The sequence below is a fragment of the Cucurbita pepo genome, unplaced genomic scaffold, assembly GCF_002806865.2.
Source record: "Cucurbita pepo subsp. pepo cultivar mu-cu-16 unplaced genomic scaffold, ASM280686v2 Cp4.1_scaffold000196, whole genome shotgun sequence".
NCBI classification, from domain to species: domain Eukaryota; kingdom Viridiplantae; phylum Streptophyta; class Magnoliopsida; order Cucurbitales; family Cucurbitaceae; genus Cucurbita; species Cucurbita pepo.
The window spans coordinates 1-120,682 of NW_019646462.1; the positions used below are offsets into that span (position 1 = coordinate 1).

The 120,682-nt window shown below is 36.9% G+C and overlaps 8 protein-coding genes, 6 non-coding genes and 1 pseudogene across 17 annotated transcripts; 8 read left to right on the forward strand and 7 right to left on the reverse strand.

Annotated features, from left to right (window-relative positions):
• The first annotated feature begins 3,554 nt into the window (after positions 1 to 3,554).
• Positions 3,555 to 3,694, forward strand: LOC111784429. Its single transcript, XR_002813536.1, has one exon. It is a non-coding gene; the product is annotated as a small nucleolar RNA Z247 (small nucleolar RNA).
• Positions 3,695 to 11,872: 8,178 nt separating this feature from the next.
• LOC111784424 lies at positions 11,873 to 17,386 on the forward strand. Its single transcript, XM_023665138.1, has 7 exons — positions 11,873 to 12,147; positions 12,255 to 12,387; positions 12,967 to 13,046; positions 13,146 to 13,224; positions 13,306 to 13,415; positions 13,983 to 14,047; positions 17,158 to 17,386. The coding sequence occupies exons 1-7, from the start codon at positions 11,986 to 11,988 to the stop codon at positions 17,249 to 17,251; spliced, it is 723 nt and encodes a 240-aa protein (XP_023520906.1). The 5' UTR covers positions 11,873 to 11,985; the 3' UTR covers positions 17,252 to 17,386.
• A 3,101-nt stretch (positions 17,387 to 20,487) lies between these two features.
• Positions 20,488 to 25,454, forward strand: LOC111784415 (protein phosphatase 2C 29-like). The gene is made up of 4 exons (XM_023665127.1): positions 20,488 to 22,508; positions 22,980 to 23,093; positions 24,283 to 24,547; positions 24,909 to 25,454. The coding sequence occupies exons 1-4, from the start codon at positions 20,607 to 20,609 to the stop codon at positions 25,031 to 25,033; spliced, it is 2,406 nt and encodes an 801-aa protein (XP_023520895.1). The 5' UTR covers positions 20,488 to 20,606; the 3' UTR covers positions 25,034 to 25,454.
• A 122-nt stretch (positions 25,455 to 25,576) lies between these two features.
• On the reverse strand, positions 25,577 to 27,969 carry LOC111784416 (pentatricopeptide repeat-containing protein At5g46580, chloroplastic-like). The gene has a single exon (XM_023665128.1). The coding sequence runs from the start codon at positions 27,863 to 27,865 to the stop codon at positions 25,727 to 25,729; it is 2,139 nt and encodes a 712-aa protein (XP_023520896.1). The 5' UTR covers positions 27,866 to 27,969; the 3' UTR covers positions 25,577 to 25,726.
• A 107-nt stretch (positions 27,970 to 28,076) lies between these two features.
• TRNAC-GCA lies at positions 28,077 to 28,148 on the forward strand. The gene has a single exon. It is a non-coding gene; the product is annotated as a tRNA-Cys (tRNA).
• A 217-nt stretch (positions 28,149 to 28,365) lies between these two features.
• On the reverse strand, positions 28,366 to 30,227 carry LOC111784413. The gene is made up of 4 exons (XM_023665126.1): positions 30,209 to 30,227; positions 30,032 to 30,134; positions 29,795 to 29,937; positions 28,366 to 29,018 (listed from the first exon to the last, which is right to left on the reverse strand). The coding sequence occupies exons 1-4, from the start codon at positions 30,225 to 30,227 to the stop codon at positions 28,495 to 28,497; spliced, it is 789 nt and encodes a 262-aa protein (XP_023520894.1). The 3' UTR covers positions 28,366 to 28,494.
• Positions 30,228 to 30,434: 207 nt separating this feature from the next.
• Positions 30,435 to 34,097, reverse strand: LOC111784425 (MND1-interacting protein 1-like). Its single transcript, XM_023665139.1, has 2 exons — positions 32,091 to 34,097; positions 30,435 to 31,088 (listed from the first exon to the last, which is right to left on the reverse strand). The coding sequence occupies exons 1-2, from the start codon at positions 33,837 to 33,839 to the stop codon at positions 30,567 to 30,569; spliced, it is 2,271 nt and encodes a 756-aa protein (XP_023520907.1). The 5' UTR covers positions 33,840 to 34,097; the 3' UTR covers positions 30,435 to 30,566.
• Positions 34,098 to 38,224: 4,127 nt separating this feature from the next.
• Positions 38,225 to 39,685, reverse strand: LOC111784414 (annotated as a pseudogene).
• Positions 39,686 to 48,562: 8,877 nt separating this feature from the next.
• Positions 48,563 to 48,635, forward strand: TRNAK-CUU. Its single transcript has one exon. It is a non-coding gene; the product is annotated as a tRNA-Lys (tRNA).
• A 3,816-nt stretch (positions 48,636 to 52,451) lies between these two features.
• On the forward strand, positions 52,452 to 52,524 carry TRNAK-CUU. Its single transcript has one exon. It is a non-coding gene; the product is annotated as a tRNA-Lys (tRNA).
• Positions 52,525 to 55,059: 2,535 nt separating this feature from the next.
• Positions 55,060 to 55,132, forward strand: TRNAK-CUU. The gene has a single exon. It is a non-coding gene; the product is annotated as a tRNA-Lys (tRNA).
• A 779-nt stretch (positions 55,133 to 55,911) lies between these two features.
• On the forward strand, positions 55,912 to 60,564 carry LOC111784419. Of its 3 annotated transcripts, none has more exons than XM_023665131.1 (3): positions 55,912 to 56,166; positions 56,570 to 57,715; positions 60,361 to 60,564. In XM_023665131.1, exons 2-3 carry the CDS (start codon positions 56,578 to 56,580, stop codon positions 60,408 to 60,410), a joined length of 1,188 nt encoding a protein of 395 aa, XP_023520899.1. In that variant the 5' UTR covers positions 55,912 to 56,166; positions 56,570 to 56,577; the 3' UTR covers positions 60,411 to 60,564. The 3 variants fall into 3 exon arrangements, with proteins under 3 accessions (XP_023520899.1, XP_023520901.1, XP_023520900.1); XM_023665133.1 differs by lacking the exons at positions 55,912 to 56,166; positions 56,570 to 57,715 and adding exons at positions 58,552 to 58,811; positions 58,928 to 58,975 and having other exon boundaries at positions 59,215 to 60,564; XM_023665132.1 differs by lacking the exons at positions 55,912 to 56,166; positions 56,570 to 57,715 and adding an exon at positions 58,560 to 58,811 and having other exon boundaries at positions 59,215 to 60,564.
• A 2,108-nt stretch (positions 60,565 to 62,672) lies between these two features.
• LOC111784420 (heterogeneous nuclear ribonucleoprotein 1-like) lies at positions 62,673 to 65,937 on the reverse strand. 2 transcript variants are annotated; one of them, XM_023665135.1, is made up of 5 exons: positions 65,598 to 65,937; positions 65,368 to 65,497; positions 64,911 to 65,137; positions 63,515 to 64,718; positions 62,673 to 63,367 (listed from the first exon to the last, which is right to left on the reverse strand). In XM_023665135.1, exons 3-5 carry the CDS (start codon positions 65,130 to 65,132, stop codon positions 63,354 to 63,356), a joined length of 1,440 nt encoding a protein of 479 aa, XP_023520903.1. In that variant the 5' UTR covers positions 65,133 to 65,137; positions 65,368 to 65,497; positions 65,598 to 65,937; the 3' UTR covers positions 62,673 to 63,353. The 2 variants fall into 2 exon arrangements, with proteins under 2 accessions (XP_023520903.1, XP_023520902.1); XM_023665134.1 differs by having other exon boundaries at positions 64,911 to 65,497.
• An 8,318-nt stretch (positions 65,938 to 74,255) lies between these two features.
• Positions 74,256 to 74,360, reverse strand: LOC111784428. Its single transcript, XR_002813535.1, has one exon. It is a non-coding gene; the product is annotated as a small nucleolar RNA R71 (small nucleolar RNA).
• A 29,344-nt stretch (positions 74,361 to 103,704) lies between these two features.
• LOC111784423 (probable serine/threonine-protein kinase WNK11) lies at positions 103,705 to 104,940 on the reverse strand. Its single transcript, XM_023665137.1, has 2 exons — positions 104,869 to 104,940; positions 103,705 to 104,649 (listed from the first exon to the last, which is right to left on the reverse strand). The coding sequence occupies exons 1-2, from the start codon at positions 104,869 to 104,871 to the stop codon at positions 103,765 to 103,767; spliced, it is 888 nt and encodes a 295-aa protein (XP_023520905.1). The 5' UTR covers positions 104,872 to 104,940; the 3' UTR covers positions 103,705 to 103,764.
• Between the last annotated feature and the right edge of the window lie 15,742 nt (positions 104,941 to 120,682).

Consider the following 120,682-nt stretch of genomic DNA (forward strand, 5'->3'; position numbering starts at 1 on the left):
AGAGAGAGAGAGAGAGAGAGAGAGAGAGAGAGAGAGAGAGAGAGATTTCGAATAACGTCGACGAGTTTCCAATTCCTCCGACGAGCCCCAAACCACCTTAAAATCGACGCCAAACGCTAGTTACCACCATGAGAAGGATCCCTAACGAAAGCACAATAACTCATGGTACGTTTTGTGCCTTTTCATAAGCGCCGTCATTGGTAACTGAGGTCGGAAAATTGAGTTTTCCTAAACGTTCTTAGATCTGTTGTTTTAGGAACTTTTAGGCCGCAAAACTCTAAGAAAGAAAAGAAGGACAACAAACAAAGAGGAAAAGGAAGAAAGAGGACTGAAATCGGCAACAAAAATGTCGCGAAAAGGAGAGAGAAAATGCGTCAGAAAATCGGCTGAAGTCGGGTAAGGAAGACAAGATCCACGAATCCGGGTCAACCCGAACCCAAAACCCGAGAGAGCCAGCCTGACTTCTTTCCCTCGACCTCTGCCTTCGGCCCAGCCCAACTACAGCAGCCCAAACCTCAAACCAGCTTAGAAGCTATGGTTCAGCTGAACCAACCCGAGACTAGACTCACGGTCCAATCGAATCGGCCTGCAACCCAAAACACTTGCGGCCCAGCCCAGTAAGTCGAGGCCCAACAATTAGTCTGGCCCAGTAGCCTTCTGCAACCCACGACCCGAACCAAACTGTGACCCGCGCCTCAACCCGACGCTATAGTACGACGTAGCTCGTTCTGTTGTTGCCAGGTGTCACACAGCGGCGCAGACGGTCCCTCGGCTCGGCTCGGTGCAAACGACTCGGGCTCCCTCCGATGACGCTCCGACGACTCTTCCAGCGGCTCCCAGCGGTTGTTCGGCTCGACTCACCTTTTTTCGGCCCAGTTTCCACTGTTTCGAGCCTCCCATACCTATTTTGGGCCTCAATTAAGGTATCCGAGGCCGTTTGAGAGCCGTATTTCACATTTATTGAATTATTGGTAAATCAATTTTGAAATACTAGCGGAAGGTGGTGAACGGTGTGATAGGAAACAAACCCCAGCAACGTAGGAAGCAGCTCTCACAAAACGGGAGCTTACGTTTAGCTAATTAGGGAATACTTCGGTTGAGGCCAACCAAGTAAGTGGCCTTACTATAGGATAGGCTAAATATTATTTGATTTATGATGATGTATGAGTATGACCTTGTGTTGCGCTGTATGTTAATTGTACGTTATTTATATTTCGATGCATGACGTACATGTTATATTTGATGTACTTAATGGCTTCTATGATGAGTATGATGTATGCATGACGTTGTTATTAACATGATGATGTTTTCCATGTTGAACATGCCTTACGATGTTGTTTGCCATATTTCATCATGTCGTTAGATCGACATAGGACACAACCCTAAAAGTATGAAAATGATATTAATGTAAATATGCACGAGCACGTGTTACATATTGTAACCAAGAGATGAGACTAGAAGGTTGTGTCAGAAGAGACGTATAATTGGACTTAGAGGGACCTCATACATATTGTATGTTCATAAGTATACGGCTACTTCCCCTAGAGATGATGAGTGTGGGTGCGCACCGTATGATGAGCGTGAATGCGCACATGTGCGAATGCACACAGATGAGGGTGTTCATGAGGCGCATGAAACTATGGGGTTCCGCTGACCTTCAGACGTCGCTACAAATTAGCTTGACCAGAGAGTCCAGGGGGTGTGCGAGCGCCCTGGGGATTCACACTCGCACGTGTGAGTTGTGTGTAGGGAAGTACTACACATCCAATTTGTCTGAGACTAGAGGTCACACTTAAGATGATTAGAGATAGGTCCCATGTGTTTGCATTAGCATGGCCCCTATAGTGGGGTCACTTACTGAGTATTTCTCGAAATACTCAGGCCGTGTGCCATATTGTTTTTCAGGTAAAGGCAAGGCGCCCATGTACGGTTGATGATGGCATCGTGATCAGAGACTGTGGCACGGGCATAGGGTAGTTTCATATTTAAAATTTCTAGTCTTGGTTAGGATACGGTGTTTTGCATTTCATTTATTTAAATTATTTAGTTTGTAATTTTTTTTATCTTATTTTGAACTCCAGCATGATGTTTGAAACATGTAAGTCCGGTAATGTTTTCTAGTGTTTTAACGGATTCTGAAGTTTTAAATTTTTTCGCTAATAAAGATGAGCATTTTTAGAGTTATATTCTACATTAGAGATGAACATGAGACGTTAGCAGCGACTCTGAGTATGTAGAAATTTAGGGTCATTACATCTCTACACTAGACCAAGTCATTTGGCTCAACCTTGCTTTTACTTGAAGCCAGGGTCTCTCAATGCAACGTCGCATCTCAATATCATCTATGTTCCCAATTAACATTGCCCACATGTCTTGACACTATCCCAAGTCACGGGATGTCATTGGCCATCATAACTCACTCAGTCATGCCCATCGAAAATGGGCCCATGCGTCGTTCATAAGATCAAGACATCTCGAACATCTATCCATCCATCCAGGTTTTATCGAGGCATTGGACCCTCTGATGTCCATTCCATATCATTTATGGACTCTGTACTAATATCGGGTGTATGATTCAACCTCTGACACATGGGCTAGGGCACAATGTCGGCACACCTGTGTCGTCCAACACTGTCCTTGAAAAAATCCGTTTCAAGGGAAGTCGCTCGAGACATTCGTCTCACAATGCTCGCCCTCATTATGACAATTGTATGTGCCACAAGGTAGCTCAATTAGGCCACAGGGCCCAGAGGTGGTGGAGAGCTGACATCATGCCTTTCTCAAAGGTACATTTTGAAGCATTTCAAATTTGGTGGATATTGTTGGATGATGGAAGTTCCACATCGACTAATTTAGGGAATGATCATGGGTTTATAAGTGAGGAATACTAACTCCATTGATATGAGGCCTTTTGGGGAAGCCCAAAGCAAAGCCATGGGAGCTTATGCTCAAAGTGGACAATATCATACTATTGTGGAGAGTCGTGTTCGTCTAACATGGTATCAGAGCCAAGGTTTATTTTTTAAATGTCTACCATGTCTTCTTCCTCCTCTCCATCCACCATCTCCAACACCGTCTCAACTACCATGGCAACTTTTGGCCCAATCCCTCTACACCATGTTGTCACAATTCGTCTAACCAAAAACAACTTCATCATATGGCGTGCCCAGCTCCTCCCCTACCTACGGAGTACGAAGCTTATGGGCTACCTCGATGGCACCAATGTTGCACCTGCCAAGCTGATCCCTTCCTCAACTGCTGCTGGTGCTGAGCTGGTCTCTAATCCGGCCTATAATCAGTGGTATGATCAGGATCAACAAGTCCTTAGCGGCCTTCTCTCCTCCATGTCTGAGGAGATTCTTCATGATGTGGTTGCCGCTACTACGTCCAAGGAGGCGTGGGATACCCTGCAGCGGATGTTTTCATCGTCAACTCGTGCTCGCACTACTCAGATTCGTGTTGAGCTCGCCACGTCCAAGAAACGAGATCAATCTGCTGCAAATTATTTTTGCAAGATCAAAGGGCTAGCCACCGAGCTGGCCGCCGCCGGCTCTGCCTTGCAGGATGATGATGTGATCGCGTATCTTCTCGCTGGTCTTGGCCCTGACTATGATCCCTTCGTCACCTCAATGACTACCAAGAGTGAAGCCCTCACGCTTGATGATGTGTTTGCACATCTAATGACGTATGAAGCTCGCCAACTACAACACCAGGCTGAACTTCAGTTAAATCCGGGATCTTCGGCCAATTATATTGGTCGTGCTGAACTTTAGTTAAATCTTGGATCTTCTGCCAATTATGCTAGTCGTGGTGGTCAGCAAAAGAATCGTGGGCGTAGGGATCGTGGCCGTGGTCGTTCTCAAGGTTATGTACCCTCTCGTCCTGCTGGTGATCGTCGTGGCCCTTCTGCTCGTCCTTCCTGCCAGATCTGCGGCAAAGTGGGGCATACTGCTATACGCTGCTGGCATAGGATGGATGAGTCCTATCAAGATGAACCTTCTTCTGCTCCTCCTACGGCACTGGCGGCTACTTCCTCTTACAAGATTGACTCAAATTGGTACAACGACACAGGCGCTACGGACCATATCACCAGTGACCTGGATCGTCTCGCTGTGCGTGAACGTTATCATGGAGGTGAACAAGTTCAAGTCGGCAATGGAGCAGGTTTGCGTGTTTTGCATACTGGTCATTCTCTAATTAATACTGCTACTCGTCCTCTTGCGTTGCGTAATATTTTGCATGTGCCTGAAATTTCTAAACATCTTCTTTCCGTTCGTAAATTTTCTCGTGATAATGACGTATTTTTTGAATTCCATCCTTGGCATTTTTCTATAAAGGATCGACAGTCGAGGAAAAGTCTCCTAAATGGGAGGTGTGAATCTGGCCTTTATCCTATTAAGCCATCCGATGTCGATAATCTCAAGCACGCCTTGGTGAGTAGATCTACTACTCACGCCCAATGGCATGCACGTCTTGGACATCCTTCATCTCAAGTAGTAAAATCCATTTTGCGTCTAAATAATATTTCGTGTGCTAGTGAGTCATCTTTGTCCGTTTGTAATGCGTGTCAGTTAGCAAAGAGTCATCAATTACCATATACTAGTTCTTCCCATAGGTCTTCGTCACCTTTGGAACTTATTTTTTCAGATGTTTGGGGCCCTGCACCTCCATCTGTTGGGGGTTTTAAATATTATATTAGTTTCATTGATGATTTCAGTAAATTTTCGTGGATCTATTTGATGCATGATCGTACAGAAGCTCCTCGTATATTTTTGCAATTCCAAGCTCATGTTGAGCGCCTCCTAGATACTAAAATCAAGTGGATCCAATCTGATTGGGGTGGGGAATATCAGAAAATTCATAACACATTTTTTCGTTCCCTTGGAATTGGTCATCGTGTTTCGTGCCCTCACACACATCAACAAAATGGGTCTGCTGAACGCAAGCACCGTCATATTGTTGAAACTGGCCTAGCCCTTCTAGCTCATGCTCATGTACCTATTAAATTTTGGGACGACGCGTTTCTTACAGCCACATATCTCATCAATCGTCTTCCTACTCGTGTCATCGATAAAAAATGCCCCTTAGAGCTTCTTTTTCATACCCCACCAAATTACTCCTTATTAAAAAATTTTGGGTGTGCTTGTTGGCCTCATCTTCGTCCTTATAACAAACAAAAGCTCTCTTTTCGATCAAAGGAATGTGTCTTTCTAGGCTACAGTTCTTCACATAAAGGGTATAAGTGTCTTGACACCGATTCTGGTCGTGTCTATATGTCTAGAGATGTCATATTTGATGAAAATGTTTTTCCATTCAAGAGAGCCCCACCTAATTCTTCCCCAATCATGCAGTCGACGCATAATGCCCCTGATTTGTGCACCTTGCATTTGGGTAATAGCAGTACTAATTTGGAGAATGATCACATGCATATGTCTGGGCCTACTAACTCTTTGGATGCAGAAAATTTGGTGTCTACATCAGCTTCGGAATTGCCGCAACAATCCTCCGCGTCGCTGCCATGCGAATCGGCGTTGGTTGTTCCGCCAATGATTGAGGCCTCGGCTCCTCCGCCAGCAGATGATATTGCGCAATGCCCGGTCGAATCCTCGGCCGCTGGTCAACCAACTGCTGTAGCATCGGTTGCTCCCCTCGCAACGGCTGATACGGCCGTCCCCTCAAATGTGGATCCTGCACCTACTACTCATCCGTATGGTACTCGATTGAAGCACAATATCAAGAAACCCAAGGTGCGTACAGATGGAACAGTAACATATCTTGTAGCTCGGTCTTCTGCCTCTGAACCTACTTCACATATTACTGCTATGGAGCATCCCCTCTGGCGTCAGGCAATGAATGATGAATTTCAGGCACTTCAAAAAAATAAGACATGGCACTTAGTTCCTCCTCGTGCTGGTCTTAACGTTATTGATTGCAAATGGGTTTTCAAACTCAAGAAAAAGCCAGATGGCTCTATTGATTGCTACAAAGCACGTCTGGTTGCTAAAGGTTTTAAATAGTAGTATGACGTTGATTATGATGATACCTTTAGTCTAGTTGTTAAGCCCACTACCATTCGACTCTCATTATCTCTTGCTATTTCTCGTGGTTGGGCTATTCGGCAGATTGATATTCAAAATGCTTTTCTTCATGGCTTTCTTAATGAAGATGTTTATATGAAGCAGCCCCCTGGATTTGTGGATTCTCAACACCCTGGTTATCTCTGCAAGCTGGATAAGTCGCTTTATGGCCTTAAACAAGCTCCGCGTGCCTGGTTTTCTCGCCTTAGCTCCAAACTATTACAGCTGGATTTTACACCTTCAAAGGCTGATGTCTCTCTTTTCATTTTTAACAAAACGGGCATTCAGATGTATATCCTCATCTACGTTGATGACATTATTATCATCAGCTCATCTTCTACGGCTACTGAGAAACTTCTTACACAACTTCAGGATGATTTTGCCGTCAAGGATCTTGGTATTTTGAGTTATTTTCTTGGGATTGAGGTCCGCCATACTTCCAGTGGACTTATTCTGACACAACATAAATACATTCGAGATTTATTAGCCATAACCAATATGCTCACCTCCAAAGGTGTGCCCACACCTATTCTTCCCAGTGAGAAGTTGTTATTGAATGGTGGTGAAAAGCTCTCACCTGAGGATACTACTCGCTATCGAAGTGTCGTTGGTTCTCTCCAATATTTGTCTCTGACACGCCCTGATATATCCTTCTGTGTCAACAGAGTGTGTCAGTTCATGTCCTCTCCGACTTCTATACATTGGGCGGCAGTCAAACGAATTCTCCGTTATCTACATGACACTATTGATATGGGTTTGTGTCTTACAAAGTCCAGCACTGATTTGTTGAGTGCCTTTTCAGATGCTGATTGGGCTGGGAATCCTGATGATCGTCGAAACACTGGAGGCTATGTGTTCTTCTTTGGTGGCAATCTTATCTCTTGGAGTTCGAGGAAACAATCGACAGTTTCTCGTTCTAGTACGGAAGCCGAATATAAGGCGGTTGCTGATGCCACTGCCGAATTAATTTGGATCCAAGTCCTCTTGGGTGACCTTGGGATCTCGCAAGCGCGAGCGCCTAGCCTATGGTGTGACAACATTGGTGCCACCTACCTATCCGCCAATCCAATCTTTCATCGACGGACGAAGCATGTTGAGGTTGATTATCACTTCGTTCGTGAACGAGTATCGACTCGTCAGCTTGATATTCGACTCATATCTTCCAAGGATCAGCTCGCCGATATCATGACAAAGCCACTGCCAGCTCCTTTTAGCTATTTTAGGTGCAATCTGAACTTAGCAGTACATCGTCCAGATTGAGGGGGGTGTTAAACCTAAAAGATCATAACTGTATATACTAAAATAATCTAAGATTGATTGGTTGTTACCAAATCTATGACTGGAAGGGTTTGTTACCAAATCTATGACTGGAAGGGTTTGTTACCAAATCTATGACTGGAAGGGTTTGTTACCAAATCTATGACTGGAAGGGTTTGTTACCAAATCTATGACTTGAAGGGTTTGTTATCAAATCATAGATTTGGAATGTAATCTTCATTATACACATCTATCAATACATGAGGTCGTGACCCATATAGGTCATTGTGCCATTCAATCTAACATGGTATCAGAGCCATGCCCTAAACTTAGTCGTGCCAATAGATTGCTAAATCCTCAAATCCTCAAATATCGAACAAAGAACTCCTAAAGAAAAGGAGCCAAGCCCCTCCTCGAAGGCAGTCAAAAATGACTAAGACTCCAAAGGAGTCGAGCCTCGATTAAGGGGAGGCGCACTTTGTTCGAGGGGAGGTGTTGGATGATGGAAGTCCCACATCGACTAATTTAGGGAATGATGGTTTATAAGTGAGGAATACTAACTCCATTGGTATGAGGCTAATTTAGGGAATGATCTGGGTTTATAAGTGAGGAATACTAACTCCATTGGTATGAGGCTAATTTAGGGAATGATCATGGGTTTATAAGTGAGGCATACTAACTCCATTGGTATGAGGCCTTTTGGGAAGCCCAAAGCAAAGCCATGCTCAAAGTGGACAATATCATACTATTGTGGAGAGTCGTGTTCGTCTAACAGATATATATATGATTTTGGCGAACGGACATACGACATTGTGAAGAGCTCGTCCGGTGTTTGATTGACACCACATTTGGGGAGCTTCCATATTTCATATGGACAGATTTGACTCCACAACCGCATGTCCAAATTCCCTCCCGAACCCCAACTTTCAAGGTTAAGGCCTGGTACCTACTTGGTCCTTCAAAAGTCCTATCTCTGTCACTCACGTAGACATCGTTGCGTCTATCTTGCCTATGCCACTACTCATCTTTCATGCAAACTTTGTGATGTGTTAGATGATGGACCATCCTCGTCGTTCGCATCATGACACTCGTCTTGTCTCGGTCTTCCCGTAGTCGGTTGGGCGCCACTACCATGTCGTCACCTTTTCTTGTCTGCACATGAGGGTCACAACACTAATTGCCACTTCTCTTTTCATTTTTTATAACTTTTCCCCCTTTTGGCACTCTCCTAATTAAGGCTAAGTGCCCCTTTTTGCGAATAGGAATGATTCAGTACTAACCGCTATTCGTGCTTTCTCACAATAATTTCTCAACTGTTGCATACCTTCAAAATAGAGTATATCAAAGCAACATGTTCCATTTTTGTGTAAATACCAGTGTGGAGTTCATAGCATGAGTTACTACATATTATAACATTATCTTAGGATATGTAAAAAAATATTCACAATCTAGTCACATGAACATATCTTAGTCATAACGTTTCCCAGACGTATCCTAGCCATAATGTTTCATGACTGCATCCACTCATATCGTTTCGTGAACGTATTCTAGCCATATCATTTATAAACGTATCGTAACCATATTGTTTTATTATCATATCATAACCATATCGTTTTCTATACATAACCTAACCATATTATTTCATGAACATGTCTTAGTCATATCGTTACATTACATTTATCACGCTTTTCCCGTATCCTACCACAAACATAGCATCTAACGCATCATACTATAAGAATTATCATATCATTCACATATCGTAACATATCATATCATATCATATCATAATCATAACGTTTCATAAACAATTCACATATATCAAATATATATGACACGTTCAGAATCACGAGGCACGTGTCAACACACATCATCAATTCTAATAATGGCAATAGAAATTTGCTGATGGGAAATTTTCATTTTCATTTTATTTATTTATTTTTTTTATCATGCCACTGAAGTACTAATTTTATATGTAGAACTTCATACACTTGGTTGTGTATAACCATTTCAATCCTGGATTACTTCTTTGAGTCACAAATTATCGATGTGTGTATATTTATAAGATATTTTTACGCTTTCCCTACTTTTCTGCTTGTTTCAACCACTCGAGCACACATTTCTGTAGTCAAGCCTAGGGAGAATGAAACTGATTCTCACCTACTGGGTTCACGTGCATGATGCTTCGACTAAGCTCGCACCGAATCTTACATACATATCAGACATAAAAGAATGAACTTGAATTCAAAACACCCATGATGCTTGACTCAAAAAAATAAAAGAAAATCCTCGCTTTATGGGTACACTAACAGTGTGAAGCATTATGTAGGAAAGAAAAACATGTTCATATGACATAGAACTTTGTCTTCCTCTTAGTGGAGGAGGAACAAGGGGGTAAATATATTTGCTTTCAATTATCATATTAAATGAGCTAAGACCCTTTAAACAATAAGTTAAAAGCTTTTACTTTTTGGATTTCCAACCCTTAGAATATTTCCAAAATTCACCGGGTTAGTTTCTAACCCTTCCTTGATTCATCCTCGACAAGTTTGAATTAAAAACGAAGGGAAATAATCACTATACAAGGGTAGCCAAGGTAATTTTCAAAGTTATCTTACATGGTCTACGTTGTATTCCCTCTGTATAGATGTTGAAGATAATGATGTGGTTGATTCACTTGAATAGATCTTATTTTATGACCTTTGATAATGTTATGAAGTTTTAAAATCATTAGAACACGTTAAATAGCTAAACCAAGAATTATGAGATAAAATGACCAAAATGCCCCTAGAACTCCATATGACTTACTAATTATTATAAGGACTATTCCTAAGGACATTAAAATATGCTCAAGATTTCGAGTTGATTTGAGCAAGCGGGAACCGAAACCAAGTTGGGACCTAAGAAATTCAAGACTCTTCTAAAGTCTCTAAATAATTTATTTTTACTTTACGACTTTCTAGAATATCTCACACATGTTACTATGATGGGTCCATGAGCTAAAGAATACATGTTGCAATTATGAAATATGTAAAATGTTTATGATCGAGAACCCAAAGAAAATACCACACAAGCTCTATAACTACCAATAAAAGATATTACACTCCATGCACTAAAGTTTTCATGATAAAAAAGAATGTTAGATAACGCTTTCCGAGACCCATGTTTTCCTCTTCTAGGTGGGATACTTTTCATTATGTTTTCTTAGCAGGATGTCATGTTCGGGCTCATGTTTTCCCTCACATAGATGAGATGCCCTACACCATGTTAGGAGTACCTTAGTTGCGATTACAGGATGTCATGTTCATGTTTTGCACTGTGATCTTTTTGGTCTTTCATGGAAAGTAATCTAGGACCATGTTAGGGACAACTACCTTAGCCATGAATCTAGAAGCTCCTAGACCTCCCAAGGTACAACATGTTCATGATTAATATTACATCAGTTGGACTGTAAGAAGCCTTGGATGTAGATTTTCAGACTACGCTGCTTAGAACATAAGAAACCTTGAGCATTAAGTATTCAGAATATATTGCTTGGAATGCTCGCCTTGGGCATAGGTTTTCAGACTGTATCGTGGGGCAAGCCCTAGATGTAGGTTCAGACTATGTCACTTGGAACGTATGAAGCCTTGGACACAGGTTGTCAGGTTCATGACTAGTATTGTAAATCCTAGGGGGAGTGTAACGAATCAAAATAAAATAAATAAATAAAACGTGGCGACCGTCGAAAATTGCTGGGGGTCGTGGAATCACATTTCCCGACCCCCACAACTCGCCAAAACCTCCGGCCGTGCTCCCCAAGCCTCTCAAAATCACGTATAAAGAAGAAAACGATAAACGAAGAGAGAAAATTGAGAGAGAGAGAGAGAGAACACCGAAGTTTTCTAACAAATGCAAACCATCGAAGACAAACCGAACCCTACCTCTCATTTTAAGACACCCAATGAACTACAAATAATTCCCAAATGTTCCCCACACACGACTGCTTGTCATGAGCTCACTTGCAAGAAAAAGAAAGGTGACATATAGAAAGAAAACGTCAGAATATGAACGGTTTACCCTGTCGGCATCAACGTTGATGAGACGAAAACTCCATTCCTTCAGGTGTATAAAGGTAGTGCAACATCATGGAAGAGAGGACTAACGAGCCATGGAACACCTTGATGCACACGATCGATTACCACCAAAATGGTGTTGTAGTGTTGCCGGCCAAGAGGATGAACTTGTTGCTAAAACAACCCTCTGTGCATAGGTTTAGAACTTAATAGGTACCGAGGGAGAAGGAGGGGTACCCGCCAACATGTCCACTAGATAAATAGACTGATTTATAGGTATATTTTATTGAAAGTATATGCATATTTCTCAATGAATTTCTAACTTGGATGATAAAAATTGCTAAACACTTTTAAGCTTAAAAATGTAATCTTTATTTAAATTAGGAGTTCTTTAAATTAAGCTAGTTATAAGAATTTGACATTTTNAAAAAAAAAAAAAAAAAAAAAAAAAAAAAAAAAAAAGACTTGGTGAAATATAAAGAAAAACATTTCAGCTGGATCCGGTTTGAAGGGATTGCAGACTCTGATGAGAGAAGACGGAAGCTCCCTCTCACTGCACGCAAATCGCTGGAAGGCGTAGCCGAATCTTTGTCTGTGTCATGGCGGAGATTGTTGAGGTCCCCAATTTCAATCGGAACATTAGCGGAGCACCCAATTCGAGCGTCAGCTATGGCAATCCTCCGGAAAACACAATCGAGATCACCATTCGAACCATCGGCCCTGCGCGTCCCTCTCGCCTTCTCGTCCCTTCGCCGATCAAGGTACGGAAACCCTTCTTCTTCTTCTTCTTCTTCTTCTTCTTCTTCTTCTTCTTCTTCTTCTTCTTCTTCTTCTTCTTCTTTTATATCGATTGGTTTTGTTTCATCAGGTGTGCGACTTGCGGAAGCTGGTCGCGGAGCGCAGTCAATTACCCATTGGGAATTTGAAGCTTATTTTACGAGGAAAAATTTTGGATGACTCTAAAAATGACGATGATGTCTTTGTGCGGCTCAATCATGGCGGTATAATTGCGGTATTCTGCTGATTGCGGGATATTTCATTCTGTTGTTTGTATCATGGTCGTATGAAATACTATTTGTAGTCTAGGTTTTTACTTTCTCTATTGCTTTTCTTTCGGCATGACCCGATGAAAAAACGATCTTATTTTAATGTGCTTGCTGTTTATATTTCTATATAAACCGCACTTTTCATGGTGATGCTGGCCCCTTTGATGACTATACATGCTTCAGCTTTCAAAATGTCATTGTGGTGCATGTTTCTCCATATTACACATTTCTTGCTTCGATCTTCTAGGTTCTGGACTATCATTTTTCATATGCTAGTACCTGCTTGGATTCTAGTTACAAATAAAAGCAAGAAAATGTCTCCACCGCTGAAAATTGAATCATGATTCTTGCTTATTGATCTTGTTTTTTTTTTTTTTTTGTCTAATCGACCTGTCTTCTGTTGTTCGTGGTACTTTGGCCTCTTGTTGCACAATATCTGTTTCTTCGTTGTTCTGAATGATTTGAGTTTCTATGGGCTCTCATTTGACAATTCAGTTTGAAATCAGTAATTGGATGCCTCCGTTTCTTGTGTAGATTCATTGACTGTTGCTGTGAAACCAAGGCCCCCAGCCGAACATCTTCGTGATGATTCTGATGATGAGGAGGATGATCTGGTATGAACCATTAAGTATTTCAATTGTTGTTCTTAGACAGGAAGCTTAGCTTGAAGCTGTTCTCAATTATCTGTTTCGCATCAATGGTTACATTTTCAGAAGTTTCGGCTTCCAGAGTCTTCAAGTCGGTTGAAGAAGAAAATTTACAATTTTCTGCGTGAGAAGTTGAAGTTTCCTGGTAATAATCATACTAAATTATGCCAAGAAGTTCAATGTATGAATTTTCTAATTGCATTTTCGTTCTTTGTTCTGTGAATAGATATCCTTTTGATGGTGATTTTCTCTCTTAGTCTAAAGGCTTGGGTTGCTATACTTATCTGGTTTATCATGGCACCTGTTGCCCATAGCTGGGACCTTGGACCTTTATATGTAAGTAACAATGTTCTGTTAGTTACTAGATTTTGAATTTTGGCGCCATTATTTTCGGTAGTTGACATTTTATGGCAACCTTAGGAGCTGTTGCTTAAAAAGTTCTGCAAATCAGTTTTCCAAAAATATTTTTAGTTTGTAACATAATTAACAAGTGTCTTAGAATATGGTTTAACTGTGTTTGATCATTGTTATCCAATTGTGTTGTCTGAAAAAACCAATTTCAATTGTTCTTAAAAAAATCAACACATTTTGCAGATAATAAAGCAAGAGAAAACAATTTTTAGCACACAATTACTTCAAAATGTTATCAAATTAGAGTATTGATGCGGAAAATTACTGTTTTTAAATTTGACTTTCGTAAATCCTCTCATTTTTTTGAGTAGTGTCTTCTCTCAGCAAGTGACAAAATTTCTATTCTCCCTATACTTTTTTGAAACTGAAGTACCTTATTCTAGTATATTGTGAGAAAATATATGCATGTCATGGAAACAAGTCTGGTTTTCTTTTTGAATTATCATGGCACAACATCAAACAGGATTTGCTATGTTTGAGTAATTTTTGCAGATACTTGGCACTGGTTTTTGCATCATTCTACTAAATCTTGGACATCGGCGATCTGGGGAAATGAGGTAAGTAGTATTTGAGAGAAACTCTCATCCCATTCATGTCCAGCTGATTTGTAGCAGGACTTTTGTATGCTTTAGATAAACTAAGTCAAGGCATGATTGTGTGTTTATACATTCTCCTATCTCATGGCTTGTCCAGTTGTTTGTTCTTAAATGTGTTAGGTTCCTACATATTTGTGGAAAAGGAAAAGTATGGGGTTAAAGGGTAATAATAAGAATGGGTGACAATGCAAATTGATTAGTAGGGGTGGGAATCAGAAAGAATAAGAACCTAGGAAGCTTGTGAGAACTAAGCATAATGAAATACTTATAGCTAGGGGGGGTCAAAAGAGAAGATGTTATTCTTTAGGCGGTGCTGGGAACTCTCAATTTCTCCCTCTTATTCGTGCAACTTTCCAATAGTTTTCAATTACTAAGTAGTGGTACTGGAACAATCGGGTCCTAGGACTTGATGGTTGCAAATAGGAAAAGAGAGGATTGCTTGGAAGCAATTTAGGAGAAGTTACTATAATGTTTAAATAGACTTGTCGGTAATGCATTGTCAGGAAATGCACAAGGAGATGAGCCATTTGATGGAGTACTATATGGAAAATATAATGAATGCTGAGTGTGGGGCTAATCTTGTGCCAACCTCAGAAAATAAGGATAAGGTTCCAATCATACAAGCAAAGTATGTTATATAAGTGGTAGATTAAGGAAGGGGGAAGGCTTCGATAGGATCATCATCTAGTAGACCAAGGGGGAAGGGCATCATAGAGAACTAATGAGGATCCAAATTTGAGATTTGAAATGGAATTTTCTGGTGACCCGCTGTGGCCTAATATCCTTAGCTGAGTGATACTTGAACGATCATAAATTGATTGAGGAGAAGTTTGTGGTAGCAACACTTGAATGTTAATAAATTAGTTGAGGAGAAGCTTGAGCGGGCAGCAATGTATATGAAAGGAGAGGCATTGAAATGGTTTTAGCAGGAGGAAAGATGCAAGTCTTTCAAAAATTGGATTGGGTAGCAAGGAAAAAGATAGTTGCTAAGGCTACTTTTGCAATTGCAAGAGGAATCACACTCAAGAGATTTCAAGCTGTGTAATAAGAGACTACCATGAGGGAGTATGAAAGGCATTTCAGCATCATTGATTGGCATAAATGATGGGTTCTGGATGGTGAAGTAAGAATTATTCCGTAGGCACTTGTGTCAACTGCCAGTGATGCTCATCTATGATCAAGAACCTGGCATAGAGGAAGAATAATATCTAACAGAGGAGGATATGGTGGTACATACAGAATATCTAATAGCTGAAATGGTGCCATAGATACAATAAAAAAGAGATTCGTTAAAAAATGGAGTGGAGTAGAGAGGTGAGTTGTGATGGAATTGTTGATGGGGTTGTCTTTGATTTCAATGATGGGCTTTGATATATACGTACATATATATTAGTTCAACAATGGTGGAGCGGAGATTCGAATCTATGATGGTAAAAGATATACTTAACTAGTTGAGCTAAGTTCAGATTGGATGGGTTTGATATATTTTTTAGTATGATGAAGAACTAAGGGATAGATACGAGGAGAGGTGAGATATAGTATTTTAATCTGTTGAATTATGCTCACGTTGGTTGGACTTCGATATATTTTCTAGGACGATAGAGATCGAGGGATAACTATGAGCAAAGGTGATTGATATAATATATTAACCAGTTGAGTTATACTCAGGTTGGTTGGTTGGGTTTGATATATTTTCTAGGATGTTGAAGATCAAGGGACGGATATAAGGATAGGTGATAGCGTTAATTGTCTGTGGTGAGACACAATTTTATTTCAAAGAAATTGTAGAAGCCTTAGCATTGCCAACGACCAAAACTTCAAGTTATGGAGTAGTAATGAATGGACAGAATATTTGTTCAAGGGGGTAATACAAATGTGTGAACAAGAGGAGCTGATGCTTTCAGATTCAGGACTGGGGGTTTTCTTGAGGGTCATTAACGATAAGTTAAGGACTATGACACAAGTCTTTGACAAAAGCAGATAGATGTGGAAATTGATAAATAATGTATCAAGGAGAAGTTGTGACAAGGTACCTCTTCCATTTCAGGTACTTGATGCACCATGCTTCATTATGTCACAATAATAATTGCACGAGCTCAAGCTGAGAATGTAGCCAATATTTTCTTTCGTGGAGTTGCTTGTTTACGTGGGATTCCTGGAAGTACTGTCCCCGATCATGATCGTAGTTAGACTAGTAATGTTTTTTTAGAACTATTTAAATGGCAAGGCATGTTCTCCTTGTCATCCAATTTGAGGTGATTAGTTGAGGACAAGGATCGTAATTTGCTCTAGCAAAACCCGAACAATAAGCTTGTTCGCAACTTGTGTAGATAGTCCTTCAGTTGCGTAGTTTAACATTTGTGATGGGTCTGTGTAAGCGGACCACATAAGTACTGATTCAATGGAAAGGGATGTGTGCTGATAATGTCACATGGGATCCAGCCATCACATAATATCCATCTGTAACCTCTCTTTGCCTCGAGGGCAGCGTTGCTATTTGAGGCCGGGGGTACTGGACGGCCCCTGACCCAACCAAAATGCAATGGAAGGAGATGGAAGAGGATTGGGCAATGTGTTTGTAAACTGATTAGAGGCTGGATGTAACAATCCAAGCCTACTGCTAGCAGATATTGTCTGCTTTGGCCCGTTACGTATTACCATCAGCCTCACTGCTTTAAAACGCGTCTACTAGGGAGAAGTTTCCACACCTTTATAAAAAATGTTTTGTTTTCCTCTCCACCTGATGTGAGATCTCACATAGGAATTAATAGAGGAGGTTCATTAGGAACACCAACATGTAAATACGTATAGCAAGACGGTAACAGAAAGAGTGATTAACGGGATACTGTAGCAATTGAAAGTTCTTGAATTCTCCCTAACATAAGAATAACGTCCAAATAGTTTTGATCAACATTTCCACGTCAGGTCTATTAAAAAGGTTGTGTGAATGCAATCTCTTTCAGCCTCTATATGGGCTCATTAATTACAGGTTATATGTGCATGGTAGCTTGCATGATGACACTGTTATATTGCGAATATTATTCTGCGCTCTAAATGTCGAATTTTTGCAGTGCATATTCCATCTTCAACGAAGGTTTCAGAGAGCTTCCAGGGACCCTCAATGCAGACCGCCTCGATAGAGACGTTCGGCTGGGTCAGTTCTGATAAACTTAATATGTTAATGCTGATTTTGTAGTCGAACTATAGACAAAAGGTAATGTTCCTAAGGAAAGTTAACACTCCTGTTCTGTTCACTTACGTGTATAAAAGTTCCATCTTCAGTAAAATGATTGATTGGCATTTGTTGTGTTTGATTAAAGACCAACAACACATTTAGAAGGGAAAACCATAATNAAAACGCGTCTACTAGGGAGAAGTTTCCACACCTTTATAAAAAATNATAAGAAAAGGGTTTTTTGGTGGTTTGGGGAAAGGGATTTTATTAATATTAATAAATGGATAAGGTGGTGGTTGGTTGCATTATAATGCTACCTAGCTAATCCATGACGGCACGTAAAGTATCGGTAAACCTAAAGTCAACCAATACCATTGTGTGTGTTATTATAATAATACTAAAACCATCCTTTTATTTGTCGTTATTACACCCCATTCCTGTTTTTATTTTAAAAGATTTAATTTGTTTATAGATTTAACGTTATATGCTCGATCAAGGTCTTCAAGTTACTCATCATGGTGTATTCAGGTTTCAGGGTGCACTTAGCCTCTCGTTTATTCCTGCTTTTTGTAGTCCATCTCGTCATTGTGCTTCCTGCGCATAAGTGAGGGTATCCTCGTCTGTCATGCACTCTAGAGAAGTCCAACAAGTATGGAGGAGTCACCACTTACTATAAGTAACCTCTTAGTTTTCCTATATCTCTACGTCAAAAGCTCCTCTAATGGGGTCTAACAAGCTCCTTATTCTCATGTCATTTTAGACTCTTAAATAGTGCAAAGTAGGCTCCTCATTAAGCACAATTGAAACTTCCTCAGTAGTACCCTCTCATGTGCCACCGACCTTAAGTGGGTGATGTTGCATTCGTATATGCTAGGTAGACCTTTTCAAGCCGAGGGGAGCTTACGATCAGTAGTCACACCCTGTCTGTCTCTACATAGACCTAATCGATCTATAATATCATAATGGACCCTAAATGTGGCTCAAAGGTCAAGAAAAGATAAAAGATAAACTAAGACTCGATAATAAATCATATGTATTTTCTAAGTCACATACCCTCTAGTCCATACATCAAACAAGGCATCCGTAGGTGAGGGGCAGAAATGACATTAAATTATAAACATATATGTGTATCAAGCAAGGTATGATCAATCATAACATGTCATAGTCTTAACGAAACATTTAAAATCAAGAGGAGTTAGCTTTTGCATAGCGAAAGTCCTAAAACGTGCAATCGAGCTAAACTGCCATTAATTCATCATTTGAAGCTTAAGGGTCTATTTTCATGCTCATTTCATCGTAAAATCATACTAATAGAATCCTTGAAAACTAAAATAGGAATAAAACAGACCAAATTAAGTGAAGAAAAGGAATATGGTCAAGGTGAAGGAGTTGAAGTAAACAAGTTCGAGGAGCGTTTGGGTTGAACCGCGTCTTCCTTGTCTAGACAGAACCCCTCGCACACCATACCGTCTCCCTACCGATGGTTCTCAACACTTCTTTCTTCTTCTCTTCTTCATTTTTTTAATTATACATGAACGAGAAAAATATATATAATATATACACATGGAAATAAATGGGCATAGAAACCCGACAAAGGTGACGTCAGCTGAATGGGGTAGTTTCAAAAGGAGTGGGCCCCAGTTAGAGGAGCTTTTGTCATCGGTCGTTGACTAACTGAGGTGTCATTGGGCCCCACTGCCCACCAAACCATTTCAAACCTTTAAACGTTTCTCCTTTTTTATTATTTTATTTACTTACTTAACAAAAAAAAGAAAAAAAAAAAAAAGAATAATTTAGTTTATAATATTACATTAAAAAAACAATTATTATATAGAGAAAATATTTTATTTATTTTAGTAGTAGTAGTAGGAGGAGGAATTTAAATGCTGTTTTGTCCTTTACCTTTCTCTCAACCAACCACCACTTTTGACTTACCCTAATTTCATTTTTTTTAATAATTAAAATAAATAAACTAAGCTTCTCGCCATCCCATTCATAAATTCCAACTCTACCCCTCATTACAAATAAATAAATTATTAAAGCGGATCTCTTTTCTTTTCTTTACTTCTCGACTGTGTGGGCACAAAAGACTTTTAAGTACGCCTCCCAAAATAAATAATATTAAACTCTATATTAATTAATAAGTATATCAATAATTAATGACGATCTTTATTTTCTTTTTGCGAGAAACGAAAAATATATAAATTAAATTTAAATAAATAAAAAAAATTGAAAATCGAGGAGGGAGGGGAGGGTTTGACTAATCAGATACGGTGGGTAGGGAGAGTGAATGTGAGCCGTTGATGATTGTGGTCAGAGATTGATCGTGCGGTTTTGTTGTCGGGAATGCCCGACCAGGATCCGTGAGTGGCAGTGATGGGGATATGTGATGCCTTACTTTTGGGCCTGGGCTTTTTCAAGTCAAACCCCCCCCACCCCTTTTCTCCTTTCGGCCCATTTCACTATTAGCTTTTTAAAATGTATTTAAACAAATTTTTTTATAAATATTTTTACACAATATTAAAATACTTTTTTTCTTTATTAATAATTTTAATTAATTAGAAAAATTTGAACATATTTTTAAGCTTTGAAAAGTGACATATTTATTGATGTGACGTATGGTCATTGAAATTTGATCTCACGTGCTGTGACAAAATTATCGTTTGAAAATAATCCAAATATATATTTGAAATAAATTTTAATTTCAAAACTTTTTTTTAATATAGAAAAAAAAAAAAAAAATACAATTTTAGTTTTTGTGTAAAATAGTGGTTCAGTTTTCAAATTTAATAATTTAGTATTATTCTTTTTCTGTCTCAGCCTTTTTTATTAATTATTACCGAAAAATTGATAGACATCCATTTTTTAAAAATTATGTTTTTAATATTTTTATTATTAAATTAAAAAACATTATGTGTATTCTTATATATATATGTTTTTCTTTTTTTTTTTTTCCGGAAAACCCCTTAATTTCAAAACATTTTAAAATTTAAAATCGAAATATTAAATTATTTAATTAGAAAAAAAAAAAGTGAAATTCTTGAGATAAAAAGGATTATTTGTTGGAAAATAGGTTAAATGGTAAATTTGATCGTAATATATATATATATTGAAAAAAAACTGACAAGACCTCTCTCTCTCTCTCCTCTCTTTTCTCTTCTCTCTCTTCCTCTTTCTGTGTCTCTGTTCACTTCATTTGTTTATTTCTTTTGTTTTCTCTGAGAGAGAGAGAGAGAGAGAGAGAGAGAGAGAGAGAGAGAGAGAGAGACTCGCCGGAAAAGAAATTTTGGTGCCGTTTACATCGTCGCCCCTCTTTAGAGCTCACAGAAGTTCGAATCAAATGTGATGGGAAGCGGAGTCTCCAGCCTCTTCTCGTGCCTCAAGCCGGAGACTCGCCCCGCCGCCCATCACGCCGACAATCCCGACCTTCTCTTTTCCGCCTCCGACGCTCTCGACGAAACCCTAGGCCACTCCTTCTGCTACGTCCGCTCTTCCAACCGTTTCCTCTCTCCCTCTCATTCCGATCGCTTTCTTTCCCCTTCTCACTCCCTACGTTTTTCCCCTCCTCACGAACCGTCGCTGGGGGCTAGGACTAGAACTGCTCCGCCCGAGACTGCCTTCAAGGCCATCTCTGGTGCTTCTGTAAGTGCCAACAGTTCTATTCCCAGATCTGTTCTTATGCTCGATGCTGTTTACGACGATGCCACTGACACTGCGCTTGGGGCTTGCGGTGGTGGTTGTGGAGTCAGGGGGAGTATTTTGAATGGCTTTGAGAGTACTTCTTCTTTTACTGCTCTTCCGCTTCAGACGGTGCCCAGAGGTGGGACTGAGCCGTTGGAACGGGGTGGGTTCTTTCTCTCTGGTCCAATTGAGCGTGGGGTGCTTTCTGGTCCTCTTGATGCGAATGTTGATGGCGCTGGTGCTGCTGCTGCTGGCTCTGGTGGGAGAGTTCATTTCTCCGCTCCGCTTGGTGGTATGTACATGAAGAAGAAGAGGAAGAAAAGCATTTCGGGGTTTAGGAAGGCGTTTACGAGGAATTTTTCCGATAAGCGGCCGTGGGTGGTGCCAGTGTTGAATTTCGGTGGCCGGAAGGAGAACTCGACGGCGGGAGATGAGCCGGAGGTGAGGAATGAGAGCGATGTTCAATGGGCGCTTGGGAAGGCTGGGGAGGATCGTGTACATGTGGTTGTATCGGAGGAGCAAGGGTGGTTGTTTGTTGGGATTTATGATGGGTTTAATGGCCCTGATGCGCCGGAATTCTTGATGGGGAATCTCTATAGAGCAGTCTTCAATGAGCTTCAGGGATTGTTTTGGGAAATTGATGATAGTGAGGAGGCTGCTGCAAATGTGGTTGCAGAGAGTACCGTCAGTATAAACGAAACTAATGCTGACCCGTCTACGAGAGCCTCCAGTCAAACGATTGAAACTAATGGGAGTGTTTCAGTAGTTGGAAATGAAGGGGAAAAGGAACAACAGGTCCCTGATCGAGGATCAGTGAAGCGAGTTACGTTTCAATCCGTGGATGGATCGGAGCATAGGCGTAGGCGGCAGCTGTGGGAGTATTTAGCAGAGGACGATACACAGGATGGACTTGATCTTTCAGGTTCAGATAGATTTGCATTTTCAGTTGATGATGCGCTTAGTGTAAATAGTGCAGGTTCAGTAGCTGGTAGAAGGTGGCTGTTATTGTCCAAGTTAAAACAAGGGTTGTCAAAGCATAAAGAGGGTCATCATCATGCTAAGACTTTGTTCCCGTGGAAGTATGGTTTGGGAGATAAAGAGAAGGTTGAGGAGGCTGAGAATAGGGTGGAGGAGACATCTTATCGAAGTGGTAAAAGGAGAAAGGAAGGTTTAATCGATCATGAGTTGGTGTTGGGCGCATTGTCAAGGGCTCTTGAGATAACTGAATTAGCATATTTGGATATGACAGATAAGTTGCTCGATACGAATCCAGAGCTTGCTTTGATGGGTTCTTGCTTGTTGGTTGTGTTAATGAGGGATGAGGATGTGTATGTAATGAATGTGGGTGACAGCCGTGCCATTGTTGCACAGTATGAGCAACAAGAAGTTGGCCCAAATCAAGACTTGAAAGAGGAGGGCGACAAAAGAGCAGGCATGGAGGGTATAATTGAGGAGTCTGCAGATACGAGTGAAGGCAAAATAACTCGAACAAACCAACCTTCGTCTCAGACAGCGAGATTAACTGCATTGCAGCTATCCACCGATCATAGCACGAGCATTGAAGAGGTAAGATAGATAATTCTCAGCCTGGGATAAGTGCTTCACGTCGATTAATCTGAATGAATAGAACTTATGTTATATGATTTGCCTATTGTCTGGCATAGTTTTGTGGAAAGTCATTTTAATGTTTCTTTTCAATCACTTCTGCTGATGACACTTAGCTGAAAATGAAATTTCTTTTTCCTTCAAGTGTCTGATGGTCATGAATGATTAGAGATTATCTGTTTGTTGTGTTAAAGCTTTTTTCAAATTCATTTTTCAGTTGGGGTCTTGTAGGCGCTGAAACTGTGTTATGGTTTCTTGCATTTATACGTATGATCGTGGCCGTCTGAATTGTCTCATTTTGGCCTTTGTAGTAAAAAGAATCTAACCCTCGTTCATGAATATGCCATACTCCTATACTGATGGCCAGTAGAATTTTCATGATATATTGATTAAGCATTTATTGAATAACAATTTTGATCCTGTCATGTACAGGAAGTAAAAAGAATAAAGAATGAGCACCCTGATGATAAACAATGCATTGTCAACGATAGAGTGAAGGGCCGTCTAAAGGTTACAAGGGCATTTGGTGCAGGGTTTTTGAAACAGGTTTGTAGTTGGTAAACTTGCTCATTTTTTTTTTCTAGAACTTCCTTTGCGGTTTGATTTAATTACTCCAAGTTTTATCAATCATCAATGTTATTCTTTTCTTCTGCATGCTGATAAGTCTTAATTCAACACTGCATTATAAAGAAATCCCTTATTTTTCTGTATTTTTCTATTATCAACAATTCAAAAACTGTATTGATGTTGTTTCTGGGCCGTGTTACCTCTGCCCCGGCCTTAGATGCCACTTTGTAGTGCAATCTTTTTTTAAAATAGGATCTACTTGGGTCATTGCAGATACAGATAAGAACGACCAAATTTAGAAAGTTCATTTATTAAAGGATGTGGGAGCAAATATTAATATAGTTATTGATATTTTGTGAATAGAAAGTATGAATGGCAGTCTGGATGTTTGGAAGTAATTCACATGGGCGCTCAGATCTCAAGTTATTAAAGTTTTAGATATTGTGTTATTGATAAATCTTCTCCATCTCATTATGTGAATGATGACTGTTTGGGGAGATGGAGGGATATGATGAATCAACTATCGTTAGCTACCTTTTGTTAGCGATGAAAGATCAAATTGGAATCAAATGCTTTTGTCAACTGGGAGTACCTATATTTCATATTGAACTTTTATTTTATCATCGTTTCTTTTTGGTTTATTTAGTGAAGAAAAAGATTACATCCTTGCGATCTCTTCCTGTACCGAGGTGCTTATATTTATGCTCGCCTTGTTATTCTCTGAAGTCCTAACAACAATGGGAGTTACTTTTTTGATTTCTGCACCACCAATATCATTGTCTACATTGCCCAATGGATTTCTTGGTAGATGATGGCTTGCATCTGAAAATCAACTACTTATGCTTTTTCTTTATATGGGTGTTTGAGTTGCATAATTTTTGCGCATGAGTGGTGGGTACTCTAATCTCTGCTAATTTGTCTGTTGCACTCCTATCCCGATGAACTTCCTTGTCTTACAACAATCGTTTTAGCTTGAGTTATCTCATGGTAATATATGTTTTTGGGTGGCAGTTGTGCATAATTTTACGTGTTGATAGGATTGTTTGACCAACTTGACTTTTACATGGTTTTTTTTCTCTTCTTTTCTGATTTTCTCTTGTATTATTAAACGACGACTACCCAACTGTTTTTAACTTAAAAGGCGGTGTTGCTGTCCATTTTTCTGCAGCCAAAGTTGAACGATGCGTTATTGGAAATGTTTCGGAATGAGTATATTGGTACTGCACCATATTTATCATGCATGCCTTCTCTTCGTCACCATAGACTCTGCCCCACAGATCAATTCATCGTGCTCTCATCTGATGGATTGTATCAATATCTAACCAACGAAGAAGTGGTTTCTTATGTTGAGAACTTTATGGAGAAGTTTCCAGATGGAGACCCTGCACAGCACTTGATAGAGGAGCTTCTTTGCCGTGCTGCTAGAAAAGCAGGTAGTTGCTTGATCTTATGCTATGTCAAATTTTGGCTTTTGTTTCCATTAATAACTCGAACATGTTATTAAAAACTGGATTAAATGCATCATTCCCTAACAGTTCATCTAGTTAAAGGCATGCTTGGAAGTGATTTTAGAATAACCAAAGTCACTTCTATTTTAGTTACTCGCCTGTGGCATTCTAAACAAGCTCATCCTTGTTCTGAAACTATTCTCTTTATTTAATCTTAAGGCTATATCGTGATATTGGTCTATTTTCCTTGTTGCATTCTCAATGATTACCAAAGTCTTTCACAGTGATGCCTTTCTCAAGGTTGATTCTCATTCAGGATTGGTCTCTCAATGTCTATGCTTTGCAGGAATGGATTTTCACGAATTGTTGGACATCCCACAGGGGGATCGGAGGAAGTATCATGACGACGTTACTGTTATGGTCATTTCACTTGAAGGAAGAATCTGGAAATCCTCAGGAAAATACCTTTGAAAGACTTTCATAAATCTCTGGTCAAGTGAAACGACATTCGTGCCTTCAACTCGGATGGTGCTCTGCAAGTGACATGAACATACAACCGTCCCATATTTCATGGATCGCCTTACGTTTTTTCTTTTGCATCTCAAACAGCAAGCCAGCCTGAAGAAATTGGACGAACTCATGTGATATTGACGAAAAGGCTACAAGTTGGATGCACGTTCCAAAGGCGCAACTAGATGCCACAGTTTGGTTTGGAGGATGAACAACAGTCAATTGGAAAATTTAACTTCTTTCACCTTCTATTATCTATTGTTTCCTTCCCCTTTTAGACAGACACCTCCAAGGAAGAAAGCATTTTTGCATAGGGATCAGGCACTTGCCATTCGTTTGTGCCTCTTTTTATCATTTTAGGCCAAAAAAGAAAGAAAAAAAAGAAAGGAATGTGGATGTAAATTGGTGGGGGTATAATTTTAGTTGCTGAAAAATTGAGCAGTCCCTTGTACGGTGGATTCCACCACTCCGGATTATAGAATTGAGCAGTCCAAGTTTTCTCTGTGCCTAAATGGAAGGCCTGTGTTTCTCTCTGAATTATGTTCTTTTACATGCAATATGAACCCTAAATATGCTTCTGAAAAACACAATACTTTTTGAATTAACTCATACATTCTAGTCCTCACAGGTGCCTGCTACTAAACCCATGGCTGATTAAGCTGTTGTGGCAGCCACAGATGGTTCACTTGAACGCACCCATGCAACTAAATCCTCCCTTGTGGCTACAAACCACCCAGCCCGGTCTTCTTGCATTTGAAATGGAGCAGCAAGTTTTTCTACATAAGAAGCAAAGGAATTGGCTAGTCCTTGAGAAAACCTGTGAGTTCCTACACCGGTTTGAGCTGATAACAATTCTGGCAATGCTTCTTCTCGTTGAACGATCTTCGTTAGAGTTATCATCCATTCTTCGAGTGCAGTCTGAGCTGCGCCTACTGATAGCGATCGAACATCTAAGCACCATTCAGCATCGGTTTTGTTGTGTAACCCAGGGTACAATCCATACATACTTCCTAAGTAAAGCAACTCATGAGCTCTCTTGTGAAGATTTTGGTTTCGACATATATCAATTAGGCAATTGCAGAAAGGTCGTCGCGCTTCTGTCGCAGTGTTGCCAAGAATGTTCCTGAATTCGTCTTTGACAACTTCAAAGGTAATGTCGTTTTGTTGCAGAAGGTTTATGAAGGCAACTAAGTTTGGGTTAGCTTGTTGCAGACAAGCGAATACCTTGTTTATGTCTTCACTATTGTCACACAAAGACACAACAGACAGCAAACAGCCACAAAGTCTGTCATCTGGCTTGATCCCTTTTTGTACCAAAACATCGAACACTCTTGCAAGATCATCAATTCTCCCAGCTTTCCCCAAGCACTGAATCAAACAAGTGCAGCCCATCACATTAACCTCAACTCCCAACTCCAGCATTTCTTCGAACAACTCCATGGCTCTTTCGACGTTACCTCCGCTACCATATATATTCAACATCGCCGTGTAGCTCCAGCTATCTGGTCGACATTGCTCCGACCTCTTCATCTCTTCAAAGAGCTTCTCAGCTTCCTCCGCCAAACCAAGGTCAGCACACATACTCAACAATGTATTATACAAAATGAAGTCCATCGGCCACCCGTTCGACCTCATCCGCTCCCATAAGTCTAAAGCATCTCGAGCCCACCTCGCCTTCCCATAAATCTTAACCAATGCAGTCAACGTCTTCGCATTCGGCGTTATCCCCGATTCAATCATTTCGTTGAACAGGCTCCTTGCAAAACCAGGCTTCCCAGCCTTCCCCATTGCATCCAACAGAGTGTTATACACCACAAGATTAGGCTGCACTTCTAGAGACTTCATTTCTTGAAGAACATACATAATCCCATCATAATTCCCTGCTTCCCCAAACATCTTCCCCAACAAAGAGAATGTGACAGTGTCAGGCTTCCAACCACTAGCCCTCCCTCTTTCATACAAACTAAGAACCTCCTCAACTTTGCCTAAATGAGCATAAACATCTAAAATAGCAGAGTAAGTCACCTCATCAGGCATCAAACCAGTTTTATACATTCTCTCAAACCACTCCATAGCCTTATCAAATCTACTACACTTTTTAGCAGAAGTGATTATGGTAGAATAAGTAATGTTATCAAGCTCAATCCCACTACTAATCATCTCATTTGCAAGATCTTCAATAAGCTGAAACTGCCTACCATACCTCAAAGACTTCATAGCCACATTGTAGAAGATAGTCTCCATAGGGAACAGATTCTGGGCCTTGATCCAATTGAAGAACAGATGAGTTTTCTGCCATGGCTTCAAGCTATTGAGAATCAGAAGGGCATTTTCTTTAGTGGGTGGATGTGGGATTTCCTCAAGAGCCGCCAGGAAAGCACTTTCAGAGGATTCACAGGCGTTGAGCTTGTGGGCAAAGGTTTTAAGGTCTCGGCGTTTGGGGTTATATGAGTAAGAAGAGCGTTTCTGCCTTTGGAGAGCTAGAACCGAGCGCTTGGGCTTGGTGGGGTTCACCCAAGTGGATTTAGGCTTCGAAAGGAGATGGGATTCGTCTTTGGGTGCATTGGGAAGCGTGGTCGTGGAGAGATTCTTGAGCTGCTCGGATAGAGATGGGGTTTTTCTGTCATTTGATTCTGAGGAAATTTGAGAAGGTTTTGGAGGGGATTTGGAGGAGGTACAGAGGAGTGTTAGGGGTTTGGTGAAATTGTTGGGGCGCAATGGGGAAATGAAGAACATGGAAGTTGGTTTGACATCGAGAGGGGAAGAAAGAGGAGGCGCCATGGGAGAGGGCATGAGCTTTGGAGGAAGATGGGTCAGAGCAGTACCTTATCTCATTGTGAATACAAATATGAAAGGATGGAGAGAGGAGCGCCGTTGGCAGTGGTAGGAGAGCTGGAGAAATTGTTCTAAGCTGCCCTGTTTTATTTAAGGCTATCAATTTAGTTTTTAGTAAATATTAATTATTATTAATATTACGAATAACCAGCTTGTGAAATTGCATCAAGGGTCTATAGCTCAGTGGTAGAGCATTTGACTGCAGATCAAGAGGTCACCGGTTCGAACCCGGTTGGGCCCTTTTTTTGCTCATTTTTTTTTCCTTCTATCCGTTTTGCTTTCATTTTTAAGAATTATGAGAAAGTGAATTTAATTCGTTGTTTCTAATTTTTTTCCGTTTGTTTTTTTCTTTTTTTCTTTTTTATGTCTTTAATCTAAAAATAGGTTTTGTTTGACACAATTATTTTATATCCATTTTTCTTAATTTTTTTATTATTGTCAAATAAGTAAACAAAATATAACTTTTAATTTAAGTTTATATATAATTTTACATAAAACATTTTATAAATGAAATTAAACAATAACACAACCTCGTGCATAATTGAAACATCATCAGATTCCAGTTATTATAGGTATCCATCCCTCTTTCAATACAAGCTTGCTATTTGAGGGCTGCAAAAGACCTGTACTTCAGCAACAACAGCTCTGTTTGCATCTCCAAAAATGGAGTCCTTCCCATCTTTTCTCTTGGCATACGACAGCCCCAGCCGAGACTTGGCTTGCCTTAAGTCCCCAATGCCTGAGTTCGTGTCTGGCCCTGCAAAGCCGCCCATCACAGGTGCTAGAGGGGGGCCGATCAGCAGCCCGTCCGCCCCGAACTGTGGCCCGCCCCTCGCGTAATCAAACAAAGCTGCACCGCTACCCCCTACCTTAGGCAAGATGATGGGATCATCAGCCGTCTCATTGTGTTCCCAATAGAAGAGGAATGCATCAAAAGTGTCATAGTAGTCATCTGTGCTTCTGTAGCCTTCTGGGTTGAATGCACCAAACTTGAAGGATTTGTCTGTGTACCCAATTATGACACATGGCCCTTTGAAATCACAACACGTGTGGAAATCGGTGGCGCTGAATCCATCTGACGTGGCCTTATAGCAGCATTTCAGTTCCTTACCTGCAAAATATTTTGACAATTCAACTATGGGTCTATATTGGTATACCACCTAGCAGATGTTGTCTCTTTAGACTTTCTCTCAAAATTTTTAAAACATGTTTGTTACGGAGAGGTCTCCACAGGAGTATTTCATTCTCCTCACCAACCGATGGGAGATCTCACAACACTACAACGTAATATGAACACTATGATTCAAGGCAAATGCACCTGAAAATGCATATGAAGAACAATGTAACAAATTTCTACAAGATGAACCATATGTTCTTATAGTGCATAATTCAGATGTGAGAAGATTTTTTTATAGTATAGGGGGAGAGGAAAAAAATCATCAGCTCATTGAGTTTTTCTTCCAAAAAAACGTTCAAGTTATTCTGCAACTTGAATCAGAGATTTCCCACACCCCCAGGACATAAATCTTCATGGAACAAACAAACATAGAAGCACCATTTATGAGCACATCAAGCCAGAGAGAAACAAAAAATAGAAACAAAGACTAAGTAAGGATTCAAGAACACTCAAACAAAGATTCCAACAATGGAAAGAAAAAAAATGGCATTCAATTAACCAAGTGATTATGATTATGTGTGTTTATAAACCAAAAAGACTAAGAACATCACAATTTTGATGACAATTTTCATCGAAGAGACTAAATTCATAGAAATCATACACCAGGGGGCGATTGTTACATAGTAAGGACTATATCGTTACGATTTGAAAGCAAAAAGGCATTAAAGAACAGTCAAACACAGGGATTTGAAGAGTGGAAAGAAAAATACGTTTCAAGAATGTATTATCGACGAGAGAGAGAGGAAATGGAAGATCGATATCGTGGTATTTGATTTGGGGTTTGTTGTCTTTGTTGTTGGGATTGCCGAAGTTCCAATTCCAGCCAAATGAACAGCTGGGGGTCGTCTTCAACCTGCAAAATACATTGTTGAAAATACAGGAAGCCATTGATTCGTATTCATTTGCATTCCAAAGTGGGGTTTAGAAGAAGAAAACACAAACAGTACCTTATCCCAAAATCCTTTCTGAGGCATTTTTCTCGGCGCCCATCAATTCCGCTTCGGCTTTGCTTATCGACCCCACTCCTTCTTAGTGTGTTGTCTTCAGAATCTGAAATATAAATATATATATTGAAGTTGGATGAGTATTCNTTTTTTTTTTTTTTTTTTTTTTTTGGTTCATACCATATGAATAGGGTTTCATCAAGCTCCTAGTGTGAAAAAAAAAAACCTTTAAAAATAGGTCTATCAATGAAAATAAATAAATTTCATACAACATGAACAACATACACAAATCATGAAAAAAGTCGTGACAATTCGTGGAACGCAAAAGTTGCCATAAGCAAAGCAACTTTGTTTTGTAATGTTTTATTTGTATACAATGTAACCATTCTCATATACCAAAAGCATATTGAAGTAAACATATTCAAAGGTGTATATATATCTGACCAAAGTCTGCGGAGCACTGTAAACTCAGAGTATCTTTTAACAAAGAAATGTTACAGTTGAGATATGCTATTCTTTGAAAACTCCTACTATCGTTCTACGAACTCGCACCAAAAACTCGGATTCTTTGTTCTATTGGAACCCGACAACATGGGCATGTTGCTTTACCCTTTCTGCCATAGTTATCACTGCAACTGTTACACAGAACTTGGTGAGCACAAGGCAAGAAAACAATAGCAACCTCATCTCTCATGCATATTATGCATTCACGGTTGCGCTCGACCTCGTTCTCTGAATAATCCTCAAAGTTATCCAATTCACGAAGCATTTTCGCAATGGTTTCTCCCTGGGATCTTACATCCTCTGAACTTCTTTTGGGTGTGTTATTGGAAGGGTGGTGTGGTTCATCAGTGGATTGTGCAGATGTTTGTAGACGAGAAAGGTCTTGTTCAAGCCTTTGCAGATCATCCTTGTGGCGCTGAAAATCTATCTCTATCTTAAGGCGTAACGTCTCGAGCTTTCTTTTACTACTTGCCTCCGCTGCTTCTTTACTACGTCTCTTGTCTTCCACTTGGACCATGGCAGCCTCTTTAGCATTCACCTCATGCCTCCACCTCACCTGTAGAACATCCATCATCCTTCGCACGGTAAATGATAAGGAACACTATATGAAGGTATTGTTTTACAAGAGAACTACAATGGCAGCAACATGTTATTCCAGAGGCAAGAAACAAGGTGTTTGAGTGAACAAGGAAAGCAGGACAAATAGACAGCGACACCCACTTATATAAGCATAGCAATCACCAACATAACTAATCTGAAAACCCACATGGTTGCAATGGAAGGTGGTTTTATTGGTGCTTAGAGCAAGCAGGAATTCAATCATCTAATATAATCAGGAAACCATTAGATAGAACATTTAAAAGAACAAAGAGTGATCTACGATTCACAAGCACAATTTCCTTCTAGTTTATGCATATTCAGGACAAACAAAATGCAGTTTTTGAAACTTTCAAGCGATAAGCAGCCTGCAAACTTCCGGCAAATAACCAAAGCAAAGGTATGACCATCACAGAAGCAGAATCACTATGTTTTCATGAGAGTCCGAAATTAGCTGAGCAGTGAAAAATTATACTAAAATGTTTTATACTATAGTTCCTACTTTTAACGAAACAATGGTATCAGTGATATTCAAGAAAAGTAGGAAAAAGGAACAGCCTTGAAACTATAGTGATTTTGAACCATAGCCTTTATATTATCAATTTCAGATGACTCGAGCAGAAAAGACACTAAGACGACTTGCAAACCTTGGGTTATGCAACTATTTTTTTGGCAAAATCAAACCTACAGTTCTCAATCCTGTTTGATACTCAGCAAAATGGTAAATCATTAAGCTCAAAGAGGTAAAAAAATGGTTCAGCTATTAATATCCTAAAGGGAGCTGACAGCTGAGTTACTAATCCTTGCTGTTACTTGTGTTGATTCAATGCCATTATTTGCGTAAATAGCAAATCACCTCAGCAATATGAACCAGATAAAACTATTTACAACTTGGCTTCGTTAATTGCTATTGAACACCAACTAATTGTGAAAGGAAAAGTGGAAACATAAGAGTTTTTACCTCGGCCTCTTGTTGAGCTAACTTGATCATCTCCAATTCATCTTGCAACTTTGATATCTTATCCTTCTCCTCTGCAATCTGCTCCTGTAATTTTGTTTTTTGCTTTTCCCAGGCCAGTAGTCTCTTTAGGCTTTTTTTCTCCCTCTTTGCAACCTTCAAACAAGCAGTGGCAGACTCGGAAGCACTTAACTTTAAAGCTTCAATCTCTGCCTTAATTTCTGCATTTTCTGTCTCAAGGCGTCGCACTCCCACATTTGCACGGTCCACCTGACCACTGGCCTTTCTCAAAGCATTCTCCATCTCGTATAGTCGTTTCATTGTTGAGTCCTCTAAAGTTTGCTTGCCTTTTTTCAGGCGTTGGGTTTCTTCCCTTTCCATCCTCAAAATTTTAAGCTCAGTGAGATCATGACTCAGTTTCTTTGCAGCTTGCATTGCCTTTTCGTGCGCCCACTCTTTCCGCTCCTTTACTTGTCTTTCAAGTTCTTTAATCTGATGCAAGAGATTTACAATCACTTCATCCTTTTGATCTTCTGCAACAAAATCCAAATTCTCATAAAGTTTCAAATCACGAAATTTAGTCAACATTGAATTTACAGCAGCTTGGTTCTCTGAAATCTGGGACAACTCTCTTTTCTCCACCGGAACTCCAACAGGACCTTGTCCACCAGGGGAATTTTCACTTGGTAAGGCATTTGCACAAGCTTGAGACTGCACCTCAATGTGCTTCGAGTTTGCTCGAAAACCAGCAGCAAATGCAGCCACATTCCTCTTCAACAACGACTTCATTGAAGGAGAAAGATTAAACCTCTTCGGACACTCGATATCACTACGCAAATTCATATCAGGGGCATAAGATGGAGACCCATTAACAGAAAATTCCAAACCTCCACCATTTCCAAAACCTGAACTACCCTGAAATTTACAATGGGATGGTGCCAAAAAGCTCACTGGTTGTTTACGAACATTCTCACCATTGGCTCCAGACGCTGTCCCGTTAACAGTACTTGGTATTGAAGGAAGCACCGGAATCTCCACGGCACTTGCCCGACCGACATGAAGATCACTCATAAGCAGACACCGCATAGCATCTCCTTTAGTCAAATGAGGCCTAACTTTTTGCAAAAAACACACCATACTAGCCAACGAGTACTCCTGCAATTGCCTTAAATCAGAGAACACAGGCTCAGGATCATGCACAGATAAATCAGCATGAGCATTAGCAATGGCAATGGCAATACCATTACCATTATCATCACCAGATTCGGCAGCAGCTACAACAGCTGCAACCGCCTCGGTGTTGGCATTATCAGGATTGTTGTTACCATTCAAAAACTTCAGTGAATTATGCAGTACATTTGTTAGAGCATCCATGGTACCATCGCAATGTCCATTTTTCAAAATCGCTCTCATCGTAGAATCCTCATCATAACCCAATGCTACAAGCTTAGAAATAGCTTCAGTATAAATAAATTGTAAATTCTTCATCAAGATTTTCTCCAATTGCTCCTCCGTACAGTAAACCCATTCACCACCATCCGAGTAGGAACTAGAATTAGAGTTTGACGTAACCGCGGTATTCTGGTTCGAATCGCCGAGCCCTATATGATAATCCAACGGCTTGGAACTCGATTCGAGCACAGATTTGTGAAGTGAATCTCGTTCTTGATAAGAACGCGGATCGATTACGGATTTTACCGATCGAAGCCTCCGACTCGTTCGAACATGCTTATCCCTCACCGTGCAACCCATTTGCAATTGTATTTAAATACGAACGAAAACAATCGACAAGAAACTCAAAAAAGCGATTAAAGAGTGGTGGAGAGTTGGGAAAGATTGAGAAACCGGTAGGATTTGAATCAAACTGTAGCGTAATTGATGAAACTATTGATAAATAACAAGAGAAACTCACTGGGTTTGAAGAAGATTTGCGATGGATGTAGCATGCGTTGCTCAAATTGGAAAAGGGAACTATGAGAGAGAGAGAGAGAGAGAGAGAGAGAGAGAGAGGCAGGTATGTATGAAACCTTTTGAACTCCCCTCAAAGGATTGGTCTTACTAGACCATTCCGTGTGTAACACCAAATTGGATTTTCAAAATTCTAACTCTCCATTTCTTTATTAAATTTACAACTAATTTTATTCTACATTTTCGGACATTTTAGTCTTGGTGGGTGTAGACATGATTTCTGACGGAACGGTCATACACATTCGTATTGACACAATAAAGACCCACTTAACATGAAAGCAAGTAAAAATGGGTTGTAATGGACATGCAGCTATAGGCAACACGCCTTAAACAAGCATGATCAGGAAATCCAACATGCAGCTACACAACATGTCTTGGACAAGCATGACCGTGACATCCTCCTCCACTCAATTAGTTGATGTCTCTATCAACCGACTCTTCATAAACATAGCAATGTAGGATGAGGTTGGCTTCAGGTCTCTTAATGTGTTTCCAAGTGACCTCACGTTAAGAAATCGTTGAAAACCACTTCTTGGTTTGCCTACTGTTTGCATCGATCTCTTCTACTTCCTTAAAAATTCTTATTTGGGAGTAATATGATGATAGGTTGATGCTTTCTATTGTATATATGGCAGGTTGTTGCATAAAAAAGTGTGATGGATAAGAAATGCATATGAAAAAAATATATATATATTATGCGAAAATAATCAATCATATCCAAATATGCACCGAGGAAAATTAACTTTCCTAATAATGCTGACTTCATGTTCTCGTGTTTTTCCTCTCGATGGTTGTTGGCCCATAGGTAGTGACTTTCTCGAAAAGACCAAACCATCTTGATTTTAATTTCCCAAGAAACCCGTTGTCTTTTTTATAACTCTTTTTGCCTTATTTTGTTGTCATGTCATTTTTTTTTGTTTTCTCCTCGGACATCTTGGCATTTATATTCCAATTCTAGGGGTAGATGACACGTCTTCCCAAAAATATGCTTGTAAGGGGACATCCCTAGGGAAGTTGTGAAAGCTGTCGTGTAAATCCATAATGCATTATCAAACTTAATAAATCCGTCCCTATTATTAGGTTGTACCACTTTCTAAAAAGAACATATTCATCAAGGAATGCATCATGGATCTCTTTTTGGTTGATTTTTTTTCTTCCATGTTCTCTGTTAGGGATAGATGATTTGCCATATAATTATTAACTCCTTACAGCGGTAAAATTCAGTTGATTAGCCTTGGCTTGACGTTAAGCTTCATCATTACATGCTTGATTGCTGTATGATCAATGTGCACTTTTACATTGCTTCAATTAAATAAGCCTTGAAGTTCTCAACGGCAAACACTACAACTAGTAGCTCTTTTTCGGTTGTTGTATAATTCACTTGAGCCTCATTCTGACAGATAGAATGAAGTACATTTCCTTTCTTCGGTCTCAAATGCTTGCGTGCATTTTTAATAAAAAAAATAAATTTCTCGTTTGCCTCCAACAAGTTGCACAAATTGATTACAAAGGTTTCAAAATTTTCCTCCAATTCAGTACAAATTTTTTCTCACTTCTTTGTAGTAACCTTCCCAAATTGATTAGAAAGGTTTCAAAAGAATCGAGAAGTGAACCATGAAAAATTTCATAATTGTTTCCACCATGTCGGTAATGATTGTCATCATACATAGTTGGAATGTTATGGAGCATTGCATAGCCTAATAGTCATCCTTCAAAGGCAAAATTTCCATAAGGACATGAATTTAGTATTCTCTTGGTCTCGAACCGATTGTATCTTTAATAACCATATAAGAAGCAGTAATGGGACTTCCCAACGGTCAAGCATTTGTTCTATGAATGATAAGGCAAAATGGTTTTTGCACGTTGCTTTGTTTAGTCTTCCTTAATCTATATATACTATCAATCCATGGAGATCAATTTATTATTCTCATTTACTCTTACTCGCCAATGTCCAACCTATTGCTCCCTTGTGCTTCTTTAACGTCTAGGAGCATATTTTCTTGGACTAGTGACAAAGTTGTCTAGCAGATGATTGGTAGTGTCTTCTTGTCACCTAGATATGCATATTTAAGATTAGAAGACAGAAGTTTTAAATCCGTGGTACTTTCTCAATAAATAGCTTCATTGGTGAACTTTTTCTTCCATCTAATTCTAGTGATTCAAAAGCTTCTCTGACTTCTTCTAAAATTGCTAGATGTTTATTGGAATCAATCCGGTTGTTGTTTTCTTTTTGCTCACATTCCCAATTATTTCATTTCTCTTATGTTGGGTGCTTTATCAGTTCATAAATTGGTGAGCATTTCTCTTTCTCTAATGGATATTTCAAGCGATCATTGATATTAAATTCAACCGTTTGTATATGTGACCAAATATATGTATTTTTGTTAAGTTTTAAACATTACTTCCAAACAAAAATCAAAACTATCTTGAAATAATTTTTTGAAGGGAATGAATTACAAAATGACAGACAATAGTGGACGCCAAACAATGGAGACTAGTCGTAGGATTGTCTCTCTATTATACCTACTCCAAATCTGCTTCTATCATTGACCAACATCTATTCATTACTATAAACAAGTCTCTTATAAAACTTTCATATCATTTGGAGTTTTTTTTTAGCGATTGAAAATAGCCTGAGGTCATGTAGGGGTACTTTAGTCATTTTTCATTCCATATTGGTTTAGCTTCGTAATTGAAACCTTGCATAGTTTTTTATATCCATAAAATAGTCCTTATATAAGATTTTAAGCCATTTGAGATTTATTTAGGCTGTGATACATCTTAACTACTTACTAGGGGTATTTTTGTCATTATCCACCTCCATCTTGATTTTTGTTCTAAACATGCTTGAATTACTTTGAAATCTTGTATAATTATTTTTGACCTTACAAATAGGCTTCATATAAAATCTTAGGTCCTTAAAAGAGTTTTTTTAGGTCATGAAATAACCTACTAATATGGTAGGGGCGTTTTGGTCATTTTACCCTTGTTCTTAGTTTAAACATTAAACATGTTCATATGTCCATTAAAAGTCACATAAATCATTATTATGTGGGAATAGGCCATATATTAAAACTTCATAAGCAGCGAAAGTTATTTGTGGGTTATTTAATGTCTCACGATTCCTAAGTAAAACATCGAGTTTAAATCTTTAACTCTTGGTTATTGGCCTAATTCTTCCATTTTCCTTTAATTCTTACTTTTCTTAAGTCAATAGTAAAATTTGAGAAAAGTCTAAGATGACTACTTACTTGACGACCTTCCGGACCTTGTTTTTGTATCTCACGTGTCCAAATATCTCCCAATTTACTTGTGTATATCTTGGAGGGAGTCTATTTTTAGGAACTAAAATGAACGCCGTGGAAACTAAGTTTGTCACAGTGAGATGATGTGGTTGGTTCAACTGAACTAGCCACCTAATCATCTAGACCTTATTGTTCTTGATATCTTTAAAAAAAAAAANAAAAAAAAAAAAAAAAAAAAAAAAAAAAAAAAAAAAAAATCTTCCATTCGTGGTCTTCTACTCAATTGCTACTTACTCAGACATTAATGGAGCAAAGTTAAATCACCTCGAGTTAAGATACGCCGTCAAGTAGATCTGCAGCGTCATAATTGGATGAACCACCTCTAGACCTAAAGTGGGTTTGTGATGGACATGAGAACTAATTGAAACTTCGAGATCTTTTTAGAAGCTCGGATAGTTATAGATTAGGCTTGAACTTCTTAGTGCCTAGAGAAAATCTGGGGTACCCTATTAGGAATTGGATGTGGGGAGAGTTTATAAATAGGTAGTTTACTAATTATTTTTATACTTACCCCATTCTACCAGGTGTTCACTAATTGTCAGTCGAAGTGGGAGCATTTAAGAGTTGTGTAGTGTCACAAATTTCAAAATCCAACTTAATTTTTGGGCAAAAACAAGAGAAGAAAGACAATCTTTGAAACAAGACATGAGCTCATTACGAATGTTTGATGGTAGTTTTGTAGTTTGTACAAAGAAAAGGACTCAAAGTTGGTTTCTTTGTCGTATGGAACAATCCCCACGGACATAAATGCTCACACAAAGCTTTCATTTCTCAGAAATCCATGCAAAAAGAAAACGACACTACACTGCTTGCTAGCTTTTGCTTGTCCTTCCTTAAAACCCTAATTTTCTCTCTCATCTCTCCTCTTACCATTTGTTTTTCAAGCTGGAGATGGCCTTTGTCCAAGTCTCAGCTCTAGATCAAGCTTCTCAGCTCCATCATCAATTGATATCAAGGATTCATCTCCTTTGCTAGACATGTGACTGCAGTGAGACGAGGAGCTCGACGTTCCTCCGACCTCTCCCGACAACTTTAAAGATTGTATGGACGACGCAATCGGATTGTTTGATGGATATGGTGTAGCGGAGTGTAAAGAGATGGAGTGGAGGAAATCGCTGTTTTCATTTGGTAATTGGTAGAAGAAACAAACCCCACCACCATCGTAGACAACGTTCGTGGCGGGGATCGAGAAAGACGATGTCGAGGATGAGATGGGTTGATTTTCGTGGCGAAAACGTACACGGTCGCGACGATGAACATTCATGTGGCCACCCAAGGCTTGAGCAGATTTAAATTCTCGTCCACAAAATGTGCAATTGTAAAACCTAGGTGGCCAAGGTGTGCCCATAGTGTCTTCGGCGAAAGCCCTAATCTCCCATGAAGCGTCGTCGTCGTCGTCTCGGTGAGCTTGGTTCGGGTTCCACATCGATAACGCAATGGTTGAAGAGGGAATAGAGATGAGATTTAAGATATGTGCGGTGGGAGTTTGAAAGGGATAGGAAATGGAGGGATAATATAGGTTAAAAGGAAGGGAATGGGCTATTGACATAATTGGAGGAGTGAAGACAAAATGCCAACCCAAAAACATTTGCTCTCTATTATTTCTTTACGACTTGTTTGTAAAGAAAGTTTTTAAGTACAAAATAATAATAAAATAATAACATAATAATAACATAAATCAAATTAGAGTGGAAGCGGGATGACCCTTAGAGAAGGAAGTATTTAACTTGATGATTCAGGATGCTCAAACCACATGATTGACGATTACAGAGGTGCAATGAAGCGGGATGACCTTCAGAGAAGGAAGTATTAACTTGATGATTCAAGATACTCAAACCACATGATTGACGATCAGAGTGTTGCAATGGAAGCGAGATGGCCCTCAGAGAAGGAAGTATTAACTTGGAAATTAGTACAAAGACTAGGAGATGTCAAATCCATCTTTTGCAAGTGGATTTACAAAATAAAGTGTATCCCGGATGGATCAATTATGATCGTTTGTATAAAAGAAGCGAAGACTACAAACTAGCTAGATACTGTGATGCTGACTATGCAAGATATCACGATACCCGAAGATCAAGCATTAGGTATGTGTTCAAGCTTAGTTCGAGAACAACTTCTTGGTGTAGCAAAAAACAATCAATAGTAACATTATTAACTAGAGAAGCAGAGTACAGAGCAGCGGTTGGAGTAGCTCAAGAAAGTACATGGCTGAAACTCTTGATGGAAGATTGACACCAGAAAATTGACTATCCAATAGCACTTCATTGTAACAACCAATCTTTGATTCACATAGCAAAAAATCCGGTCAATTGTACGAGTCATTGTATATTTTTGTTAGGAAAAATGATTTAGAAATTTTAAGAATAAATTTAACAAAATGATTTAGATATTTTAGAAATAAAAATATCTAAATAAGAATAAGGTGTCTAGTGTCTACTATAAATACTCCTCCACCCTACCTAGGTTATTATCCCAAGAAATACAAAGCATTAATATTCTACAAAATGTCTTGTATTCTCTTCTCGATCGATCTTAATAAAGAGTGCGAGTGTTTCCCACAAAGAGTTGTGTTCAACAATATGGTATCAAAGTCATGTCCTTAACTTAGCAATGTCAATAGAATCCTCAAATTTTGAACAAAGAAGTTGAGTCTCGAAGGTGTAATCAAGAGTGACTCAAGTGTCGAACAAATGATGTACTTTGTTCGAGGACTCCAAAGAAGGAGTCGAATCTTGATTAAGGGGAGGCTGTTCGAGGGCTCCATAGGCCTCAGGAGAGGCTCTATAGTGTACTTTGTTCGAGGGTAGGATTGTTGAGAATTTTTGGGAGGGAGTCCCACATTGGCTAATTTAGAGAATGATCATGAGTTTATTAGCAAGAAATACATCTCCATTGGTATGAGGCTTTTTGGGGAAGCCCGAAGGAAAACCATGAGAGCTTAGGCTCAAAGTGGACAATATTGTGTACCATCATGACTAGAAGTGGGGGATAGAGTCAATCAAAGAGTACACTTTTTTTTTTTGTGGCTCAGCATTTTGGCTCATATTACTTGGGTCTGGTATGCTCGAAGTCATATTTAAAGTATTTATGCCTAATTAGACTTAACTAGTACACTTTTTATGCCTAATTAGACTTAACTAGTTTAAATTATCAAGAGTAAGTTCAAATTATTTAATCCAATTCTCATAATAGAATTCTAACTTATAATGGTTGGACTCCTTATGCAGAATTGAATTTGAGGGAGCAATGTTAAGCTAGGATCAAAGAGTCGCATCGGCCTATACCAACCAAGTAATTGACCTTATTATTGACTCGGTCGGAAGACTTGTCTTATGTATGACGTATCATGCCCAGTGGCCCTTGCATGTGTCATTTATGCTTTATGTTATATAATGATGATGTTATATGATGATGTGATGATGTTATATGATGATGTGATGATGTTAGATGATGATGTGATGATATTATATGATGATGCGATGATGTTATATGATGACGTAATGACGTTAGATGATGATGTGATGATATTATATGATGATGTGTGATGATGTTATATGATGACTTGATAACGTTATATGATGACTTGATGATGTTAGATAATGATGCGATGATATTATATGTTGTCGAAATGATAGATTGATAAAACGATAGGACAAGATTATGTATAACGTTATGGTTATGATAGATTGATAAAACAATACGATAAGGTTATGCATAGAAAATGATATGGTTATGATAGATTGATAAAATGATACGATAATGTTATATATACAAAACAACATTGTTATGATAGATTGATGAAACAATATGGTTAGGTTATATAAATAAAAAAAATAAAAAAAAGTGATTATGATAGACGGGTGAAATGATATGGTTAGGATAAGTTTAGGAAATGATATGACTTAGGATATGTATATGGAATGATATGGCTACGAAATATTTACGAAATATTTACGAAATGGTTAGGATATGGGAACGATGTATATATTTATGTATATTGTAATTTAATATGAGAATGATATGATTTTTGTTATGGTAAGATAGGTTTGATGAATTGATATAACTATGATAAGACATGTTGAAGGCATGCTCGGGATATGCTATGTGATTTTTATGATTTATGATATGATATGTGCATGATGTATATTGTTATGTCTGAAAATATGGAAATGTTATGATATGATATATATGTGACATGAATGATATGATTGGCATGCAAAACGACGAACTAACATGAGATACAACCCCGACACACATGCAAGATACGATAAATGATAAACGGTATGAGAAATGATGTAATGACCCAAAATTTTCTACTTAATTTAAGGTCGCTACTGTGTACGTACCATAAACATTGAATGCGGAAGACTTCATTTAAATTCCATAAAACATGACCTTTACCTTAAAACACAGCCATGGACTTGCGAGTTTCGAAAACATTTATNAGTTAAAGACATCATATTCTAGCCTAAGTCTAAGAAAATAAATACCACTATCCTATGCATGTGCCATGGTCTCGAGTTGTGATGTCGTCGTCAGCCGTACAAGAATGTCTTGCCTTAACCTGAAGAAAAATGTCGTAGCACATGACTTGAGTATTTACAGAAATACTTCGTAAGTGACCCCACTATTGGGGTTAAATGCAACAATTACATGCAATGAGATGATGAGACCTATCTTTCATTCTGTTTTCCCTACGGTGCTGTCCTAACGGGTAATTTTGGACGTGTACCATATACTCTATACACAACCCATACGTGCGAGTATGGGCTCACCAGCTAGTTCGCACACCACTGGGCCACTTTCCTTATTTGGTGGGCATACTCTGGGAGCCCCTTAGGCCGGACACCCACTAGAACTAGTAACCGTCACGGTAGCGCTATGCAAAGCATAATGATCGTTGTCCTGCCATTGGATGTACGCGTCCGTACCCCCGTGATGGGATAAGGGTATCCCCCCAAATGCATGAGCACACATAATGGATGAGGTCCCAAAACTTTTCCATTTTCATTATCCTTTAATACAACNATAACTATGTACTTAAGCACAATAATCTAGCATACAATGTATCATATCATAAACAAGTCCTAACGTAAACACTTCATAATCATATCGTTTTCTAACTTATCATAGCCTTAACGTTCTTATACCTATCACAAACATATCATTACGTGAACGTACCTTAGTCATATCATCACAAGAACGTAACCTAACGCTATCGTTCTATCAATCTATCACAAACTTATCCCTTTCTACTCGTAACCTAACCGTATTCTTCCATCAATCTCTCTTATCCATATCACTCCGGTATGTAACCTAACCTTAACGTTTCATGAACGTATTTTACTCCTATCATTACATTTCGTTTTGTGCATCCTTCTCGTATCCTATCTCAAACATATCCTTGAACACATCGTACCGTAATTATTATCATATAATTCACATATTATAACATATACATAACATATAAGAAGTATATCGATCCACAGACAATTCACACATATCAATATATATGACACGTGCAGAACTACGGGGCACGTGTCAACATCAAATATAACCATGCCGATAGTAAGGTCACTTACCTGGCTAGCTTAAGTCGTTATCACGAATATATCTTTAATAAAAGTTTGATTTCTTCATTTGAAAACCGAGTCAACCTATATGAGCCCATGACATCAGTTTCAAGTTTGAACTCTATCAAATTATTTGTGTAATTTACATTATTAAAATTCTGATATTTCCTCTCACACAAAATTTAATGGAGTTCCATGTCCTCTAATATTTAGTGTTTTATTTTTTAATTCTGTTCAACAAATCTTCCCTCCTCCCTCTCTGTAATTATTTTCATTTGTAAATAGATTTTCAATTCCGTAAACATTTTCAATTCTGTAAATAAGATATTACTCTAACTCTATATTTATTTTCATTCTCTATATTTATTTTCATTCTGTAAACCGATATTATTGACCAATTTTAATAGATTGTTTGGCTACTATGTTACATATTTATGATCAACTACAATTTTATTGATTCTAACCTTATTTCCTATAACTTCCCATGCTAACAAAAAAATCTAATTAATTGAAAGAAGATTGGATCCTAAATTAATTTCTTATGCAAAAGAAGAATCTAAGATAGGATTTTAGGTAACAACAGACCATAATCTCTTTATTATTATTATTATTTTGACGTATATATTTTTTTATAATAATTTTTATTTGTTTATTATTAGTTTTTTTTTTGGCTATTACAAATGATACAATATATGATATGATATGAAAGAAAATGCTAGAGGGGTTGTCATACATGATAATGAAAAACAAAAAAATGTTGAGACCTCATGCATCATTGTGTGTACATGCATCGAGAAATACCTCGTTTTTACGATGGTACGGACGTATATGTTACGAGGCAACAAAACGATTATTATGGTTATCATAATGCTGCAATGGTTCGACAGAAAAATAATCATTATGTTTATCATAATGCTACAACGGTTATGCAGGAAAACAATCATTATGTTTATCATGCTGCCATGGTCGCTATTCTTGAACGGGTGTCCGGACAACAACAACCTGAGAATGCTCACCCGGTAAGAAAGGGGCCTAGGAAGTGTGCAAACTGACTGGTGGGTCCATACTCGCACGTGTGGACGGTGTGTAGAACAGTAAATACACATCCAATTAGCCCGTTTAGGATAACCGCCAAAGGAATATATACTTATATGACAAGTCTCACTCATGATTGTGTGTGTTTGCATCTAACGCTAATAGTGGGGTCACTTGCTAAGTATTTCTTAAGATACTAAAGCCACATGTACTTCTATTTCAGGTAAGACATCCCTATACCCTAAGGACGACATCGCAATTCGATATCACTGACACATGCATATGATAATTGTACTTATTTTCTTAAGTTANTTTTTTTTTTTTTTTTTTTTTTTTTTTTTTTTTAACACTTATTTATTTCATTTACTATTTCGTTGTATCGTTTTAAAGATGTTTTCGAACATGCAAGTCTATGACAGTGCTTTAAGATAAAGTTCATGTTTATAAATAAGTTTAAATGAAGTATTTCTACACTTAATATTCATGATATGTATACAGTAGTGACCTTAGATTAAGTAGAAAATTTAGGGTCGTTACAAATTAAGTAGAAAATTTAGGGTCGTTACAAATCTTGTAGGCTAGCCTATGATGTAGCCTTGACATGTTCCACAATCCCACCGTCGATGCCGCGTCACTGTCAGGTATGTCCTACATAAGATAAGAAAAAGGAATGTTATTAACTGTTTATGCTATGATTAAATGTCAACTTAACATGAAATTATATGGCCAGATTGTAATAATGAGTATGATACCTGACTTGGTTGTATGCCTATTGATATGTTATGTTACGAAATTATATGTTTATGATTATATGTAGATGGGAGAAGTGAATCATGTCGCTTAGAGAGTGGGATAGAGGACGTCAAGGAAGTGGGCGACCCCTATTAAAAGAAGTGGTATTCACACCATTGTTTGTACCCACTATTATGTTTAAGGTATAGGTGTTAAGATTAGTCAAGGTACAAGTGTGAAAGCGTAGAGAATGGTCCAACGAGGGGGGCTGGACCACGTTAGGGAGTATCGTGAATGCGAGAGAAAAGGAAGAGACCTTAGCCACGGTATCCATAGTGAGCGTACTTTCAAACGCCTTTCTAAAAGACCTATAAAAAATACCACGTCACCTAAGTCCTTAATAGCGTGGTAAAAGTAGGATTAAAGGAACTTAAGGCGCAATTACAAAACTTACTAGATAAAGGCTATATCCGCCCTGGCGTACCTTTTTAGGGTGCACCAACATTATTTGTCAAAGAAGAAAGATGACTCGATGCGTCCGGACATCGATTACAAAGAATGGAATATAAGGAAATTAATCTGGACAAGATTTTGAGACAAATTAACATAAGGTCCAGTGGCATATAGACTAATACTTTTCTTCAAAAATTAGACGGAAGTTCTTAATATGGTAGAATACCTCCGTGTAGGTCGTTACAAACTTCGAAGGACAAGTCAAGTCAATCTCAGAAATAGGATAGAACGTCAGCTAAGGCCAACCAAGTAAATGACCTTACTAACGACATGGTTATATTTGATATTGACACGTGTCCCGTGGTTCTGCACGTGTCATATATTTGATATGTGTAAATTGTTTATGAATCGATATGACTATGATATGATATGACTATGATATGTATATGTTATGATATGTGAATTGTATGATAACACTTACTGTATGATGTGTTCAATGATATGTTTGAGATAGGATGCGATAATTATTATGACTATGATAGATTGATAAAACAATATGAAAGGTTATGTATAAAAAACAATATGGTTATGATAGATCGATGAAACGATACGATAAGGTGTTGTATAGAAAACGTTATGGTTATGATAGATTGATAAAACGATATAATAAGGTTATGTATAGAAAACGATATGGTTATGATAGATTGATAAAACAATACGATAAGATTATGTATAGAAAACGTTATGGTTATGATAGATTGATAAAACGATACAATAAGGTTATGTGTAGAAAGTGATATGATTATAAAAAGTGGTTATGATAAACTAATAAAACGATAGGGTTAGGATTAGTTTAGGAAATGATATTATCAAGATATGTATATGGAATGATATGACTACAAAATGTTTACGGAGTGATTAGGATATGAGAACGATGTATGTATTTATACATATTGTAATATAATATGAGACTGATATGATTTACGATATGATATGTGCATGCGCATGATATGATATGTGACATGAATGAAATGATTGACAAGCAAAACGACGAACTAGCATGAGATACAACTCTGACATGCGCATGCAAGATACAATAAACGATATGATAAACAATATGAGAAATGATATACTAATATGATATGATATGATATGAAGGAAAATGCTGGAGGGGTTGTCATACATGATAATGAAAAAGAAAAAATGTTGGGACTTCATGCATCATTGTGTGTACATACATCGGGCCCTTTTTTACGATGGTATGGACTTGTACGTTACAAGGCATGGAAACGATCATTATGGTTATCATAATGATGCGACGATCAGGTATGAAAACGATCCTTATGTTTATCCTAATCTCGCCACGTTTTAAAACCATTCTTGCTCAAAATTTCAGAATCGCACACCATAGACCCTTTCTCAATTTGTAAAGAAATTGATGTCGAGATCTCNGTAAATGACCTTACTAACGACATGGTTATATTTGATATTGACACGTGTCCCGTGGTTCTGCACGTGTCATATATTTGATATGTGTAAATTGTTTATGAATCGATATGACTATGATATGATATGACTATGATATGTATATGTTATGATATGTGAATTGTATGATAACACTTACTGTATGATGTGTTCAATGATATGTTTGAGATAGGATGCGATAATTATTATGACTATGATAGATTGATAAAACAATATGAAAGGTTATGTATAAAAAACAATATGGTTATGATAGATCGATGAAACGATACGATAAGGTGTTGTATAGAAAACGTTATGGTTATGATAGATTGATAAAACGATATAANTTAGGAAATGATATTATCAAGATATGTATATGGAATGATATGACTACAAAATGTTTACGGAGTGATTAGGATATGAGAACGATGTATGTATTTATACATATTGTAATATAATATGAGACTGATATGATTTACGATATGATATGTGCATGCGCATGATATGATATGTGACATGAATGAAATGATTGACAAGCAAAACGACGAACTAGCATGAGATACAACTCTGACATGCGCATGCAAGATACAATAAACGATATGATAAACAATATGAGAAATGATATACTAATATGATATGATATGATATGAAGGAAAATGCTGGAGGGGTTGTCATACATGATAATGAAAAAGAAAAAATGTTGGGACTTCATGCATCATTGTGTGTACATACATCGGGCCCTTTTTTACGATGGTATGGACTTGTACGTTACAAGGCATGGAAACGATCATTATGGTTATCATAATGATGCGACGATCAGGTATGAAAACGATCCTTATGTTTATCCTAATCTCGCCACGTTTTAAAACCATTCTTGCTCAAAATTTCAGAATCGCACACCATAGACCCTTTCTCAATTTGTAAAGAAATTGATGTCGAGATCTCAAATCGATTATTGCTTGAAATCCTTGGGATTTTGAAGAATGCCATTACATTTCTGGTTCAAAATCAAGCGTGGTTGCAGTCAAGTTTTAGTTAGAGCAAAGTTGCATGCAAAAAGTCCTTGAGTAATTAGCTTGAATCAGCTGGTAAGTCTTTGAATCTGGCCTCAATAGACATCATACAACATCAACATTATCTATATCTTTGATCTTAAAGAGAGGTAATTCTAACTTTTATCTCTTTATTGATCCGAATTTTGTATAAGATGTTAATTTATTTGATTCAAGGGTTCTTGCTTCAACACACTATCGCACTTTAATGACAGCAGACTTGCGATTGTGTGGCACTAATTTTCCAACAACAAGTGAGTTAAGTCTATTAGTTCTTGCGTCGCCTACGGCCAAGCGACGTATGCTCGAGCCTCTGGACCCGGTTCAAGAAGAAAGTTTTAGAAAACGGGGTAGAGAGATTTCGAAAAAAAGTTTTGAAAACAAGATTTGAGAAATTGAAATTGGTGTTATATGGGAATGTAAGAAAAAACAACAACAACTGCTTACTGCATATAATTATTGTATGTCATATCCCCTGAGAATTTGAATCGTTGGGCTGAGAATTAAGATTGTTTTATCAGCTCCCTTCCAATTTGTTATAAGGTTTATATTTATGTACGTGGGTAGCACAATATTGTTTTGTGTTTTGTTTCTAGATTGAAATTACTCTTTTGAAGATCATCGTGTAGAAAAAGTTTAAGCTTTTGAGACCGAATTTTCTTTTCTTCTTCATGTGATATTGTTAGGCTCGTTAGATATTGTTCGGCTCGTTACGTGGTATCTAATATTTTAGTAAACCAATACCTAACCCGCGTGTGATCGAAATAAGTACTAACAACTACGTCAGCGTAGTGCTCAATAACGACGGTGGAAATTGTTATACAAAGAAATGAATTTATAATCCAAGAAATACAATAATATAATAAATTGTAGTCAAAATGTGCCATGAAGCCCGTCTAGCTCAGTTGGTAGAGCGCAAGGCTCTTAACCTTGTGGTCGTGGGTTCGAGCCCCACGGTGGGCGTTAGTTTTATAAACGTTTTAAAAAAATTGTTATTAATAAAACTTTTTAAATTTTATGAATATTATTGAAACGCAGTTCAAATGGTATATTTGAAACAAATTAACCTCTCAATTAATATAGGTTATTATAATGTTTATTTTCAACGCATTTTGAAATTAAGAAGAATAAATTTTTATTTTAGTTTTGTTGAGAGCTAAACTTTTATTTTCATTCAAATCACGAATTTAGAAACGAGTTTTTTTTTACTCTCGATTTTGATCATTAAGGTAATTCGTTCCAAACTTTCCTTGAGCTAATTTCTATCAATATTGTTAAAAAAAATTAATGAAACTATTTGAGATAAAATATAAAGTTTAAGACTATTTATGATTGAAACTTAAAACATGGAATAAATTACATGACATGGGTGAGGAATCCGCTTGACTGAGGTCTCCTATGCTCAGTGTCACGGTTTTACTTTTCCAACCGTGCGGCATTGTGATCTTGACATGCTCATGACCAACTTTGAGGAGAACCCAAGCCCCATATTCATTTGTTGCCCGACTTTGTGGCTTGGTCAGACTTTAGGCGAGATTTGTCTTCACCCATCAAATATCACTTGTGCTGAATCCAAGCTTGTTTGGCTACACACTCCACCTTCGTGTACATGTTCAATCATCTATGACACAATCGACTTGCCTCTACATTAGGCCAAGGTCTCCCGTGTGCAATGTCGCATCCAACATCATTTTTGTTTCCAATTAACATGGTTCACATGTCTTGACGCCATCCCAAGTCACTAGTGGAATTGGCCATTGCAGCTCATTCAGTCATCCAATTAATAGTTGTTGAATTAGGGTTAATTTATTCTTGTCGGTCTTCTTTTCCTATTGTTGTCAATAGTTGCGAAATTAGAGTTATTCTTCCTCTTGCTATCTGGTTTTACAGCAGTAGAAGTCTATTTTGTGTCTTTTTCGTTTTTCCCTTTGGTGGCTCTCGTTCTTTTTAGGTAACCTTCCCTTTTTATATTGTTCATTGCTTCTCATTTGGAGTCGAAAAGGAGTAAGTCGTCTATTTAGGATGTTCTTAATTGGGTAGTCAAGGACCTACATACCTTGCTGTTTTAGATTAAAATTCATATTACCTTGTCGATCAAATATCTCACATGAACTGATACAATAAAATTTTGTATAATTTAAAAATAAAAAACACCGAATTTAAAAGACAAAAATCAAAGACATAAATGAATGTGCTATTAAGAACTTTACTATTCCAAGAACAAGATTAAAAAATTAAGGATTACAACCTAACACATATGACTAATGACTTGGGACGATCATTTTCTGTAACGGCATAACTCTCTAATGCTCTCCCACATCGACAAAAAATCAATAGTTATCTAAAAATAAAAAGTATTATTTGGTGAGTATAAACATATTTGGTAAGAAACCAACTTTTAGGCTCTAATCACATCCTTAACCTACAAAGTTACCAAAAAACAATTCTCGAAGTTCAGGCCTAGGTTCTACCACTATCTAAACTTTTAAGAGACCTCAAAGTTTCAAGCGGTTCTCTTACTCATCATAAACCCAATCGTGGTTTAAACATCGTTCTCATTCTTTCATTAAATACCTTTTTCGGGGCAGTGAATCTATTAAATGACGTATCTGACTTAAGGGGTGAACCAACTTTTATATTCTTCAAAACTTAGCTAGTTTATCTTCAACCTTAGAAAGAGTGATAGATGGGTGTTTACCATATCCATCAATTTCTCTTATGGACTTCTCAATTGTTTTTTAACTAATTTCTCAATGTTAACTAATTTGTGACATTAAAGTAAGAAAGACTTTAAAAAATGGAAAGTTATTACCTATAAAACAGATAAAACAGATAAACTCAATTATAGGAACTTCAAAGTTGAGCGTATTTTTCTTTGAGGAATTTTATGTTGGGTGACTTCCTAAGAGTTTTCCTAGGAAGCATGTGAGCGAGGACAAAACATGCTTAAAAGACTCGTGTGTGTGTGTGATATGTGTGAATAGACTTCACTCTTAGAATCAAGTAGTAAGTAAAGTAAGTATGTTGCAAGGGATGTAAGGAAACGTCGGAGTCATCAAGTGCCAAATTAGAATTTTTAATCATTGACATGGATCGTTGCATTATTAACTTGAGCTAATATCTAACAAGCATGTGTATAATAAATTTTTTTTATCTATGGTAAATTGAACCATATGTATACTTTCTTATGCAATGCTTTGAGTATGTATTTTTGTGCATTATTTGTATTCTCTTAGGCAGTGTTATGGAAATTAATTTTAAAGACGAAACATTGATTTGGATGTTATCTTACCCAAATCGTGGGAGATTGTTGTGGCTGCCAACAACAATTTTTGAGGATCTAAGAAACTGAACTTTGATAAAATTTGAGACATAGTCCTTAGCGAAAATATTTGCAAATAGAAAATTGGAGATTCATTGAGCAGTGCTCTTAGTGTTGATTGAAGGGGAAGAAGTAAATTAAAGACCTCAAACATACCTAGTCGAACAAAATGGACACTTTTAGAAACATTGTACAAAATCAAAGAAGAAGTAGAATCATAAATCTCGAGATGATAATGATTCTATAAATTCAGCAGAAAACATCGGAGATGCTCTAATCCTCGGTGTGGATAGCCCGATTGAATCTTTGATTTTGGATTCAGGTGCAGTTTTTCATTCGTCTTGAAACAAGGAATTGTTATGAAATTTCAAACCTAAAAATTTTCGGAAAGTGTAGCTCGCCGACAACAAAGTCTTAGAGATTGAAGGAAAATAAGATATATGCATACAAACTTCAATAGGAAATCAATGGGCATTGAAGTATGTCACATATATCTCTTATAATGCCCCAGATCTACCGATAGCAGATATTGTCCTCTTTGAGCTTTCTCTTTCGGGCTCCCCCTCAAGGCTTTAAAACGCGTCGGCTAGGGGAAGGTTTCTACACCTTTATAAATGGCGGTTTGTTCTCCTCCCCAACCAATGTGGGACATCACATCTCTAGTCTCAAGTAAAATCTTATCTCCATTAATCAGTTGGATAACACAAATTATGTAGCAATGTTTGGAAAGAATTTGTAGAACATTGTGAAAGATGCTAGAGTAGTAGTATGTGAAAAATCTAAAAGCTTATACACCACTACAGGGGTATAAATATGGTTGTTCTAGCTGGAAGTGCTTCCCGTTCAAGTCTATGCACAATAGACTTGGACATAAGAGTGTTAAACAAATGAAGATGCTAGTTGTGAAACGAGTTTTAGAAAGCCTAAAATTTAGTGATAGAAGTATTTGTAAGAGTTGCATTATTTGCAAACAGAAACAAGTTAGCTTAACAAAAGCTATTAGACAACCAAAAAAATTATGTATGGACCATCTTGAATTGTTAGTGGATCAAAATTCTACGTCTCCCTTATTGAACTTGTATGTGATATCATTAAGCTCGTACGTGATATCTTATAGTGGATCAAAATTCTACGTCTCCCTCATTGAACTTGTATGTGATATCATTAAGCTCGTACGTGATATCTTATAGTGGATCAAAATTCTACGTCTCCCTCATTAAACTTATATGTGATATCGTTAAGCTCGTACGTGATATCTTATGTATTAATAAACTGATATCATGTAGAAAATATTGAATAATGAGTTGTTGAAAAAAAATGGAGGAAAATGAAATTTGACACAAGTACATGACAGTTGCTTAATCATAAGAGAAGAAATGAAACCTACTTAGAATTTAATAATATATAAGGAATAAGTGTATGTAACATATTTAATATTTCTTGAATTTTGTTCATAAGCCCGTCTAGCTCAGTTGGTAGAGCGCAAGGCTCTTAACCTTGTGGTCGTGGGTTCGAGCCCCACGGTGGGCGATTTCTTTATTTTTCTTTTAGAAGAAATTAACGTTTTAGAAGATATTAATGGTTTATAAGTAAACAATGACACATTTTATACTAAGACGTTTTTCAATATTTTATGTGTCATTTTTACTGGATATAAACAATTCATCGACTAAATCATTTATGGTAAGTCAATAAATAACGCAACTTTAAACCACTCCATTGATTTAGACTAAAAAAAAAATTCATCCTTAAACTAAAAAAAAATTAACAATTTAATTGTTAACTCCACCATAATCATAATTGATTAAGCATATACGGTTGACTCGAATGTCAAAAGTTTAAATATTTGTCCCACATAAATCGAAATTAAATACTACTTCCTTATGACTTTTCTTTGGGCTTCTCGAAAAGATCTTATCTCAATGGAGAGAGTATTCCTTAATTATAAACGATCATTTTCTAAATTAGCGAATGAGGACTTTCATCATCGAATAGTAGCTTGGCTCGAAAATTTTCCTCCCACTTCAATTCAAAATTTGAACTTTAAGTTACTTAAAGGTAACTTTGTAACAACACAAAATTTTCCCCTTTTGATGGAAACTCCACAGCTCTCTTCTTTTCCCACTTGCATAAAAAAGAACATATTTTCAAAGTTTACCAAAGTGTTGGATGTCTTATTTCCATAGCCAAAGCAATTCCTTTTTGTGATATCATATTTAAAGAACTTTGTTGATCAATAATTGAAGAAAGGCAGCGATGTGGATGATTCAAAAGCTGAAACACCACCACTGCTCACACAAAAAACAGTAATGAAAACGGTGCACTGCGTTTCTTTATCTGTGTGTGTCCCACTTGGTCTCATTCGTCAATTCCCAGCCCCCACGCGTGGGACTTCCTTTCACAAACCCCCAATTCATCTCCTCTCTTCTTCATCCTAAAACCCCATTTCACAAAAATTCCCTAAAAACAAATCATTCAATTCAATTCCCATTCTCGAGGCGATTTCGAGCTCTCAAGTGCACCAGATTTCCCGGATTATCGTTTTTGACTTTGGAGCCTTAAAGGTATGAATACAAACAAACACTCCCCTTCTTTATCTATTTGTGTTCCCCTTTTTCTTCTTTTGTCTTTTCGCTTTCGGATTCTAAGAATTTCACTCTCCTTCGTGTGTTCTTTCTAGTCCTCTGTTTCTGGATTTGGGGATTTTCAGATTCGGTGCTCATTTCTGGTAATTGGGTTTAGGGTTTTGATTTCTCTTCACTTATGGCTTCTGGGTTCTTACTGTTTTTGTAAACCCTTTTCAGTTTTGTTCAAATTCTTCTGTTTATTCATCTTTGATTTAGGGCTTTTTTGCTCTGTTTCTCTGTATTTGATGTGAAAAACTCTGCCGATTGTAGCTTTGAATTGTGAGTTCTTTAGGATCTTTCCAAGTTGAATGAAATTGGGGTATTTTTTGGGAATTTGCAGGTGGTTTAATGGCTTCCGAAGCTAAGAACGTGGCTGTTTCAGAGGAACAGAAGAAGGAATGTGTTGTGGAAAATGGGAAGGAGAATAAGGAAGTTGTTGGTGTTCTTGAGGTGTTGGTTCACCAAGCAAGAGACATTCATAACATATGCATATACCACAAGCAAGATGTGTATGCTAGGCTTTCTTTCACTACTGATCCTGCAAACTCTGTGTCCACCAAAACCATCAACGGTGGTGGGAGAAATCCTGTTTTCAACGACAGTGTTCGCCTCGACGTTCGATCCATCGATACGTCGCTCAAATGTGAGTTATGGATGCTTAGTAGAGNATGGCGGTTTGTTCTCCTCCCCAACCAATGTGGGACATCACATCTCTAGTCTCAAGTAAAATCTTATCTCCATTAATCAGTTGGATAACACAAATTATGTAGCAATGTTTGGAAAGAATTTGTAGAACATTGTGAAAGATGCTAGAGTAGTAGTATGTGAAAAATCTAAAAGCTTATACACCACTACAGGGGTATAAATATGGTTGTTCTAGCTGGAAGTGCTTCCCGTTCAAGTCTATGCACAATAGACTTGGACATAAGAGTGTTAAACAAATGAAGATGCTAGTTGTGAAACGAGTTTTAGAAAGCCTAAAATTTAGTGATAGAAGTATTTGTAAGAGTTGCATTATTTGCAAACAGAAACAAGTTAGCTTAACAAAAGCTATTAGACAACCAAAAAAATTATGTATGGACCATCTTGAATTGTTAGTGGATCAAAATTCTACGTCTCCCTCATTGAACTTGTATGTGATATCATTAAGCTCGTACGTGATATCTTATAGTGGATCAAAATTCTACGTCTCCCTCATTAAACTTATATGTGATATCGTTAAGCTCGTACGTGATATCTTATGTATTAATAAACTGATATCATGTAGAAAATATTGAATAATGAGTTGTTGAAAAAAAATGGAGGAAAATGAAATTTGACACAAGTACATGACAGTTGCTTAATCATAAGAGAAGAAATGAAACCTACTTAGAATTTAATAATATATAAGGAATAAGTGTATGTAACATATTTAATATTTCTTGAATTTTGTTCATAAGCCCGTCTAGCTCAGTTGGTAGAGCGCAAGGCTCTTAACCTTGTGGTCGTGGGTTCGAGCCCCACGGTGGGCGATTTCTTTATTTTTCTTTTAGAAGAAATTAACGTTTTAGAAGATATTAATGGTTTATAAGTAAACAATGACACATTTTATACTAAGACGTTTTTCAATATTTTATGTGTCATTTTTACTGGATATAAACAATTCATCGACTAAATCATTTATGGTAAGTCAATAAATAACGCAACTTTAAACCACTCCATTGATTTAGACTAAAAAAAAAATTCATCCTTAAACTAAAAAAAAATTAACAATTTAATTGTTAACTCCACCATAATCATAATTGATTAAGCATATACGGTTGACTCGAATGTCAAAAGTTTAAATATTTGTCCCACATAAATCGAAATTAAATACTACTTCCTTATGACTTTTCTTTGGGCTTCTCGAAAAGATCTTATCTCAATGGAGAGAGTATTCCTTAATTATAAACGATCATTTTCTAAATTAGCGAATGAGGACTTTCATCATCGAATAGTAGCTTGGCTCGAAAATTTTCCTCCCACTTCAATTCAAAATTTGAACTTTAAGTTACTTAAAGGTAACTTTGTAACAACACAAAATTTTCCCCTTTTGATGGAAACTCCACAGCTCTCTTCTTTTCCCACTTGCATAAAAAAGAACATATTTTCAAAGTTTACCAAAGTGTTGGATGTCTTATTTCCATAGCCAAAGCAATTCCTTTTTGTGATATCATATTTAAAGAACTTTGTTGATCAATAATTGAAGAAAGGCAGCGATGTGGATGATTCAAAAGCTGAAACACCACCACTGCTCACACAAAAAACAGTAATGAAAACGGTGCACTGCGTTTCTTTATCTGTGTGTGTCCCACTTGGTCTCATTCGTCAATTCCCAGCCCCCACGCGTGGGACTTCCTTTCACAAACCCCCAATTCATCTCCTCTCTTCTTCATCCTAAAACCCCATTTCACAAAAATTCCCTAAAAACAAATCATTCAATTCAATTCCCATTCTCGAGGCGATTTCGAGCTCTCAAGTGCACCAGATTTCCCGGATTATCGTTTTTGACTTTGGAGCCTTAAAGGTATGAATACAAACAAACACTCCCCTTCTTTATCTATTTGTGTTCCCCTTTTTCTTCTTTTGTCTTTTCGCTTTCGGATTCTAAGAATTTCACTCTCCTTCGTGTGTTCTTTCTAGTCCTCTGTTTCTGGATTTGGGGATTTTCAGATTCGGTGCTCATTTCTGGTAATTGGGTTTAGGGTTTTGATTTCTCTTCACTTATGGCTTCTGGGTTCTTACTGTTTTTGTAAACCCTTTTCAGTTTTGTTCAAATTCTTCTGTTTATTCATCTTTGATTTAGGGCTTTTTTGCTCTGTTTCTCTGTATTTGATGTGAAAAACTCTGCCGATTGTAGCTTTGAATTGTGAGTTCTTTAGGATCTTTCCAAGTTGAATGAAATTGGGGTATTTTTTGGGAATTTGCAGGTGGTTTAATGGCTTCCGAAGCTAAGAACGTGGCTGTTTCAGAGGAACAGAAGAAGGAATGTGTTGTGGAAAATGGGAAGGAGAATAAGGAAGTTGTTGGTGTTCTTGAGGTGTTGGTTCACCAAGCAAGAGACATTCATAACATATGCATATACCACAAGCAAGATGTGTATGCTAGGCTTTCTTTCACTACTGATCCTGCAAACTCTGTGTCCACCAAAACCATCAACGGTGGTGGGAGAAATCCTGTTTTCAACGACAGTGTTCGCCTCGACGTTCGATCCATCGATACGTCGCTCAAATGTGAGTTATGGATGCTTAGTAGAGTCAAGAATTATCTTGAAGATCAGTTGCTTGGTTTTGCTTTGATCCCTTTAAGAGAAGTTGTTGTTGTCAATGGGAAGTTGGAGAAAGAGTTCTCTCTTTCGTCCACCGATTTGTTCCATTCGCCTGCCGGGTTCGTGCAGCTATCGATTTCGTATATTGGAGCTTCACCAGAGTTCATGGCCATTCCAGCCATAGCTACAGCTCCCCTTGAAGCCATTGCAGAAGGGGAGGATTCAAGTTTAACCAAACCACATCCAAATGATTTGGACATGATGGAATTCCCGGATCTTAAGATTGCGAACGAAGATCAGATAATGGTCTCCGAGTACATCGGTATCACGTGTTCGAATTTGGATTCTGAATCTTCAGAGAGCTTAACCATTCCCAAGTGTGAGAATCCAGTCTTTCCAATGTCGAACGAGAAGTCAAGTGAAGCTTCAAAGATCGATTCTCCACTTAATAGTGTATCAAACGATGCAGTTTCTTCACCGTCACTACCTACATGCTCGGAGTCATCAAAAACATCAGCAAGTTCAAAACCTGAAACCCAAGAACATGTTTCAGCACCAAATGCTAAAAACAGCAAGGTCAACGATTCGTGTAGCGAGGCAGCAAGTGATAGAGTTACGAAGCCAGTAGTTTGCGTGAGCATCGAGCCAGAGGAAGAGAAAGTGGTGCAACAAGACATTGTGGACATGTACATGAAAAGCATGCAACAATTCACAGAGTCATTAGCAAAGATGAAACTTCCTTTGGATATCGACACAAATGGTCCTCCAAGTTCGGGTAGTTCGAGCTCTAACCCGAACCTACAATCACCAAAAAACAACGGTTCCCGTGTGNTAACCTTGTGGTCGTGGGTTCGAGCCCCACGGTGGGCGATTTCTTTATTTTTCTTTTAGAAGAAATTAACGTTTTAGAAGATATTAATGGTTTATAAGTAAACAATGACACATTTTATACTAAGACGTTTTTCAATATTTTATGTGTCATTTTTACTGGATATAAACAATTCATCGACTAAATCATTTATGGTAAGTCAATAAATAACGCAACTTTAAACCACTCCATTGATTTAGACTAAAAAAAAAATTCATCCTTAAACTAAAAAAAAATTAACAATTTAATTGTTAACTCCACCATAATCATAATTGATTAAGCATATACGGTTGACTCGAATGTCAAAAGTTTAAATATTTGTCCCACATAAATCGAAATTAAATACTACTTCCTTATGACTTTTCTTTGGGCTTCTCGAAAAGATCTTATCTCAATGGAGAGAGTATTCCTTAATTATAAACGATCATTTTCTAAATTAGCGAATGAGGACTTTCATCATCGAATAGTAGCTTGGCTCGAAAATTTTCCTCCCACTTCAATTCAAAATTTGAACTTTAAGTTACTTAAAGGTAACTTTGTAACAACACAAAATTTTCCCCTTTTGATGGAAACTCCACAGCTCTCTTCTTTTCCCACTTGCATAAAAAAGAACATATTTTCAAAGTTTACCAAAGTGTTGGATGTCTTATTTCCATAGCCAAAGCAATTCCTTTTTGTGATATCATATTTAAAGAACTTTGTTGATCAATAATTGAAGAAAGGCAGCGATGTGGATGATTCAAAAGCTGAAACACCACCACTGCTCACACAAAAAACAGTAATGAAAACGGTGCACTGCGTTTCTTTATCTGTGTGTGTCCCACTTGGTCTCATTCGTCAATTCCCAGCCCCCACGCGTGGGACTTCCTTTCACAAACCCCCAATTCATCTCCTCTCTTCTTCATCCTAAAACCCCATTTCACAAAAATTCCCTAAAAACAAATCATTCAATTCAATTCCCATTCTCGAGGCGATTTCGAGCTCTCAAGTGCACCAGATTTCCCGGATTATCGTTTTTGACTTTGGAGCCTTAAAGGTATGAATACAAACAAACACTCCCCTTCTTTATCTATTTGTGTTCCCCTTTTTCTTCTTTTGTCTTTTCGCTTTCGGATTCTAAGAATTTCACTCTCCTTCGTGTGTTCTTTCTAGTCCTCTGTTTCTGGATTTGGGGATTTTCAGATTCGGTGCTCATTTCTGGTAATTGGGTTTAGGGTTTTGATTTCTCTTCACTTATGGCTTCTGGGTTCTTACTGTTTTTGTAAACCCTTTTCAGTTTTGTTCAAATTCTTCTGTTTATTCATCTTTGATTTAGGGCTTTTTTGCTCTGTTTCTCTGTATTTGATGTGAAAAACTCTGCCGATTGTAGCTTTGAATTGTGAGTTCTTTAGGATCTTTCCAAGTTGAATGAAATTGGGGTATTTTTTGGGAATTTGCAGGTGGTTTAATGGCTTCCGAAGCTAAGAACGTGGCTGTTTCAGAGGAACAGAAGAAGGAATGTGTTGTGGAAAATGGGAAGGAGAATAAGGAAGTTGTTGGTGTTCTTGAGGTGTTGGTTCACCAAGCAAGAGACATTCATAACATATGCATATACCACAAGCAAGATGTGTATGCTAGGCTTTCTTTCACTACTGATCCTGCAAACTCTGTGTCCACCAAAACCATCAACGGTGGTGGGAGAAATCCTGTTTTCAACGACAGTGTTCGCCTCGACGTTCGATCCATCGATACGTCGCTCAAATGTGAGTTATGGATGCTTAGTAGAGTCAAGAATTATCTTGAAGATCAGTTGCTTGGTTTTGCTTTGATCCCTTTAAGAGAAGTTGTTGTTGTCAATGGGAAGTTGGAGAAAGAGTTCTCTCTTTCGTCCACCGATTTGTTCCATTCGCCTGCCGGGTTCGTGCAGCTATCGATTTCGTATATTGGAGCTTCACCAGAGTTCATGGCCATTCCAGCCATAGCTACAGCTCCCCTTGAAGCCATTGCAGAAGGGGAGGATTCAAGTTTAACCAAACCACATCCAAATGATTTGGACATGATGGAATTCCCGGATCTTAAGATTGCGAACGAAGATCAGATAATGGTCTCCGAGTACATCGGTATCACGTGTTCGAATTTGGATTCTGAATCTTCAGAGAGCTTAACCATTCCCAAGTGTGAGAATCCAGTCTTTCCAATGTCGAACGAGAAGTCAAGTGAAGCTTCAAAGATCGATTCTCCACTTAATAGTGTATCAAACGATGCAGTTTCTTCACCGTCACTACCTACATGCTCGGAGTCATCAAAAACATCAGCAAGTTCAAAACCTGAAACCCAAGAACATGTTTCAGCACCAAATGCTAAAAACAGCAAGGTCAACGATTCGTGTAGCGAGGCAGCAAGTGATAGAGTTACGAAGCCAGTAGTTTGCGTGAGCATCGAGCCAGAGGAAGAGAAAGTGGTGCAACAAGACATTGTGGACATGTACATGAAAAGCATGCAACAATTCACAGAGTCATTAGCAAAGATGAAACTTCCTTTGGATATCGACACAAATGGTCCTCCAAGTTCGGGTAGTTCGAGCTCTAACCCGAACCTACAATCACCAAAAAACAACGGTTCCCGTGTGTTTTACGGTAGCAGAGCGTTCTTCTGATGAGATTCAGGGTCGAGTAGAGTTGGTTTTAGTATGGTTTCATGTTTTTTTGGTTTTGGTTTTGGTTTATGCAGTTTGAAATGTATTTGAATGAAAGAAATTTAGAACGTTTGTGTGTTAGTATTAGTATGATATGAAGCTTTGGTTCATGAATGATGGGCTTAATCATATAATTGGGATGGTGAGACCCACAAGCACATGGCCATAGGCATGTGATTAATGTCTAACTTTTGCTTTCAAATAATTGATGCTACTTATCAAGTCATGGTAGGGGTAGGGAAAGGGAATCTATTTTATTTTCTTCTTTAACTTTTTAAATATATAATAAAATAGTAATTTCAATAATTTAAATTACAATAATAATAATAATAATAATAATTGTATAAATAATGTGAATGAACGGAATTATTGCTAGTTTGATACTAGATATTCGTAATCAATTAATATATCTTAGATATTATATTTTTGTATATTTTATTTTATTCTCAAGATTTAGTTAGTTTATATTTTTCCTATGGGTAAATATTAGATGGTAGCTTGTATCCTATTTAAAGTTGTGAATATCAATAAAGATTAAACATTCTATCCCAATTCTATCTCATTAACCCTATATTATTTGTTTGAGTAACCCCAACTAAGTTGGTCGGTCAGGTTGGTCGGATAGCTGTTAGTTCTTTCTATTAATGTTTAGGCTTGCTTCATTATTATTGTGCCTACAAGTTTTGACTTCCCATATCAACCCAATCTCCCAATTCAACCTGAGTTGTTCCTAAGATCCCATTATTTTACCCTTTTTTATTAGCTATCAACTCCTTGTCTCTCTACCAAATCAACCAAGTTCTAACACGATTGGTCGAGTTGACGTTCATTTTTTGTTTTAGCTTGGTAGCATGGCACGTGTCGACTCTCTCTCTTTGGTTGAATGTCTCCTCTTCTTCTTCCTTCATCTCCCTTTCGGTTTTTTCGCCTCCTTCAATTGCACTCGTCCCATTTAGATCGTCTTTGTTCTTGGTGATTTTTATTCTAATTTCGTGGTTGTTGTAGTTAGATTTTTCAACGTATACTTGCATGATCGATTGAATGGGTTTCGTGTTATTGTCTAGCTTGGATTGCTATAACATCCATATTTTGATACAAATATGTCACTTGTATTGTGTCTAAAAAGTTAAGAGGAAAGCAAATAAAATACGGTAAAATTAAATCAAATTAAGACCAACAACACCACAATTTAAAAAAATCGATTTGTTCAAATTTATTACAAATTAAGGACGACTCTGGGATACATTCAGAAATAAAATACAAAGATGGACTAGATTAAGAACATGATGAGAACTTACAACTAGGTTCTTTATCAGGTGTTCACGGACAGTTGGTTGAGGTGGGAGAGAGTTCAAGAGCTATGCGGTCACAAAGAGAGTTGTCCTTGAGGCTCGAGTTTTCAATATCCAATTTACTCCAAATGTTCTTCGATAACATCCTTATGACTTTTAGTTTCTAGAACCATAGGGCCTAATTTTAAGAAAAATTAAGGAGGGATAAAAAATTAGGTTGAACGAGTCACATCGTCTTCTTCCTCTAGAAGTGAAAGAAGATGCACGTTGTCTTAGTGAGATACCCTTGAAACTCGCTCTTTTCAACATTCAACAATGACTTTCTAGTACATATTTTTTTCATTAAAATACGTCCCTCTCGAGATAGTAAAAGAGTGATCTCTATTGAAATTTTGAAATCAAAACTCAAGGAAACTTTTCATCTACTCACATTATTGAATCCGCAAAAAAATCATTCTCACTCATTCAAATCAAAAGACGAACTCTAATAATTAGAAGTTCATAACCCAGTTCGAATTAAGATGGAATTACATATACCTATACCCATGTGGTGAAATATTTATATTCTCGATTAACAAATTTCTAAAGAGACATTAAACATTTCATAATCTACTCTTATACAAACTTATTATATATGAAACTCCAATTCACATGTATTACAATTTGAATCAAATCATTCGTAAAAAAAGATACGCATGGACCCATAAAGGGCAAACCAAAGCAGGAAGAAGAAGAAGCCAAGAGATTTTATCCATATATTGGTGAAGAAGAAGAAGGAATATCCATATATTGGTGAAGAAGAAGAAGGAATATAAATGAAAGGACCACACAACAAAAGCATTGAATTCTTGAGATGCAAAAGCCAAAAAGCAAAGCATATCCTAATCTACAAAGGATGAGAACAGAAAAGAATCAAATTGGCATACAAAAATGGATCAAAAACAAAAACAAAAACAATTTCTTCAACATATAATCAATCAATCACAGAATGAAATAATGTGCTGCTTCATTGATTCTCTTCTCATAAACATATGAACAAATCAATCACAGCAGCAGCATAACCCAAGTAAGCATATATATATATGTATAGAATAAATAACCTGTGTTCCTCATTAAATCAAATGATACTGATAATGATAATGATAATGATATTGCTGCTGCTGCTGCTGCCGCCGCCATGCCTCACTCTGTGATATCATGGGATAAAAATAACAATCACTCTTCTGGAGTATCTCTATCTGCCAATCTGCTGCTTTTACACCTCAATCAAATGCCAACATTACCAATCCTATCTCTCTCTCTTCTTAACCAAAAATCCAAAACACATAACAAAAATTACAATTCTCCATTTCCCTTTCTCTTCTTCTTTCCTTCCAAATATATATTATTATGTATCTCCCTCCCTATGTATCGCCTTCGGATCGACGAACCAAGTCAAATTGTTACAAGATCAGTGTTCCCTTTTTTAACTCATCAACTGAACCAACGAACAAACGAACGAGCAAGCTACCGGGGTATATATAAAACTCACGAATCACAAATATCCATCTTCCCTATCTTTCATTCATTGCACTATATTCATTCATGTTCGAAAAATCCAAACGACAATCTTCTACGCAGCGATTCCTGTTAACCCAACAACAATCAAATACCAATTCATTGCAATTCTAGAATCATAATCAGATAACTAATGAGTGTTTTTAATGAAGCCTCCTAGCAGTATAATTGGATATTATGGTGTTATAAAACAAAGCCAAGGGTGTAGGGTGTTACCTCTAGATGACTGTCTGCTTGAAACATCATAACTAGCAAGAAAATTCTCAGAGCTTTTGGCTGGATCATCTGAAGGAAGGCTACCAAGACTATAACCAAATGGCACAGAACCATCCAGTTCGGGAGTGGTAGACGGCCATGTTGAATCATCATGCACCGTTCCATCACGGTACAGCTCCCTATACGACCTCTCGTAACCATCGGTCGTTTCAGCGAAGGCTTTTCGTGTTGCCACGCTCGAGACTACTCCATTTCTTCCGTAGCTTCCTCCTCTGATCCCAAACTCACTCTCTCCAATGCCATAACCATTGTTATTAGTGTAGCCAGGAGGAGCATTCACTCCAACATGATTACCAACAGCAGCAGAACTCCAATTATCATCGTTGTTTCCATACGCCACTCGGAAGTTCCCCATTCCAGAGCCAGAGAAAGCGCCAGGGTCGGGCGAGTTCATGGCATTGTTCATACTTCCATTTCCCCACACATTCCACGTACTCGAGCTTAACAGAGAATCACCTCTTCCATTTCCCCCACTGTAGCCAATTGGGGTAATGAACCTATTTGAATTCCCATTGTAATAGGAATTCAACATTTGCTCCTGCGCTTGGCTGTTCATAATGTTCAAACTCCTACCATAGCCTTGCCTCAGTCCTTGCTCCAAATTCACACCAACTCCATAGTTATTAGTACCGAAATGAGGAATCCCGGTACGACTGCTAATAACTGGACTCAACCTACCATCTGCTCGGACTCCGTAACTTCCGAGAGGACTCATGTTATAGCTTTGAGTATAGCTGTTAAGAAAACCACTAGCTCTACTCATACCATAGTTATATCCTACAATAGGACTTCGGTTGGACCCTGGGGTTAGCTCTTTTGGAATTGCTCTTTTCACCTCAACCATCTTTCCATTGAGCTCATGGAAGGTTTTATGCAGCACACGATCGACCGCCTCCTCCGAGTCGTAAGTAATGAAGCCGAAACCCCTCGGCCTCTGCGTGCTGTGATCATACATAACAACAACATCAGTAATTGTGCCAAACTGATCAAAATACTTCTGAAAGTCGGCCTCCGTGACTGTCGAAGCTAAACCTCCGACAAAAATCTTCTTTGTTCGTCCCGAGATAGGAGAACCATGGATGCTACCATTGTTTCTGTTCAATGTGTTCTGATCATCTTTTGGAACAGCCTTCTTAGCTTCAACCTGATAATCGAAACCGATACATTTAACAAGAAAGCAACTCCAATTTCACACAAACCAGTACAGAATTCAACCATTCAGATACTACAAATTGCATCAACAGAACGCATCACATCTAAATTTATTCAGAATTAGATTTGAATCTCAGGAAATGAAGAAGAACAGAAATCAGATGTTAGAAGGAGAAAATCTCACAGTGCGGCCATCGATGATGTGCTTCTCCAAAATAACCCTTTCGGCAACCGCAGGATCTGCAAAGACAACAAATCCAAAACCACGAGCACGGCCAGTGGAACGATCCCTCATGATCACAGCCTCAACCACTTCGCCATAGCTGCCAAAATAATCCCTAAGACGCTCTTCATCAGTATCCCAAGAAATTCCGCCAATGAAGAGCTTGCCAAAATCCGATTCCATCTTTTCTATTACCAAACAATCAATCATCCAACCAATTTCGATTTATTACACATCGCAAAACGCCCAATTCAGATCAAAATTAAAAAACAAACATATATATATATATATATCATCCGATTCGAACTCGGAACACATAACCCGATCCCAAATCCCAAATCCAAAATCCAAAATCAAAAAACAACCCAATCGAAAATGTCGATTCAACTAAGCAGGAACGAAAGGGGCGATTCTTAACTGTAAATTCAGACAGAATCCAACTGGCGCTTTGAATTCACACCAACAAAAAACAAAAGAAAACAACAAAAAAGAGATTCAATCGTTAATCATCCGATGCTTTGCAATCAACGAAAGGACGACCCAAGCTCCTACAAGCATCNAAAAAAAAAAAAAAAAAAAAAAAAAAAAAAAAAAAAAACCCAGAAAAAGTTGGATGAAAAAACGAGAGAATCAGAGACGTGAAATCACCATCGAGAAGGATCCAGATGAAGAATCGAAAAACTAAGATCTAAGAAACGGAAGAGGAGGAGGAAGAGGAAGAGGAATAAGAATAGTCAGGGAAGGAAAACAGAGGATGCGCCCATCCCATCCCCTCTTCTCTCTCGCTCCTTTTGGTTTGGTTTGGTTTGCTTTGGAATTGCCACTTCTTCCCTTAAATAAATCAAAAGAAATGGAAATTTCTTCGATGAAACGTTTGAAGGTGAGAGAGAAAGAGAGAGAGAGAGGGTGACAAATCCACTGGTGTAAGAATATTTGTAGGAGACAACAGACATGACAGAGGAGAGGAGGGGATGGATGATGATTTTCTTTTCTTTTTTTTTTTTTCTTTTTTTTTCTNTTTTTTTTTTTTTTTTTTTTTTTTTTTTTTTTTTTTTTAATATAAATAATTCTGTGACAACTATGCATATTGTTGTTGCAATTAAAAGAATCTTCAATTAGTTTGGCTTTCCAACTTTTCCATCTTTTTATATTTTATTTTAATTTCAAGTTTTAAAAAAAATTTAAATATTTCAATTCTAATTACAAAGTCAAGCATAATTAAAGCTTTTATTAAACAAATTTATATGTTTATAATTGTTTTTATAATATTAGTTGAGAGTTTGAAATTTTCAAAATATACTTAAAATCATTATCATTACATTCTTATAATTTACAAAATAAATAAACATGAATTTCGTTTTTTTGGAGGAGGATATGGAATGCACTCCCTACCTACCTCTAATCTAACCATTTGTATTAAGAATATTATATATAAAAGATAGAGTTGTTGACTATAAAGGTCGAGCCTACAACTCCTCATAAAAGGAATTTCGTGGTGATCGAGAGAGAGAAAATTGAGATTTTAGTTTCGCTTGTATCATTGAGAACGTTGTTGACATTATCTGGTCTGATTTGTTGTTCGTGGGAAGAAACTTTCGTTTGCATTCTACTCTTAAAGATCGACTCAATTATGCTGATTCATTGTCTTCTTGAATTCTTCGTTGGAAATATGTCGTTGTGTTCCTTCATTTTGCTTTGTGGTTGACCATTGTGTCTTGCCCATTGACACGAGCCTCAAGATTCAGATGGGGATAAGGTTAGTTTCTCTTTTGATTTCAGTCAATGATCATCATCTATCTTTTGTTATTGTTGTAGGTTCGTATAAGCATCGTGAAGGATCCATTACTCACCATTCACCACTGTCGACGCCCTGCCACGACCATTGGAGAAGAACACTTGGTCCTTATGCCCATGGTTGAGGGAGAATCACCGTGGGAGACGCTAATGGCTTGCACATGGAAAATGGTTAGATTCTCGATGCCTTGACCCCTACAATTGTCGATTTTGTTGGACCGTAAATTGGTTCACTTCAGCCACTCTTATTTGATTTGCTAGTATATGTTTGGTCTAGTTCACTTGGACTGATCTAGCTCGATTTTTCTTTATAGATCCAAATTTAATGTCCATTTACCTCGTTCTTACTCTATTTAGCTGAATTTTCACTGATAGAAAATTTTAAGTAAAGGCTAGTTTAAGGAGGATTCATACAAAATTTTCATATTTTTAGCCCAACACTAAGCTAGAATATTCTATTAGTTAAATGTCGGTAGTTTTTAATTAAATAAAATGCATTAATATGTTTAATTTTAAAAAGGGTATCATAAAAATGTAAGTTTAAATGTGCATTTTTTTATTCGTTTTCTCTCCTTTAAACGACGTGGGAATGTATATGGTAACAAATCTCGATCAATTTAAAATTTTAGAAAATCAGGTCGTCACATCTAATTCAAAACCCTCGATCCCCCATTTTCATTCATTTTGATTAAATTATGAATACAAATAGTAATATTTTAAGAATAGTATAAGATTTGGTATAAAATGAATAAGTTTATCCATTTTTATTAAGTTTGATGGAATCCCATGTAAATGTGGTGAGCATTGTTCAACCCCAATCCATATTGATAGGCATGTAATATAGATCACACCCACAATAGAGCTACAAAAGAAGTAAATGCTCGTAATTTCAGATCCATTCATTATTGAAAATGCCAAATGTATATCAATCTCACTTTGGCATTACATGCGTTATAAACTAAGACTTTTAACTCCCTATTTTACTTAGTTTTTTNTTTTTTTTTTTTTTTTTTTTTTTTTTTTTTTTTTTTTTTTTTTTTTTTTTTTTATTGTTTTGAGTGTGACATTGTGAATCCAAGGAGAAAATATACCAATTAATTGATGGTTTAATTCTCGTATTTAACCTAATTACGATGCTTCTAAATCTCCTTTAATACCGTATTTCGGCAACCCAGACTCAATCTTTAAAGGTTGTTCAAGACTCCTCTGAGTTTTGATCGAGAACCGATTTGATTTTATTAAGAATTAAAATAAAATATTTAGTAAGAGAGTCAGGACTTTACCGTCCTTTCTAAAAACTGTAGATTGTAAAGTTTCCTTGGTGTTTTTTAATGACGTAGAAATTTAAGATCTTTCCTTACTGTGACTCTAAAACCAATAAATTAGCTTGTGAACGTCTCGGGAGGAATGGAACAAAAGAATTTCAACCATAGAGAAGTTACGAGGGATGGGGCTCAACCCTAAAATCCTATTTTAGAACTTAGGGAGAATATATGGAATATTTTAAATACTAAATTTTAATATATATATATATATAAAATATTAATTTGAACCCTTTCATTAATTATATTATTTCCTCTTATACATGAAGTATATCAAATATATTAATTTTAGTTTCAATATTTCAAAATTTTCTTTTAACTCAATGAGCTATGGGAGAACATTAACTAACTATTTAATCAATTAATTTTCATTCATTAACGATACGTCATTGTAATAAATTAAAAAAAAAAAAAAAAGTTAGAAAATGGCACTCGTTAGAAATTTCGAGATTTTGAGCCAGCACTGTGATTCATGCCTCAACCACTTTCCCATGCCTTCATTACGTCCCTTTAGTCGTCGAGGGGTACTTACTACCTCATTGATTATGTTAAACACAAAAGGAAAAAGTCAAAGAGAAGTATGTGAGGAAATAGCACCAGACACAGAGGTGGCGAGAGAAGTATGTGACGTTACTAAGATTATTGAGTGAATATTCTAATAGGGCGAAACACCTTGATGATAATGGGAACAAATTCAAAGGAGGAAATTAAGTATTTAAGTTTAGAGAGAATGTCCGTTAGGGCCAACTAGGTAAGTTGTTTATATCGGCATGGTTAGAAGTTGTGTTCCGTATGCTGAATCGTGCCTTATGATCTTGCACGTGTCATATGTTTGATATGTATTAGATGTTTATGAAATGTTATGACTGTGTTATGAAATGATTATGATATGATATGATAATAATATGATACATGTTATCATCTGATATACTTGACAATATGTGATAACTCTCCAAAGGTAGAATTATATACCAAACATTTTTTGTAGTTAATTTTGCACTCATACAAACAAATTTTTCATTAATGGTTTCATTTATCCTAATTAGTAAGCATGAATAGTCCATTGTGGTTCAACATTAAAAGAATATTAATTTGCATAAATCGAGCCTAATTGCAAATTTGATTGAGTTATTTGGTAAAATATCAAAACATTTATGTTGAATCATGATAATGTAGCAAATCTAGAAACAAACTTGCCGGAAAATCTAGAAATAAATTTCTGACCATGAAGCAATGTGGAACTCAAATTTTTCCGGTATGACATGACAATTATAATCTAAATCAGTAAGCCACGTGGGTCATTGACAATCCAATTAGGAACTTCCTCGGTGGACAACTTTCTCCTTTTTAGCCCTAAATGGTAAGTAATGAACAATATAAAAGAAAAGATGATTGAAGGTGTGTATTCTCATTCATATTCATGAGCTTTAAATAGAATACAAGCTAGCAACTAATACCTACCAATCATGAAAATATAAACTAATTAAATATTGAGAATAAAATAAAATATATTATAAATCAAATCATAAATAAAGAATATTAAGATATAATATCTAAGATATATTCCATAAATAATATATACTTTAAATATTATATCTCAATACTCCCCCCTTAAGTTGGAAAGTGTACGCAATCACACCCAACTTGTCTTTCAAAAATCAAATTGATGTCTTTCCAAAGCTTTACTAAAAATATCTGCCAATTGCATTTTAGTAGAAACATAACACGGTTTGATGATTCCAGCTTGTAATTTTTCTCGAACTATATGACAATCTATTTCAATGTGTTTTCGTATGTTCATGAAAAACTGGATTGGCTGCTATGTGTAATGCTGCTTGATTATCACAATACAATAATGCTAGTTCAGACAGTGGAACTTTCAAGTCTTGGAGAATGTATCTTAACCAAGTTAACTCTAAACAAGTATTTCTCATAGCTCGATACTCAAATTCTGCTGATGATCTGGACACATTGGTTTGTTTTTTAGACTTCCAAGAAATAATTGAATTTCCAAGGAAAATGAAAAACCCAGAAATAGACCGTTTGGGAGTTCGACAACCACCCCAGTCTAAATCGCAATATGCTTGTAATCTTAAGTTATTTTGAGATGGGAGTAGAAGTCCTTGACCAAGAGTACCTTTGATGTATCTCAGAACTCGAAGAGCTGCCTCCCAATGTGGTTTTCTTGGTTCATTCATAAATTTACTAAGCATACAAATTTAATACACTATGTCAGGCCTAGTAAGGGTTAAATATATTAATCTGTCAACCAACCGTCTATATTTACTTGGATCATTCAACTTTTCTCCTTATGTTAAAGAAAGTTTCAGATTTTGCTCCATAGGAAATTTTTCTGGACGTGCTCTTGTAAGACCTGTGTCTTGAAGAATGTCTAGAGCATACTTCCTTTGAGACATAAAGATTCATTTTCTAGACCTAGAAAATTCAATACCTAAAAAATATTTCAAATTCCCTACATCTTTTATAAGGAATTTCTCGAGTAAACTAGTCTTGAGATGTTGAATTTCTTTGAGATCATTGCCTGTCAACAGAATATCATCAATATAGATAAGAGCTGCAGTGAAAGAAGTACCTTTACTCTTAGTAAATAAAGAGTAATTTACTTTGGACTGAGTGTAGCCTGCATTTTGTATAGTGATAGAGAATATGGAGAACCAATTGCGAGAAGCCTGTTTTAAACCATAAAGAGATTTATGGAGCCGGCATACTGTATTCTCCCCCTGTCGGCGAATACCTGGTGGTAAAGAAATATAGACTTCATCGTCAGAGATTACCACGGAGAAAAGCATTTTGAACATCCAACTGATGAGTGAACCATTTTTGAGCCGCGGCAATAGTGAGTAAGCAACGAAGTGTAGTAAGTTTCGCTGTAGGAGAAAATGTCTCTTTGTAATCAACACCTTCAACCTGAGTGTATCCTTTTGCTATCAGTCGAGCTTTATAACTTTCAACAGAACCATCAGAGTTGTGTTTAATCTTGTACACCTAACAACAGCCAATAGCTTTATGGCCGAGTGGTAGAGGAACGAGAGACCAAGTATGATTACGTTTCAAAGCTACAATTTCATCATTCATAGCCTGTTACCATAATGGGTCGCCAACTGCCTCATCATAGGTTTTAGGTTCTGTCTGGGGTGTAATAAGAGTTAGAAAAGCACGTTGAGTAGGAGAAAAATGAGAGAATGAAAGGTAATGATGAAGGGGATACCTGGTGCCAGTGTTGGGACTTGAGCTAGAGGTTAAATGATTGGCTCCAAAAGATATCTCATAATCATTATAACAAGCTGGAGGTTGTTTGGTACGAGTAGAACGTCAGAGTGGAACTGATGTATCAGGTGGGATAAGATTAGATTTAGTGGGTGAATCTGGTGAATCTGGAACTGATGAATTTGGAGAAGGAATAAAAGGCAGAGGAGACGACGAAGGAATAGGAGGAATAGAAAGGGGAGGACTAGAATGGATGTTTTAGTAGGATGGATCATGAAATGATAAAATGGGAGTTGAAGGAGCTAATGTCAGAGTTTGTGAAGCTGATGGACAAGGAAAATCATTTTCACAAAATTTAACATCACGACTGATAAAGAATTTTTTAGATTGCATGTCATACAACTTGTAACCTTTGTGACCACAAGGATATCCTATGAAAACACAAGAAATTGCCCGAGGTTCCAATTTTTGCTTAGGATGTACTACAGTTGCATAACACTTACAACTAAAAACTTTAAGATGGTGAAATGTAGGTGGTCGTTTGTAGAGTGCTTCAAAGGGTGTCTTGTTAGATAACAATGGTGATGGTGTTCTATTTATAAGATAAACAACAGTTAAAATGCATTCTCCCAAAAAATTAAGTGGAACTTGTGACTGAAAAAGAAGAGACCTAACTACATTTAGGATATGACGATGCTTAAATTCTACGACTCCATTTTGTTGTGAAGTATAGATACAAGTGCGCTGAAATTCAATGCCACAAGAAATAAAAAATGGTTGCAAAGATAGGAACTCAGTCTCATTGTCTGATCTAACTATCTTGATAGTAGTATGAAGTTGAGTTTGAACGAATTTAACAAAGTTTAATAACAAATGATGTACTTCTGATTTGTGTTGCATAAGAAAAACCCTAGTACATCGAGTAAAATCATCAACAACAGTGAGAAAAAAACGTAAACCAGAATGGGTTGGAATTTTATGTGGTCCCCAAACATCACAATGTAACAGATCAAAGGCAGGATGAGCTGTTATTGAACTTCTTGGGAAAGACAACCTAGTTTGTTTTGCTAATGGGCAAATACTACAGTTATGAGAAAGAGTAGCATTATTAAGATGCAATTGATCATCTAGAAATTTAAAACGAGAAGAAGAAGGATGACCTAGGCATAAATGCCACAAATAAGATGACTGAGATACTTGATTTGCTGAAGATTTTATTGGAGATGAGAAATATGATAGAGACCTCTGAATTGTTTACTCGAGCCAATCATCTTCCCCGGAGCCAAGNAACACAAGAATCATTGGTAAGTTTGCTGATGGACATTAGGTTTAAATTGAATGAAGACACACATAAAACATTGTTTAATTTAAGGTCAGGATTAAAGGAAACATTGCCTGTATGTGACACATGTGCTGTCCCTCCATCAGGAAAATTTATTGTAGATATGATGGTGGCCTTTGATTCAGTCATAACAGAAGCTTTGGATACTATATGATCCGTAGCTCCACTATTAAGAATCCATAGATTAGAACTTGTAGAGTTAATAGATAATGCAGATACTGAAAACAAACCTGCAACATTGATGTTATTATCAGAATTACCAAAAGGACGATGATTAGTGCAGATAAGGCTTGTACAATCTGTTGTAATTGTTGAGAAGAAAAATTTGGGATGGAATTAGGTGACTATCTTTCTATATTCAAAAAGGACGATGATTTACATGTTTGTTCAGTTGGCCAATTTAAATACATAGTTGCTCTGATATTCGAAAAAGGAGGGAAGGAAGGAAATCCCGTTTAATACTCTAGTTTCATTGCAAAGATACTTGAAGGTAATTAAAGGGTTAGAAATAGTTCTTTTTCTACCGCTTGTTAATAAAAATTATAAAATGATTATGGAAGTAATTACTATGCGTGACCCTCGAGAGTGGGCTTGAAAATTTATTAAAAAGAACTAAAATCTACCATAAAGTTCAACAACTTATCTATTTAATCTCTCTTAGCTGAATCTTCTTCGTTATTGTTGATTTTCTGATTGCTCTATGTTTTTTTTTTCTTTTTTTTTTGACAGTTTGGCACTATACATAAACTAATTAGTTTTAAATCACTAACACGNAAAAAAAAAAAAAAAAAAAAAAAAAAAAAAAAAAAAAAAAAGGTTTTCTTAGAATTTATAATTTACTTATTACTTGCTAACTATGACAGTGTATACTTGCACTTATTCGTGTGAATTTTATACAATTTTATTATTTACGTCCACAATTGATCATTTTTTAGCTCCGTTGTCGAGGAACCTAATTTAGTTACTTTATTTTTGTAGATTATAGTGAGTTGGAGCAAAAAAGAAGCTAGATTTTTCTATTGTGAACTTGCTGCTCAATTGAGTGTATGAACCTACCTATAAGTTTGGAATTTATTTTGGATCTCAAAATAGAGAGAATCTATTGGCTAAAGTTAAAGAACAAAGGTTGAGAATGACTTAAAATATACAACAAATAAACCTTTGAGCGCAACTGAATCAGAAGTTTAAAAATAAAGGAGTGATGGTTAATCCCGAGAGAAGTACTACTAATGCTATTCATTCAGCATATGATAGAGAAGAGCAATCCGACCATATGCACACCTAGCTGTGTTAGAACTAAATTAGTGCATTATTAGACTTGAAATGGAAGCAACTACTTTTGAGCTAAAGCCTATGACGTTTTAGATGTGCAAACCATTGGGCAATTTCATAGACTACCAGAACATCCCCACCTACATCCAAAGTCATTTTAGGGAGTTAGTGACTCATTTCAATTCTAAGGAGTGGAAAAACATTGATTTGATTGAGCTTATTCCCTTATTTTTTGAGGGATTGTGCTAAATCATAGTTGAATACCTTAGCACCGGGAACAATTGATTCTTGGAATAGCCTTAGCAGATAAATTTTTTTATCAAGTCTTTCCCACAAACTAGAAATGCACGATTCAAAAATGAAATTGTTGCTTTTCAACCGTTTGAAAATGAAACACTAAGTGAAGTTTGGGAGAGATTTAAGGAGATGCTTAGAAAGTACTAACCATGAATTACCCCACTATATCCAAATGGAGACTTTCTACCCTGCATTGAATATTGTTATAAACAAGTAGTGGATGCTTCTGCCAATGAAGCTATTTTTTCGAAGACGTACCATGAAACTTATGAAATTCTAAAAAGACTAGCATCTAACAATTGTCAATGGGCTGATGTGAAGGGCAATCCGAGAAAGAAGACCTTAGGAGTACTTGAAGTTGATACTTTGACCTCTATCAACGCTCAATTAGCTTCAATGACTAATATTCTACAAAATCTAGTGTTGGGACAAGGCTCAAAGATTAAAGCACCCGTCCAAGCTGATGTTGTAATGACCCAAACAACAACATAATCTTGTGTATATTGTGGAGAGGATCGCACTTTTGATTAATGTCCAAGTAATCCGACTTCAAATTTTTATATGGAAAATCAAGCTCGTTAGGGCAACTAGAAAAAGAATCACTTTACAAACATTTATAATCCAGGGTGGGAAAATCATCCAAACTTCTCATGATAGAGACAAAACTCATACGATCAACAAGTGCCACCTAAAGCAAATTACCCTCTAGGTTTTGGACTACAAAATCAAATGACATATGGTCTCCAACATGCCCAATACTCAAGGGAAAGGAACTAGCCAAGTTCAAACACATACTGGGAACATCTCTTGAGAGCCTAATATATGACAAAAAATGATTTTGTAATATAGAGTCAGCAAGCATTCTTATGAAATTTGGAAGTTCAAGTAGGTTAATTAGCAATTGAGTTATGAAAAAGAGAAGGCAAGGAGCCATGTAAAGCAATAGAATTGAGAAGTGGGAAAGAAAAACATAGCAGGGGAGAAAAAAAAAATTAAAGAACACAGGACAGACACTACCAAGAAGTAGCTAATATACAACATAGAAATGAGTTAACTATTGAACAGGACGAGCAAAGCTGAAAATATGCAGAAATAATAGTCTCCTAAAACACAAACAACAATCCACCGTGAAGAAGAGAGCATACATGCCAACACCTTCTTTTTCACAAATAATAATAATAATAAATAAATAAATAAATAAAAAAAGCCATTTTGAGAATTTCTTGAATATTCTTAAGGAAATTCATATAAACTTTTGAATATTCTTAAGAAAATTCATATAAACTTACCCCGGACATGTTGAAGCAAATGCCAAATTATGTGAAATTATTGAAAGATGTTCACATAAATAGAAGGAAGTTTGAAGAATTCAAGATGGTTGGCCTAGATGAAGAGGGTAGTGAAATATTGAAAAAAAAAAGATCCCACTAAAAGAGAAAGACCCGGGCTCATTCATTATTCTCGTATTAATTGGTGGAAATGAGCTACTAAGAGTATTATGTTTCTTGGAAAGATTAGTATGGTAATAAGACATATTTGCCTTTAATAAAATATCAAATATGATATATATAGTAAACTATAATTTAGTATTAAATATCCTTAAGATAAACCATGCCACAAAAGAGATCTTTGATGACTGTATGCGGAGGCGAGACATGAATTTCGATTTTTAGAATTCTCGTGGATCTATCAATGTAGGTGTTTACGAACCACAAAACTTTGTGGAAGAGAAGGAGAGAGGTCAACAGAGGGATAGAGGAAGAAAAAAACAAGAAAAGACGTCGAAAATGGCAGTGGGGAGGAGAGAGAAGAAAATAAAAAAATCACACTAAGTCGGGTGAAGAAGACAAATTCGACAGATTTGAATTCGGGTCGGACTCCGACCATAACCCGTTACCTATCCATTTGTTTTCGACCCAACACGTACCTCGGTCTAGATCTGCAGTCACTCACCCCATTGGCCACACCTGCAGCAGTCCAATACCCGAAGTCGAAACCGAGCTCTCGGCCTAATCCACCTACAGCACTCGCGTGCTCGCTTCGTCCAACTTGAACCTGCGATGTGTCATGCCTGCAGACAAGCACCTCTCGGCTTCACGACTCGACTCGACTCGACTCTACGCAGTCCTTTGGCTAAAAAATGGCTTAGATGACTCGATTTAGCAATTTGGATAGTGATCCTTACATTTTTACCCTCCCGGAGCTGATTTTGACCCTTCTTAAGGTAATAAAGGTCGTTATAATACCTTATTTCACAAATTTAAATTAGATTATCTTACCATTGTGAAATACTAATGAAAGGCGATGAACGACCTAATAGGAAAGGAATTCTGGCAACACTTGGAGCAGCTTTTGAAGAACGAGAGCTAACGTAGGGATAACACTGACTAAGGCCAACCAAGGAAGTGACCTTACTAGAGATAGACTAGGTAATTGCTTGATGTATGATGACACTTGCCTAGTGGCACTGACACGTGTCCTTTATGCTTTATGATTATGATGTATGATGTATGATGTATGATCTATGATCTATGATGCATGATGATGTGTGTGAGTTACATTGTGATGTTTTATGATGATTATGACGTATTATGGTAGCGTTATATGATGATGATAATGCATGATGATACGATGATGTAGATGATGCTATTTTCCTTGATACGACGTTATTTCTCATAACTAAGTTGAGAAGCATGTTGTGAATGTCATATTACATGATGATGATGATTTGACCTAGGACATAACCCTACATAATACTATTTATAATGATAAGATGGAAAGCCAATGCAAAAATATTACCAATAGTAATATAAGGATGAAACTAGGGTCGTGTTATAAAGATGTTTTAAAGACGAGAAATCATATGGACCTCATGCATTTCTGTATGTACATAAGCATCGAGATACTTCCCCTTTAGGTTGCATGAGCATATATATATATATATATATATATATTTTGTAGCCAATGTTTTAAATGTAAAGAAGCTGAGTCTAAATTACAACCAAATAGATTGTATACCCATTTGAACTTGGATTAATATATCTATGAATTTTATTCTTGGTTTGCCACGCACTAAAAAGGATAAAGATATTATTTTTGTTGTTATCGAAAAATTTAGTAAAATGTCTCGTTTTATTGCATGCAACAGAACAAATGAAGCATGTTGCGAACTTATTACTTATTGGAGTAGTAAGATTACATGAAATCCTTAGAATTATTGTTATTGACAAGTATGTTAAATTTAAGTCACTCTTGGAAAGTATTTTTTAGTAAATTAAGTACGAAATTGTTACTTTCAACTCCATGTTATCTCCTGATGAACAAACTTAGGTGGTTACTAAAACATTGAGAGCATGGCTTAGGGCTATTATTTTTAAGAACATTATGTATTGGGACGATTTTTTTGTAATTAGTAGAGTTTGCATCTAATAGATCAATTCATTAATTTGATTAATTTGTTTCATATTGCTTCTTTTATTTTTTATTTTTATTTTAGTGAAGCAACTACAAGTAAGCTACAATCTAAGAAGCGGCTCTACATATCCGCCGAAGTGGAAGGAGGCGTGGCTGGAACTCGGGTCGACATGCAATTCTAGAGCTGCTTCTGGGTATGGGCTGCGTTTTGTTGTGGGCAGCGTCGATTAGACTGAGTTGGGTTACGGTGGACTGGGCTGTGGACTCGCTGCGTGGGTTTAGATGAGTTTTGGATCGAGTTTCAGTCCGACTCTAAAGATATCTCAGGGATCGAGTTTCCTTATCCATTTGCTGCAATTTTTGTCCCCTTTTCTCTCTTTATATTTCTGTTAGATAAAGCCCTGTGCGTGGAGATAAGCCACAAAATCGAGTTGAGTGGAATGGCCACGTCTAGTGGAATGACTTGAACTGAGTTACCCACTTCTTCTAATGTTAAAATGTAGCTTGTGTATTAATTACTGCAATCTAAATGAGAAAAGATGCATGAGCTTTTTGCAGCAACAAAATGATTTAATTGTCTTACCCTTCTGTCATTTGTTCCTTTTCTCACCGGCAACAAGGGGCTCAGACCGATAAACATCAAGTGGTATCAAAGCTCGGGTTCAAGGTAGAAGAAGATGTACCTAAACACGAAGATGCACACGTCGTTTGGTCCATCCCGGACAGACTCACACGCTTCTTCACGCCGCCGCTGAGCGCTGATGTCTCCATCACTGCCACCAAGAGGTCGACGCCGTGAAGACAGACGCCCAGTCATTGTCGAGCGCGTGATCAAGGAGACGACCGCTTCTATGCAGTACTCGATACTGACCAGGTCCAACTATAGCGAGTGGGCTTTGTTGATGCGCGTCAACCTACAGGCACAAGGGCTGTGGTACGCCGTCGAGCCAGAGGAAGGAGAAGCGATCGAGTACCGCGAGGATCGGCTGGCGTTCGCTGCCATACTATGGGCTGTGCCTCTAGAGATGCTGGCGTCTCTCTCCACAAAGTGCACTGCACAATCGGCCTGGGAGGGGATCAAATCCCGTCGGGTTGGTGTGCAGTGAGTGCGGGAGTCCAACATTGAGCAGCTGCGGAAGGAGTTCTCGGAGATCCGCTTTAAGGATGGCGAATCCGTCAATGATTTTTCCATGTGGATCACGGAGCTCACCAACAGAATCACCACTCTCGGTGGGAGCATTAGCAAGATGAAGATCATGAAGAAGATGCTGCAGGTCGCCCCATATCACCTCGAGCAAGTCGCGGTTTCGATCGAGACATTACTTGACATGAACAAACTAACGGTGGAAGAGGTGATTGAAAGATTGCGCAACGTCGAGTAGAGAAAGAAGAATGTCGCTTCAGCTATCGACAAGCAGGGTCGTCTTCTCCTCACTGAGAATGAGTGACTTATACACCTGAAGCTCCATGACAGCTCTGGCGAGAGCAGCGGATCCTCCGCCGGCATAGGCGGCAAGAAGCAGTTGAAACCTCACCGGAGCGCGCGGGAAAGAAGGAGAGCAAAAAAGGAGTCGGCTGATAGTGGGTCAATCTAGTGCTCGAACTACAGGAAGAAAAGCCATCTGGGCAAGGATTGCTGGAGCTAGTCCAAGAGCAAGGAGAAGGCCCATGTGGCCCAATCCGAGGAGGAAGAGTCGACCCTTTTCATGGTGAGCGCATCGGTGTTATCTGTCTTCCCCAATTTCGATTCCAAATCCACAAAAGTAATTGACGGCGGCGCTTCTCTGGTGAGCGTCGTCGGTGAGGGGTCGATAGATCCCGAGGAAGAGCTCCAGCTGGGCATTGCAAAGACATCGGTTGGGGAGCTAATTCAGCTGAAAGAGGAGCGAGTGTTTACTCAGATCGGCGAAAGAGGCGAGCACCAACGATGGGTCCTCGACACAGAGATAACCAACCATATGACCAGGGCCAAGTCTGCGTTCCAAGGTCGACTCGGGAATTCGCGGGATGATAAAGTTCAGGGACGTCTCCATCGTCGAGATCGAAGGGCGCAACACCATCCTGTTCGTCGACAAGGGTGGTGAGCACCACAAGCTGACTGATGTCTACTTCATTCCGAGGCTCAAGACTAACCTTGTGAGCCTGGGTCAAGTCGATGAGGCCGACTGCTACATTTACATCGAGCGTGGGTTGCTCAAGATTTGCGACGATCGATGACGGCTCCTCACGCAAGTTCGGCAGACGGTGAACTGCCTCTACATTCTTAAGTTGAAGATAGAACAGCCGATCAGCATCTCGGCCAAGACTGAAGAAGCAGCTTGGTATGGGCACCTAAGCCTTCTGCTCTACAAAAATTACACAAGGAGGAGTTGGTGTACAGTTTGTTGGCAATCGAAGGCGTAAACAGGTTGTGCGACGGGTGTCTCATAGGCAAGAAGAAGCGAACCATTGGAGCTCGTACACACCGATCTCTGCAGACTCATCAAGGCGGCAACCCCAGGCGGCAAGACTCTCTTCCTCCTGTTGGACGATGATAAGAGCCGCTTCATGTGGTTGATCCTGTTGCAAGCGAAGAGTGAGGCGGTGGAGACGATTAAGCGTGCACGGAGGTCGAATGCGGGAAGAAGATGTGAGTGCTGCGCGCAGACCGAGGCGTAGAATTTACCTCGGCAAGCTTCGGCAAGTACTGCAACGAGCTCGGTTTGTAGTGGCACTTAATGGCGCCCTACTCCCCCAAGCAGATCGGGGTGGTGGAGCGCCATAATCAGACCATCGTCGGGACGACAAAATCAGGGCTGATGACAATCGGGATGGGCGGGAGGTTCTTGGGAGATTCGGTCATTCTACCTCCTTAATGGGAAGATGCCACATGAGGTCTAGTACAGTAAGAAGCCAGTGGTACATCATCTCCGAGTGTTTGGCTACGTTGCGTACATGAAGATCACACGTCCCCACCTCGCCAAGCTCGATCTCAGGGGGTTGAAGGTCGTCTTCATTGGCTACGAACCCAGGAGCAAGACGTACAGGCTTTATGATCTCCAGGGGCAAGCTCATATGTCATGTGACGTCTTTTTGAAGAGAACACCTTCAGGCGGTGGAACGACGTAACTAAGGCAGACCAGAACCTAGATCAATTCACGGTGGAGTACTTTGTCACTGAGTCGGGAGAAGAAGGAGCGTAGCATCAGGCACTGTCACCGCCGGCAGCAGCTACACCGGACACGCCTACGCCAACACCGATCACAACTCCTGCTGCGCCCCTAAACCAATGGAGTTCTCAAAACCACGTACTGTGGATTCAACGCTGGATGCAGATTACAATGATGGTCTGGCGGCAAGGTACCGTAAGATTGAAGACCTACGAGGAGAAGGTGAACCACCAGGACTGGCGACACGCAAGCTCGAAGAAGAGGTGGCCGAACTGCATGCCATCAGCGCGGATGAACCAAACTCCTTCGTCGAAGTAGAGAAGAACCCGTACTGGCTGAAGGCAATGCAGGAAGAGATGGCGTCAATCACTGAGAACAAGACGTGGAGTCTGGAGGACATGCCACTAGGACACCGAGCCATAGGGCTCAAATGGGTGTTCAAGATGAAGCGTGACGAAGAGGGAGTAGTTGTGAAGCACAAGGCCCGTCTGGTGGCGAAGAGCTACATTTAGAAGCAAGGTGTGGACTTCGAAAAGGTGTTCGCGCCGGTGGCAAGGTTGGAATCCGTCTGCCTGTTGCTGGCGATCACGACACATCACTCCTCGGAGGTCCACCACATGGACGTGAAGTCCGCTTTCCTCAACAAAGAGCTGAAAGAAGACCGTTTACGTCCGACAACTACCTGGCTTCATCGACAACGACAATCCTGACAAGGTACTGTGTTTGCACAAGGTGCTCTACGGGCTTCGACAAGCACCACGAACCTAGAACGCAAAGTTCGATAGTACCCTGTTGTCGCTCAAGTTCAAGCGATATGCCTTTGAGCATGACATGTACACGCACTGCCACGACGAGCAGCGGCTGATCGTGGGAGTGTACGTCGACGATCTCATAATCATTGGAGGCGACATGGAAGTTCTTGAAGATTCAAGAGGGAGATGTCAAAGACCTTCAAGATGAGCGATCTTGGCACGCTCAGCTACTACCTCAGCATCAAAGTGCAGCAGAGTACTGCCAGCATCACCATCTGTCAAGGTGCGTACACGAAGAAGCTGCTGGATACAGTTGGGCTGGCGAACAATAACCCCACAAGGATGCCAATGGAGGTCCGACTCTAGCTAAGGAAGGCTGGCACTACGCCGGCGATCGACGCCACCAATTTCCGTAGCATCGTCGGGAGTTTGCGCTATCTGGTAAACATGCGCCCTGACCTTGCCTATTCCGTTGGATAGGTGAGTAGGTTTATGGAAGCACAAGGGAGGAGCATCTTGTGGCTGTCAAGCGCATCCTGTTCTATGTGGCTGGAACCAGAGTCTGGGGTGCGAGATACTGTGCAGGAGAGGAAGGAAGAAGTTTGAGCTGGTCGGCTACAGTGATAGTGACATGGCCGGTGACGTTGATGATCGTAAGAGCACCAACTAGATGATTTAATTCCTCTCAGGGGGCTGGATCTGCTGGCAATCAACTAAACATAAGGTATTTGCTCTGTCTTCTTGCGAAGCAGAGTACATTGCCGCTTTGTTGACGGCCACAGAGGGGGTCTGGCTTCCCGGCTATTGGAGGAGCTGATCAGAAGAGAAGGTGATTCATCAATGTTGTACATGAACAACAAAGCTACGATCTCCCTAATCAAAAACTCATTCTTGCACAACCGAAGCAAGCACATAGAGATAAGGTTCCATCACATCCGAGAGTGTGTAGATCGGGGCTTATCAAGATCGACTTCATCCAAATAAAAGAACAGCATGGAGACATCTTCACCAAACCTCTGACGCGGGTGAAATTTGAAGAACTTCGCTCAAAGATCGGAGTTCAAACAATAAGTAAATGTACCGCTTTAATAAGAGATTGTTAGATAAAACCCCCAGTGGAGATAAGCCACAAAATTGAGTTGAGTGGAAAGTTGAGTGGAATGGTTTGAATTGAGTTGCCCATTTCTACTATGGAGCTTGTGTATTACGTACTGTCATCTAAATCAAAAAGATAAACTGGTTTTTGGCAGAAACAAAATTATAGATTTCATTGTCTTATACTTCTTTCATTTGTTCCTGTTCTCACATGCGGCAAGTTGCTCAGGCCAATAGACATTAATTTCCGCCGCGCATCCCATTTTTCTTGTCCTTTTTTCTGACGGTGCTTAGAGTACCTCCCTGTCCTCTACTTGCCCTGGATGAAGATCGTGGTGGTGAAGTCCTTGCACACGCTCCGACAAGGCACTGAAAGATGAAAGGGACAGAGACAATGCTTACCTACTCGGCACGATATCTAGTAAGAAGATCTGACTGCTCTTTGCTCTACGCTGCTCCTTTCTCTGGATTGATGATGTTAGGGATTAAAGGGGAAATGCTGAGTTGTTGCAACTGAGTGGTCATGAGGATCAGAGGTATTTGATTTTAGAAATGACCCATAACCATCCATGTCACCAAATTTTTTTGACATGACCCAAGAATTCATGTCACCTACACATCCATTTGGTGAAATTAATAGATATGACCTGGCAAACCGGGTGAACATAGAGGATTTGTTCGACAATAATTTCAAAATTTTCCACTCCAAATTTAGGACAATTCTAAAGTGTCCAAGTTCGGTGACACATGTGTTATAAATAGGGGGCTTTCGACAATGAGTTGGAACAAGAATTAAGCATTAAGGATCACTCAAATACGATGTTTTTTAAGCTTTTTATTTTTGTATTCTTCACTCTTGATTTTCTTACAAACTCGAGAGCTACACTCCACCAGTTAAGCTTAAAAAAATTTCTATATATTCATACAAAAGTTTAAAACAAATTTTAGGAAGAACTCGTGGGTTTGAAAGTTGCTGAATCACATTCTCCCAATTCAAGTTTCCATGGCCATTCAGGTTTTGACCAATTTCGAGGTATAATTTGGTATAAAATTCATGAGAGCCCGCGAAATATGTCCTCTTCTACAAGTTTGTAGAAGGAATCGAGGAGGAATTACCATGTACGAAATTGTAGGATGTATCAAGCCACATGTTTTCATCGTCTCCCTCTGAGTTGGAGAATGAAGACAATGATGTGACCAATTCAATTGGTCACTAGGGGTACTCATATGAATCAACTATTGGTTTAGTCCAAGTTTCATCTCAAAACAGGTTTATCATATCGTGGCCTTAGCTTTTAACCTGTTTCCAGACTCAATAGAAGCACTCACCCTAGAACAACTACATGTGTAGTCCCAAATCTCTTCCCAAGACCAGTTAACGAAATTCGGCCTCAGCTTTGACCCATTTCTATTCTCAATAGTACCCATTTCTATGCGCAAATAGCTCAAGACTGAAAACAAAATCGCGACCTTAACCTTGACCCGCTTCTACACACAATAGTAACTTAAGTGGATTCGAAAATTCTAGTGGCACCACTCGCACTGCTATTAAGCCTATTAAGCCTTCATAGTCATCCTTAGATGCTGTGGAGTTTTACTAGGTTCATAAGTATCTCACTATAAATTTCAGGGTGCTTGAGACTAGCTCCTCATGACCAATCCAACTTCTAGGATTACTGAGATCTAAACCTTTATTTGTTGCTCACCATCTTAAAATTGTTGGTCTATTGAAAACATACTGACCTAGGTCAATATGAAAATCGCTTTAATTAATCTTAACTTATTACACCAATTTCACAGCTCTACTTTTTTCGCAGCTTTCGAGCTCCTGCGCGATACACCATGCATGCTTTGTTAGGGAAATATTCCTATCGATTACCCAAGCACGAAAATCATCACCTAAATATTCATGGAAGTTCAATGCAGAGATAATATCCATCAATCACCTAGAGCATTAACCACTGTATCCACCCCGTTTCTTACAAAGCAGAAAACGTTAAAATCAGTATGCATCTCAAAATCTCCTCCTAGGGGTATTTTGGTAATTTTATAACATACATAGCATGCTCATTCAAATTGCCCTTCTAAAGTCCTTAACATCCATATTATAACCAAAAGTAAGATATGCTCTAATGTTAGTATGTACTAGCAATCCCTAAAAGGTTTGAATGGCTACTTGGGTGAAATGTGTCTTCTTGAGCTTGTTTTTCTACTTGTTGGGAACTCCAAATTTCTTAAAATATCTGGGAAGGTTATCATTCAAGTTAAATTAAGGTTGGTATCGAAATCGAGGCAAAAAAAACTCTCTAATAAAAGTTGATCTGGCAAATAACTCATCGTGCATGCAACTTTATTGCAACTTTATTTTCTATTTGTTGGGAGCTCCAAATTTCTTAAAATCTTCCCGCATGCATCCTCACATGCATCTATCATGCACCGTTTAGTCATGATCCCATGTTCGAACTGCATTCTTAGCACACAATGTGTCACTCTTCCATTGGTACTCTGAGCTCCCTTATGCACGCTCAAGCCTTGGTGAATGTATTTTTCAAAATAATAATAATAATAATTAATATGGTGGCAACACATGTCTGACTTCTCTCACGCGAGTTCTTGCGTTCGAGACCATCCATCGTCACCTACATTTGAATTTTCATTTCATATTATCGTGTTGTTTCTATTTTCTTCTTCTAATTTTTGCATTTTTTTTTGTACGTAACTTGATTCAACTTAGAGTTATAATTCTAACTTTCCAACCAAATAAATCTCATGCATTTCATTAACTATAGGGTGAACTAAATGAATCCACATTTAGTTTCTTACCGTTCTTGATAATAGATGAAACTCTGTTATCTAGTCTATTTCGACTCTGACTTTCTTCACAAGAGCTATGCAAAATCATCCATAGAACAACAAAGTTAAATCTTAGAACCTAATTCCTCTTAAATTTGTCGGATCTAGAGAGAACTCGAAAACAAAAAGTTGGAACTCGTACCTCTTGATCATCCTTGTTTCTTGACGAATTTGGATGATTCAAATGTCTAAATTAAATTTTTCTCAACCTTCCAAGCATCTTTCATTCAGGGAAATTAGATATTTAATTATAATTAGAGCTGGAGTCTATTTCGACTTTGCTTTATGATGTCATATATGAGTTATGCATGATTTTCTAATGGTTTGGCATGACTCTGACACTTTATTAATCTTATAGGTTGTCGTATGCTTAGGTCAAGTCAATTGGTTCTTAGAAATTCACAACCAAAGCCCTGAAGTGGTATGAAGTCTGGGAAATTTCAATAACAAGACCTTTTGAACCAAGAACTCCAAAATGATAAATAACCGATTAAAAGAAAATTTTGGAATAGATTACTTTAATGATCTAGACTAAAAGTAGATAAAACAAATTTCAAAACTTGTGATTCAAATCACTCCACTGAGATAGCTTAATCAAAACTAACTGAATGTCTTTACCATGCAAATCTAAACATAAAAAATGTAAAGGAACAAACTTGTTGCTTAATAAACATGAAATGTGAATTCAAATTTAATATCTAAAATCATCCCACTAAAGCAACATCTATAATAGGTCTTCCAAGGAGAGTGTTTTAAGATTACAACTAGTTTTTTTGTATTGTGTGCAGAGTGAAAGTGGAAAATCAATCGAGATCCACTCTCCTTAAACTCGTCAAAGGACGAGGGACCACATTTGCATGAGCCATGTGTCATGGTTATGCTTGTCCAAGGCGTATTGCCTATGACCGCATGTCGAATGTCTTGGTCATGCTTGTCCAGGATGTGTTGGCCATGGCTCATACCCGTTCTAAACCCCTCTTACTTTCTTTCATATTAGAGTGAGTCTTTTAATGTTTATGTTATGTCAATACAGGGGTGTATGACTGGTACCAAAATCATGTCTGCACTCTTCAAGGCTATAATACCATTAAATGTACTATAGGAGGTGTGACTAGTTGTCAATTCTTCCTACTTAGGTTATATGCTATCAAAGTTGTGGTTGTTGGTTCTCGATTTTAGCCTATAACATTGATTTTTTCAAAATGTTTTCAACGCATTTTCTCACTCACGTTTTCTAAAACATTTCTTTGAAAGATGACCCAAGGCTCAATCATATGTCAAGGTTGTCCTCAAATCCCAACTTTCTGATGGCTGACTTGTTCGTTGGGTTAAAATAAGGGTTTAGGGATTGTGACAAGTGGTAACAGAGTCGAGTCGACTCCTTGAATCGTAGTACACATATACGGTCATTGCAAAACAACTAGGTAATTTCCAGGCTGACTGATTGGTAGAGATCAAAGATCAGTTGTTCCACCTGAGCAAAGTTCCTAATGGAATGAGACTTATGGAATCTAGCATAAATAAGATTATTGCTAAAGTCGACAGGATCGATGAGATGACAGACCACCTTAAGGCAACACATGTTTGAGAATTAATGGTTAAAGTTGAAGCCCTAGAAGACAAGACCACAACTGTTGGTGGCTTCGAACGTGGGGATAGCTAAATGGGCTTTGTTGGAACGCATCGACGACTTAGAACACGTCCACCAAGCAATCATTCAAATCGTCTTAAAAAATGTTTGGGATTTGAGAGCAACCCTTGGAGTGGTAAGAGCTAAAGTGGCGAATCTGAGAGCTAGATTAAACCTCATCATGAGAGTGATGGGAAACTAAACTTCAGTTTGGGGCGTAGTCCAATTCAACAAGATAAAGGTCCCGGAGCCTAAACCCTTCTATGGGATTCGAGATGCGAAGGCTCTAGAGAATTTTATCTTTGACTTCAAACAGTACTTTTGAGTCGCAAATATTGTGGCAGAAGAAGAAGAAGCGAAAGTCACGTTGGTAACAATGCATCTAAGGAATGATGCAAGTTCGTGGTGGAGATCCAAGTATATGGACATTCAATATGATCTATTTACCGTGAACATTTGGGAGAGCTTAAAAAATGAACTTCGCTCTCAGTTCTTCCCAGAGAATGTCGAGATAATTGCAGGAAGGAAATTAAGGGAGGTGAGACATACTCGCAATATCAAAGACTAAGTTAAGTAATTGTTGGGCTTTTGTTAAATATTCGTAGTATGTTTGAGAATGACAAGGCATTTAATTTTGTTGAGGGGTTGAAGCCGTGGGAGAAAATCAAGATCTACGAACAAAGAGCTCAAGACCTTTCCACGATCTATGTTACAACCGAACGACTATTGAATCTTAGAATCTATCAACCCCAAGATATAAGCCAGAACCACGCTTTCGCAAGTAGTAAGAAAAAAAAATTATTGACCCAACTACCCGAAGGTTGGGGAAGTGATAGACTTTAGGGCGGAGGAGGGGAATGTGAGCCCTCACAACAAAGAGGTAGAACTTCATTGATAAGAAATAAGCACAAGGGAAAGATCTGATTCCAAATGATTTGGAATCACTACGGGGAAGTATGATTCATATTATCTTGTTGATAAAATATATAAAGTCAAAAACACTTTTTTAAAATTTGAATCACTCTAGAAGCAAGATTGATCATGTCAAGCTTGAATGATTCTACATGCAACCTAGACTACATAAAATTGTAAACAAACTTAGTCATTGGCTAAAGAAAAGCACGAAGGGTTCTTTTACTACATTTTTCTTTATAAACATAACATACATGTCTTTATATAGCCTCAAAATAAAAAAAATTTAACCTTACATGAGACATTCCAAGAGTGTAACTATATTTTATATAATTAGTCACTATGTATAGTTTATGATCATAATTAACCACCATGTAAATCAGCCTTAAAATACATTAAAGAAATAATATAACTCTAAATTACTCTAAATTATGATTCACCCAAAATTTATAACAATTAAACTTCATCCTTCTTCGATGTGGTATGAATTGAAATATCTTTTAATAATTTCACCAACATTTTATTCACATCTGCATTGAATTATATTGTATGATTGATGTTTCTTGGTTCATGTCATTCTTCACTTCTCCAAGAGGATTCATCCTCGAATCTATTTGTGAAACTTTGCTGCAAAAATAAGTTATGGAAATACAAAAGACCTCACAACACTCTCTCACGTGTATACACTCAAGGAATTTTAGGTCACTCTGTTTGCACTCATTTACACAAATGAAGCTCTCATTCTTACCTCTCAAATTTTTCTTCTGTAGAGCCTAGATTGGTTTTTAAACTCTGGATCGATTATAAGCTAAAATAAATGAAAATAAATAAAAACCAAATTAAAAAGGAATTCAAAGGAAAAATATATCCAACCTTGAGCCTAAACCTCGGATAACAAATGATATGGAATTACTACAAGGAAAGTAAGATTCAGATTACCTTGTTGATCAAATATCTAAAAGTAAGAACACTTGGTTGAGATTCGAATCACTCCACAAACAAGATTGATGATTCTACCTGCAACCTAAACTAAATAGAATTGAAAAGAAACTTAGTTATTGGCTAAAGAGGAGCACAAATGCTTCTCTTACTACATTTTCCAAGTCTCCTTTATAATATTAACATACATGACTTTATATAGTCTCAAGATAAAACTCTTCACCTTACATGAGGCATTTCAAGAGTTTGTAACATTCGTACTTGATGACTAGAGTTTGTAGCATTCGTACTTCAAAACTTTGTTTGAGGCATTCTAGATATTATCAAGCCTCGATTCCTTCATAAAATCTTTTCGTTATCCTAATCTCAAACTAAAGGATTCATTTTGGAAAGATGACTTTACCTGGATGCTCTTAATTTCTCGAACCAAACTCTCGGTCCTTTACCCATTTTGTAATAGCCAAAAAAAAAAAAAATCATAAATAATGAAATAAATAAATAATTATAAAAAATGATTAAAAGAATAATAATAAATAAATAAATAAATAAATAAATAACAACATTTCCCCATTTCTCCCCACTAACCTTTCATCCTTACCAAAAACAGAAAAAATGGGGGAAAGAAATGAGAATGACATTTGCTCAGTTGAGATTCACTTGAATTTACATGAAGATATATCTGATCAATAATAACGTATATATTAAATCTTCATTTTCTTTTATCCTATTTCTTTTTTTAGAAATAATAGTCAATTATAGTTAGATCTTCCTTAAATTATTACAATAGTTTAGCTCTGATTTAGAAACTAAATGTCAATATTTATACGAATTCTAGTAAATCAAGTCATATTAGTAATATTAGATTAAATTTATTATATCAGTAACCAAATGAATAGATTAAAAATAGAATGACAAAAAAAATTTGTGAAAAAGGAAACACTAAGATAATGAAAGATTTGGAAACAGGATCCACTAGAAATTTGGAATACATGAGAACAAAATTAAAACACAACAGAGTAAATACAGATAATAAAAAAAAAAAAAAAAGGAAGATTCACGAATTAAAAATCATAAACTAAATATAGAGAGAAGAGTAATCACCCAGAGCAATAAAAAGCAGAATAACTTGAAATAACTCTATTTATTATTATTATTATTTTTTTTAATTTTATTTTACAAAGGTAACCCTCGAAAATAAGATTTTTTTAATAAAAGAAATAATTTTAGAGAATTCAAACTTAAACTGATGTCATCGGTTCACATAGGTTACTTGGATTTCAAAAGACAGATCAACTTTCATTAAGGATATATTCGTGACAACAACTTTTTATTTTTTATTTTTTATTTTTTATTTTTTTATTTTTTTATATACAAAAGTAACCCTCCAAAATAAGATTTTTTAATAAAAGAAATAATTTTAGAGAGTTCAAACTTAAACTGATGTCTTCGGTTCACATAGGTTATTGGATTTCAAAAGACAGATCGAACTTTCATTAAAGATATATTCGTGACAACAACTTAAGCTTACTAGGTAAGTGACCTTACTATCGGCATGGTTATATTTGATGTTGACACGTGCCCCGTGGTTCTGCACGTGTCATATATATTGATATGTTTGAATTGTCTGTGGATCGATATGCTTTGTATATGTTATGTATATGTTATGTATATGTTATAATATGTGAATTGTATGATAATAATTACAGTACGATGTGTTCAATGATATGTTTGAAATAGGATACGAGAAGAATACACAAGACGAAATGTAACGATAGGAGTAAGATACGTTCATGAAACATTAAGGTTAGGTTACATACTAGAGTGCTATGGATAGAAGAGATTGATGAAATAATACAGTTAGGTTACGGGTAGAAAGGGATAGGTTTGTGAAAGATTGATAGAACGATAGCGTTAGGATACGTTCCTGTGATGATATGACTAAGGTATGTTCACGTAACGATATGACTGTGATAGGTATAAGAACGTTAAAGCTATGATAAGTTAGAGAACGATATGACCACGAAGTGTTTACGATATGACATGTTTATGATACGATATATTATGATGTGATATGTTATGTTTATATTGTTTTGTGTGACCATTGAGGTAATTGTTGTATGAATTGCACGTTATGAAATGACATGTTAAAAGCATGGACCGTTATGTTATGTTTTCTAAGTTGTATGTATACAACATGTTATGAATGACATGATATCACAATAAATGAAATGAAATATAATTTCGTTAGAATTATGCATGATATGAGAACTGAAAAATGAGAAAAAATATGATATGAATGTAAAACGATAGTGAGGATATATTTAATAATGTCGAAAATGGAAAAATATTGGGACCTCATGGTGTGCTCATGCATTGGGGGATACCCCTATTTAATCACGACGGGCAGGGACACGATCATTATGTTTTACATAATGTCGCCGGCGGGGGTACGATCATTTTGTTTTTCATAATGCTGCCGCGGCGGTTACTAGTTCTAACGGGTGTCTGACCTAAGGAGCTCCCAGAGTATGCTCGCTCGACAAAGAAAATGGCCCAGCGGTGTGCAAACTGACTGGTGAGTCCATACTCGCATGTATGGGTTGTGTGTAGAGTATATGGTACACATCCAAGTTACCCGTTAGGACAGTACCATATGAAAATAGATTGAAAGGATAGGTCCCGTCATTGCATTCGCATGTTCTTGCATTTACCCCCAATAGTGAGGTCACTTACTCCGTATTTCTTTTGATACTCAAGTCATGTGCTACTACATTTTTTAGGTTAAGGCAAGGCATTCCTGTACGACTGACGACAGCATCGCAACTCGAGACCATGACACATGCATATGNATATATTATGATGTGATATGTTATGTTTATATTGTTTTGTGTGACCATTGAGGTAATTGTTGTATGAATTGCACGTTATGAAATGACATGTTAAAAGCATGGACCGTTATGTTATGTTTTCTAAGTTGTATGTATACAACATGTTATGAATGACATGATATCACAATAAATGAAATGAAATATAATTTCGTTAGAATTATGCATGATATGAGAACTGAAAAATGAGAAAAAATATGATATGAATGTAAAACGATAGTGAGGATATATTTAATAATGTCGAAAATGGAAAAATATTGGGACCTCATGGTGTGCTCATGCATTGGGGGATACCCCTATTTAATCACGACGGGCAGGGACACGATCATTATGTTTTACATAATGTCGCCGGCGGGGGTACGATCATTTTGTTTTTCATAATGCTGCCGCGGCGGTTACTAGTTCTAACGGGTGTCTGACCTAAGGAGCTCCCAGAGTATGCTCGCTCGACAAAGAAAATGGCCCAGCGGTGTGCAAACTGACTGGTGAGTCCATACTCGCATGTATGGGTTGTGTGTAGAGTATATGGTACACATCCAAGTTACCCGTTAGGACAGTACCATATGAAAATAGATTGAAAGGATAGGTCCCGTCATTGCATTCGCATGTTCTTGCATTTACCCCCAATAGTGAGGTCACTTACTCCGTATTTCTTTTGATACTCAAGTCATGTGCTACTACATTTTTTAGGTTAAGGCAAGGCATTCCTGTACGACTGACGACAGCATCGCAACTCGAGACCATGACACATGCATATGGTAGTGATATTTATTTTCTTAGACTTGGGCTAGAATAGGATGTTTTAATTTAAACGTTTATTTATTTTATTTAGCCTTTTGTTGTGTTGTTTTAAAGGCGTTTTCGAAACACGTAAGTCCATGACTGTATTTTAAGATAAAGATTTTATGGGATTAAATGAAGTATTTCCGCATTCAATATTTATGATATGTATATAGTAGCGACCTTAAATTAAGTAAAAAATTTTGGATCGTTACACATTTCTATAGATTTTTTAACTTATTTGGTAGCTCGAATGGGGACTATATCAGCTCAAAATTTCTTTATGAAAACTCTACCTCTCTTCTCCACAAAACTAATGGGATTGGCCATGACCAAAACCAATGGTTTGTAGGGATTGAATTTTGGATCACTCCCAATCTTGCTTAAATGGACGCAATAAGAACTTCTATTTCCCTCATTCTAGAGCTCTTCAGCCTTGGTGGTTTTCACGAAACTTCCTCCCTGTGTCGTGCATGGAACTTGAATTTGGCAAACATCTTTTGGCAAGCATTTAAAAGGGAGAATACCAACTAAGGCCAACTAAGTAAGTGGCCTCACTATCGACTCGATGGAAGACTTGCCTTTTGTATGACGACACGTGCCTAGTGGTGTTGGCATTTACGCTTTATATGTTATGAATTTTCTGAGCTANCTAACGGGTGTCTGACCTAAGGAGCTCCCAGAGTATGCTCGCTCGACAAAGAAAATGGCCCAGCGGTGTGCAAACTGACTGGTGAGTCCATACTCGCATGTATGGGTTGTGTGTAGAGTATATGGTACACATCCAAGTTACCCGTTAGGACAGTACCATATGAAAATAGATTGAAAGGATAGGTCCCGTCATTGCATTCGCATGTTCTTGCATTTACCCCCAATAGTGAGGTCACTTACTCCGTATTTCTTTTGATACTCAAGTCATGTGCTACTACATTTTTTAGGTTAAGGCAAGGCATTCCTGTACGACTGACGACAGCATCGCAACTCGAGACCATGACACATGCATATGGTAGTGATATTTATTTTCTTAGACTTGGGCTAGAATAGGATGTTTTAATTTAAACGTTTATTTATTTTATTTAGCCTTTTGTTGTGTTGTTTTAAAGGCGTTTTCGAAACACGTAAGTCCATGACTGTATTTTAAGATAAAGATTTTATGGGATTAAATGAAGTATTTCCGCATTCAATATTTATGATATGTATATAGTAGCGACCTTAAATTAAGTAAAAAATTTTGGATCGTTACACATTTCTATAGATTTTTTAACTTATTTGGTAGCTCGAATGGGGACTATATCAGCTCAAAATTTCTTTATGAAAACTCTACCTCTCTTCTCCACAAAACTAATGGGATTGGCCATGACCAAAACCAATGGTTTGTAGGGATTGAATTTTGGATCACTCCCAATCTTGCTTAAATGGACGCAATAAGAACTTCTATTTCCCTCATTCTAGAGCTCTTCAGCCTTGGTGGTTTTCACGAAACTTCCTCCCTGTGTCGTGCATGGAACTTGAATTTGGCAAACATCTTTTGGCAAGCATTTAAAAGGGAGAATACCAACTAAGGCCAACTAAGTAAGTGGCCTCACTATCGACTCGATGGAAGACTTGCCTTTTGTATGACGACACGTGCCTAGTGGTGTTGGCATTTACGCTTTATATGTTATGAATTTTCTGAGCTAAATTATAATAATGACGTGTGATATTATGATAACTTTAAATGATAATGATATGATGATGATGTATGATGTTATGATAACGTTAATTAATGATGATATTATAACGATGACGTAACGACGATGTTGTATGATGTTAAATGATGATGATATGATGACGACGACTTAATAATGATGATGTATGTTAATATGATGACGTAAGATGGTAAGATGTTTGATGAGATGGATTAGCATGACGATACTCATATCAAGATGACATGCATGTATTGAATGTCATGATGCATGATGCATGATGATTTATTTTTCTAAGGACACAACCCTAATTGAAGTTAAGGATGATGAAGGTATGAACACCAACACGTACATAATGCTTAGTGTAACATATGATCGGTGTATAGAGTTGTGTCACGAAGATGATTTAAAGATTAAAACTATAGGGACCTCATGCATTTTTGTATGTACATATACATAAGGTTACTTTCTCATTTATGATGATGAGTACGGACGCGTACGTTATGATAATGATGATCATGCCTCACATGATACTCAGGAGTCTAGTGATTTTCGGACGACACTACGAACAACTAGCTCGACTATAATGGGTCTAAGGGGGTGCGAACCGCCTGGGGATCCACACTCGCATGTGTGGGTCGTGTGTAGAGAAATACTACACATCTAATTTTTATCGGAACTTGAGGCCACCCCTATGATGGTTTTTAATGATAGGTCCTTAGATCATGAGTTGCATCTGTTTTCATTCCCAGACGCCAATGGTGCGGTCACTTAGTGAGTATTCTTAAAATACTCAAGTTATATCCTACTTTTTAAGGTAAAGGCAAGACATCCCTGTACGATTGACGATAACATCGTAATTCGAGACCATAGCACATACATAGGGTAGCTATACTTTTTTTTTTTCTTTGACTTAGGTTAGTTTAGGGTCTTTTAATTTTAACATTATTTATTTAATTTAGTTTTGTGTTGTGTCATTTAAAAGATGTTTTGGAACACGTAAGTACATGATAGTGTTTTAAGATGAATTTTATGTTTTATGAAGAAGTTTTAAATGTTTAATTCTGCATATGAGTATAGATGATGATGACGATAGCGACTCTAGTAGGTAAGTGAAAATTTAAAGTTGTTACAGTAGCCCACACCTTTGCTTCCGGTTGAGGTCTATTGCTACCATTGCCCTTGCTTCTCCTCTTGAAATCTGTCACTGTGTTCCTCCTATGGTGACTCTCTCCAAAGCTGTTTCAAGTTGCACATCTGATGGAGCTACTACCATATGAAGGCGACATGCGCGAATGGTTGTTGTTGGAACGGTTGGTTAATGGCTTTAAAGCTCCAATCAACTATTTATCCTCTCACTATTGTGTTGTACTCTTCTTCTTGATCACATGTGCATAGAACTCCTTCCCCATGGGAACTATGACTTGTTCTCTATTCTGGCAGAACATCTACAAGCCAAGGTTAGTGACGACATTTAGAAATGATTGTAGAAATGTAGGATCTATCACATGGAACCTTCTCTCTAGTAGCACCACTCTTCAACTAAGGAGCTTACATTTGTTATACACCTCTCTCTAATAGCACCGTTCTTCTCCGGCTCTCCTTTTCCTAAAACAAAACTTATGCTTTTTAAACTCAAAGAAGCAATGTCCCTTCTTACTTCTCCTAAATAAGCCTTGAGTCTATGTCCATTCAAGATAAGTGATCTCCTTTCATCTCCATGTTTTATCGTTATTTCGCTTTAGGAAGTCACTTCTTCAACTATAAATAAACCTGACTATCTTCATTTTAACTTTTCAGGGAATAATTTCAGCCTTGAATTGAATATCAATACACTTTGTCCTATATAGAACTCCTTGTAGGAATGTACTTGTTTCGGGTTGGGTTGAGTTGAGGATTTTTTTGGATCAACACAAAAGTTTGGGTTGGTTGGATTGGTAACCCAACCCAACCCTCTATTTTTCGAGTTGGGTTCGGGTTCGGGTTGTTCCAAAAAAAATTAATTGAGTTAGGAGAATTCCTCTTTCGACCCTTGTGAAAGACTGCGTGAAATCACGAATATGGTATCACTTAAAATGCTAAAATAATTACCACTATAAGCTTCTAGTTTAAAAGTATCCAACCTTTTATTACATTCATATTATCCCGATAAACAGGTAAAGTACAATGAATCAATTCCAAAGTTACCACAATTAAATTACTCTCCTTCAACAAAATATCTAAATATTTAGAAGTATTCAACACTCTATAAGCATTCTTAATTCTTGATGCAAACTTCTCCATTAAGACAAGGACAAAGAGGGTGGACAATGCTTGTAAAACTGGTTTCCTCCACAATGGAGAAAAACATCTTGGGAGTTAGTTACCAATTTTATAAATGGTTTAGAGAAAAAATCTTGTAACTTTAAATATTTTAGATTGAAAAATAATTATTTTTGCATGGCATGGGTGAAGTTGGGGAGTCTTTAAATCATTAAAGATGCAATATAAATTGTGATATAACAATATAGAGTGCATTGCAATAAATAGATAATAAATAGATTTGGAGTTACTCGTCTCAATTTTAGTACAAATCTTCAAATCTTCTTGAAGAAGATCGAATGATACTGATTTTCTATGGATCCAATTTTTCTTACATATCAAAGCTTCAATTGTTTTAGGTGTCAAAGAACTTCTAAAGGAATCAAGAATCCTCCCTCGAGTACTAAATGCTTATTTAGAAGTTACAGTCTACGGAACCGTCAAAACACCTTGGGTACTTTTTGATAAAACTCTATATTTAAACTCATTTTCTTTTCACCATGCTAAAACATCAAAATTATCATCAAGTTCTTCACTAGAGTATAAAAAAAAATATCAATCCACATCATTTTAACTCGAGTGAATTTTACTTTCTTTTATTCATTTGTATCTTGATAATACTAATATTGAACCACTCAAATTGATTTCATCAATTGTGTCCATACTCATGGAATTCGAAGTGAGTCTTGATTCGGATTGAGGATGATTTTGAGCATTATCACAAATCTTTTGAGTTGTTCTGCCGGATCGGTCGTTCAAGACCTTTGGTCTCTATCCGGACCCGATGAAAAAAATGGGATCACTTCTTATGGACTCGTTGAGAATGATTCTGATCTAGTTCATGGCCTATTAGAAGTAGAAGGCGCTCTGTTGGGATTGGGATCCTCACGGACAGAAAAAGATTGCAGTCGATTTGATAATGATCGAGTGACATTGCTTCTTCGGCCCGAACCCAGGAATCCCTTAGATATGATACAAAATGGATCTTGTTCTATCGTTGATCAGAGATTTCTCTATGAACAATACGAATCGGAGTTTGAAGAAGGGGAAGGAGAAGGAGTCCTCGACCCGCAACAGATAGAGGAGGATTTATTCAATCACATAGTTTGGGCTCCTAGAATATGGCGCCCTTGGGGCTTTCTATTTGATTGTATCGAAAGGCCCAATGAATTGGGATTTCCCTATTGGGCTAGGTCATTTCGGTAGTAATCATACAAATAAATTAAATAATTCTTTAGGTCATCCACCGTCACTTTAGCCATAGCATCATCATAAATATTCGAAAAGAAAAATGATATGTAATTCAATTTGTAACAAGGGTCTTTATCACCGCTATGAATATCAATTTATTAATTCTTTTAACGAATCCTCATTACTTGTCATACTTAACTTTCATATTTAAACTCAGTTACTTAAAAAAGAGTTCACATTTTTACTCCATTAAATTAAAAGTTATTAAATACCTCAAAATTCATGAAAATAAGAATTAGACAGCTTAGATCTTCAAAAACTTTACCAACACTAGAAACATTTTTCCAATCATCAATGGTGGGTGGCCCTATTCTTTTGTTTCCATGACTCGCGAAGTACTCAACCTAATCTAATTCTTCTCCCTATGATACTTTGAAAGCTTTTTAAATTTCAAGGGATGATTAAACATTAAACAAGTGGAATTACATCGAGACGCCACATCCAAATAAATAAGTGTTTTACATTTCAATTTTTTCTTGTTCAACACAATCTTTAAATTTTTGTCAATCTCTTGTGGGATGATCTAACCACGACCTGAGTATTTCAAAGAATACTTAGTAAGTGATCTCACTATAGGGGTCATAAAAAATACAAACACATGCAATGATGTTCTAGGGACCTATCATTAAACATCCTAGGGGTGACCTTCTGGACTAAATTATATGTGCAATACTTTTCGACACACAACCCACACGTGTGAGTGTGAATTACCAGGCAGATCGCACCCCCCTAAGTGTCATGCTCGACATGTTCACCATCATCATCATAGCGTACACGTTCGTACTCAACATCGTATAAGTTTTATTAATTTCAAAATGTCTCATCAAGCCACCCTCATGTGCTTATTCTACCAGCAAATCTCTAGGACAATTAGGAATACAAAGCTTACTTTTCTTAAATAGAAATTCATAAATCACATAATAATTATCCACCATCTTTTTCCCAAGATAAAATGCATAAATAGTTATAAAGACTTTATCATCTCTATATAATTCTTTAATAGGCTCAAATCCAAGAATTCTTGCCCTAAGAGAATAAAAAAATTATACGTTCTTAATAATGTATCAGCTACCATATTATCCTTATATTGCTTATATTTTTTATGACATATGAAAATGTTTCAATAAACTCAACCCACTTTGCATGCTTAGAGTTCAGTTTGCTTAAGATACTTCAAACTTTCATGATTAAGAACGGATCTCTAGACCTTTCACCCTTAAGAGTGGATCACAAACTCTCTAGACCTTTAAGTAGTGTTGCTACACCTCCAATGCACGAATTAAAGCAAACAATTATTTATCATAGGCAGAATAGTTCAATGCTGCCTCATTTAATTTTATTTTACTAAAATACATTAATGGATTTCCATCTTGCATCACAACATCATCTATGCCCAAACCACTTGCCTCACACTCAATTTCAAAAGTTTTATTAAAGTTAGGAAGACAAGTAATGGTGTATTGGTGAATTTCTTCTTAAGCCCATTGAATACACTCTTGCACTTTTCCCATTTATAAGCAACATTCTTTCTTAACGGTGCAGTTATGGTGCTAAAATCTTTTATAAATCTTCTGTAGAAGCTAGCTAACCCATGAAAACTCCGAACTTCACTTGCATTTTATGGTTTTGGTCAATCTCTAATTGTTTTAACTTTCTCTTCATCTACTTCTACTCCATTTCTCTTCATTCCAACACAAACTCCAGTTGCAAAATATGCTCGAGATATTCTTACTCTTGTATGATTGAAGATACTTAATCTTCAATTACCGCTTATTATAGATACCATATTTTATCCTTTGTTATAAGTAAATATCTAAATAAATATTTATCTTTCATGACGGCTTACCATACATTTTTTACCTTTTATTATAGGCAAATATCTTATATCTATTGATTGCTCTTTCCATTTACTTCGTAATTTATTGGATAATTATAAATAGAGAATTTCAATTTACGTAGGGTGGCTCTAGCAAATATTCTCACATGAGTTTTTGTTTAGGCACGGACAGCTAAGTAACATAAGTCTAACATAAGTCAAATTAAGCCGGATAAATGTTATTTTCATTTATCATTGATCATCTATGCCCATTAGAATTTTGTGTTTTTCTTACATACTGTAAAAAACTCTTAACATACTCGATGAGTTTCATGGTGGCAAAAAAATTTAGGATCAAAACTATAAAACACGTAACAGCCAAATTGAACTAATTTTTCCAAAGTAATTAACATAAAATCAAAACATAACAAAGTTAGAGAAGTTAAGAAAACAACCAAGATTACCCAAAACCTCTCTAAAAGGTTTTAAACATAAACACCTATCCCAATTGTAATACCCCTAAAGTAAGATTAAACAAACTCAAATAAGTTTAAGGCATAAGGTTTAATGGATTCAAGAAGAAATTAAGAGACCCAAGTATGGATAAGGAGTCTAAGTACATGATTTCAATACCCTAACAGAGAATTTATAAGGGGTAATGTTTTTTGGAAAAGGATTGGAAATGAAAAGAAAAAAACATAATGAAAAAAAAAAAAAAAAAGTATTTTTCTAATTTTTAAGGAATTTCCCTGCTTTTTGAGAAAAAATTTCAACATATGGAAAAAATTACTAATAGGGATAAGGAATTTTTAGAAAAAGTTAATTTAAAAAAAAATATATATAAAATAATCAAATTACTAAAATACCCTTAAAATTCAAGAGAATATCAAGATTCGGCAGCTTAGAAAGTCGATCAAATTCTGTAATCTAACTTTTAGATCGAGCTAAAATTTTATATTTCAAGAAGACTCGAGGTACTTGAGATCCAACGGCTAGACTTCAAATCTAAGGTCGGTGATGCCCTCGTTGGAGTAGATTTTTCCGACGAACATTCTATAAATTTCAAGTTTAAAATTAGGTCGGTTTTGAATGACTCAGGGTCGGTTCAAGCTTAAATTATAAGTATGAAGTTCTGAATTTTCATTTGGAATAAGAAATAAGTCGTGGAGAGTCATTAAACTCGAGTTACAAACATTTCATTTAGGGTTTCTCTTCCCCGAATTTCTTCTAAATTTGAAAGCTACAAGTAACTATTTTCTTTCAAACTAGTTTCTACACATTCTAAATAAGCTCCCAACAAGTTTGATAAAGGATTTGGGAGCTAAAAATGTCGGGAAACTCATTCCCCTCATTCAAACATTCATCACCGTCGAGGAAAGAAGATGTAAAAATCCAATTGGAACCTAAGGCTAAGTCATCCCTCCAAAAGATGTTAAAAGCTCTAGAATTGGGTGCATGATAAAAAAAATTTGTGGTTCACAAAGGGTATGAAACCAACCTCTCCATCTTCCTTGCAACACTATCTCGAAGTTCCATGAAGAAATCGAGGAGAGAAAGCAATGGTAGAGAGCAGGAGAGACTGAGTTTCAGGGCAGGGCGCACATGCCCACGTGAACTTCTTCCCTTGTATTGGGGAAGAAGATGATGTGGCCAATTCAATCGTATCTCAAACCTAACCCAACCTTAGTTTTTCTCAAATTAAACCCAATCGAGATTTGCTCTCAAAAAATTGATTATGGTTCCAGAATCTAGACTCAAGGATGGATCTATCAAAGAAAATTTGGAGTCATTCGAATACTGAAAGCTCGAGAATGGAGGTCCTGAACGTCAACGTCGAGGTAAGTAATCATCTTGAAAGTATCTTAAGAAATACTTGTAGGAATTGTTTAGATTTCATTATGAACTTTAGGTTAAGCATGAATTAAGGGAATATGAAAGAAAATACTACGAACTATGGGTTAAGACCCCAAACCGAGCTATTTGCTAGGAGTTCAAGTAATATTAAAATAACCAACCAACGAACTACACTGCCCAAGTAATTTTAATGCTAGATATAATATAAAATTTTAAGGTTATATATGATTTGGTTGTCAGGATAAGCATAAATAGGTAAACCAAGTAACGATGTCAAATGACTAGAATGCCCTTATGTTAAATTACCTCCGATTCGTGGCCTAAATGAACTCCAAATATGATTAAACTTTACAAGAGATCTTATTTCATGGTTCTTAAATATCATATAAAGTTTCAAATTCATTGGAGCACGTTTAGACACTAAACCAAGAATTATTGGTAAAAATGACCTATACTACCCTGAAATCTTTAAGGTATCAAGGCTCCTTCCAAATGACTCAAGGATTTAAGAAAGACCTATTTATAAGGACATAAAATTTTACTCATGATTTGAACGTGTTTAGAAGAAGTTAAGAGCCTAAACCGAATAAGTGGGGTAAATGACAAGACCCTACCGATTTCTCAAGGTTATAAGAAATTTACATATGACCTTGACAAGGACTATACAAGATCTCAAAAGTACTAGAACATGCTAAGGAATAAGCCAAGGACTATACAAGATCTCAAAAGTTCTAGAACATGCTAAGGTATAAGCCAAGGCTTGTGGGAAAGGACTAAGTCACCGCTAATGACCCTTAACCAAGATTAAAGATCCTCTTGGAACTTTGGGTATAAATTTTTAGACTAACCACTTGGAAGGCATAAAGTCCTAAGAATAATTCAAACTATGCCACTTAGAACATATGAAACCTTGGACATAGATTTTTAAGCTGCATCACTTGGAACGTAAGAAGCCTTGGATGCTAGATTCTGACTAGCACACTTGGAACATATGAAGTATTGGGCATAGGCATTTAGACTATGTCGTTTGGAATGTAACAAGCCTTTGGCATAGGTTTTTAGACTGCGTCTCTTGGAATGTAAGAAAGCTTAGACGCATGTTTCAGACTATACCGCTTAAAACATAAGAAGCTTTCGGTGTGTGTATCAGACTATATCGCAAGGAATACATGAAGCCCTAGATGTAGGTTCAAACTACATGTTTGGAACACAAAAGGCCTTGGACATAGGTTCATATTGTGTCGCTTGGAACACAAGAAGCTTTGGACATAGGTTTTTCACGTTCATGACTTATATTGTAAATCCTAAGGGAGAGTCTTAGGGAACAAAATGAGAACCGAACACAACAAAAACTACGGAAAGAACCAAAACCAAGATTAAAATTCAGAACAATAATAATAATTAAAACATAGATCCAAGTTTTCAAGACTAAAAACTCAAAATCTTAGAATTAAGGTCCTTCAAGATTAAGAACTCAAAACTTCAAAACTCAAGATGAAGGTCCACGAGCTAGATCCTAACAAGAACTCATAACTCAAGTACATAATTAAAGATCTAAATGTTCCAGTCTAGAACAAGAACTAGTCAAGAAAGTGTGTAGTACCCTCCCATATTCTAAGAATACGATTAAGAGCCTACGAATAGTTTACTTACCAAGTCTTTTTACCAATTCAAGTTTTCTCATATTTTTCCGTTGACAAAAAGGAGTTGGTCGAGGATGTACACAAATCTAGAGCAAGTGTCATACAAATCTAGAGCAAGTGTACCAATTCTATCGGTTTTTTTCTCTTTTTAATTGTGTAATATAAAACTGTTGTGGTCTTCTCTTTTTTAGGGAAACTATAAATGGAATAAAACGGTGGCTTTACAATATTCGGAGGGCCATTTTCACTTTTTTTTGTGGTTCATTTTTTAAAATTATGACATTTTCTCTCTAAATTAATTTTTAAAATATTAAACATGATGGAAACCATAGTGCCTTACATGTTATTATAAACAAAAGAAAAATAAAAGTGTTGCCTATACTTTTACTTTTCTAGAATGAGAATCAAATTTTTATTCCTTTTTGATGTGTATGTGAGGATCAAAGAATAAAATTATTCCCTTAAAACCCTTTTTGGTTGGAATATATATATTTTTAATAAACATCAAGGAGGAAAAAAAAAAAATGAAAAGATTTGTCCATGTGATAATGAAAAAATAATTAGACTGATGTGTATTTACATATATTTGAATACTACACTACTAATCGTCGTGGTGTTCGTCGTTAATTTCTCTGAAGAAGGGGTCGAGGAGGAGGTCGGCAGCGGAGGGCCGAGCTTGAGATTGAGCAAGACACTTATCTATGAAAGCCTTGACCTCATGGTTCTTGACCTTGGCAAGGGCCAGTGGCTTAATACCGGAGGACACTTTCTTGTAGATTTTGGCAACATTGTCACATTCACTATAAGGGATTTCCAAAGTGACCAATTCAAGCAAACACATTCCAAATGAATATATATCCACAAGCTCAGTGTAATGCTCTTCATATAGCTCAGGTGCCATGAACTCTGGCGTCCCAAGCACTGAATGAGCTGAGTGATTCTTTCTCACCGTTGCAGCCAAGCCCAAGTCACCAATTTTCACCTGCCCGACATTGCCATTGACAAAGAGGTTGCTACAATTCAAGTCCCTATGAATAACACAAGGCTCACGAGTATGCAAATAGTGCAAACCCTTGAGAATTTGCTTGGACCATTTCTTCAAAGCCTTCAAAGACACTTGCCTGTGCTTCTTCCTATACTCTCTAAGGTTCCCACTTGTACAAACCTCGGTAATGAAATTTAGTGTTCCATGAGCTTTGTCGAGCCATACATCGTACAAGGCAATGATGTTGTTGTTCTTTAAGGTTCTTAACAATGTCACTTCTGAGTATAACCTATCAATCATTGATGGATCATTTGAAAAGCTTCTTAGTTTCACTTGGTTCCAAGCTACCTCAATTCCTTCTTCTTGATCAAATCCTCTATATACTTTCTTCACCGCACCTGAGCCGAGAAGCTCGCCGTATCGCCCATATCGACCCGTTGGATTCACTTCTACAAACGCCTCGGAGTCCTTCTCTGATGAATCTTTCATTACACTAGGCATCTTAAAAAAAAAAAAAAAAAAAAAAATGATGAATTGGAACAAATATTGATGAAATTAAAAGAACCCAGATCAGAATTCGACCTAGAAAGCGAAATTTGATATGAAAAACAAGAATTGGGAGGGGTTTTATTGATTAAAGAAATGGAATTTTTTTATGTTTTTACAAAAAGAATGCAATAAAAATGGAAAAGAGAAATAAAGAGTGGGAAAATTACGTACCATAAAGCAGAAATAATTGATGAATTGAGGCAAAACTGGAGAGAAGAGACTGCAAATTGAAGGGAAAGTGAAAGTAAGGTGGGAGAGATGAAGAGATCTGAATTGGGGTATTTATAGGGCGTTGAAAATGTAGGGTTGGTGGGTTTACTTCAAAATTATTTTTATTTTCCATTATAATTTTAATTCCTTTTTGGTTTTTAATTAATAATTAACGTAACTGATTCAAGAGAAGATGATGGATTTCTAGAAGGAAAAATAGTTAATTTCAACATGGATTTGAATTTAATTAATTGCCTTTCCCTTCTAGAAAAATAAAAATCAAATTAAATAAATATATAGTAAATACGTACCTTACTTTTAAGGATATACATTTACTTCAGAAGTGTAATATAACATGTATGCTAGATAAATATAACGGATAAATATAACCTCTAGTTCTCGGGATGACAGTTTTTTTTTTTTTTTTTTTTTTAAAGAGAATTTGGGAATANTTTTTTTTTTTTTTTTTTTTTTTTTTTAAAGAGAATTTGGGAATATTGTTGATTATTCCAAAAAGAATAATAATTGTAATGAATAAATTGAAGTGGAAATGGTCTGGTTGGCAGTTCATGTTGTTTGGGTTGGAAGAAAATATATTTAGATTACCAAAAAAAAAAAAAGTCAAGGAATTGCGTTGGCTCCACATGGTTAATATATGTCGACAACGTGTGGGGCAGTGGGAATGGTAACGCGGTGTGCAGATGGGCTCGGTCGCCTGGCAATTTTGAATTATCTAATTTCAAGGAGACTTGTTTTCCACATGGTATGCTATGGTCATTAAATTTCTTATTATTATAAAACAAAATCACAAGAAATGTTTTGATCTTATGTTGGGTTTTGAGTTTTATGGCCNAAGTGAACTTTACGATCATTAATCTAAATCCAATAAACTAAGAACAGTCTGGCTATAGTATGATTACTTGAACTATATGTAGAGATATAAGAGTGGATCAAGTTTAAGTATATAGTCAAAATTATCTATAGTATAGGGATAAGGTTGAGTACGTTATTCTGGGGACACTATGCATACGGCCCACTTTTGTATATGATATAAAAAATGTGATCACTAAATTGTACATGTGGAGACATGTGAGTGGGGGCATCTTATACAATGATATTGCATAAAATCGGATCATGAAGAAAACCACTCTCACTTTATAATGTCGTTTACTGTTGAGACTGATTTTTTCATTCGATGACCTAGGTAACTCGATCTTAATCCTGAGCTAACTATGAACTTCTATTTATTCGGAATTATCCTTAAATTTGCATGGGTGAGAGTGGCTTGAGTTCGCCGACTCAATAAGCCTCCCATTTCAGGTATAAGACTAGGTGAATAGCTGGAGACATATGGTGTAAGATGGAATTCACTCCTACCCGCTTTTAGGGATAGTAGAGAGGTTGTTCCCTTAAGTATTGACTCCAAGTCTTGAACAAAGCCCCACCCTCTCATTAGCTCGAGAGGGATTCAGTTTGGTGGTTGGACCACAAACCAATTGTTCATTAGAGGATCTGTGAGACTTAAGGAACAAGAAGTAACTTTAGGGGTCAAATGGTAAATTGACCCAGCTCTAGTTACGAACAACTTGGGAAGGATCGACTTACTAATCATGGTTATATCAAATGGACAGAAATATATCTATAGTGAGGGGAGTGCAACTACTAGGCTAGTGGAGTGTCCTAGTAGTTAACGAATGTTGGTTAAAAAGGTTAATGAGTTTAGCCGGTTGATCTCGGATCGTTAGAGCCCATGATCTGTAGGTCCATTAGGTCCCTCTACTAGTTCATATCGGACTAAACTTTAGAACAGTGTGACGAGTGAGTTCAAAGTTTTCAAATTCAAATTAAAGAATACACGCTAAATATATACGATATATTTAACCGCATTTTGAGATATTTAAATAAGATTTAAATATTTTAATTATGAACTGAGATTCATAATCAATATACGAGGAATTGATTGAGATTAACATTTAAATTAATATTAAATATTTAAAGGAATTGATTGAGATTAACATTTAAATTAATATTAAATATTTAATTAAATAGTTTAATGAATCATTTAATATTACTCTAAATTGAAATTACTTATTCAAATGAATGGTTGAATTAAAATGAAGTCAAAAAGTTGACTTCACTTAATGAAAAAAATATGTTTGAGTCAATGGAATTTTGAGGTGTTAAAATTATGTTTAACCAAACTTCATGCTTCGCAAATAAACCCCACGAATTTGAGTGGAATTTTGAGTGTACAAATTTGGTTAACTCAAATTTGCATGCTTGCCACATAATCTCAAATAAGTGGAATTTTGAGTGTCAAAATTTAGTGATCTCAAATTTGCATGAACATGCAAATATGACTATAAACAGAATGATTAAGGTACATGAAACTTCTTCTTTGGGAAAAACCATGAGAAAAACTCTCACCGGATTCCACAATCCTGTTCTAAGGCCGGAGAATAGTAGAGAAGACATTAGTGGCGGTTCGAAACCGGTTCGTGAGGAAAAAGGAATTTGAACTACAAAAGGTTAGTATTTAAACTCATTGAGTTTTAATGCTTTTGAACATGCTAGCTAATTTTCTATAATTAGTGTACTTAGAGTGCCTAAGATCCAAATTGCTTCCGCACGTATTATAGTAACACCATCAATGTAAACCGCACGAGCTGTAAGCTTTAATCTTAATTAAGCTCTCTTATGCATGCTTTGCTGGGGAGTTATACCTATCAATCACCCAAGTGCATAATCCATAATTTGAACTTTGACTTGGTCATATCTTAGAGTGTAACGACTTTAGTTTTCTACTAACATAAAGTCGTTAACATATGTATGACGTAACTTTTTGTGCGAAAATATTCATTTAAAACTTTCATAAAAAAAATGACATGGACTTGCATGTCTAAGAGAAAAATCTTAAAACAATACAAAGGAAATATTAAAATAAACATAAGTAAATATAAAAATAGCAATACTCTATAATAACCCAAGACCTACGAAATTAAATGCAACTATCTTATGCATGTGTCATGGTCTTTAATCGCGATGCTGCTGTCAATCGTACAGAGGTGCCTTGCCTGTACCTAAAATATAAAAGTAGCATATAACTTGAGTATTTTAAGAAATAGTCAGTAAGTAACCATACTATTAAGGTCAAGGAATGTAAACACATGCAACCATGGTTAGGGACCTATCATTTAAAACCATCGTAGAGGTGGCCTTTAATCTGGACAAATTGGATGTGTAGTACTTTCCTACACACGACCCACACATGCGAGCGTGAGACCACCAGATGGAATCGCACACCCCCTAAACCAACATGGTAGGGCTAGTTGATTGTAGTTGAATGTCTTAAGGTACAAAAAACCCTCGAATATCATACAAGATATGATGATGATCATCATCATAGTGTACGTGCCCGTACTCGTTATAAAAGGAAAAATATCCCTGTGTAAATGAACATACAATATGCATGAGATCCATATACTTTTCATCTTAAATCATTCATGTGACACAACCCCTCCTTCACATATTAAGCTATGTAACATGCATGCATAAGCTTTCATACATTCATAATTTATAACATCATTTAGGGGTTGTGTACCAGAAAAATCTTTATCATAATGCTACATGGCATCTCATACAAGCACATCATCATCACATGAGATATCACCATACCATGCCATATCATTATCATGCATCTCATGTTATCATATCATAATGCATCATCCTAACATATCATAGCATCATAGTACATAACATCATAATATCATATCAACATACCTGACACATGACAGGGTCGCTAGTCACGTATCATCATATATAAGACTAGTCTTCTGATCAAGCCGATAGTAGGGTCACTTATCTGATTGGCCTTAGCCAACATTCTATCTTATTCTCGAGATTGGCTTGATTCGTACCTTGAAGTTCGTATCAACCTACGTGGAGGTACTTCACTAGATTAGAGTCACTTCATTCTTTTAACAATCCTACAACTTGCATAAGCACTTAAATTGAATAATTGAAGCTTATACCGATCTCCAGAGGGATCCAAAATATAGGAAATGATGCTAAAATTCAAGACACTAGCCAAACATGCCAATTTTGAGCCGGGGAGCTGCGAAGCCGCCCAGAGCCAATTTAAGCCAAACGAGCCAAGTAGCCGACATGTGTCATGCACATTTAAGGGCTAGAGCGCGTGCGGGTCACTAAGTCAAGTCGAGTCGTGCTCTCAGGTATGCGTGGATCGTGACTTGGGCTTCATGTGTCTGGGCCGTTTTCTGTCTATTGGTTGGGCTAAGGGTATCATTTGGGCTTTAGATGTGGATTGCTTTGGGTGGGTAGTCCGAGTTCGAACCCGACTCTATCGTCTTCTTCGCTCGACTCACAAGAAGAATCCCTAATTTGTCCACGTAGCGGAAGCATTGGGAACCGTTTTGATTTTATTTTGAATTAAAAGAAAAGCAAGAAATACGAGAGGAAGAACTCTACCTTTGTAGAAACCCTAGCTTGTAAGATTCCTTGGAGTATTCCAACCATGCCGAAGTTCTTCAACATTCCACAAGATCTTTCTTGGTATGACTCGAACACAAGGTCAAGGCTTATGGGAGCCTCTTGAAAGAAAATCCCAAAGGAATTGGAGAAGAAGAAAGAGTTTCGAGAATTCCCTGGAAATGTAATTTCATTCTCCATTCTCGAGAGAAAGTGGGAGAGATTGATATATTTTGGTTCAACCTGAGGGTCCTATTTATAGGGACTCTCAAGAACTTTTGCCAAATAATATATTTGCATATTTAATATATTAGGATATAATACCTTATATAAATCATATTTAAATATTATAATTAATTTGAATCTCATTCAAATTTTAAATATATTTTTATTTAATGTATCACATTAATTAATTTAATATTTAATTTATCAAATACAATAAATATATTTTTACTTTTTAATATATTTAATATATTAAATATTAATTTGAACCCTTCAAATTAATATATTTTTCTCCATTTATATTTAACATATATAATATATAAAATATTAATGTGAACATTTTAAATTAAATATATTTTCTCTATTTATTTAATATATATAATATATTAAATATTAATTTGAAAAGTNTAATATATTTTTCTCCATTTATATTTAACATATATAATATATAAAATATTAATGTGAACATTTTAAATTAAATATATTTTCTCTATTTATTTAATATATATAATATATTAAATATTAATTTGAAAAGTTTAATATATTTAATATATTAAATATCAATTTGAACACTTCAAATTTTCTTTCAAATAAATTGAACTTTTTAGTGTTACTATGAGCTAGCAAATGGACCTTATGGACCTACACATTATTAGCTCCAATGATATAAAATTAATTAATTAAACCCTTTAATTAATCAATTTCTATTCATTAACCATAGGTCACTCCACTAAAGACCTAGAGTTGCACTCTTATGCACTGTGGGACTTGATATAATCATTACAAGCAAGTCGATCCATTACGAGTTGTTCATAATTATAGCTGGGTCAAAAGTTCGTTTTACCCCTGTAATTACATCTTTCACCTTAAGTACCACTGATTCTCTAATGAACAATTTGTTTATGATCCAATCATAAACCAAATCCCTCTTGGGCCAATGAGAGGTGGGGCCCCATTGTTCAAGTCTCAAAATCAGTACTTAAGATAACAACTCATATACTTTCCTTATATGGAAAGGAGTGAATTCCATTTCATGATATTATGTCCCCAAAATGGTAGGCATATTGAATTGGCTAACAAAGCTATTCTCACCCATGTAAATTAAAGGACAAGCCCTCACAGGCAGTAGTTCATAACTCACTGTGAAATATTAATCTTCTCAATGAACGGATTTATAAAGAGAGATTAAATATTTCTTGGTCCAGTCTTATACAAACTCATTGTATAGGATACCCCCACTTGCATGTCTCCACATGAACGATTTGGATCAAATCATTGGTAAAGATTACAAAGTGGGCCGTATCAATAGTGTTACCAAGATAAGGCACCCAACCTTATCCATATACTATAGACTCTTTAGGTTATTACTTGAACACGATCCTCTTGTATGTCAACCACATATTGTTCAAGATTACATTAATAACCTTGGATTTTCATACCATGGATAACTGTGAATGCAATAGAAAGCATTCTTGACATATGAACACGTTTAATAAGAGTTCCATCGAGAAAAGCATTCTTGACATCAAGTTGTCGAAGAGGCCATTTATTTGTGACTGCAATAGAAAGCACAACATGGACAGTGGTAGCTTTGACAACTGAACTGAAAGTGTGAGTGTAGTCAAGACCAGGAATCTGCGTATAACCTTTGGCAACAAGATGAGCCTTGAAACGCTCGACGGATCCATCAGACAAATATTTAATACGAAACACCCATTTAGAGCCCACGATGTTGGTGTTGGCAGGGCGAGGAACCAAAGTCCAAGTATCATTTTGTTGTAACGCTCGAATTTCTTCATCCATGGCAGCAACCCAAGCAGGATTCTTAGCCGCAGATTTGAACCCTTTTGGCTCAGTGGATGCAAGAAGAGTAGAAAGAAGTCCAAATGAGCCAAAAATACCAAGATTTACTGGATGACGAGTCTTGAATATACCAGCTTTGGCTCGTGTGATCATAGGATGTGCCCAAAGAAGAGGAATCAACAGTAGGTTCAATAGAGGTCGAATTAGAAGTCGAGGGTGGCAAAGTAGAACCTGTAAGAGACATATCAACCTGCACAGACTCATCCACAAGGTCAGAACAAATATCACATGGTGATGAACTGGATCGAGGAATGTGCGATGATGAAGTGGTAGGCGGGGATGAATCAATATGATAAAGATGTGGTTCCAATAAATTTGAAATAGGAATAGAGGTAGGGCCTGAGAGCTAGGGATAGCAGGAAAGTGAGTTTCATCAAATTGAGCATGGCTGGTGATATATAGCTTAGTGGTGGCGGGATCAAGACAGCGGAACCCTTTATGAGCAGGACTATAACCCAAGAAAATACAAGGAATGCTGTAGGGAGAAAGCTTGTTAGGCATATAATCACGCAAATAATGATAAACACGACAACCAAACGGATGAAAATTGTCATAATGTGGAGTGTAGCCATAAAGGAGTTCAAAGGGTGACTTACCTCCAAGAAGTGGAGTAGGCAACCTATTGATAATATAAGCTGCAGTGCTGAAGGCATTAACCCAAAAATGAGGAGAAAGATGAGAGTGAAAGAGAAGGGCCAAGTCAGTCTCAGTCACATGACGATGTTTTCTCTCAGCACGACCATTTTGAGCAGGTGTATATGGACAAGAGAGTTGATGGTGGAGGCCAGAATTATGTAAATGAGTTTTGAAACAAGTTCTAGTAAATTCGGTACCTCCATCACTTTGAAATACCAACGAGAATAATATTGATTTTTCGCAAATTTTTGAAATTGAAGAAAAATATCAAATAAATCAGATTTAAATTTTAGAGAGTAAAGCCAAGTGAATCGAGAATAATCATCAATAAGAATAACATAATAAAGAAAAACCCGAATTTGATTTGACGGGAGAAGGACCCCAAAGATCACAATGAATAAGATCTAACACATGAGACGACTTACGTGCATTACGGGAATAAGGCAATTGATGACTTTTTGCAAGCTGACAAGTATTACATAATGATAGAGAAGGCAATAAAGACGTAAGAGAAAGATGACTTTTTCTATTTAAAAAAGAAATAGTAGAATTATTCACATGACCCAGGCGAGCATGCCATAAATCATACGTAGCACGTAAAGATTTGTTTCGAAGGACTGAAATAAAAGCAGAGTTGCCGCGCTCCAGCACATATAACCCTCCATCTCTTTTACCGGTTACCACCACCCTTCCTGTTTGACGATTCTGAATAGTAATAAGATTATTAGTAAATGTAACGGAGAGAGAAAAATCAGACGTTAATTTACTTATGGAAAGAAGATTTTTAGTGAGATGAGAAACAACCAAGACATCTAATAAGTGAATATTTGGAACAGGAGAAAAAGTATCGGTGTGGGTAATGGGTATCGATCAAATCCAAATTCTCAAAACTAAGAATCCAAAACCTCGAAAATTAGATCCTTAAGCTATAAACAAAGTTAAGAACTCAGAACCCAGGACCCAGAACTAAGGTCCTTGGGCAACATGTTGACAAGAATTCAAAACTCAAGAATAGAATATAATGGCCTAAGTTCTCACGCCAAGAACAACATCATGATAAGGAGTGTGGTGCCTAACTAATTTTTTTGTAGTCATTCCTATTTGTTTATGCTTTTCAAGTGACAAAAAGGAGTTAGCTGAGGATAGAAGTGGTACAGGAGCAAGTGTCATACAGGACCACACAGTTTCAACTATTTTATTATTTTAAGTTATTTTGCTTATGGGGACAATGTATTCAAATTCTATTTTTAATTTGTAAATAAAATGTAATTAGGTTTTGATTTAAATGTGAAAAGTTTTACGTTCTATTTGACTCTGTCTTTATATTTCAAGTTTTAATGAGTCGCGACTCGTGAAGATTAGTGAGTGATAGTTTAAGTCTCATCTTACGTTTCTAGGACTTCGGGATAAGCTCTTCTGTGCTAATCCAATCCGTGTTATCCAATCTAGATCTCTAAATATCGTTCACGATCATAGGGTGCTAGGTCTATTAGAAACGTATTGTCTTTGGTCGATGTGAAAACCACTCTAGTTCTGGAGCCCTAATCTTAACTTTGTTCACTCATGCATGCTTTATTAGGTAGATATTTATATCGATCACCTAAAGCATGAATATCATAAACTAAATATTCAAGTAAGCTCAATGATGAGATAACATCCACCAATCAAAACACATATCACAATATCTCATCCTCTATTCTAGTACGGTAGAAAGTATAAAAATTAGCATGCATCATATATTGTCATCATACGGGGATTTCGGTAATTTTCGTCAACATATATAGTATTCTCAACCAAATAGCCATTTGAAATATCTAAACATGTGTATACTAACCACCTAAGATAAGATATGCTCCCATGTTAGCACGTCTTAGTGATCCCTATAAATATTATGTTAGAACTTGAATGGCGCATGCCCTTTCTAAACTTAATTACTTGCTCTAAAGTGACAAAAATTTATGAAATTCTTATTGTGGGTCCTAATTCCTTTTAAAATAAGATCAATAATTAAATCGAGATGAAAACAATTAAATAGGAGTCGAACAAGTAAAAAAATGAAACTCACACCAATCATGCACTCAACGAGGTGCTTACGCACGTTGTCCCATGCCTGCAGGTTGGATAATTGCGCGTGGCGGGTCTGGTTCGAGTCAGGTTGAGTTGAAGCGGGTCAAATCTTGGACTACCCAGATGTTTTCATGTCGACGCAGGTGCTCCTATTCACGTGTCTATGCTCGAGTGTATGGCTTTAATCCGATGCGGCATGACTTCCTCATTTTTTCCCTCAAAATCTTTTGGTTCAGACATGCGACCTCTTCTCTACTTGGCATGTGTCCTAGTGCGATGCTGAAACGTGTCTCACTCATTGACACATCGGCTCCTCACTAGTTTCTTCACTCACATTTCAATATTGTTACATGATTTCTAGTTTCTTCCTAATTTCCTCTGATTTTTGTATATTTTTCTACATAAAACTCCCACTCACTAGGAAGCCTACCTAATTCATGATCTTACTATTGATCTAGAATAATTTTATAGAAGAACCTTTTATATTAAATATTCATTTAAAACAAAAGCAATCATAATTTACACATATGTACAATAAAATCTAGCCTAAACACACAAAAGTAAATACTAATCCAATAAATTCAGATCTAGGTAGGATCCTTGAAATCTCTAGATCGTTTATATCGTCGTCTCCATCACATCATTTCACCTCTACCTGAAAGAAAAAAGAAATAATTTTGATAAATAAATTAATTTACTCAATAAGTAGCTAACGTGTGAATGATAAATTTTACTAGTTTTCTTTTCAATACATTTTAAGTTTTAATCACCAAAGGTTATTCTTAGGTTTTTGATCTAGACCAAGCCCTCAATTCAACTTTTACCTTGGCTTCTAGTCTCATCTACTGGGGCCTCTTTGTCAATTTAAGATGTTTTAGCTTTATTTGTAGGCAAGGTTTATGCTTACTACAAATTTCAGACACGTATTAACACTTGCTCTCGGTCAAATACATGTATACTAAACTCTTGGATGATTTGAAATAGCACACAACACAACAGCTAGAGTGATAAGTCAATCCTAATCCTCAGCCCAACGATCCAAGCTTTTATTAAAGAAATAACCATTGAATCAAAAAAATTAACAGCTCCTTATACAAAATTCGCATCAACTGATAGATAAAGACTAGAATTAGATTATCTTAAGATCAAAGATCTAGTAGAAAGATTTGGAACCTTGTTCTAAATTGAATCACTCCACAATCGAACTTTATCAAGACTTATNTGAATGTTACAACTTTTGGAATGCCTTTAATGGTTTCATTTTGGGCTATATAAAGCCATCTATGTTGTATTTGTAAGGGAGACTTGGAAAATATAGTAAAAGAAGCATTTGTGCTTTTCTCTAGCCAATGGCTAAGTTTGTTTGCAATTATATGTAGTTTAGATTGCATGTAGAATCATTCAAGCTCGACATGATCAATCTTGCTTGTGGAGTGATTCGAATCTCAAGCAAGTGTTCTTGCGTTGAGATATTCGATCAACAAGAATCATTCAAGCTCGACATGATCGATCTTGCTTGTGGAGTGATTCGAATCTCAAACAATGTTCTTGCCTTGAGATATTCGATCAACAAGGTAATCCGAATCTTATTCCCCTTGTATTAATTTTTTGTCTTATCATATTGAATGGCTCGGATGCAATCTCCCATGAGAATTGCTTCAAACTTAGCAATGACAAAGATGATGCTCAAATTTCCAAGGGTAAAAGTCTCCCTCTAAGATTTCAATTTCATTCATGGCAAATATGCCTTCTACATTTGTGGGTATTATACACTCTCCACAAAAGAAACTTTCAATTTTTCAAATGCACAATAAAGAAGTTCAGTGGGTATAATTTACTCTCACTCCTTCTAAATCTCGCCAAGAGAAAAAATCAATTTGACAAATAACTTTCCACCCGTATGCCAATTACAAGAATTATGAATTTAAAAATAGTAAATAAAGTTTTCTAACAACTTATCAATCAATTGCAATTTATAGGAACATTAGTTACTACCGTGCAAATATTCATTTCTGGAGCTCCAAGTGGTCATTCCTCAATTGAATCAGCTTGTAACACATGAAATTGGTTGAACCGAGTCTATCTAATTCTGTAGATAAAGAATGAATGCTTGTTAAATCTTCTTGGCCTTGAATTGTGTAATAGGTCTAGTGAGAACATTTGTAATACCGTGATCCTTATCATGTTCCCCCTCTTCAAAAGGATTCGTTCTCGAATCAGGAAAATCATCACCTAGATCAAAAGGACTCAAGTCAGCAACATTGAAAGTAGAATGTACTAAAAATTCTCCGGGAAGATCAATTTTATATGCATTGTTATTAATTTTTTCACGGACTTGACAAAGGTCATTCTCTCTTGGTTGTAACTTAGTCTCCTTTGAGATGAGAATCTCTCCTTGCGAAAATGTATCCAAACTCAGTCACAGGGTTGAAAAATTATTTCCTTTCGTCCTTTATTAATTCTTGAAGCAACTTTCAAATTTTGTTTCTCAATTCTCTCTTCACCACTTTCTGCAGTGTTCTGATCAAATCTGCCTTACTTGTGGCGGCTTAACTCACAAAAATATTAGAGGGAATAGGAAGCAAATCAAAAGGCGTAAGTGGATTAAATCCATAAATAATTTAAAAAAGAGAACAATAAGTGATACTATGAATTGCTCTATTATATGCGAATTCAACAAAGTGCAAACATTCGTCCCAAGACTTAATATTCTTATAAATAATAACCCTAACAAATGCTCCTAATGTTCTATTAACCACCTCAGTTTGTCCATCCGTCTGAGGATGACATGTAGTTGAAAACAACAATTTGATATCCCATTTGCCCCACAATACTCTCCAAAAGTTGACTTAAAAATTTAACATTGACAATTATTCTAGAGATTCCATGTAATCTTAGTACTTCCCTAAAAAAATAAGTCAACAACATGTCATTATCCGTCTTGTTGCAAGCAATAAAATGAGCCATTTTACTAAATATGTCTGCGACAACAAGAATACTATCTTTACCCTTTTTTGTGTGCCCCAAACCAAGAACAACATCCATAAATATGTTGTTCCAAGGTTCGTTGGGTACATTCAAAGGAGTATACAATCCATTTGGTTGTGATCTAGATTTAGTTTCTTTAAATTTAAAACATCAGCTACAAAACTTATGAACATCGTGCTTCATCTTCGACCAAAAAAAGTGTTCGTGCAGCTATGATAAGTTTTATTAATCCTAAAATTTTCCATTAAGCCACCACCATATGCTTCTTTTATAAGCAATCTCTTATAGAGCATTTAAGAATACAAAACTTGCTTTTCTTAAATAAAAATTAATGAAACACATAATAATCATCCAAAGCTTTTGTTGCCCGACAAGATCATAAATAGTTTCAAAGTCCTGATCATCTCTATATAATTTTTTACGATAACAAGCTCCCAGGATGCCAAGTTAGTTTTTCTTCTTTTGTTATTTATGTATTTACGTAGTTGTCTTTGATATCTATCTTTAATCTCCTTAGAATGATAGTTTTTTTTTTAGATTTTATCTTACTCTTTGTCGTGAATGACTTGCACGCCCAAAGAAAGTTAACATTTTTTAGATGAATTAAGGAGATTTTGATGTGGTTAAGAATGCTAATTGAGTGTATTAAGGAGACTAATTACACTTGGTACATACTAAGTTGGGATTAGTGAAAAATTTAATCTCTTTTGGTGTATGTTGTCATAGAGTTATCTTGTTCATCCTCATCTGCATGTATTTGATTTAATTTAATTGGTGTGCACCTTCTCATGCAACCCCGCCAAAGCACCACCACAAACAAAAAGTTTTTGGAAAAAGATCAAAATCAATCCCAGAAGATAGATACATCACTCTAAGGAATGAAATTTACACGGAAAAGAAAATTAAAGACAAATGTCATCGTGCAGTTGGGGTAAGTTTGGAAAAAATAAAAGAAACTAAGAAGTTGTGCATGAGGGTTGTTGTACACCCTACACCAATTTGCTACTCAAGTCAAGGGTAGTGTTGATCGAAATAAGGTTCCACATTCTACTCTACATTTTCTGAATTCTTTCTTAATGCCATCAACGACCTGGGGTGGGAGATGTTTTGTGACCACAAAGAGCAAGCTATAGTACCTATAGTGAAAGAGTTTTACGCACATATTGATCAAGGAGAAGGGTACACAACAACAGTAAGAGGAAAAATAGTTGATTGGAGTCCTGAAGCTATCAACCAACTGTTTCATCTACGATCTTTTGAGCAAGCACCTTTAACGAAATGGTGCTAGCTCTATCGGATGATCAGCTCGAGATAGCTCTGGAGATGATAGTCATTGAAGAACACAGTGGCAGTTCTCGAGAGGAGGAGCAAGGACTACAATAGTAGCAAACCACAACACAGAAGCAAAAGTTTGGGCTGCCTTCGTAAAGACCAACCTACTTCCCACCACACATGATACTACATTGTCAGCTGACAGAGTTTGGTTGGTGTATGCAATCATAACTAATTTGAGTATCGATGTAGGCAAGATTGTAGGGGATGAGATTGTTAGATTTGCAAGTAAGAGATTGAGAAAGCTGTTTTTTCCACCGCTGATAACTATGTTGTGCCCAGTTGTAATATAAGGCACAACAGTGCAGAAGAAGATATGGATCAACGGCTGAAATAGCAAAAGGCCTTACTCAGCTGGTGTGAAAACAGTTAAGGTAGCTACAAGTTGGTCCTATGTCAAAAAGAGGGATGAAGAAATTGATAAAGCTTTAAGAACCAAGTAAAAAAATTCAGCAATTCCAAGTTTTCGAGAAAAGATTTTTAAAGAATGGAGCCGTAAAGAATCATAACATGTGGTAGAAGAGGAAGAGAACACTTCCTCTGACTATGTTAAAAAAAGGATGAAGAAATAGATAAAGCCTTAAGAACCAAGTCAGAAAATTCAACAATTCCAAGTTTTCTAGAAGAGATTTTTAAAGAATTGAGCCGCAAAAAATCATCGCATCTAGGCATAACATGGTTATCAGCGGTAGAAAAAACAGTTTTCTCAATCTCTTACTTGCACATCTGATAATCTCATCCTCTACAATCTTGCCCACATCGATACTCAAAGTAGTTATGATTGCATACACCAATAAAACTCTGTCAGCTGACAATGTATTATCTGTGTGGTAGGAAGTAGGTTGGTCTTTACGAAAGCAGCCCAAACTTTTGCTTCTTGGTTGAAGTTTGCTGCTATTATAGTCTTTGCTCCTCCTCTCAAGAACTGCCACCGTGTTCCTTCAATGACTATCATCTCCAGGACTATCCATAGCTGATCATCCAATAGAGCTAGCACCATTTCGTTGAAGGTGGCTTGCTCAAAAGATTGTAAATGAAACAATTGGTTGATGGCTTCAAGACTTCAATCAACTATTTTTCCTCTCAGTGTTGTTGCGTGCCCTTCTACTTGATCAATATGTGCGTAAAACTCCTTCACTATGACACTATAGCTTGCTCTCTACGGTGACAGAACATCTCTCACTCTAGGTCGTTGATGGCGTTAAGAAAAGATTCATGAAATGTAGGGTAGAATGCGGGAACCTTCTTTTCACCAACACTACCCTTGACTTGAGGAGCTCGTACCTAATGTACACCTCCTTTGTTGCAAAATTTTCTCTTTTTGTCGGGAGGTTGTCTATTTTGTTCTTTCCCTTTTCTTTTCTTTTCAAATCGGTGCCAGTTAGGTAGGAGTCTTGATTTATCTCTTATAATTCGTCTTGTTGTACTTCTTTCAACCCTCGCATCGATTTTTTGCCTCAAGCTCTCGGTGTAATGATTTTCGTTTGCAAGCTGAAATTGTATCTTTGGTTTGTTTGCTTTGTAAGTTTGAAGGCGAATTGGAAACGTTGTGTGATCGCTTTGTTGGAAGTAGCTGCTATATAATAAAAAAAAAACAAAAAAAAAAAAAAAACTATACATTGTGAACCCTTGGTTTAGCTTCTCAACCTATCTAGTTGATGCCCTTTCATGTAGACATGTTGCTGTCCTTTCTTGTGCAGCATGACTGTACCTCTTTTTTTTTCTTTGTTTAGTTGTCTTTTCATGCAGGTTACTGTATTATTTTTTTTATTTTTATTTTTATTTCTTTTCTTTTTTCTGAAAATGAATTCATTTCTCCAAAATATTTTTAGGTAGAAGGGCTGAAAATGAATTCAAATAAGAAAGGTAGTTAAGATTTTCTCTTAGAGTTTAAATTATGAAAGATAAATATCAAACATTGTTTCAGATTTATATGGTTTAAGAAAAAATGAGAATCGAAGTGACCAAACAAACGTTCAAATAGTCTAATGATAAAGATTTATATACATAATATTAGAAGTTAAATTTTAGATGTTTTTTTTTTCTTTTTTTTTTAAGATCTAAATATGATCTTTAATAAGAATCATAAGGATGTTTTTTTTTGAAGATCACAAAAAAAAAAAAAAAAAAAAAAAAAAAAAAAAAAAAAAAAAAAAAAAAAAAAAAAAAAAAAAAAAAA

What these genes read in the sequence shown, in the direction of transcription:
- LOC111784424 (XM_023665138.1), top strand. Translation starts at nt 11,986, where the DNA reads ATGGCGGAGATTGTTGAGGTCCCCAATTTCAATCGGAACATTAGCGGA. An exon ending in TCGTCCCTTCGCCGATCAAG is followed by an intron (nt 12,148 to 12,254) that starts GTACGGAAACCC and finishes TTGTTTCATCAG; the next exon opens with GTGTGCGACTTGCGGAAGCT. An exon ending in GGGACCTTGGACCTTTATAT is followed by an intron (nt 13,416 to 13,982) that starts GTAAGTAACAAT and finishes TAATTTTTGCAG; the next exon opens with ATACTTGGCACTGGTTTTTG.
- LOC111784415 (XM_023665127.1), top strand. Translation starts at nt 20,607, where the DNA reads ATGGGAAGCGGAGTCTCCAGCCTCTTCTCGTGCCTCAAGCCGGAGACT. An exon ending in ATAGCACGAGCATTGAAGAG is followed by an intron (nt 22,509 to 22,979) that starts GTAAGATAGATA and finishes TGTCATGTACAG; the next exon opens with GAAGTAAAAAGAATAAAGAA. An exon ending in CCGTGCTGCTAGAAAAGCAG is followed by an intron (nt 24,548 to 24,908) that starts GTAGTTGCTTGA and finishes TATGCTTTGCAG; the next exon opens with GAATGGATTTTCACGAATTG.
- LOC111784416 (XM_023665128.1), bottom strand. Translation starts at nt 27,865, where the DNA reads ATGCCCTCTCCCATGGCGCCTCCTCTTTCTTCCCCTCTCGATGTCAAA.
- LOC111784413 (XM_023665126.1), bottom strand. An exon ending in AGAAAGGATTTTGGGATAAG is followed by an intron (nt 29,938 to 30,031) that starts GTACTGTTTGTG and finishes TGTATTTTGCAG; the next exon opens with GTTGAAGACGACCCCCAGCT. An exon ending in CGATAATACATTCTTGAAAC is followed by an intron (nt 29,019 to 29,794) that starts GTATTTTTCTTT and finishes AATATTTTGCAG; the next exon opens with GTAAGGAACTGAAATGCTGC.
- LOC111784425 (XM_023665139.1), bottom strand. Translation starts at nt 33,839, where the DNA reads ATGGGTTGCACGGTGAGGGATAAGCATGTTCGAACGAGTCGGAGGCTT. An exon ending in TAGCTCAACAAGAGGCCGAG is followed by an intron (nt 31,089 to 32,090) that starts GTAAAAACTCTT and finishes GATGTTCTACAG; the next exon opens with GTGAGGTGGAGGCATGAGGT.
- LOC111784419 (XM_023665131.1), top strand. Translation starts at nt 56,578, where the DNA reads ATGGCTTCCGAAGCTAAGAACGTGGCTGTTTCAGAGGAACAGAAGAAG. An exon ending in TAACCCGAACCTACAATCAC is followed by an intron (nt 57,716 to 60,360) that starts CAAAAAACAACG and finishes ACCTACAATCAC; the next exon opens with CAAAAAACAACGGTTCCCGT.
- LOC111784420 (XM_023665134.1), bottom strand. Translation starts at nt 65,159, where the DNA reads ATGATTGATTGTTTGGTAATAGAAAAGATGGAATCGGATTTTGGCAAG. An exon ending in ACATCATCGATGGCCGCACT is followed by an intron (nt 64,719 to 64,910) that starts GTGAGATTTTCT and finishes TTCGATTATCAG; the next exon opens with GTTGAAGCTAAGAAGGCTGT.